The sequence below is a fragment of the Camellia sinensis genome, chromosome 2 (genome assembly GCF_055761805.1).
Source record: "Camellia sinensis isolate YWXY chromosome 2, ASM5576180v1, whole genome shotgun sequence".
Classification (NCBI taxonomy): Eukaryota; Viridiplantae; Streptophyta; class Magnoliopsida; order Ericales; family Theaceae; genus Camellia; species Camellia sinensis.
The window spans coordinates 81,516,410-81,660,588 of record NC_138962.1 but is presented as its reverse complement, the minus strand read 5'-3'; the positions used below and the strand labels follow the sequence as shown (position 1 = coordinate 81,660,588).

The 144,179-nt window shown below is 37.3% G+C and overlaps 5 protein-coding genes and 1 long non-coding RNA gene across 9 annotated transcripts; 1 reads left to right on the top strand and 5 right to left on the bottom strand.

Annotated features, from left to right (window-relative positions):
* Window positions 1–64,889: 64,889 nt before the first annotated feature.
* LOC114314075 (autophagy-related protein 18a) lies at window positions 64,890–70,160 on the top strand. Its single transcript, XM_028260510.2, has 4 exons — window positions 64,890–65,826; window positions 67,116–67,323; window positions 68,647–68,773; window positions 69,875–70,160. Exons 1-4 carry the CDS (start codon window positions 65,113–65,115, stop codon window positions 69,963–69,965), a joined length of 1,140 nt encoding a protein of 379 aa, XP_028116311.2. The 5' UTR covers window positions 64,890–65,112; the 3' UTR covers window positions 69,966–70,160.
* A 3,816-nt stretch (window positions 70,161–73,976) lies between these two features.
* LOC114314076 (putative protease Do-like 14) lies at window positions 73,977–87,096 on the bottom strand. 2 transcript variants are annotated; one of them, XM_028260512.2, is made up of 11 exons: window positions 86,920–87,096; window positions 86,532–86,625; window positions 86,206–86,325; window positions 85,943–86,092; window positions 85,554–85,681; window positions 85,149–85,360; window positions 84,797–84,878; window positions 81,359–81,501; window positions 80,356–80,476; window positions 75,013–75,105; window positions 73,977–74,223 (listed from the first exon to the last, which is right to left on the bottom strand). In XM_028260512.2, exons 1-11 carry the CDS (start codon window positions 86,935–86,937, stop codon window positions 74,107–74,109), a joined length of 1,278 nt encoding a protein of 425 aa, XP_028116313.2. In that variant the 5' UTR covers window positions 86,938–87,096; the 3' UTR covers window positions 73,977–74,106. The 2 variants fall into 2 exon arrangements, with proteins under 2 accessions (XP_028116313.2, XP_082771053.1); XM_082914927.1 differs by having other exon boundaries at window positions 86,206–86,323; window positions 86,786–87,001.
* On the bottom strand, window positions 78,602–80,198 carry LOC145820146 (uncharacterized). The gene is made up of 2 exons (XR_014361190.1): window positions 79,087–80,198; window positions 78,602–78,942 (listed from the first exon to the last, which is right to left on the bottom strand). It is a non-coding gene; the product is annotated as an uncharacterized LOC145820146 (long non-coding RNA).
* Window positions 87,097–91,349: 4,253 nt separating the features above from the next.
* Window positions 91,350–104,034, bottom strand: LOC145814738 (serine/threonine-protein phosphatase 7 long form homolog). Its single transcript, XM_082911744.1, has 6 exons — window positions 103,825–104,034; window positions 96,293–96,427; window positions 92,855–92,936; window positions 92,271–92,665; window positions 91,985–92,191; window positions 91,350–91,897 (listed from the first exon to the last, which is right to left on the bottom strand). The coding sequence occupies exons 1-6, from the start codon at window positions 104,032–104,034 to the stop codon at window positions 91,439–91,441; spliced, it is 1,488 nt and encodes a 495-aa protein (XP_082767870.1). The 3' UTR covers window positions 91,350–91,438.
* A 324-nt stretch (window positions 104,035–104,358) lies between these two features.
* DEG14 (Trypsin family protein with PDZ domain-containing protein) lies at window positions 104,359–123,934 on the bottom strand. Of its 3 annotated transcripts, none has more exons than XM_082914925.1 (12): window positions 123,688–123,934; window positions 123,401–123,500; window positions 122,017–122,130; window positions 121,737–121,916; window positions 121,521–121,648; window positions 119,594–119,805; window positions 119,223–119,304; window positions 118,032–118,174; window positions 109,143–109,263; window positions 104,974–105,066; window positions 104,812–104,865; window positions 104,359–104,665 (listed from the first exon to the last, which is right to left on the bottom strand). In XM_082914925.1, the coding sequence occupies exons 1-11, from the start codon at window positions 123,700–123,702 to the stop codon at window positions 104,818–104,820; spliced, it is 1,236 nt and encodes a 411-aa protein (XP_082771051.1). In that variant the 5' UTR covers window positions 123,703–123,934; the 3' UTR covers window positions 104,359–104,665; window positions 104,812–104,817. The 3 variants fall into 3 exon arrangements, with proteins under 3 accessions (XP_082771051.1, XP_028116314.2, XP_082771052.1); XM_082914926.1 differs by having other exon boundaries at window positions 104,471–104,665; window positions 104,779–104,865; window positions 123,688–123,867; XM_028260513.2 differs by lacking the exon at window positions 104,812–104,865 and having other exon boundaries at window positions 123,688–123,883.
* A 938-nt stretch (window positions 123,935–124,872) lies between these two features.
* Window positions 124,873–126,102, bottom strand: LOC114314079 (putative histone H2A.5). Its single transcript, XM_028260514.2, has 2 exons — window positions 125,807–126,102; window positions 124,873–125,272 (listed from the first exon to the last, which is right to left on the bottom strand). The coding sequence occupies exons 1-2, from the start codon at window positions 126,002–126,004 to the stop codon at window positions 125,042–125,044; spliced, it is 429 nt and encodes a 142-aa protein (XP_028116315.2). The 5' UTR covers window positions 126,005–126,102; the 3' UTR covers window positions 124,873–125,041.
* Between the last annotated feature and the right edge of the window lie 18,077 nt (window positions 126,103–144,179).

Here is a 144,179-nt window from a genome sequence, read left to right as displayed (position 1 = left end):
AATATCTTGTTTAAGATTTCGAGAGAATGAGAAAAGAGGAGGAGAAAGAAGATGAATGATGCGGCCGACGGTGGTGGTAGGCAGTGATGATGGTAGATTTAGATTTAGATTTAGAGTTAGGGTTTTGAGAGAAGAGAATGAAGAAGAAGAAAAAGAAGAAAAGGACGCCGACAGCGATGATGGCGGTGGTTGGGGGTGACTGCGATGTTGCAATGATGACGATGCTGCCATGATGGAAAAGGGGGTGGCCAAAGTGGGAAATGGGTGCGGAATGAAGGCTAACAGAGGAAGAAGTAAAAGAGTTAAGGAAAAATGGTGATTTTGGGTAGAAGAAAGTGAGTTTGCATCTTTTTTTTAAAATTTGAACTCAAACTGTAATTTTTTTAGGAAGTTTTTTTTTTTTAAATCTGAAGGTAGAGGCCAAATTGATACGATTTCAAAAATTTTAAAAATAAAATTAAAATTATTCAAAGTTTGGGGGTATAATTGATCATAAAGGCAAAGTATAAGGGTAAAAATAAAAATAAAAAAATTCAAATTTAATGATGAAGAGTCGCCGGAGGCATTCCTCTTGCACAACAAAAGCATGCATGATTCGCATTTGATGATGGAATAAGATCAGAAAGTTGAAACAGGATCAGTAACTTTGAATATCAGTTTCTGCATTTTGTTTGAAAGACATACTTCTTCCTATTGAGTTTTTTTGGATGCTCTGTTTTTGAAAGGGGATTTTCAATTAGATGTTAGGCTGCTTCTTGTCAAAACAATTATTTGAATCTAGGTGTATTTAAAGTGTTTCTTTTTATTGGTTGAGTTGTACTTTTTTTTACTTACTATTAATAATTTAATACAGTTCTTTTTGACTATGAAGAAGTGAAAGTTGGTTAATATACTTTTGTCAATCAAAATTTTAGTTGTAAAAGATTATTTTTAGCCGATAAAAATATTCTGTGATAAAAAAAAATTAAAAATTAAAAAAAATTATTGGTCGGTAAAACAAGTATTTGGCGACTACACTCATATGGAAGTAGTTTGACAAATAACCACCGTGTCATATTTAACTTTAGTTTATATTTAGTAAATATATTTCTTTATTACATTTTTTTTTAAACATTACATATTATGGGTGCATTATCCCATATTGCTCTGTGAGAAATTACAACTCTACTACATAAGTGGACTAACTCTCTTAACTAGTATGAGGCCTTTAAATATTTTTTTCATATATATAACTATTAATTTGTAACAAATTTTACATTTTAAATTTCTCACACTCATTTTTAATTTGATATTTCATTAGAGGTTAAAAAAAATATATATATATATATATATATATATTATAACATAGTGGAATAATTTCAAAAATAAATTATAAATTTTAAAATTTAATCCATAATTAATAAACGAATCGGTCTAAATAACAAATTGAGCAGTGTTTTACGCAACTACCCCGGCCACCAAATAACTTCTACTATCATGATAATATCACATCATTACTCGTGTATAAAAATACCAATCAATCAATAATAAATATTTTTTTGATGATTTTTATTTTTAAATTGAGAAAATGCATTCTCAAGGAACTCTAATATTTTGCCTTATATAAATAGTATAGATTATATAGAATAAAACTCAATCCCTATTTGGTTTAGCCCACTTTTCAAAAAATTAAGTTTTTATTTTCCTTATTTTTTTGTTTTTAGTAAACAAATTTTAATATTTAAGATTTTTTTTAGACACACTTAACCGGAGGGATTTTTTTTTAAAGGTCTCTCGTATTAAGATTTTATAACATAAAGGACATCTAATATTTTCATAATATCTAAGGTCCCTCAAGTTGGTCCAGAGAAAATTGTGTTGGAAATGGTTTAAAAATTCTAGGTTAATAACAGAATTTTTCTTAAATTGGTCTATTTTTTAGGTGGGTCCCATGCGTTGATATTTGCGGGTCAAAGTGGTAACGCGTTCTATGTCGCGTTGTGATTCACATGGTATATTTGGTTGCTCAAAACTATTACCGAATGAATGGGAAATTGAAACCAAAGTGTGATTCATAAAAATGGAGTTTTTGTGAAAAATCCTTTTAGGTTTGAATAAGGCTTGTCCCACATTGATTTGGTGGGAAGTTTTGAATAGGTTTATAAGGCATGGAAATGGAACTTGGGTTGTGCCCCAAGGGGTACCCAAGTGTTTTAGAGAGGGGGTTTATGGGCAAAATGGGCTAAACCCGATGGTTCGATTTTACTGTTCACCCAAACAGGGCCCTTCTCGTTTTTTATTGGTTTAAATTTTGAACCCAACAAACTTGTATCTGTTTATTCAAACTGAACAGGTATCATACATGTTCAAACAAGTTTTGCACCTGTTTAATTCAAAACCTGCAGCCACCACTACATCTATAAAAAAATTCGTACTTCACATCTGCAAATTTATTCTTCATTTTGCTGTATTTAATTTTTGTGAGAAAGAGTATAAACACTTAGCCTCCGTTTGGGAAGTGGGTTGGCTTTTTGGCTTTTTTGGCTATTTTAGCCTGGGCTAAAAAGCTTGGTTTGGAAAGGGCTTTTTGGCTTTTTTGACTTTTTTTGTGAGAGAAGAGTGTAATGATTATGGGTTGGATGTGATGTTTTGTTTGTTATGGCTAAAATAGCCTATTTTGTTTAAAAAAGCCCAACCAACTTCTTCCCAAACGGTGCATTAGTGTGTTCGTTAGGCAAACAATTTGTAGTGCTGCTATTATTTGTAGTTGATCATTTCATCCTGGGAGATAGACGTCCACATTCTGAAAGCACCGTGGAGAGGACGAATCTGTCTTAAGGACACAGTGTTAAACACTGGACTTGGTCAGATATTTATTAGAAGAAATTAATCAAGTAAGTTGTTTAATTTATTATTCTGTTTTTATTTGTTTATTAAATCATATTTTAATTTTATTTTTGTAACAAAATAAAATCTGTTTTTATTTATTTATTTATTTCTAGTTTGATTTTTGTAATCAAACAAATTCTTTCATTTCCTTTATTTCTTTATATTCTTGTTGTTGTTTAGTACACAACAGAATTTAATCTATTTAAATACAGTGAAGATTGTCCAACAAATTGGACTAGAGAAAATTAGTCTAGAGAAATTCTGGACTTCTAAAGAATTTCTCTAGATTCAACCCAGAAAAAATTCAAATTTCTCTAGGTTCAGTTTGACCAATTTTCAAACCAGAGAAAATTGATAAATTCTGAACTTCCCAAGCCTAGAGAAAATTGGCTTCACCAATTTTACTCAGTTAAAGGCAGAGAAAATTAAACAAATTTCTTCGTCCTCCCTACCTCGCACAACACCAAATGCTTGTTTTAACAAAACCAGCTCATTCTTTGTTTTCCATAAAATCCACAAGATTGTCATGCGCATTGCTTCCCAAATTAATTTCTTCACCTGTTTGAATTTGCAGTGTTACCACCATGGGTTTATTTACATGGTCCAGAGAAATTCTTTGGTTTAGACTGAATTTTCTTTGGTTTGAACTGAATTTTCTCTGGGTTGGTCCAAAGAAATTCTCTGGTTTGGTTGGTCTGAATTTTCTCTGGGTTGGTCTAGAGAAATTCTCTGGTTTGGTTGGTCTGAATTTTCTCTAGGTTGGTTCAGAGAAATTCTCTGGTTTGGACTGAATTTTCTCTGGGTTGGTCTAGAGAAATTCTCTGATTTGGTCTATAGGAGAAATTTGAACAACCAAAGATATATACCTATCAAAATATATAATCATACACTACATCAGTTTATACATACACACATACAAGTGTATATATATACACACATACAAATGTATATATATATACACTCCGACGATAACCCATCTGAGATTGCAAACAAAATTTAACTTTTTTAAAGCCCTAATTATTTTCCCATATATTCAATGAAATTTGAGAAGCTAATGCATACTTATCTTGATTGAATTACCCATGAGATTTGTGATGATTTGCTGAAATCTACCTGGATCTCCAATCAGCATCTTGGGAACTTTATCAGAGATGTAAACTGCAAGCTGCTCAACCAATTAAATTAGACATGAGACCATTTAATTTTATAAAACAGGAACAAAAATTCAGAGAAAACAATGAAAAGCAAGATGTATTGACTACCTCTACTCCTTTTTCTTGAGACTTTTCAGAAAAAAAAAACAACAACACATCATCCAAAATTGCTCGCAGATCAAATTGAACTGTTTCAAGCTCGAGTTTACCAGACTCGATCTTCGCTTGATCCGTCGATGCGATTCAATGAGTGTGTTGTAATTTCATCAATGATCGATCAGCAGATGACCGATCGGTTGACTGGCCGTTGGATACCAACCCAGCTGCCATTGATGTAGGAGAGAGAGAGAGAGAGAGACCAAACTTAGTGGAGGTGAAATGATGAGATCGGGGGGAGAGAGAGAGAGGTGGGAATTTCTCTGTGATATATGGGTGTAAGAGTCGAGGGACCTTAGACATTATAAAATGAAATTGTGAATCTCTTCTATTACTAAATATGGGAGAGGGACCTTAGACTAATTTTCCCTTAACTTAAATACACTTGAAAAGTATAATATTTATAGAAAAAAAAATCTTTAAAAAATCCATCAAATATAAATAAAAAAAAATTACCAAACTTCAATAAATTTTCATATTATTGTGTATTTATTGAATTTTTTCACAAATATTTTACTTTTTTAGTGTATTTAAAAAGTAAAAATTTACTTTAAATATTAAAAAAAATTACTTAAAAAAAACAAGAAAAATAAAAAATTCAATTTTTAAAAAATCAATCAAAACCAAATAAGGTGATATTATTAAACAATTCTAACCCCATGATCTTATATAAAATATTTAATGGACAAAAAATGTTTAAAATATGTATCATTAAAATGTAAAGAATCAAAAGGACATATTTCTTTAAATAAATTTAAAAGGGTCTTGCTAACAAGTGTTCTTAGAACACAAGTAAAAAATCAAAAAATAAAAATAAAAAACACAAGAATTTTTTTTCATTAAATTTAATATTTTTTCAATACACTTTTAAATATTTTTACATATTTGTAAGACACATTTTACACACTTTACAATATTAGACAATGGCCATAGAACATTTTTTAGCGTTTGCCAATTTAAAATTGTTAAGAATAATACATCTAACCAAACACAATAAAAACTACATCACAGTGGGTGTCAGAAAAAAAATTACAAAATAATGATGAACATTATAAATACTAATTATTAATATTATAAACTTTTTCCTTAATGAGTAATTAATTTTTTCTGCCATTTTGCAGCAATTGTCCCATAAAATAATTGGTTTTGATTTTTCAAAATCAAATGAAAAATAAAGCGACAATATACAACTGTACATTCGCTAATAGTGCCAAAACTCAACCATGTAATAAAGGCACAATTATCATTAAAGAGCTATTAATCTCTTTAACTAGCTTACCTGTTCTGTGGAAATCTTTCATGAAATTGATCACTTCACCCTTCTTCACCTTCCACAATCTCCAGATACATGCCAAATTAAAACCATCCACGCCCGGTGCCTTATTCCCATCGCAATCTTTGACAGCAGCCTTGATTTCTGCTTCTGAGAAGTCTGCTTCTAACAGCTTAAAAACTGGATTGCTCACCACTGATTTAAACGACCCATCCAATGTAGATCTTGATTCCCATTCCCTGTGTACTGTCTTTGGAAATGTGCTTGGACCTCTAGCACATAGAAGGAGTGGAGATTGGTACTGCCGGGGTGTTACTCACTCACTTACAGTTTACAGATGACTTTGCACTATTTTGTGAAGCTGATGTAATGGTGGCGCATAATCTGAAAAGGATATTCAGATGTTTTGAAGTGCTATCAGGTTTGAAAATTAACTATCATAAAAGTGTAGTATTTGATAAGGAAGGAGGCAGCAGGATAGTGGATGTTTCAGTTCAAAAGGGAGTTGTATGATTGGGAAAGACTGGAGGTTACTAGAATTTCAGCCCTCTCTGCAATCAGATCAGACACTGAAAATATCTGGGGTTGGCTAGCATGGAAGGGCAGATTGAAGATATCTGATTTTCTCCTAAGAATTGGTGTTCTAAATGCCAATGCATCAACCCTATGCATCTTTTGCAAATCTAAGAGTGAGTCACTTTGTTGTACTACCCAGTTGTTTGGAGAGTGTGGGCTGAGATGTTAAAGTGGTGGGATGTTCAAGGTGCATTACCAGACACAGTGGAGACAATTCTCAATCGGAGGGCAGGGGTGAGATGCAGTAAGAAGGAAAGAATGATGTGGAATGCATTACCTATTACTGTTTTGTTGTCAGTGAGTGTATTTTCAGGGCATCTACCCCAAATGTGGCTGGATTAGGAGATCGAATAAAAGTAAGGATAGCACTTTGGTTGAAGGCAGTGTATAAGGACCATCACTTCATTGTAACACCCCTAAATCTGAAACTATAATCTATCCAGTACAGAAAGGATGTACATATAATAATAACCTCATATTTACAATGAATCCCAGCTTTTCTCTTTCTCATTGAACTATAATTTTAGAGTTACAAATTACATATTAATTATTCACAGTTCAATAAGTTAGAGAAAATAAAACAATTGCCTCATGGGCTTACAAATTTAAATATAGCCGTCAAAGAACAAAAGGGCCCATAATTTTCCAAAAGAAAACAACGTAAAAGTTCGACTATTAGATTACAATTTCAAAATATCTTTAAGTTTAATACATAAGGGTTGGTTGACTTTTTGTTTATAGATGTGGTTGCGATTCGCCAAGTCCTGAAACGTTGTTAGATAAGAATGAGAAATTGCTCAGTAGAGAATACATTTAACCAAATCTATAAATATTTGATTTAAATATGCATTATGACACCTCTTACTCAAAAACATTTAATTATCCAATTTCATAATCCAATGCACATTATTTAACTAACTTCCATATTTCTCCATCCTCACAAGGATGGCCAGTGGGCACCTTAACTTTCCACATTTATCATCGTCACACGATCGGGCATGTGGACACCTCAAACATCCTCCCATTTGTCGTCCTCACACGACCAAGCAAGTGGGCACCTCAATTTTCCACCGCGCGGTTAAGACCATAATATACAACAAACAAGCCATCCATAACTCAAATTTTATTCCAAAACAAGGAATCTCAATACATTTCACATTTCCTATGACTTCCCTATGACCAGTCATGACCAATGAACATTAATTAAGGTTTTATAAGACAATTAGAGCTTTTCATTTCATTCTTTCATTTGCCTAAATGCAAGATGTGTTCACTAGTTTTCATTAAAAATTCATCATTTCTTCCATAAATCTTAAGGCTAAACCCACCGTTGCCATTTGTGTTCACATATATATATATATATATATGTATATCATCATCCCCTCCCAATCACATATCTATAGGATGAAATTAACACATATTCAAATCAAAATATAAATATGTAAGGATAAAAGTATTCCTATCTCGAGATGTGAGAGAAGAGGTGAAAACCCAAGAGATGAACTTTCACAATACAAGATCCAATCGATTCAAAATGTAGCCTTAGGTGAGATAAACAACTTTGATGGAGCAAGGATGAATAGTAGCTAAAAATAAATGAAATCTAGTGTTTAGGGGCTAGGACTTTCGCAAATGGGTCTAGAGAGAGAATGAGTGTAAAAAAGTGAACACAAAAGGTGTTTAGATTGAATTTTAAAATAGTTGTCTCAAACAGATCGCTCAGGCGAACTTTTCATCGCTCGAACGATGCACACAATACAAGCAGACCGCTCAAGCGAACTATCTACCGCTCAAGCGGTAAATACAAGGTCTCAAAAATTTTGTAGAGTTACAGTGAAAATACTGAAAGCTTGATATATACGCTCGAGCGATCACTATACTGCTCGAGCGGTCTCTCCTGCAAACAAGCAAGATATTGGGAGCTCTACTTATTTGCTTGAGCAACTAATTGACCGCTCAAGTGGTCACTCAAAACAGGTTGTTACATTCACAGTGCATGATTTTCTTATTAATATGAAGCAAATCAGAAATTGCCTGGGAGGAAGTAAAGTGCACTTGGATGAGGCTACCTGTCTTTGTTGTTCAAAAATCTAGTTTGTGCTTTGGTTGTGTTGTTAGTGTTGTAGCCCTTCTGTGCGTTTTGTCAATTGTTCTATTTCCTTTGTTTGTTGGTTGGTGTCTTACCAGTTTAGTTTGGTGCTAGCAAATGATCAAGCTAGCTAGGCAATGCTAATCTAATTGGGATTGTATAGTATTAGCTGTGATACTTTTTGCATCATCTGACTTTATTGTATGATGTCTTATGTTACGCTTTGATTATCATTAATAAAGTTCTTTGTTTTGTTGATAAAAAAAAAAAAAAACTTGGTAATTTTTTATTTATTTATTACCACACATTTTTTCATATTTCTAACAATTTTTCCCTCCTAAATTTCAAACACGCATCATAGTGAATTTAAACCTGTAAAATTTATATTAGAACAAAAAATATTAGCAACATGATACTAAACTCAAATCAAAGGTCCACTTAAGGGTTTAAATCTGGCCCGGACCATGTTGGGCCTTGCGGGCTCCCGCCAAAATTTGGGCAAGCCTGGGGCGGCCCACGGGTCAAAAAATTAAGCCCAAGCCCAGCCTTAGGCCTAGGGGTATTCGGGCCGGTGGACCTAGGCCTGGCGTCGGGCTTGGGCAGACCTGACCATTTTTTTTTGTTTTTTTAATTTTTTCTATCAAAATTTTATTATTTTCCACTAAAAAAGACACTAAGCTGGGCCCGGGCTCAGGCCCAAACGGGTCTAAACTGGCCGAGCCCATCCTAGGCCGCGGACAAGTTTCAGGCCTCCCACGGGCCACGGGCCATTTTAACACTCCTAGGTCCACTGCTAAAACAGCCATAGCTTGAAATCTTTTTTTGACTAAAAGGACATTATTTGTCCATAAAGAAACCTACCTGTCCAAAAGCTTGCATATATGTTTATATGTCTGTGTGTCATCTGTCTGTCCAACTATTTATTCAAATGTCTTTTATGTAAATGTGTCACTTATTTTATCACTTATTTGCTCAATCAACAATGTTAGGTAGCTCAAAATTTTGTGGCTCAAATGGCTCAAATCACTCAAAACGACGTCGTTTTGAGTGTAAATGAATGTAAAACGACATCGTTTTGACAGATTTGAGTCATTTGAGCCACAAAATTTTGAGCTACCAAACATTTTCCTTGCTCAATTCCATTTATCTTTCCACCTTATCACAACCAACCATCGAGGACTTTTTAAAGTGTGTCTTTATCACTAAAAAACGATTGTATCTTAGACCAAATAACATATGACTTTATAAGTAGGTACTTTTCACCAATTAACTCAAAATTAAAAATCCTAAGTTTAATTTATTATCCGTGTAAAATTTTGAGATTATTTTTCAAGGGTTAATTACTCACAAGTATTTGTATAGATCAAAAAGTCCTAAAAATTGACAATTATTGACATTTTTTTTTTTTTTAGTGAAAATGCTATAGACCTCAAATGTCTCACATGGGTGTGGGGTCCACAAAATTGCGGACCCCACACCGATGTGAGACATTTCGTCATTTGTTTGGTAGAAAATTTGATATTTCTAACATTATTCCTTTTTTTTTTTAAATACATCGCTAAAGTTAACAACTAGTGACGTTTTTTGAAATCTGTCGTTAAAAAATGACAATTAGTGAAATTTTTCAATGACAAATTTTTTAAACTATCACCAAAAGCTAACTATTAGTGATTTTTTTTTTTAATTTATAAAAACCCTTCTAACAAAAAAAAATAGAAATTTGTAATAACAATTAAAAGTGGATAGGACTTTTTAGGCCTCGTTTTGGGAGTAACTATTTTAGTCACAGCTAAAAAGTCACTATAAATTGTCACACCATTCTCTCTATTTTAAAAAGTCAAAAAGTTACTAAAATGGTATGTTCCCAAACAAGGCCTTAGTGTATCAAAAAATCAAGAGAACTTATTATTGCACCCATAGTAATACTACAGTCCCAGAAATATTACCCCCACATGGACCGACACAATATCAATTTAGTCTTCATCACACAAACACACCACTCAGAAAAATATGGGTAGCTTAATCTAACACCGTAGCATTTTTCATTGCACCCATCTTCCTATCCTAATAGGACTTTTCAATCATTTCCCCTTATATAATGAAAAATGATATAAACTCATTTTTTAGACCTAATTTTAGACCTAATGATGTGTAAATGATAAATTGGTTGATAATTATAGAAACTATAAGAGAGAGTGTTACTTTACATATCCTAAATGAATGGTATATCATTAAACTTAAAAATTGTATCTAATTTGTAGACTTGAATAACAATCCTCTTATATAATTTATCATATTTCTTTTTGGAAAAATTACCAAGAAGTCTTCTTTGAAAAACGTGTAGCCTATTTAGTCCCATAACTTTTTATTTATACTCAAAAGTCCTATAACGTTTTTCTTCTTCTCTGCCTCTTTTGCTTTTTGTGATTTTCGGTGATCGTCGACGAGCAACCACGTCTTGTTTTTTCTCTTTTTCTTTCTGATATATGGTCACTGGTGACCAACGACTACCATCAATTTGGGTTCACCGACAACTACCGACCACCAACTCCTTACTTCACTCTTACCGACGGTGAAAAAGATATGTTTCCGACGAAGAAGATGAGTAGATCTACATCAGATCTAACTAGATCTAAACAAAAAATAGTTGTCGGAGTACAATCCTCTCTCTATATTTGCCTCTCTCCTTCGATCTCTTAATTTTTCTATATTTTCTTTAATATACACTTTTCTTTTTCTATTTTAATAGAGAAAATTTTAAAGTTCTGAACAAGTTGTTTTCAAGTTTTAGTTATAGGCGGTAAAAATTGTAAAATTTTACAGTTTCAATTTTTTTGGTGCTGGAATGAATCATGGTTTAAAACTGTAAAATTTTGCAGTTTCATAACATTCTTTAGAACTGTAAAATTTTGCAGTTTCCTAACATGTTTTTCAGTTTGATTAATAAGGATAAATGCTTGATAGATTCTTGCTTTGAAACTCTAAAATTTTACAGTTTTGAAACTTACTTTTCAGTTTGATTAATATTGGAGATTATTTACTTAAACTTTACAAACATTAAAAATAACAAATATTTTTTTCCATTGTTGTTTTTTTTGTTGTTATATTTATTTTTTTTTAATTTATCAATATTTAGCACATTTTGCTATATTTTTTTGCTTTAATTTCTTTATTTATTCTTTTTTTCAACAATATTCTGGACATTCTAGTGAATCTCCAACGACGTTCTTAACGTCCAGCAAACATTCTGAACATTCCAGCAACTTCTATTGACATTCATAACACTTCAGTGAATTTTCGGCGATACTCCGACGACTTCCTGGTGATGTTGAACATTCCAGCAAGTCTCTGATGACACTCTGACGGAAGTCTGACGGTAGTGGGATGTAACAGAGTCTGTAAATTTAAAAAAATAAGATTTTTTGATAATAATTAAAAATATATAGAATTAATTGATACAAATATTTTATTTTAAAATTAAATAAATTTTAAATTTTATATATAAGACTTATCGGTAAGTTTTCCTTTCTTTTTAATAATAGGATGGACTTTGGTGGAAGCAGAAATTGGGTCGAGCCCAAATCAGTGAAGTTTTGGGTTAAAGACGGGACGAGTGGGTGTATGAAACGCGCGTTGTAAGGCTCGTTTGTGTGACTCCTCCCAACCAGCGAGCGGATCCTCTAGAGTAACCCTCTAGAGTGATCTCCTAAAGTGAGCAGATCGGACGGTTGAGAATACTCCTCACCAAAACGACGTCGTTTTGGTGAGGAATTTCAAAAATGGATTTCGCCGAAAACCTAACCTCCGCCGCCATCCCCACCTTCAACTCCTCCGCCTGCCGCTCCTTCTCTGCCGCCCACGGCCTCGCCGTCCGCTCCATTGCCATCGAAGTCGAAGACGCCGAACTCGCCTTCTCCACCAGCGTCGCTCACGGCGCAAAACCCTCGTCTCCGCCGATCAACCTCGATGATCGTGCTGTCATCGCCGAAGTCCAGCTCTACAGCGATGTGGTTCTGCGCTACATCAGCTACAAAAATCCTAACCCTCCTGAAAACACTAATCATCCTGATTCTTGGTTTTTGCCTGGGTTTGAATCGATGGATGAAGGATCAGTTTTTCCGGTGGATTTTGGTATCCGAAGGCTTGATCATGCGGTTGGGAATGTTCCGGAGCTAGCTCCGATGATTGAGTATGTGAAAGGGTTCACTGGGTTTCATGAATTTGCAGAATTCACAGCTGAGGATGTTGGGACAAGCGAGAGTGGATTGAATTCGATGGTTTTGGCGAGCAACAATGAGATGGTGTTGTTTTTTTTTTTTTTTTTTTTTTTTTTTTTGGAAAATCCTCACCAAAACGACGTCGTTTTGGTGAGGACTATTCTGAACCGTCCGATCATCCACTTTAGGAGATCACTCTAGAGAGTTACTCTAGAGGATCCGGACTCTCCCAACGCACCCTGTCTCATATCCTATCTGTACTTTTGTAACTCCCTGGCCTTGCTCTTCCACGTTGCCTCCCAAAGCTCTCACTTTTTCTCCCTATCTCCCTCCTTCCCAATTCACATTGCTAAAACGAAATTATTTGAATCTTAAAAAAAAATTCATAAATTAAATTTACAGTGAAATAATTTGAAAAGTATTAAATTTTAATTTTTCTATACTTAATCATATAAAGATTAATTATCTTGTCATATTATTATAAATAAATTTAAAAAATAATATAGTTACATCAATTTAGACAGTCAAATACACACTCATAAAGAGAGTATGTGAAACTCACATGTATGTATATATGACCCATGTATTCACTCTCTGTGTGTGTTTGCGAATGTAAATGAGTATGATTATAACATTGCTCAAGTGAACTTAGAGATTTCAATTATAAATTTTTAGCATTTTTCATACTATAATATCGGTTACTCTCACACTCAAACATAAGGAGTTATTGTTATTCTAGAGTATCACGTGACATCATTGATGTAGTGTTCTAATCGATATTGTAACCAAAAATTTCACTAGTGATGCAATGTTCATTCACTTTGTTAATTAGTTAACAAATAAAAACGGGAGTCGTTTTTTAAATACACTTTTTTCTTTATCTTTTATTATAATGTAATTATGTATAATAAATGTATTTAAAATAAAATAAAGTGAAAATAATGACTCCCATAAAAAATAACTTAATATGTGTTATAATTTTATCTAAACATTATGTAAGCAATTTCATATTATACTTAAAAATTATATAATAGAGCAATGATTCATACCCTCTTAAAAGTTCCACCCACACCACCTCCACACACACGTGAGGGTTGGAGATTGGAAGATCATCATCAAAAATAAAATAAAATAAAATAAATTAACCAATCAAATACAAAGGAGTGAACCCCAAAGGGTCTCAACCTTATTGTGTATAATAATTCTCTCCCAAACATATAGCATGCGGGGCTCACACGCTCACTCGATCTACGTGTGTATGGTTGGATGTGTTGCTATCATTTTTCCTTCACTTATTAATGGGCATTTGGGATTTTTTTATTTTTTGATTTTTTGGGGTGTGTGTGTCTCTGTAGATTTTTTTTTTTTTTAATGATTTTTTTAATTAATGTATTTGAGAAATTACTAAATAAATTATATTTTCGTAAGAAAAAAAATTAATTTGACATTTAATTTTTCTAATTAATGACAAACAATTTAGTCATATTTTATAATGGATTTATGCTAGGGACTCAAATAAATTATCAATTTTTTTACTAAATCTCTCACATGGACGTGAGACCCGGATAAACCCACACCTATGTAAGAGGTTTGGTAAAAAATTTAATAATTTAATAATGTCCCCATACGATCTCTATATATGGAGAAAAGTTAGGACATTTTTGTTATTTTCTCCTCTCTCCTCTCTCCTTAAATTCTCTGACACTAAGATAAGAGCAAGAGAGCCCTAGAAATTGCCGACGGCCTGATTAAGGTCAAACTACCGATCTTTAGAACAACTGATGCAGAACAATTATAATTCATATGAAGGTATAAATAAAACTTGGATAATCTATATGTTACATTTTTGTTCTTTGTTTGCACAATTTTGCAAATGATAGTATAGATCTCATTTTTGGCAATCGCACAAAGTCTAAAACTCCAAACTAGAAGCCCCTTGGCTTGAGATCGATCTATCTATATACATATATAACAATCTTTAGACAAACTGAAAAAAGACTTCTAAAATCGTAGCTAACCTAGCCGTCACATAATCATTGCAAAAATTTTGAGTATAGAAATAATAATTGTGGAAAATTTCAACAATTTTTCAATCATACATAATTCAGTTTTTTTTTTTTTTTTTTTTTGATTGGAGAAGAGAAAAGAGTCAAACCTTTAATCTCCTAATAGATACAAAGATTCTGACTAATTGAGTTAGTTCCAAGTTGTTTAGTATTTTTTTTCATGAGTAATTGGAGTTGCATGTCATTCTTTCCAAATCATTTAAAGGAAGAGGTATTTGTGTGATTCAAGTGGGTTTAAAATGTTAAATCTGATTTATTTTTATATTTTTTTGGTGGATCTAGTAGGAGAAGATTCATTTCTTCAGTTCAATGAACTTAAGTAGAAATGAATCTGCAAGCTTCAAAAATGTTCTGAACTAAGCAATTTCAGCTGGACCAAAAACAAATTCCACCCTCTTGGGCTGGACAAAATTTAACAGGCCCGAAACAATTTAAGTTCAAGCCCAAAATTGAACTTGAATACACAAGCATTCTCACTTCATTTTTCCAATGCGAGACAAGCCTTCATTAGCTACCTCGACTCTTCCAACTTGAGGATGCCAACAAAAACACCAATTCCCCATTTATCCGGAACAAAAATACTAAAGATTTTAAAAAAATTATCAAAATTTCTACCAAATGTCTCACATGAGTGTGGGACCCACATAGTGTGAGTCTCACCCCCAGACATTTGGTAGAAATTTTAGTAGAATTTTTGAGATCTCTAACATTACTCTATCCGGAATTCGTTGTGGCATGCCATTTTCAAGGTATTAAAGCATGCACGGCAAAAAACACATTCCAACTTTAACCCGCGTATAATAACATTTGGGTCATGAATTTAAATTCATTTATGAAATTTCATTCATTTCCAACAATTATAAGCTCAGTAGTCACTTAAGCATGATCAGTATGAGCTTGTTCATTTCACAGAGTCGGATAGCATTTGAATTTGCTTGTCATAATGGAGAAAGTAATTTATATAACCAAGTGATCAATTTCACCAAATTAGCAAAAAAAATCTTGTTAGTCTTGACAATTACCTCTAAGAATAAAATAAAATAAAAATTAAATCTATACTATTAAGTACACAAAGGTAACATTTTAATTGATGTTTTGAAACTTTTATTTTTCTGCAAGTCAAGTAAAATTTTATATTCCTAATTATCATTGGACATTTTTTAAAAGTTCACCAATAATTTTATAACCACTTGATAGTTAATACACAAAGTAATAATTGTTATTAACTACTACTTGGATTTTAAATTTGTAATTTATCTACATATTGTAGAAATAAAATTATATTTTCTTTATTTATATATTTTAAAATATTTATCCAACACTCATTTGCGTAGTTAGAAAATGTGAGTTTATATATATATATATATATATAAAAGGATGATAAATCCACTCTTATAGGTGTATATCTCATTAAGGGTAGTGCTTGATTTGTTTTGATTTTAAAAATACGATTAATTAAATATATTAGTGATAAGTAGGCGTGGCTATTAACCTAATGGCCAACCCGATATTTTTGAAGATTTGATAAAATTATTTTGCTTATAAGTCTAGGTGTTGGGCTAAGATTTTGTACCTAATTCGGGCTGGGCTTCAGATAAAAAAATTCTAGCCTACCCTGCCCATTTATAAAATATTAATTATAATTTTATATGATTTTAGTTATAAAATAAAGTTTAAAAAATATATAAAAGATAAAAATAAAAATAAAAAGTATTTTTTTTCTAAAGCTTAAATTAAAATATTTGTTAAAGATCATATCTACTTTACCATTGAATTTTGTTAACCTTCCAAATTCAAATAATAAATAGAAGGATTTAAATAATTTAGCTCTCGTTTGCCAAGTGACTTTTTTAGCCAAAATAAAAAAGTCAAAAAGTTACTAAAAAAATCAAAAAGTCAACAATCCATACCAAAAAGTCAAAAATTCTCTTTTCTCTCTACATTTTGCACATCTTTTCATAAAAAGTCAAAAAGTCATCCCAAACATACTAGTTTTTTTTAACTCATATTTTAGCCAAATAGTAAAAAAGTTACTAAATTAGCATGTTTCCAAACGAGGCCTTAATACCCATTCAAGAAAAAAATAAAAAATAAAAAAATTAATACATCATATCTATTGGATTAAGTGGGCCAAATTTTTTTAGGACCAGGCTTAGAGTGGCTAGATTAAACTCAATGTCTGGTCAGCCCGAACTTTTGATGACACATATTCTCTTACTATATAATATAAGGGGGAATTTTATTGACACCAAAAAAATTAATTAGTACGCCTAATTTTTTAGTATTCTCTATTAAATTATTTAAATATATAACTTATTCTTAATATACTCTATATTTATCCACAAACCAATGTTTTAAAAACCGGACCGGTGAATGAACCGGAAAAATGATCGGGTGGACGGGTCACCGGTTCAACCGTCGGGTTGAACCGGAATCGAACCGTGACGTCATAAATATATTAAAATTATATTTAAATAAAAATATAAGTAATAAAATTATAAATTAAAAATTTTAATAATCTTAAATATTTCTCTTAATACTTTTTTTATTAAAAAATATAAAAATATATTTAAAAATATTATTAATTTTCATTTTGGAAGAAGAATTTAAATATTTAATATTTCTTCCATATGATTTTAATTCAAACACTTTGATTGAAAGAAGAGCAAAATTTTTGGAGGGATATCAAATTTTAAGTTTCCCTCCAATGAATTTGATTGAATCCCACATAGATTTCTTGAGTTTTTTGGAAGAATTTTTTTCTTATAAATAGATAGAAGCTTTCACAATAATTTCAAGCTCTCAATGGGATTCCTCACAAGAGGAGACCCTTAAAAGAGAGTTTCCAATTAAATTTTTATTATATATATAATATATAATATATATATAAAATAAGAAAGAAAGAAAAAAAAAGAAAGAAATAAAATAAAAAAACAGGAAAAAAAAGGAAAAAAAAAAAAAAAAAAGAGGCCGGACCGGTTCAATCAACCCGTGGCCGGGTCGACCGGTTCACCGGTTTAACCGGTGGGTTCACCGGTTTTCAAAAAATAGGCTGGTTTTTTCAAATGGCCGGTTTAAGAGGGTCGACCGGACCGGAACCCCATCCAGTCACCGGTTCAACCGGTTGAACCGGCCGGTCCGGTCCGGTTTTTAAAACCATGCCACAAACTATCCTTAAATAATATACTATTTTAATTTTTATGGTATACCCAAATAATAAAGCCATTAGTGCTGAACAAGGTTATTTTGTTCGGATTTTCAAATCTGAACAAACTGAATTTGTTCGAATATGAAAATTCGAAAAGTATTAACGTAAAATAGGTCAAATATTCGTTTTTACGTTAAAAAAAAAAACACACAAAAAATAATAATTGTACTTTAATATTTATGTGAATACTTACCTCCTCTTTGATGGATTGCTTAAAAAAAAAATGTTTTGATTATTATTCTCATTCATTATTTGACTTTATTCAAACTTCCTTCTATTTGCAAATAACAACATAATAACAAACAATGAGGTTAATGATAATGGTGAATTTGGGTGGTGTGGAATGGAGTTTTGAAGTGAGTAAGAAGAAGAAGAGAAAATAATTGAAACTTAGAGAACATGTATAAAAGCATTTCCGGCCTATATGCCAAGTTTTGATATGTCAAATAAAATTGAAGGTTAGAGTGACAAATTTGCATATGTCAATTTGACATATCTTGAAGCTTCCCAACCTATATACTAAATTTTGTTATTTTATTATTGAAAGATAAATTAAAATATAATTATTTTTGACTTGAGCTAAGGGAGCATGTCAAATTTGAGGGGCTTTTTTCAAAATAAGCTAAAATACCAACCTATTTCCCAAACTAGGCCTAGTTTGGACGGATTTTCCAAAATAAGTTGAAACGCTATTACAAACCACGCTTTCACCGTTTTTATGGCCCTGCCACGGAAAATTTGTGAAATTAAACCACGCTTTTAATTAAGAAAGCGTGGTTACAAACCACGCTTATAAGGAAATCTATTTTTGTGAAGAAATCGTGGTTAAAAACCACGCTTTTAAATAAAATTATTTTGTAACCAAAATATAAGACAAATAGGAAGGTAGCTCAAATGGTAGTGCTCCTCCTTTCCATATAAGAGGTATGGGGTTCAATCCGTCACATCTCCAAAAATTTGAATTAAATTTGAAAAAAGCAAGTGTTTGGAGATGTGAAGGATTGAACCCTATACCTCTCCTATGGAAAGGAGGAGCACTACTGTTTGAGTTACCTCCCTACTTGTCTTATATTTTGGTTACAAAACAATTTTATTTAAAAGCGTAGTTTCTAACCACGCTTTCTTCACAAAAACAGATTTCCTTAAAAGCGTTGTTTGTAACCACGCTTTCTTAATTAAAAGCGTGGTTTGTAACCACGCTTTTACGATTTCACAAATTTTCCGCGGCAGGGCCACAAAAACGGTGAAAGTGTGGTTTGTAATAGCGTTTCAGCTTATTGTGGGAAATCCGTCTAAACTAGGCCTAGTTTGAGAAATAGGTTGGTATTTTAGCTTATTTTGGGAAAAGACCCCAAATTTGGCATGCAAACCTTTGCCAAATCCATGTCATGTTTGGCATACGGGGTGGAGCAAAAATTTGAGCTCAAATTTGATTGTTGATGTGCCATGTAGGATTTGGCATATAGGTTAGAGATGCTTTAAGTGATTATGGTGTATCATGAGAAAATAATAATATTTTAATTTAGAATTTAATATGTGTTATCTGTATTAGTAAATTTACATTAGGGTATAATAAATGTTCGTTTAAGAAAAAAATTTTTAGCCTGATTTTTTGACTTTATGGCTATTTTAACCTGGCTAAAAAAGTTCTGTTTGGAATAAATTTTGATTTTTTTGTAATTGATTTGATGGTTGTGAGAAAAAAGAAATGACATGATTATTGATTTGGATATGATATTTTGTCTTATGTTAACTTTTTAATCTATTTGATCTTTTTGTGCACTAAATTAGCCTGACCTATACCTCAAACAACCCTAAAAACTCAAATTTCAAAATTTTAATTGGGCATACTAAATTATTTTTTGAACACAAAGAGAATCAACCATAGTATAAAGGGTTTTTTACTGGCCGGTCCTACTTTTTATAGTTATTCTCTTCTTAGTCCTGAATATTGATGTTGTGCACCAATAGATCCTAGAGTCTTTTTTTTGTACTTGTTCTACCCCTATTTTGTTTTCCCCTATTTTGGCGCGTTTCTATTTGATTTTTGCCATCAAAATACTGTGATGTGAGTTTGGGTTTGGGTTTGGGATTTGGATTTCTATGGAATTTCACGATTTGTTAATGCATTATTGTGGAGCTTCGTGATTTGTGATTTCGTGCTTGGTGTATATTTGGATTTTGCGATTTGCGATCTCATGGAGGGAGCTCAATTTGTGATTTGTTTTTTATAAATCTATGAATCTTCGTGTTTTGTGATTTCGCGTCTGGTGTATAGTTAGATTTTGTGATTTGCAATTTTGTAGAAGGAGCTCGACTGATATGTTTGATTTTGATTTCAATTTCGATGTTTTGGTGTTTTTTAGTTTGAGTTTGTGATTTTGATTTTGTTTGTGATATTGTTGTTATTCTATTGTTTCTGCGATTGAATTTGTATTTTAATCATGATATTAAAAGTTTTGAGATATGTATATATAAAGAATATTCAGCTTGTTTGTTTTCATTTTTCAGAAAACACTTTTCAGAAAATTCTATTTTCTTATTTTCCATATTTTTTTGTTTTTACTGAATTGTTTTAATATTTTAAGCAATTTTTTTACTTTTTAGACACACCTAACATAAATACACCTAAAAAGTAAAAAAATTATAAAAAAAAAAATATTTTAAAAATTCACTAAATACCAAAAATACAAAAAAAATACAAGAATTCAGTACATTTTTTGTATTTTTATGTATTTATTAATTTTTTAAAATATTTTTTTACAAATTTTTTACTTTTTAGATACATCTAACTAAGGTGCATCTAAAAAAGTAAAAAAAATATTTAAAATTTAAAAAATATTCACTAAAAACAAAAGAATACGAAAACCAAAAAACTCAGTTTTCAAAAAACTTAATCCAGAAAACTCAAACCAAACACACTGATTAGAATTTTTTGTTTTTTGGTTACGAAATTGTTTTGGTCGAACACAGGTGTTGGTTTGTGATTTTCTACAGTGATAATTTTGTCACTGAGTAGTTTGGGGGTGTTGTTGGATCAACTTTTTCAACACTGATAAATTTATTAGTGAGTATAGAATAGGAGATGAAAAAGATGCATAATATAATGATAAGATTCAAATCGAGTTACCATGCCCAATAAGTGTAAGCCTTATTCACTGTTCATGCTCTTGGTCTTAGGTAGTGTTAATTGTTAAATTTATCACTGTTGGTTTTTTGATGTGTTTGAGTTGGTTGATAATTTTATCATTGTATTAGATTTTGTTTTAGGTTGTTTGAGTCGTTTGCTGAAATATAATTGTTGTTTGTTGCAGGATTTATAGTGATGGAAAATTCTTTGTTTCTTATGTACAAGTTTAGAAGTGTGACATTGGTTATCAAGTATAATGATTGTAAATCAAGTACAAAACATGCAGCGGATAAAATGTTTAGATCATACCTCTTTGATGATAGAACCTCGTGGATAAATCACGTGCTTCCAGAGTCTGATAAACCAACCCAGCAGTGAAGTGATATCACAGATTGAATATCACCCACACAAATCACAGTGCAAATGACTTGATCGTTGTTTTTGGGAGAGAGTCAGTATATGGTTAGAAACAGATCATACGTTGTTTCTCTCTTAATTACCCATAACCATATATCAGATATATAATATATTATTATATCTATCCATATCAGTTAAAACTGATAATATCTGTATCTTGAGTGGTTATCCTAAATAGGTTTGAATTCAATTTCAAAACCTATTTGGATAGGATTCCAAATTCAAATTCAAATGGTCATGCCACATGGGCGCCCATTACTAACAATGATAGATTTAATTTCAAGGATTTAGTATATAAATTGTGTGTAAAGTGGAGTGAGTTAGTTGGTAGTTCTTTGAATATATTGTATGCAATGCCTACACATTCTTGTTATGGTCTACAAAGTGAAGAGGATTTGGAGGTTATGGTTGGACTTGCACTTTCCTGTGATATTCATCGCATTGATGTTTTTGTTAAGTGTTGTTATTTAGGTGAAGGTTATATGATTTGTGATGGTGAAGCTGGTAGTAGTAGTAGTGTTGTTTGTGAAATTGAATTTTTGCCTTCATTTTATTCAAATCAACGGAAACCTTTGCTCTCCAATAGGTGGGTTAATTGTATAAAAGGAGTGGGTCAAAGGTTTGCTCAAGGAGTTGTTGAATTTTAAGATGCATTGTCAAAGTATTCTATTCATTCCGGTTTTGATTTTGATTTTGATTTTGATTTTGTTAAGAATGACAAGATCGTGTCACTATTTATTGTAAAAGAATGGCTGATTTGGGATATTTATGGAGCGTGCATGCTAGAGTGGAAAATTCTAGTAAAGCTTTTGTTATTAAACAATTTGATGATGTTCATACATGCGGATCTTCTTTTCGTACAATTAAACATACTACGATGACTTCGAGTATGATTGGTGGGCTAATTTCAAGTGAGGTTCGTAATAAGGCTTTGACATTGGTTAGTGAGGTGGTTTGTGATTTCAAGGACTATTGTGGAACATAAGTTTCTTATTGGCGAGCTTGGATGGGTGTTGAAAAAACAGGGAATATTGTTTTTGGTGACTATTCATCTTCATTTGACGATCTTCATTGGTATGTTGATGCCGCTAATGATTGTAATCCGGGGAGTGTTTTTATATGAAATTTGATATTGATAGTAAAGGAAGACATTTCAAATGCTTGTTTTTTGCTTTTGAGATATGTATTCATGGTTTCAAGTATTGTCGACCTGTGTTGATGCTTGGTGAAACTTTCTTGAAAGGAAGACACAAAGGTTGTTTATTGGCTGCTACAGCAAAAGACGATAACCAAGGTATATTCTTTGTCTATTTGTTATTATTATTAAAACAGTGATAATTTTATCATTTTTGTTACTAGAGAGTGTTGATTATTGAGTATGGTCAATCAATTAGTGATAAATTTATGCTGTATACTTTTGTATGCTGTGTACTTTTGTTAAATTTTTATATTTATACAGTGATAAATTTATTATGCATTGATTCTATATGTTGTATGTTGCTATTGAATTGTTGTAGTAATACAGTGATAAAGTTATCTATGGTTGGTGCTATATGTTATATACTTTGCGTTTTGCTTTTGTTTTGTAATCTTTTTTATTTGTTACGAATAATGTGTATATATTTTGTTTGTAGGTTTATATCCGTTATGTTTTGCCATTGTTGATAGTGAACGTTATGGCAATTGGCATTGGTTCTTGTCAAAGTCATTTGTTATTTTGACTTCGAGAAGGGATATTGCGTTTGTTACTGATCAGCATGGAGGTTTGCTGAAAGCTTTAGTTAAAGTCTTTCCGTTTTCTTCTCATTCTTTTTGTCAAATGCATTTGAAGACAAACTTAAAGACTTATTTGTCAGTGAAGAGTCGCGAATCTAAAGAGTTTTTGCTCACTCTTTTTAGTAGATGTTCATATGCTCCTACTATTGAGTTGTTTAATGAGCTATTTGAAAATTTTAAGGGTCGTTGTGGTCATAGTGTTTAGAAGTTTCTTGAGGATTTGCCTAATGAGTGTTGGTGTAATGCTTATTTTCAAGGCAAGAGGTATGGTGAAATGTGCACAAATGCTGCGGAATCTTTTAATTCATGGATTAGGGATAAGCACCATTTGTTTTCAACTAATCTTATTGATGCTATACGGGTGAAACTAATAAAGTAGTTTTCAAAAAGGAGAGAAGTTGGAAATAAGTGGAATCGTATTGTTTGTCCTTTTGCAGAGAAAAAGTTAGAAAAATCTTTTAATAATACAAAGGCATGGATAATTAAGAAATGTAGCGATGATATTCATGAAATCCAATTGGATCATTCAGTTATGGTTGATATTGGGAAACGGTCTTGTTCTTGTCAATTGTTGGAAATTGATTCTTTTCCTTGCAAACATGGTTTTTGTGCTATAAAGAGGAGTGAGAAGGATTTGAATTGTTTTCTTAATGATTACTATCATGTTCGTAGTTATTGTGATTCTTATTCGCATTCTATCTATCCAGTTCCTAGTATGTGGAAGCCAAATATAGTTCTTGATGATGACATTGTTTTACCCCCTCTTTATAAGAGACCAGCTGGACGTCCAAGAACAGAAAGAATACCTTCGAAGGGTGAGATCAAGAGAATTAGGTGTGAAAAGATGGGAACTTATAATCGGAAGACATGTAAAGAAGCTTTGCTTTAGTTGTATTGATTTTAATTGAATTACTTTTGTTGAGAGTTGAAAGGTGTTACTTGCATTGAATGTTTGAGTATTTTTTGAAAGATACATCATTTGGATAGTTGCATTGGATGATTGAAGAATTTTTTGAACGGAAATTATATTTTTTGTTGATATTTTTACAAGATTAAGTTTCACAGATTTATATTCTTTGATTTTCGTTAAATGTAGTTGTTGTTTTTGGTATTTTATACAGTGGTAAATTTATCCCTGGTTGGTTTGAATGAGTTGGTGGATTATGTATTTTTAAGAATGATAAATTTACCATTGTCTGAAGGAAACAATCAAGCATTAATGGGGTTGTTGAATTTTGTTATTTTTAATAATGATAAATTTATAACTGACTGTATGGAAAGAGTTGATAGTTTATTACATTTATGTCAGTGGTTGATAAATTTATTACTGTCATATCCAACCAAATATTCTTTTTTACAGTGATAAATTTATCAATGGCTTAAACTCAAGAAAAATCAATTGTAGGTAGTTTGGGACTAAGGTTCCCAATCTGTGCTACATTATTGTCACTATACAATTAACTATCAGTGGGATCCTTGAAGCAAAATATTTCGAGTTTGCAATTCATTTTCAGATTAAATTGTTCAAAATTTCAATCTAAGAAATGCTTTAGATGCAACAGTTTATCATCAGGTCTTGAATAAGATCATATTTTTTCAAAAATAACTGGTTCTTGGAGTTAAATGTTACAATGTATGTACGGTTTGTTTTTTTGGGTTTACTATTAGAACTTTATCTCCACTCCATATACCCAGAATGACATGTTCTTACATTCATTTTCAAACTTGGAAATATCTACAAACTATAACAGTGTTTTAATTTTCAATTTGGACAATGTAACAGTGTTTGTGTTTTAATTTTCAATTTAGGTAAATTGCTTATTATTTTTTATATTGTTTTGTTTACTTGAATTAGGAAAAAAGAATGAGAGAGAGAGAGAGTTACTGATTTTTGTTAGTTTGAATAGTGATAAATTTATCAATATAAAAAAAAATGTCATGTTAGTAAATGAAGGGATCCAAACCTGTTATTAAGCATAAAGTAAGACTGATATCAAAGCCATTCTACTAAAAATATAGCTAAAAAAGACTAAATTTTCATTTAGCGTATTGTCTGTAATTTTAACATTGTAACAACCAAGCATTGTAATATTCATTGAAGTAAAGTACGAACCAAAATGATCAAAATATAGATAACACTGTAACAACCAAACAAGCCAAATGTATGAAGTATTCACATTCTAACAACTAAATGAATCAATGTTTCCTTTTTGTTACACTGTAACAAGCAAACAAGCAAAATGTTTTATTTTCTTCCAGATCTGTTGATTAGTGTAACAAACAAACAAGCAGATCTGTTGATTATTGCGGATGCAAGTCATCAATGTTTTCATCAATTATTTATTGTTGAGCAGTTTGTTGGTCAATCAAGAAAATAGTTAATATATCGGCTCTCAATTGATTGCATTCTTCCTTGGAAAAAGTGGACATTATGTTGTTGCTGGAAACATATTGCCTCGTGATATAGCAAACAATGATTCCACAATCAAGCCTGCAAAAACATTTTAAAAACAAAATATTATAATTTGGTTTCGTTGCCTTTTTTTTTTATAAGAGTGTTTTGTTATTGATCAACTTACGAAGTGTCTTCTTATTGTGGGCTGTTAATGACTCTCTCTGTCTCCTGTTGAAATTTATCAGGGGCGATGAAAGTTGGCTTCTCTTCCTTTATGTACTTGTCAATAATCTTTCTCTACAACATATAGATTTGTATAATTGTTCTATTAGAAACTCAGTTGAAACAATTCATGAGAAACCATGGATTTAAAGAATGATAAAATATATCACTATATAAACTTTTGATGTATAATTGAGCATGCATCAGGATTGATGTATTGGATTAATGGTAAGTTTGATAGTGAAAACATTTTTACCACTTCATTTGCGGCATTGAAGTATAGATCTTTACGCATTGCACCCCTTGGTCTCATGGAATTATAGAATTTCCATGAAACTTATTCAATGTCAAGGACAAGTATTGTTCAATGAAAATTTGGGTGGATTGGGAAGAGAAGGTATCTTCATTTCATGGTTTCAGGCATCAACTTGTTCAGCATTCTCTTTGTTGCTTCGTCATCTTTTGTTGTCAATAAGTGTTAACTAATATAAATTAAAAAAAAATACTGTTAATTTAAACCGATTCAAATTAAATAGGTGGCTAGTATACAATTTATAGTGGGACCCCCTGTTTTTTTTTTTTTTTTTTTTTTTTTACCCATACATTCTGTCTGCTAGGTCGTCAAGATCTACTGCTGAGAGTTGGTCGTAAAAGTCATCTCCATTTCCCATGGGTGGTTCATCGTTCCATTCTTGATCATTCTCTCCCATCACTGGTGATTCATGAGAGACGCCATGCAGGTAGTTCGGGTACTGACTTTCATCGACAAATGTCTCTTTGCTGAATGGATATCCTGGGATAGCTAAATTACAATGTATCTTCTGATGTCTATCTTCACAAACTAGATGTCCATAGTTTCCATTATAGGCTAAGAGAGAGTTGCTAGCAAATTTTCTCCATTTGTTGAGCTGGTCTTTGAGTGAAAATCTTCTGCATGGCCAGGGTCTCCTATTGAGAAGTCCTGGGTATCCTGGAAATGTAGAGGTTCCTCTGAGGTACATTTTGTGTTTAGCTGGGTTGCACCATATTCCCTTCCACTCTGGTAGTTTGCTATCTATCAAAGCTTCCACATACGAATGATGTTCTTCCATTACGCACAGTACTGCATGAGCAAGCTTGTGTCCAAAGTTATCTGTCTGATCTGGATCTGTGAAAATTAGTCTAGAGACAAAGCCGTAATCTAACAATTTTGGAGCTATTAGATAACGAGTTTCGCCCCTAATTTCTATCTCCAGCGGCTCGAATGTAGCTAAATTTATCTGGCAAAGGCAAATGCTGAAATCTAGGTTACACTGACATCTACCAAAATGTTCTGACCTCTTATTGCATTTTTCTTCGTCTAAGCAGGGTTGCTCTTCATCTTCATAGGTATAGGTCCATTGGTAAGCTAGGCCGGGGCAGTCAACCCTTGCTATGGAGAGATCTTGAAGAAACTGCTGAATAATGACTAACTCGTTGTTTCTGCTATCTCCGGCTAAGGTATAAATATAGGGTTTTAGGTCTTCCATTACTTGGCTTTTCTCACAAAGGGATCGAATGATAGAATGCCTGAAGAAATACATTCTAGCACTCAATTGGTCAAATTCCTCACTAGTGAGTTGTTTGATTTCTGGGCTAGGTAAGGAGGTAGGTGCTCTTTCTGGAGCTAATTTTTTAAGCTGGTTGGTTAAGGTTCTAATGGTTGCCCTCAGTTGTTTTTCTTCGTCTCGGAGCTGGTCTAGCTCTTCACTGACCTTCTTGTCTTTGTCCATAATTTTCTTGAAATTTCTGGAAAGGCCTTCACAATGTCTGCACATTTGGAGAGGATTCTGGGAATCTATCTGAGGATTAGAACTACTACTGCCTGTACTACTGCTTCCACTTGTCTGGCTAACTAGAACGCCACTGGTAGCAAGGATGGTAGATCTCATCTTGCTCAATGTGTCCAGGTAATCTTTAGCTATCTGGCTAATAAAGTAACTGGTTCCTATTTGTCTTCGGGCATAGGTACTGGCTGACTCAAAATCATAAAATCCTTTTAAACTGAGGTGTGGGAAAATTTTTGACTAAAGGTTCTACTTCTATCCAATCATGGTAAATACCAGGCTTGGTTCCCTTAGCTACTACATAGAAAGAAAAACTTTTAGACAAGGGCTTGTTTTGGATTTTTGAAAAATATATACTGAGAGAGTTTAGGGCTGAAAGGCGCTTAGCTGGGTGGTTTTGGCTGGTCCAAAGGTTATCTAAAAGATACTGTTGAACTGGGTCTAACTCAATGCCTGTTAAGGGTCTGAACTTGGTTCTGCCTTCATGAATGGGAAGAGAAAATCCCCCAAAGTTCATGGTCTTGCTGTTTTCCATTATCTGCACAAAAATTAAACTAGTTATCTTCTTTTTCTAAATAAATTTTTCTACTTAACCAGTCTGTTAATTTATTATCGCTTCCTTTAATATGCTCAAATTCTACTTTATATCCTTGTCCTACTACACAATCTAAAAATTTTGCCCATCTTCTAGTACTTAATTTGCGCTCGTTTAGTTTGTTATGAAATCTAACTATGGCTTCACAATTTGTCCTTATTGTAAAAGGTTTGTGCAAAAATAATCTAAATTTATTTATTGCGTATACTACTCCTAGTATTTCAAAATCTAGGCTGGTCATAGTTGTATCTTTTTCTTTAAATTTTCCAGAACTGTATCTACAAATGCGTTCTTTATTTTTACTGTCATATTTACTGGGTTTAGCTAATAATATTGTTCCCCATCCTAATTGACTTGCGTCTGTTTCTACAACTATGTATTCAGATTCTAAGGGAAGTTGTAGGTCTGGTAGGTTTTTACAAATGTCTTTTATTTTTCTAACTAGAGCTATATCTTGCTGATTGAAATATTTCTGTCCTGTGGGTGTGGTCTTACTATAAAGGGGTCCTATTATTTTACTAAGGTTAGGAATATACATTCGTGCATAATTTAAAATTCCTAAAAAGGATTGCAGTTGCTTTGTATCTTCTAATTTATCTGGATAGTCTAAAATTTTCTTAACTATATGAGGTTGTAACCTAATTTTTCCATCTCCTAGCTCCATTCCTAAAAATTCTATGTAGGGTTTATTTAATACCATCTTTTTCTTGCTAATTATTATTCCATTATTTATGAATTCTTCTAATGTTATATACAAATGATCTATGTGACTACTTTTATCTGGACTGAACACTAATATGTCATCTATATATACCAGTATAAAACTATATTTATTAAATATACTATCCATTTTGCGCTGGAATATGGAAGGTGCATTTTTTAATCCAAAGGGCATAACTAGCCACTCATAATGTCCTTGAGGGCAACAGAAGGCTGTCCATGGTATGCTTTCCTTTTCCATTTTTATCTGCCAAAATCCTGACTTACAATCAAATTTGCTAAATATCTTTGCTGTCTGTATTCTATTTATGAGTTGGTCTTTATCTGGTATATTATATTTATCATCTTCTGTATTATCATTTAATCTTTTATAATTTATCACCATTCTAGCTTTTCCTCTTTTTATCTCTGCATGATTTCTAACCATAAATGCTGCGCTCCTGTGCGGGCTATTGTTGGCTCTAATTACTCCTAGATCTAGTAATTCCTTAATCTGTGTTCTAAATTCTTCTATGTCTGCTGGTGTATGATCTATTTGTGCTGAGGTAATCCTATAATCTTTGTTTTTTATATCTAGACTAGCTAAAATTTTATTTCTTTCCCAATATTTCATGGGCTGTTCTCCTAAAATTTCTGTTGTTTCAGCTAATCTTATTATCTCATCTAAATCATTTTCGGTTCTCCTGTATATTGGTTTTTTCTTTATTTTTCCTATTTTTGCAAAAATTAATTCTAAATTAGCTGGTTGTTTAAAATCTTCTAGGTTCCAATAATCTTCCTTATTTTCAAAATCAAATTCTTCTAAATCATAATTTTCTGTATCTAAATTTTCTAAAGACGTATTTGCTATCTCATTAGGTATGTATTTTTGGGCTAGGTCGGGAAAAATATTTCTACTTGGAAATAAAAAACTAGCTGGAACTGAATCTACTCCTATGGTACCACCACGCTTCGCACGCAACTCTAAGGAATGGGCGATGGTGCTAAGGGCATAAGTCGTGGGGGTATGGACAGTTCGCTTGAAGAAACTAATGTTGTTTTGGCTGAGTAACATGCCACCTTGTAAGCTAAGGATGAAATTAAGTCCTAAGATGAAAGGATGATTTTGTCGGGTATTTCCAATCCAAACCTGAGGTAAAGGAAACCATTCTATATACTGATCTTGAGAACCTAGATGATGAAAACTAATCTGTGCTCCATTGATGCAATGTGTGTATATCTGTTTAGTGCCGTCTGCTATACTAACTAAAGCTGCGGTTGTTAAAGTCGTGCTCCATCCTGGGGGAACTACTTGTTGTTCAATATATGATTTACTAGCTCCTGTATCTATCATGGCATCTATACTAAGGGTTTTTGCTGCAAACTTGAGTACACAAGAGATCTCGACTAAATTTGGTTTAGGTATAACCGGATAATTAAATGGTAAGGATGTAGTATCTGGTTGGGCTTTAGAATATTGACTAAAGGGTTGAGAATCAACTAGGTTGACTAATTCTAATGAATTCATATGCTCTTCAATCAGTTTGTCTTTTAAAGGGTACTTATTGTGAAATTGTTCTAGCTGCTATTTAAGTCATTTATTTTCTAATTCTAAACATTCTATGTCAAAACTAGTCTTAGTTTCTATCTCGTGTATTTAAATCTTAAGTTCTCTTACTTGTAGTTCTAATTCTCTAATTGTTAAATGTAATTCTCTGCTTTCTAGACTATGATCTTCTTTAGTATTTCCTAAGGCTATCTTATGTGTCATATTTAATTTTTCTAGACAGACTATACAATAGGTTATACTGCATAATAAACATTGAGCTCGTTTATCTTTAGCTGGAAACCAATTACAATAGTTGCATCTAGTGGTATCAAATCCTAATCCTATTTGAAAGTTATGCTGACATTCAGTATCTGCATTGCATTCCATCATAAAGAAAGTATCTTGGGAAGGTGTTAGTCCTATTTCTTGGTTGAGTTGTCCTAAAAGATTATCTATATTAGTATCACTTTTTGAATCACTATCTGAACTTATGGCTTCTATTTGATATTCATAATTGCTGACTATACTATATACTTCTAAATCATCACTAGTTATGCTAACTATATCTTCTTCTAAGTCTTCTATAATATGTAGTCTTTCTATCTGTTTATTAGTATTTGGTCTTTGTCTTTTTGGGCAGTTCTTTGCAAAATGATTGGGTTCTCCACATATAAAACAATTGCATTTTTTACTGTTGGGTTTTCTGACATATCTTTGTTTTCTCTTGTCTTTTTCTTCCCTAGGTAATTTCTTATAATTTGTCCTATTAAAAGTTCTACTTTTTCTAATGAATTTTTGTTTTTTCCATGGTTTTCTATATTTTTTCTTCCAATATTTTTCTTTTCTATATTTTCCATATTTTTTGTATTTTTTCCTATTATGTTCATCTTCATATTGCTGAGGAGTATATATTACACTGCTACAAAAACCGTAACTTTGTTTTTTCAAGTCTTTCTGTATTTTAACTTCTATACATTTTTCTCTGAGCTTATAAAATGCAAAAACTATTCTAGGTCCTATTCCTAAAGTTCCTCTTATTCTTAATTCTCCGGTGGCTATTCTCGCTGGTAAACTTGCATAATAAATTGCTCATTTGTTTTCTATCTCTCTTCTTAATTCTCCTGGTAATTTTCTAAAATATTTATTTCCTATTTCTTCATCAAAACTTTTTCCAGTTCTTGCTGCTATGGCTAAGTATTCTCTACTAAAAGGTACAATAAATTTCCAACTTCCTAATGTCATTTGGTCTAACTCGGTTAATGCTACGCTTTGAGCGGAGTCATTTCCTCTAGAAGGATCATATCCTATAAGTATTTCTTTAATAAAATTTGTAAAATTCCACAGGTTATTTCCTAATTCTTTGAGCTGTTTAATTGTTTCTTCATATTTTCCCTTGAAAGCTAAATAAATATTATAAGCTGAATCTCCTAGAAGTGTCTCCATATATTCCCACATATCTGTTGATTCATAAGGGTTAGTCATCCATGCTTTTACTGCATCTTTTTCCCATCTTTCTATTACTTCCTGCCATATCTGAGGGTCAAATCTAGCTAAATCTAAAAGGGTTCCTTGATTATGGACTGGCTGTAATTGTATACTCATATCTAGTGGTCTATGCTTTCCATGAAACTTATAGCTTTTATCTGGGTCTGCGTGACTACGTCCTGAACTGGCTAATGGTCTTCTTCCTCCTACTGCATACTGTATTGGTTCTATTGGATCTTCTACAGTTGGTTGTGGATTATTGGTTCCTGAGCTTTCTGTATTCATATAAAAAGTTTCTTCTAGGTTGGATTGTTCTGGTATTCTAAATATTTTGCTAGGATGTATATTATCTTCTATGATATCATCTACATATTCTGTATGAAATTCTTGATCCAAAAATGACACTGCTTCGTCATGGGTATCTCCTCTGGCTAAGTATTCATATTATCTAGCATCTAGTATTTTATTCATGTCTTCTAGGGTAAATTTTTCTAAATCTATCTCATCAATATTATATATCTTATTTTGTGATATAGTTTTTTCTTCTGTCATTACGTAAAGCTGATTTATTTCACTACGATTATCTTGATTTTCTTCCCTATCTATACTACTAAATTCATCATCTTCAGATTTTTCTGGTGCTACATAAGTATACTGAGTAAATCTTACTGCATAATTTCCATCTGCTGTCTGGCATAATAAATTATCTTGAGGGGCTAATCTCTTTTGCCCTAGAAAATCTCCTAGTTTCCAATCTAGTGCTGCATTGTCTTCAGAATTAAATTTTTTAGCTGGTAGTGCTTTTATTCCTTTTGCGCCTAATAATTTAACTATCTGATCATTAGTAAGTCTATAGTGAGTATTGCTTTCTGAGACTGCTAGACCTAAAAATCCTGTGCAAATTAATAAATTATTTTCTCCCTTTTTCATTTTATATCCTCTACTCTTTATTCCTATTTTTATCTTTTTATGAAAGGTCGAGGTTGGTAGTAAAAAGTCTGGTGTAAAATAAACTATTCCTCCTTTTGAATTCATATCTAGTTCATAACTTCTTAAAATACTTTGTCCGACATCATTAAACCTATCATCATAGAGACATATAAACACTTTAGTTCCTAAATTTTCTCTGGTTAAAGCCTTAACTCCTACCACTACTAATCCTAAATGAGTCATTTTAAGGTGTTCATTTACTGCATATTTATAGCTTTCTCTTTCTATTAAATTTAGCTCTATTTTCTCATCTTCTTGAGTCACGCTAATCATTCGTTCACCATAGTGTTTAAATAAATATTGTTTTTTATGAATCTTACCTAACTTATACACATATTTAGCTGGAATTAACTCTAACTTTTCTTTTTAAATTTTTTCTATCTGCTGTTCTACATCTATAAATTCTTCTACTTTAACATCTTCATCTTCATTACGCTTTTTACTACTACTCCCTTTTATTAGCTGTTTGAACATTTTTATTTTCTGTAAATTCTACACGCTGGTTTCCTGGGTAATTTAAGCTTTTCAAAATATCTAACAATATCTTCCTCGTTTACTTGAGATTGAGGTTTGTTGGATTGTCCTTCTATTCCTTTTCCTTTCTGAAGTACTATTTTTTCTAAAGACGCTAGACGATTTTCTAAGCTATGTAGTTGTTCTGATAGGTATTCAAGTTTTTCGCACAATCGAATTAAAAATAAAATTTCTATATTATTTTGTCTTGCTGATATTTTATCTGATTGATTTATTCCTTGATAAGTACTAATTCCTTTCGGGTTATTATGAAAATCTTCTGCTTGTTTTAAAATAGTCTGGTAATCTCTATTAGCTTTCTTATCACTACTCATAAACTAAGACCTTACAAGTTGTTCTAAAATTTCTAATTTTTGTTTTAAATTACCTTGAATTTGATTAATTTGTTCTATTTGTTTAGCTATTTGATTTGTAGCTGAAATTAGTGTTTCTATTTCTAGCTTAGTAGGAAATTTTTCTAAATTTAAATCTATTCTTTTTTGTAGGATAGAACTACACTGATCTTGGATATAATCTAATTTTTTATCTTGATCTTTAATTATACTACGATTATTATGGAGATGATCTATAGATGAAATAAAAAGATTACTAATTTCACCTATGTCTTTTTTAATATTTTCTACAAAATTAATCTGATAATCTATGATGCTATTTAGCTGAGGATTATGTTCACTATGAAGCTGATGTGTAAAAGTCTCTTCAAAATTACAACGGAAATTATTTTTATTTATGCTAAAGCGACGGTTATGGCTGCTGAGTTCTAAATCTAGATACTCTACTTTTTTCATATACAAAATTAACTCCTATTTCAAAATTATTACAAGCTACTATGATATGAAATTTATAACTAAAATCTCCAAAAATAAAAACTACTCTATTACCATAAGCAAAATGCATAAACTAATTTAAACTGTCCTAAAACACACTGCTCTGATACCAATTTTTGTGTGTGGGGTTGAGTCAGTGGTTTACCACTATTTTGAAATTGGGCTGAGAATTATCTGACTAATTCTACAGTTATGCTACTAGATCTTCAAGCTGTTGTATAGCTATTTTTAAGGCTTCTTGTTCTACGATTAGTTGTCTATTTATTTGAGAAATTTTTAAACTGTAATTTTCTAGGGATCTGCCAGACGCTAATGATAAAAGAAACTGATTTTTTAAACTGTAATTTTCTAGAGATCTGTTAGAAGCTAATGATAAAAGAAACTGATATCTAAATTTTTGATCTTCTAATTCTTGTATTAGTTCAGTACTAATTTTAATTTTATTTCTAAGGTCTTCATCTAAGGGCATATACTTTTCTTTATTTTTTGAAATTTAATTTTTATTTCTAAAGTCTACGTCTAAGGGCATACAAATTTTTGATTTTTTGAATTTCTTATATGGACAATATTTCTTTAATATTTCTACTCGGATTGCTCTCCTTTTATTCTAAAATTCTTTTCTATGGTAAAAACTATTTTTAAGAAATGTTTGTTTTCATTACATGTACTCCCACCTTGAGACTAAGCCTCGTTCAACATAGTATATTTTTATTTCCCATTTTTTACTTTTCCCTTCCCGCCTACAATTCGCCCTCCAACGCCTAACCACGACTCATACGGGCTCTTCAGCTAAGGTCACTTAGTAACAAAATAGAAAACTGAAGATACTACGAAGGTTCAAAGCATGGAATATTAATGAGCAAACAAGCATTCCATAAATTTAGTTTTTCCAAAAGAAAATAAATTTTTAGAATAGAAGAGTTACCCTTTCGAAATATTTAAGGAAAAAGAGAAACTACTCACACTTCATATTAATAAGAAATATACTTACAAAGATTATATTACAGACTCTGAAACTCTGAAAAACTTAATACACTGAGGGTTTTTGAGAGGGGTTGGAAAATTTACAACGCAGAGTGAAGTGGTATTTTTCATTCTGCCTTCTTCGTTGGCATGCAAGCCAATTTATACACAAAGTGGATACATACAAGTTGAAATAATCCAAAAACTTTTGTCAAAGTTCTATCAAAGAAAACAAAAAAGTCTAAAGGCTATTTTACCTAGACCATAGACTTTTACATAGACTTCCTAGATTCAAACAATAATATCTATGCCATAAATGCATAGATTTGGACGTAAGTTATTATTATGGATAAAATTTTATCAATAAAGGATTAGGATAATGATATCAGGTACTGCTTTGGGCCCCATCGCATATCATTCAATCCTCCTTTTTGACAAAATTTTGACACTATAATTTATTACAAGACACGTATAAAGATTTTCACAGCTTTTCTTTAATAAAGCAGGATAAGAAATATCCACTTTATTAAAGTAGTGAGTGAAGGTAAATCCTTATCACTGACAGACTCAAATAATTACAGATACAAAATATTTGCAAAATCTTTTTGTCGTGCATTTTTTCTGATATCTGAGGAGAATCCTTGTCTTCTATGGATTTTTTCTTCTTTTGCTGGAGCGCCAATTATTGATGTCGACCCTTGGAGTGATTCTTTCAAAGTTGGTTCTTCGTGGAAAATTTTCAAATTGTAAAGAGTCAAGAAATAATCTACTACAACATGTTTAATATATATAGAGTCTTGTAGTGGGACCCCCTGTTTTTTTTAAGTAAACAAAATATTATAAAATCACAACAATGAACTAAACCACACAACATAAACAGAAAGGCTTAAATAATTTGTTACCACAAAATTAAGTAAATTTATCACTGTGATCAAAATTTTATCACTCCATATCAAAATTTATCACTGCATTGCAAAATTCATTACTCAGTTAAGCAAACAGAGGTTATACACTAATAAAACTTATTTCTTGAATAATTTCCTAGAATAGATGAGATGCCGTGAAGATCACAAAGAATTTTTTTCATTAAACAATACATAAATATCTGGAAAAAAAAATGACAAATACTATGTATTACTTACATGGCAACTTGAAATGAATATGAATGATGTTATTCCTTGTTTTTGTGCAAGTAAGTGTTCTGCATATGCGTCTATTACTTGTGTTGAAAACAAAAAACAAAATAAGGAATTAATATAAATCGAAAACTAAAATGTTATTTTAATGAGTTACAAATTCAATTTACAATGCCTACCAAATCTTCACCTTTCAATATTTTGTCAATGTCATTTAAATAGACATAGGTTGCATGGTCAGCACCTTTTGTCAATGTTATAGCAAATTTTATTACTAAAGTAGGCAAAGTAAGCAAATCTGTCATTGTATAGCAAATTTTATCACTAAATTAGCAAAAGTAAGCAAATTTATCATTATATAGCAAATGAACATGAAGACATGATTATTATGAAGTTGAATATCACTGATAAATTAATACTGTATGTACATATTGAAAATAGTTTCAAGTCGAATCTTATCACTTAATTATAGTTATGAAAGAATAAGGAAAGCAAATCCATCATTATAACAAATTTTATCACTCAATTAGGCAAATTAAGCAAATCTATTTTTGCTATAACAATTTTTATCACTGAATTAGGCAAAGTAAGAAAATTCATCATTGCATAGCAAATGTTATCACTCAATTAGGAAAATTAAGCAAATCTATAATTCTTATTGCAAATTTTATCACTGAATTAGGCAAAGTAAACAAATCTGTCATTGTATAACAAATTTATCTGCCATGGTCTAAAAAAGCTAAAAAGTCAAAAAGTCACTATCCTATTTAATTCACATCATCTTATTTAAGTCACATCACTTCTCTAACACATTACTTCAAACCCAACCCATACCCAACCCATATTTCATAAAAAGTCAAAAAGTGCACTTATTTAGATCATCCCAAACTACCCCTAATCACTGAATTAGCAAAAGTAAACAAATTCATCATTGTATAGCAAATGAACATGAAGATATGATTATTATGAAGTTGAATATCACTGACAAATTAATACTGTATGAAACACATTGAAAATAGCTTCAAGTCAAATTTTATCACTTAATTATAGTTATGAAAAAAGAAGGGAAAATGAGTACGATTCACGTTTGATTGACATGTTTGTTGAAGATTAACTAAACAGGGAGAGTAGATGTCCGAATCGGAATATAGATTGAAATGGTGGAAGATTTGTTGGGGATCTGTTCAGAATCGGTATGAAAACAATTGCTGATTTCTTTGGAAACGATGGGAGATTCGTCGAAAATCTCTTTGTTTGTTTCGATTTCCAAATCAAAAATCGCCTCATAATGGTTTCCAAATCTTCACAGGTTCGTCTGCAACAAAATCCTTGAAAAGGCGCGTGTGTGTCACGCGTGCAAGAGAGAGCTCGTGATGGCTTTTTTGCTTCACGCGTGTGGTGTGATATTGAGGGGTAAAATTGGAAATGGAAATAGGACAGGACTTGACTGGTATTAACCTATTTCCATGGGACCGGCTAGTAAGTCCCCTAGTATAAGCCTGCTTCAAACTCGGTCTGGCCCAAGATTTGTCCATTCCTAACAAGAAGTACAAATCATTGTTTTAAATCATTATTTTTTAGGTAATCTACAAATCAATCCACTTTTTTCAGACTTATTACTCATTAGGTCCTGACTTAGAGTCTTATGCGCACATAAGTCTTGTTGTAAATTTTTTCTTCTAGTTTTGCCCATGTTGCCCTAAATAATGTTTTTATGCTATTGTAGACACCCCATTTTTGACCGACCTTAAGACTCAGACGTCACCGATTGAGCGCTCGGTGATGACGCATATTGTGCTCGTTCTGAGGTTGTGGAGTCTCGGCTGAGGGCCTTGCCTCCGGACTTCGGGGCTCTTTTGTGCTTTGCCTCGGTTTACGAACCAGGTCCTATTTTCTCTATTTTCTCTTCCTGAAGGGAGGGAGAGGTCTCTTAGACCATCTCTCAGTGGCCGAAGGCTACGTTTCGTGGTTGTAGGCCACTTTTCCCGTTTGGAGACCAGTTTTCGATTTTCGGAGCCGTCGGCCGCGCGCCTCGGTTCGGGACCACTTAACTACCTACGTTTGCTCCGATTTTTGGTACACACCTTGTTTCCTCTCCCTAGAGGGACACTGTGGCCCAGGAGACCACCTTCGGGGTCGCACGCCACTTCCGGTGCTTAACAGTCAGTTTTCGAGGCCCCCGGCTACGCGTTTTGGCCCCTGAACCCTCGTTTTGCATCGATTAGGGTTCATTTTTTGCAAGGACCCTAGTTTCATTGTTAGAAAGGTGGTAGTACGGTGGGAGACCACCTTTTCTTCTTGGAGACCACTTTTCTTTTCGCTGCCCGATTTTCTTGTTAGAGAGGTGGTCTCCCTCACTTTTGGGCCATAATTTCTGGTCTCCCATACCACCATTGTGTTGCATTCATCTGGGAGGCCACCTATTTGGTATGGCGAACCACCTTTGGTACTTGACCCTTTTGACCCCTTGGTCTCCCTCACTTTTGAGCCACATTTTCTGGTCTTCCATACCACCACTTTGTCGCATTCACCTGGGAGGCCACCTTTTTGGCATGGCCGACCACCTTTTCTTGTTGACCCTTTTGACCCCTGGTCGGCCGACCAGGGGAAGTGGTCGACCGACCACTTGAACTAGTCGGCCAGCCATCTCCTTTTTGGCCTTCCTGAGTTGCATACAGCTGTGCCAGCTGGGAGGCATTTGCCCCATCCTCCGGGATTTAACCCTTTTTGTTTGTCTTCTTAAGGAAGCTTTGGCCCTTTTTTCTTAGCTTCTAAGAGAAGCTTGACCTTTTGTCAAGCTTCTTGAGGAAGCTTGACCCTTTTGGTCTAGCTTCCTCAAGAAGCTTGCCCATTTTGGTTTAGCTTCTTTTAGAAGCTTGGTCCCTTTGCTTGAGGCTTCTCCAAGAAGCCTTGGACCTCTTCTTCTATAAGAGAGGCTCTCCTCTCCATTTGCAAGGGTTGAACATTTTTGGCTGAGGCATACATATACTCTCCCTCTATATCTCTACATCCAAGCTCCATAGCTCCATGGTTCTTGGCCATTTGCATTACACCTCCAAGAACAACACCTCCACTACCATCCTAAGTACCTTGGAGCTGTTTTTCAGAGGTTGAGGGCTCACTTTCTTGGTCCAGAGCTTGCTGCATTGCTGTGCTATAAGGAAAAACCAGAAACCAGAGGTGGAAACTGGTCGGCTGACTAGATTTTCTGGCAGGCCGACCACCCTCTTTGGTCTCCACCACAAAGGGTGGTCAGCAGGTGGTCTCCCATGCTAATAACTGGTCGGTGGCCTTCCCAAGGTGGAGTTTTAGCCTTCTGGAGCTTTGTGCAAGTTTCTGAGATCAATTGCAAACAAGGGTGAGGCGAGGTATCGCGATGGAATTTACCGATAAGGCGACTCGAGCATCCATGCATCTTTCATCATTCAGAACAAAGCCGAGGCAGTCCATTACTTGTAGTATTGCATGCTAGTTTATTCGCTTTTCTAGTTTATTTGTTAATTAATTAGGGTTTTTGTAATATTTAATTAGCTAGAGTAGTTAATTATTTATTCGGACTGTATTATTTATTCAGACTCTCTGAGAGAGGGCCAATCGTTGTAATAAGTGTGCGTGTGTGTGATGTATGTCTTCCAACCCCACGTCTTTCTCCATTTTATTTACCAACTTATGATGGTTAGTTTAGGGCATGTTTCAATTAGCATACTTATGATAGCATGTTTGCATTCATTCATCTGTCTTGCATGCACCGGGCTCGGCGCATCATACTAACTGCATTGTATTTCAATTCCGAGTTGAATACTTGTTAGTTGTAGCATTTCACATGCCATCTTTAGAATAGCCGAGCCTATTGTAATTGCATTCCTGCATGTGTTGCATTAGGTATTTCAGCATAGTTAGGATCATGCATTGATTTCTACCATAGCTTCAGTTTTTGCTTGGAGTACTCGATAAGTGTTTATGCTTTAGCATCCTTGCATGTGTGTGAGTGACTGTCATGATAGCATGCTCACCATGAGGCTATGTGCTTATGTGATTTACCTGCCTGAATGCCTATGAGTGAAGGTTGGATTATCTGAATTGGAATAATGCATTGACTGTGAGTTTTAAGCCCACTTGAGAGTGGCAAACCATCACGTTTTCTAAGCCCACCCGAGGGTGACAAATCCACGTCTTAGCCTACTTGCGGGTAGCACCATCAAACCATTTTCAAAATAAACAAACATGAGATGTGTTGTTCCAATTCATGCGATCTAATCTATACTTGTATGCGGTGCGCATCACGTGGTAAATCTAGGCTAATAACTGGAATAAGAATGCATAATGTTTTCAAAACTCGATATCATGGTTAGTAGAGGCCGATCTTTGATCGGGCGAGCGGGGGTGCTCACGAAGTGACCTTCCCTAATTGTACCCAAGTTCCTGAGCCGAGGCAACTTTGGTGATGACGGACACGTGGCCTTAGGCAAACAAGTCAGGGTTTCCTAAATTTCCCAAAATAAAATATTTAGGTGGCGACTCTATATCTGGCAAAGCAGTCTATGTTTGGCACTTCTTTCAAAAAAATCTATTTTCAAAAATGATTTGCCGGATTTGGACTCTTTGATGATCCATCGGTCTTGCATTGCACTCTGCGAGATTAGATACAGGACCGTGACATTTGAGTCCTGAACTGTAGTGAGCCCATATGAACAAAACGGGAGATTTCCCTTCCAGGATGTTCAGGGATGTCTACAGTTTCTAGCGACTCTACTGGGGAGTTAGAGAACTTGACTCGAACTCATGATATCGTGTTTTGACTACACTTATGTGTTTCTTTGCATTGCATGTGCATTGATACGCCTAGGACACCGTGTTTGCCGTATGCTATTCCTGAACGGTTTGCCGGATGCTCGCTTCAAGAAGCGTGCCATAAGGCTGACCGGTTGCGGGCTCTGCCACGACAGGAACACAAACCCCGGTTTTACCGGGGCACCCTTTTTGACCATTCGACCTAGTGCATATTCAGAATCTATAGTGACCATTCCAAAGCTAGGACAGGTTGCTTACCCGATTATAGGTTGTTTGCAACCGCTGCGTGCGTGGTGAAACCCTAGCTCCTGACAAAATAGGACAGGGAAACCCTACCCCAACATAGGGGTGTTTTGGCTCTCACTTGCTTGCTATGTGCCTCTAGGGTGTGTCCCTACAGGATTGCATGTAACAGTTTGCAAGTCTGGATATCAGGCCTGCGGCATCAGTATTTGGGAATCAATTTTACCTGAGGGTATCAGTTTACAAGCGAACTTTTGGGCAGAATTCGGTAGAGAGCACGGTCATTCAGCTACACTCATATCTGTTTTGGAAAAAATAGGCTGAGATGCTGCATGTTTTCTCTTTTGCTAGGTAATCCTGGAATCATAGCTTCAGAAGGTTCCAATATCCCCCAGGTACATTGGACTAGTGTTGATAGACTTTGTCCAGTCAGAGACTCAATTCAGAGCAGCCAGTGTTTTCCTTCACTGAAGCAAGGCAGAGAAGGGCCAGTTAAGGCTCACTGGTTCATCTGATCTGTTAGTCACCAGTCACATCATCAGCAGACCGTGATGGCACAGAGTTCGGAAGAATTTGTGGCCGTGATAGCAGCGTTAAATCAGGGAACTACCATGCAGGCTGAGACCAATATTGAAACGCAGCGCCCATCTGGGGCATCTGCTTCACATCCAGCTTTGGGACCCCAGCCGAACTTTGACCCACTTTCGCCAGCTAAAGATTTGCAGGGTCCAAATCCTCGAGAAGGGTTGGCTCAAGTTCGAGTTTTTAGACCCTTGGTGTAGCCTAATGAGAGGCTTTATCCCCTTGATGCTAGTGACCTCGATCCGACCGCGGTGAAAATCGCAAACCTTGAGAAGTAATTCAAAAAGGCACAGGGCCTTAACTCCATTCCCGATATTGAGGATGGATACACCGAGGCTGCCGTACGACTCCCAGACAGATTCAAAATGCCATATATTGACCATTTTGACGGGTCTGCAGATCTTATGGTACATATCCGGCTTTTCTTGGATATCCTAAAGCCAATGGGTCTGACTAAGTCACAGAAACTCTCTCTGTGTAGAAGAACCCTATCCGGTGTAGCAGCCACTTGGTACGCCAAGTTGGAGAATACAGTGAAGCAAAACTGGAAAGAATTGGCTGAGGCCTTTGTTGATCAGTATTCTTACAATACCCAAGTTGAAATGACCATCCAAGAGCTTGAAGCAACCCACCAGAACCCAACTGAGCCTTTTGTGGAATTTGTTGCGAGGTGGAGAGCAAAGGCAGCACAGATGACAGATCGCCGCCCTTCTGAGAGGGATCAAGTGCAGATGATGGTGCAAAACCTCGAGCATGATATGTTACAAAAGTTGATAGTCGCTCCGCTATTCACTTTCAAAAGTTTGCATGAACTGGGGGTTCAGATCGAGAATTCGTTCAACAGTGGGATCATTCCCAGAGCAAGTGAACCGACAAGGAGGGTGATTTCAGGGAGTACCAATGCTGGTAGTAGCGTTATTCCCAAACCCACTGAAATCAATACAGTTGCCACAGCCAACCCTTTTGCCAAACCAAGCCTACAAACCGCCAGCCCAGCCCGAGCTCAAGGCAGAACTTTCACCCCTCTCTACATGAGCCTGACTAGCGCACTAAAAATCTTGATGGAAAGAGGGTATCTCAAACCCCTCGATCCTCAACCTCTGCCTGACCCACTCCCAGCCAGACATAACCCCTCCATGTACTGTATGTACCATCAGCAGCGCGGTCATGGCACCGACCGTTGCTACCGCCTGCGTCATAAGGTCCAAAATCTCATCGACAACCGGACGATAACTCCACCTTCAGACCCCAATGACCAAACATCTCCTGCCCACCTTAATCTCATCCATATACTACCATCCACCTTCGACCCCAGCATATACATCACCCCGGCCCACCTACCTAAGCCTGAGGTGTTCATTCCAGAAAGTATGGACTTATGCATGATGGATGCACCTGGACCCCAATCATCTCAAACCCGTGAGCCCATTACTTCTGAACTAAAGAGAATGATCGAAGATCTTCAGAGAACTGTGACAAATCTGGCCTCCGAGACATTGGCTCCCTCATCGACCACATCACATACCGGGAATTTCATGACAAAAGGCTCCCCAATCTTGGGATGGACTGCATTTGAAGAAGGTCGATCCCTTGGCAAAGTGGGGGCGAGTGGTAAGAACAGGGTAGGGACAGGAATTGGTCCCCATGAACACCTTCAACGGGCTGTTGAGGCTTTGAAGGTCGAAGGACTAAACAAACAGCAAGTGCTTGCAGTGATTGCAAAAACTATGGATGATTCTTTTGCCACTCAAGTTGGGGGTAGTCTGAATCAAGGGGCAAGCTGAGACAAGAGATGTTGTACCAGAAACACCCCTTTCAGCTCCAATCCTACACTCGGAAGAGATCATCAAAAGTCAGCACCTACCGACCCTTTTGCTGGTACATCCAACACAACCAGCTCACAACCTGCCAAATACCCGCCTCGGGGCCAGAGGGTGTTCACCCCACTGGACATGTCTCTGTCAACGGCCCTGGGGGTCCTGATCGAAAAGGGGCATCTGAAGCCCCTGGAGTCGCGGCCATTACTGAATAAACTTCCTCTCTCCCACAACTCGACGAAGTACTGTGTCTTTCGTCAACAAGCTGGCCATGACACTGACATGTGTCTTCATCTTCACCATGAAATACAAGATCTGATTGATAAAAAGGTCATCTTCGCGTCAGGTCCTGCAAAGTCTATCGGCACTGGATAGGTGAACTTGGAGGATAATGTGACCATGTGATCGGGGGATGAACCGCCTGCGGATGGCACCCAGTTTACTCTAGATATGGTGGATGGCATGCACTGTTTTGAGCACATTTGCGAATGTTGTTAATTTGTACTTTCTGACTTGGGTATTAGGTCAGTCTTGTTATTTTGTACAGAGTCAGTCTTTTCTTACTGAGTCAGTTGGGTCTGTCTTGTTGTACCAAGTCAGTCCTATTTTGTTGGAATCGGGTGATTTCGGGGGTGTTACCTCGGATATCACTTGCTTGTTTTGTGTTTGTCTTTTCATTTTCTTTTGAGTCTGTTTCTGCCTTGGAGCCAGTAATGCCAACAGATTTGAATGAATAGCAGTGATTTTCACATTCTTGTGTTCGCTTCTACCTTGTGCCAGTTGTGTCAGAAGTTCTGAATGAAATGGCAGTGCTTTTCGCCTACTTTTCTATGCCTCGAACTCATTGCATTAACCTAAGTTTTTCAAAAACTTTTGAACACTGTGATTAAAACGAAGAGGAAAGAATTCCTCGGGATTTGTAAAAATTTGATCAATTGAGAGAAAGAGAGGCATTCTAAGCCCTTAATGAATGAAATCATGTTTGTTAATGTGAGTACTGAGAAGGATCCTGGCTTGATCCAGATTGGTTCTACATTGTCTTCCGCGCGAGCGATTAGTCGCTTTCTTAAAAGATTTCATAAAAATGTTTTGCGCAGTCCTACGATGACCTGTGTGGAATCGCTCTTGAGATTGTGCAGCTTAGGATCGCTCTCAGCCTTGAGACTCGACCCCCCTTTGCTTTCAAACCTTGAACCTTAACTCAGAATGTTCAACGGTCAACCGCAATGTGAGGCCTGTGTGGCCAGATTCGAAGCAGCCCTCGACCTGGAGCAGAAAAATGTCAGATGTGCTCGAAGAGCCGAAGATGGATCATCTTGCAAATCAATGAAGACTGGCAAGAATGCCAAATCCCAGAAGGGAAAAAAGAAGAAAGTATTGCTGAAGAACAACTGAGTTCCTATCCACAACACTAGGGACAAATTCAGCCCCCATGGGATGGACTCCTGCATCGTCAACGAACAGCAGTCACTCTCCTAGATTCAGACGGATTCGAGATCTCAGAACCATTTGGCATGGACCAAGCTACACTTTTACCTTTGAGAGGCTCGCTGGACCGAAAACCCAAAAAGGCAACCCAGGCAAAAGTTAGAGCGAAAAAAAAAATGATGATGAAGAAAATGAAAAAAATAAAAAAAAAAAGAAAAGAAGAAAGTGATGAAAAAAAAGAAGAAAAGAAATGAAAAAGAATTGAAGAACATAGCTCGCAAGGTTGAAATCCCGCAAAAGGCGGCCTTGGCAAAAGTTAAAGCGCAAAAGGTGAGGGTTAATACATGAGTGTACCTTAACTTGAACTACGTAAGGCTTGATTCCCATCTTTGGGATACGTAGGCAACTTCATTCTGAAGTCCAGCCGTAAAACACTTCAAATTTGACTGTGTCCATGTGATGGTTTGGTCATCTTTGTCTTCTCAGTATCTGAGGATTTGGTTGTGTTCGTCACTCTGAGGACTGACTATAATGCGCTGCGGTGCCATTCAAACAAGGGGCAACTTTTCGTTGCCATTCAATGTGCTGCGTTGCTATTCAAACAGGGGGTAACTCTCCGTTACCATGCAGCTCTCTTCATGCAAGGGGCAATTTTCCTTCGGATCTGAGGTTGTGCATCTCAAGAGTAAGTTCCGTGTTGGTCGAGCAGTACCTATTTGCAAAAATAGTTTCTGAGAATTTTTACTGAGGTTGACTGATTCTCTTGAAAATTATCCCATTTTTTCAAAACTGGACCATTTCTTGGACTCAAAAAAGAAAATTTTCAGTGCTCATAACCTGACTTGCATGATTTCAAATCAGAAAATCGAACAAGCGTGTTAATCTAACTCTCATTTTGGTTAAAATTGTTTTAATAGAAGCAAAAAACAAAAATGGTCAAAATGATGAACTAAGGGCACAGTTGAGTCAGGCTTCCTGTCTTTTCCCCGTTGTCAATGCATTTGCCAAAAAGGGCACCATACTTGCCAAGAAGGGCACTCTCCCTGCCAGAAAAGGACACAGCTGAAACTGTCAACAAAGGGGTTGAAAGCTCTCTCATCCTTCAAGCAACGAGGTATCAAGCCAAGTGCGAAGCACGAATTGGAATGGACCAAGATACTCTACTCCCTCATCCGGGGCATCGACTAGACGTCACCGGAAGAAATAGCCGCGAGCTGATAATGTTGGGCATGAACCCCAACTTCCTGTTTATCCATCAAACTACCCAGGGAAGGGATAGAAAATGAGAGATTGAAGAATAGAGAGATGTGCGCTGAGAGAAAAAGTGAGGACAAGGGCCTTTTCAGGAAAAAAAAAAAAAAAATCGAGCCTGAGGATCGAGTGATGTAAGAATCACAAATAAGAAAGGGTGGGAAAGAATACCCAGAGAAATTGGCTCCTCGTGCACCGAGAGGTCTCTTGCCTTTGTAACACAACTGAGTGTTGTGTTTGTGTGTTTTTGTTTGTCTCGATTCTTGTTTTGAGTCGTTTGAGTGTCAACAGATGTTTAGGTCATTTTACCTTGTTTTTTCTTTGTTGAGTTGTGTTTAGGTTGTTCTACCTTTGTTTTCCATTGATTGAGTCGTTTTGGCTGTGGTTAGTTGTAGGCTCAATACCCGGTCGAGAACCCTTTTCTCATTTCAATTTCAAAAATCGTTTTGTGCTCAGAGTGCCGTGTCGTTCTCTACATTTGTGCAAAACAAGATTTGTTCTTTCATAAAACCGTAGGGTTCAACCCAGGTCATGCGCGAACAGTAAAACAAGGACCTATCTGAAGCTATTTAGGTTCCGGACTGCAAAGCAAAAGAAAAGAGGGAAAATTTGGAGCATCTTAGCATGTTTCAACTTTAGCAAAATCCGAGACTGCATTCCAGGTGCACCTTCTCAGGCCTCGCCGTTTCTCTGGAGTATGAGTGTATCTCGACCCCAAGTGCAAACCTGCTTCAAGTTAGAATGGCAGTCCAAACAGCACCCGAGGGTTTCACATGCAGATGTTATCTCTCGCCAATATGAACAGGGTGTGCCTTTTTGAGCTGAGTGTGTTGCGAAGTCCTCTAAGAGGCAAATCAGAACACCAGAGTACATATTTGATGCTCCTCTATTGCATAGAATGTGAACTTTCATATACACTATTGTTGCATACGTGTCGCGCATCGTTATGATTCATGCATAGAATATGCTTGCTTTCAATTTTCGCATAGAATATGCTTTGCTTGTCTCATACATAGAATATGCTTTCAATATTGCATAGAATGTGCTTCCATACTTGCATAGAAAATGCTCGTATCTGTTGTGTAGAAAATGCTTCCATACTTGCATAGAAGATGCATTTTATCGCACTGTCTTGTGCACTTACACTTTGTATCTCACTACCACTATCTTGTATATCTTGTGGTTGTATCTCACTCACAATATCTTGTGCATTTCAAATCACTCACGCTGTTTAACGTATCGCACTGTTTAGTGCATTTCAAATCACTCGCGCTGTTTAGCGTATCGCACTGTTTAGTGCATTTCAAATCACTCGCGCTGTTTAGGGTATCACGCTGTTAGTGCATTTCAAATCAATCGCGTTGTTTAGCATGTCGCATTGTTTTGTGCAGTTTACATTCGCGCTATTTTGCGCATTGCACTGTTTTGTGTAGTTTACATTCGCACTATTTTGCGCATCGCACTGTTTTGTGCAGTTTATCATTCGCGCTATTTTGCGCACCTCAATCGCACTGTTTTGTGCAGTTTACATTCGCGCTATTTTGTGCATCGCACTGTCCTGTGCATTACATTCATTCATGCTATTTTGCGCACCTCTCCACACTTGTTAGTGCATTGCATCGCGCTATCTTGCACACCTTACCTGCACTTGTTAGTGCATTGCATCGCGCTATCTTGCGCACCTTACCTGCACTTGTTAGTGCATTGCATCGCGCTATCTTGCGCACCTTATCTGTATCGCACTGTTTTGTGCATTCACCCTGCTCGTACTGTTTTGTACACCGTTAGCATCGCACTATTTTGTGCATCTGTTTAGCACTGTTTTGTGCATTCACTCTACATCGCACTGTCTTGTGCAACTTTCTCTGGTCTAGGAGACCTTAAATCCTCTAAAGGTGCAAATCCTTTGGTGTTTGTCGTGCCCAAACGACTTCCAGTGGTCTGGTATAGCCACCTGCCTGTGTTTGCGGTGAGTTCCTAGGAGACCAACTGAGACGGTGGAAACTAGAGTTCGAATGGCTCATACCTAGAACGCAAAGGTTCGGGATTTCCGAGACTAAAGTCTGGTTTAAATACCCAGAGGTATATCCTCGGTTTGAAATCTGTATGGCAGCCCCATAGATTGAGATAGCATGTGTATGCACCTCAATTCTAGATACTGAACCAACCTAGTCTGTCACTCTGTTGGAGAATAGGTAAAGCTGTGACCATAGTCAGGGAGAAAAGTAATACTTGTGGTTCAACCAAGAAGAAGCGAGAGATCCCCAGCAACATGAGGTACGTCATTGCCAATTGCCCCTGTAAGGTACCTTCACTTTCTAGCTATTACATTCCATTTTAGCTATTACATTGCATTGCATTGCATAAATCCTGAATTATCAAACCGGCTTCGCGCAGCGTATAAGTCCAATTATCAAACCGGTTTCGCGTAGCATATAAGTCCAATTTTCAAACCGGCTTCGCGTAGCGTATAAGTCCAATTATCGAAATCTTCCTGCATAACATTTTGCATCCTGTCCCTGAACTACGCTGGCTTGATTCCCGGCAAGAGGATACGTAGGCAACCTACGGGCGCAACCATTCATTTATCCGTACTTTGTTTGTTTGTCCAAGTCTTCGGCCTTGTCAAAAATGGGTCGTCTCTGGGCTTTGACATTCACTTCCGTCACGTATGACTTTTGAGTTCTGTCAAAGAGGGACAACTGTAGACATCCCATTTTTGACCGACCTTAAGACTCAGACATCACCGATTGAGTGCTCGGTGATGACACATATTGTGCTCATTCCGAGGTTGCGGAGTCTCGGCTGAGGGCCTTACCTTCGGACTTCGGGGCTCTTTTGCGCTTTGCCTCGATTTGCGAACCAAGTCCTGTTTTCTCTATTTTTCTCTTTCCAAAGGGAGGGAGGGGTCTCATAGACCATCTCTCAGTGGTCGTAGGCTACGTTTCGTGGTCGTAGGCCACTTTTCCTGTTTGGAGACCAGTTTTTAATTTTCGGAGCCGTCGGCCGCGCGCCTCGGTTCGGGACCGCTTAACTATCTATGTTTGCTCCGATTTTTGGCACACACCTTTTTTCCTCTCCCTAGAAGGACACTGTGGCCCAGGAGACCACCTTCGGGGTCGCACGCCACTTCCGACGCTTAACAGTTAGTTTTCGGGGCCCCTGGCTGCGCGTTTTGGCCTCCAAACCCTCGTTTTGCATCGGTTAGGGTTCATTTTTGGCATGGACCCTAGTTTCATTGTTAGAAAGGTGGTAGTACGGTGGGAGACCACCTTTTCTTCTTGGAGACCACTTTTCTTTTCGCCGCCCAATTTTCTTGTTAGAGAGGTGGTCTCCCTCACTTTTGGCCCATAATTTCTGGTCTCCCATACCACCATTGTGTTGCATTCATCTGGGAGGTCACCTATTTGGTATGGCCGACCACCTTTGGTGCTTGACCCTTTTGACCCCTTGGTCTCCTTCACTTTTAAGCCACATTTTCTGGTCTTTCATACCACTACTGTGTCGCATTCACCTGGGAGGCCACCTTTTTGGCATGGTCGACCACCTTTTCTTGTTGACCCTTTTGACCCCTGGTCGGCCGACCACTTGAACTGGTCGGCCAGCCATCTCTTTTTTGGCCTTCCTGAGTTGCATACAGCTGTGCCAACTGGGAGGCATTTGCCCCATTCTCCGAGATTTAACCCTTTTGTTTGTCTTCATAAGGAAGCTTTGGCCCTTTTTGCTTAGTTTCTAAGAGAAGCTTGACCTTTTGTCAAGCTTCTTGAGGAAGCTTGACCCCTTTGGTCTAGCTTCCTCAAAAAGCTTGTCCCTTTTGGTTTAGCTTCTTTTAGAAGCTTGGTCCCTTTGCTTGAGGCTTCTCCAAAAAGCCTTGGACCTCTTCTTCTATAAGAGAGGCTCTCCTCTCCATTTGCAAGGGTTGAACGTTTTTGGCTGAGGCATACATATACTCTCCCTCTATATCTCTACATCCAAGCTCCATAGCTCCATGGTTCTTGGCCATTTGCACTACACCTCCAAGCACAACACCTCCACTACCATCTTAAGTTATAGCGATCCCGGTTGTCCCTTTGTTGTTCTGTTGTATTCCGGACTCGGTTCTGTGGAGTTGGTAGTTGTATCTATCTTGTTGTCGTCCTTTAATTCCATTTGTTTGAGTTTTAGGATGTGTTGGGCATGTTTCGTGCAGGTGGATTGAACCTTGGTTTAAAATCTTGTTACCAGGTTTTTGGTCGTTCCGCTCAAGCGGGCCTTGTTACGCTCGAGCGGAGATTGCACACTCTCAGTATTTCGTGTCCCTGCAAAACTTCTGCAGGTGTGATTTTTACACTCGAGCGGGTTTCTTTACGCTCAAGCGGTCGCGCTCGAGCGGGTACTCTAGCGCTCGAGCGGGTAGTACTTTTTTATGTAAGTTCTGGGAGGGGGAAATGCACGCTCGAGCGGACTGGTTTTCGCACTCGAGTGGATGTACTTTATTCTTGTGTCTTGGCGCTCGAGCGGGCCTTCTTGCGCTCGAGCGTACCTAGTTTTTTGTTCTTGACACTCGAGCGTTGTGTTCTCCGCTCGAGCGGGAATGTCGTATATCAGTTGGCAGTTGGGCATTTTAAAATCACTTTTTACATTCTCTCTCTCCCTCTTACTTTCTAAAAAGATATTTTGAGAGCTCCTCTCTCTAGAAACTCCCTTCTCTCTAGGGTTTGATCTAGTTAGAGTGTCTCACTATCCTCCGGCCTTTGTAAAAAGTGTGTGGATCGTCGAGGGCTCTATTTTGATCCGTGGATCTTTGAGTTTGGAGCATTTTGGTTTTCTTCAATTTCCCCGTTTGAGCTCTAACTTCGAGGTAGGGATATCCTACTCGTTCTCATGAGTTTTGTCTTTGAATTTTAGTATTTTGATGAGTTGGGGGTTGTTGGGTAATTTTGAGAAAGTTTAGGCCTTTGTGTAATTTTACAAAAGTTGGGGTTTTGTTTATATAAACTTATATGCATGTTTGGCATAGAGAAATGAGATCAATATTGGTTTATTGGTGAAAATGGAACCTTAGGGTTGTGATGTTAATTATGGGAAATGCTCTAATTACATTGATAAATTAATTGGTATAATTAATTTGAAGAAAAGAAAAATTAAATTGAGAATGTTGGAATTGGATGTGTATGGGATTAAAGGGTGCAGTTTGATTCGTTCATCACTCACCTAGTTGAAATGTTGATTATATATCTATTTGGTGCATTTATTTTCAGTATAGAAATAACTGCTTTGGGCTATCGGTGGAGGATAGTCTTGATTGTTGTAGCCACTGCATGATGATTAGGCAAACTAAAACTAATCGATTGAGTATGCTATTGAATATAGCAATTGGAATAATACATTAATTCTATGTATTGATTGATTGTATATGATCTATGTTTATATACATGTATTGTGTGGGAGGAGATGGGGGATGTACTCCACGGTTTAGGGGAAGATAAGGGATGGACCTCTAAACCGGATTTTGTGTGACATTGATACAGCACTACAATGTGTATCAAGTGTTGATTATGGAAGTATTTGAATTGATTTGATATAGCACTAAAATGTATATCATTATCAATTGTAAAGTATAGAAGTGATTCTATGTTATGTTGATACAGCACCGAAATGTGTATCTTTCGCAAAGTGTGGGAATGGTTTATGTGTTATTGATACAACATTAAAATGTGTATCCCTCATGAATTTTGAAAGCGTTTTAAAGATGAGTCTAAACCTTATTAAGTTATTTGGCTAGGTGTTGAGCCTTGTTTTCAAACTCAAAATTGGAAAGGACATGGGAAATGAAATGTAACATGGACTTAATGTCATGAAATCGAAATGTGATATATGTGGATGTATCTGTGTTGACCATCTATCAACTGCTAATGTTTTAGTCATTGTTCATGGCTGGTTTAGTGTATTTCTACTGGGCTGTGACTCACCCTTTATAGGACATCATTTTCAGGTACAGGTAGCATGCCACCTCCAAGGACATAGCTTGGGAGGCTAGAGGCAGACAGACTGCTTTGTTATTTGCTCTCTTTTGATGTATTACATGTAAATTCAAGGCAAGGGCTTAATATGTATTAAGTTAGCACTCTTCTTTTTGTAACCAAGTGTTAACTTGGAAAGCTGTAAGCCCGTAGGGCATTTGCTTTTGTTGTTAACATGTAATACTTTTGTAAGGAACTACTCTGATGAATAGAAGAATATTTGTCTTTTATACCAATGCATGTCTAAGTTGATGGGTTTTAATGTTATTATTTTGAGGGCATTACAACTTGGTATCAGAGCGTACCGGGTTCGAATACTTTGGGTACGTGGGAAGTGATTAGTATCACAATGGGTTTGTCTCGTTTGTTAGAGACTTATGTGTGACATTATGTGTTTATTTGATAACATGTTTATGTGACTACTTGGGTGTGGGATTTAGTTTCTAGGATGTTGATTGGATCCTTGGGTTTCTGTGAGTCTTGTTGGAAAAGCACTTGATCAATGCTGTTTCTAACCAGAACTCTAGTAACGCCTCGGGACTATCATTATCTGGAAATGAAATTCGTAAGTGCTTATGTGTTTACGTGCTTACGTGGAGTGAATTACAGTTGTCCATGTATTAGGACGCGAGTGTTTAGTTTTGGCACATTTATGAATATGCTAACGTTCTTCGTTGCCTTTATTAGGATGTTAGGACGAGGACATAGTAGACGTGGCAGACGTGGTAGGCAGGAGATGCCTTTATCGGATGATATTGCGGCACAACAGGAGGGGGTTGGCCAGGCTAATGTGGCCGAGCCAGCAGGTCAGGAGGCTATGGGCGCTTTAGCCCGAAGGATAGCAGATGCTTTGAGGGAGTCTATGGGTATTTTCCGAGCTGAGAATCTAGTTCAGGCCCAGGTTGTTGAGGCAGGGCCTTCCTTCTTGAAAAGGGAGTTCTTCTGGTCCAATCCAGACAAGTTTATTGGGGATCCGAAGGAGCCACTGAAGGCTGACGAGTAGTTAGAGCAAATGAGTAAGACATTCGAGATGCTTGGCATCGAGGACGGAGCGTTGAAAGTGACCTTGGCATCCTTCCAGCTTAAAGGGGGTGCGGGTCAGTGGTGGAAATACATGAGGGGCCGTATTGCTGGCACGTGGGAGGCTTTTGTGAAGGCTTTTCAGGAGAAGTATTTATCTCCAGCAATCAGGGAGAAGTTGAGAGACCAGTTCTGTCAGCTTTTGCAGTTGAGTTCTTCAGTAGCCGAGTATGAGGCTGCTTTCACTAGCTTGTCCAGGTTCGCACCTGAACTTGTGGCGTCCGAGGAATGCCGCTGTATTGAGTTCGAGAAGAGGTTGAGGCGCGGCCTCAAGATGAGAGTTGGAGGTTCGATGATCCGAGATTATGGGCGCTTGGTTGATGCTGCAGCCCATATGGAGATCATGATGCAAGAAGAGGAGGGACAGAGAGGCTCCAAAAGGAGCCAAGATGGTCAGGGTGATGGCAAGAGACAGAGGGGTGCTAACCCTCAGCAGTCTCAAGGTGGTGTTACTAGGTCGACCTTTCCAGTGCCGAGTGCAGGCTCGGGGAGAGGTAATCAGGGGGAGTTCACCTGTTACAAGTGTGGTCAGTTGGGCCACAAGGCTTCAGTTTGCCCACAGAGGGGAGGAGGTCAGAGAGCTCCTTCATCTTCAGCTAGACCGCAGAGCCAAAGTTAGGGCAGGGGTCAGTCCTTGTCATGTTATCAGTGTGGTCAGCCTGGGCACCTGAAGAGGTTTTGCCCACAGTTGAGTGACACTTCGGGCGCGTCTGGTTCTAGGCAGACGCAGGGTTTTCAGCCGCTCAGTCTGTGCAGGCCTCGAGGGCCAATCCGGGAGCTTCGCCGTCCCAGTCAGTGCAGCAGTCGTTTGCTCCGAGGGGTGAGCAGTTGGATCAGGGGCCTACAGGGCGCATGTATGCTGTTACCACGCAAGACCTAGTACCGGCTCCATCAGTAGTGAGAGGTACCTTTCTGTTTTGCAACTCGGTTGCTAGTGTATTGATTGATACGGGTGCATCTCATTCTTCTGTATCTGCTGCATTTGCATCTGTTTTGGAATTGGAGTTGGCACAATTAGCATCTCCTATATGTGTAATATCGCCTGTTGGTGGTGAGTTGATCTTGAAACAAGGTGTTAGAGGTTGTGATATAGAGGTCGCCGACCATAGGCTTCCTTTTTCCTTTTGTTGTCATGCCCATGAAGGGTTTTGATGTTATTTTGGATATGGACTGGTTATCGTCATACCGGGCTATTATTGATTGCTACCGCCAGAGGGTCACAGCTTGTACCTTGAGCGGGGAGTGTTTCCATTTCTTGGGGGATCGGGTTGGTAGTATGTTGCCACCGATGTATGATCCGCGAGGGCAGAATAAGCTTAGTGGTCTACTTGCTAGCTTTATGAGTGGTGAGTGTGATGAGACCTAGATTGTATTACCGAGGGTGGTTTGTGAGTATTCGGATGTTTTTCCCGAGGATCTCGTTAGTTTGCCACCTCACCGAGAGATAAAGTTCTCTATTGATTTAGTGCCCGGCATAGCGCCGATTTCTATGGCACCTTATTGTTTTGCCCCAGCCGAGTTGAGTGAGTTGAAGATTCAGCTCCAGGAATTGCTAGATAAGGGTTTTGTTCGCCCTAGTGTTTCACCGTGGGGAGCACCGGCCCTCTTCGCTAAGAAGAAAGATGGTGCCTTGAGATTGTATATAGACTACCAGAAGATGAATCGGGCTACGGTCAAGAATAAGTACCCTATGCCCCGTATAGATGATCTGTTTGACCAGTTGAAGGGTTCCCGTTGTTTTTCTAAGATAGACTTGAGATCGGGTTACCACCAGTTGAGGGTCAGGGAGGAGGATATTCCGAAGACGGCATTCCGTACGCGGTATGGCCACTATGAGTTTCTGGTGATGCCATTTGGGCTCACCAATGCACTGGTAGTCTTTATGGATTTGATAAACCAGATCTTCCGGGAATTCTTAGACCGTTTTGTAGTCGTTTTCGTGGACAACATCCTGATTTACTTGCCTTCAGAGGAGGAGCACGATGAACACTTGATAGTAGTGTTTGAGTTGCTTAGAACCCATAGGCTTTATGCCAAGTTTGGAAAGTGTGAGTTCTGGCTAGGAGAAGTCAAATTCTTAGGCCATGTGGTATCCAAATAAGGGGTGTCTGTTGATACATCCAAGGTAGAGGCAGTGCAAGATTGGGCACAGCCTAAGAGTGTTTTTGAGATCCGCAGTTTTCTGGAATTAGCTGGGTATTACCGTCGGTTTGTGAAAGATTTCTCCAGGCTAGCTTCGCCGTTGACTAGATTGACGCAAAAAGGGGTCAAGTTTGTGTGGGGTGAGACTTGCGAAAATTCGTTCCAAGAATTGAAGGTTAGATTGACCACCGCTCCGGTTTTGATTATTTCGGAGAGAGGGTTGGGTTACGCGGTTTATTGTGATGCCTCACGAGAGGGTTTGGGTTGTGTGTTGATGCAAGAGGGGAAACTGGTAGCTTATGGTTCACGTCAGTTGAAAATACACGAGAAGAATTACCCTACGTATGATCTAGAGCTGGCAGCAGTGATCTTTGCCTTGAAAATCTGGAGGCACTACCTTTTTGGTGAGAGATTCGAGGTGTTCTCGGATCATAAGAGTTTGAAATATCTGTTTACATAGAAAGACTTGAACTTGAGGCACAGGAGGTGGATGGAGTTCATTGAGGACTATGATTTTGAGTTACACTATCACCCGGGAAAGGCCAATGTTGTGGCCGATGCCCTTAGTAGGAAATCCATTAGTGATGTAGCTTGTATAGCCATCCGGGAGTGGGATATGTTGGGTGCACTTGGCGAGTTTGATTTACTTCTGGGCGAATCTGTTGAGGCTGCGGCCTTGTTTTCTGTTGTTACGCAACCTACACTTGTGACCCGAGTATTAGAGGCACAGAAAGGTGACCTTAAGGTAAAGTCCTTCGGAGAGAAGATCTCTAGTGGGAAAGTTGAGAAGGGTTTGACGGTGTATCCCGACCTGAGTGTGAGATACTGAGACCGTTTGTTTGTGCCGGAGTCTTGCCGAGAGGAAGTACTCCGAGAGTTCCATCATTCACGCCTTGCGGTGCATCCGAGAGGCACTAAGATGTATCGGGATTTGGGTCGCCAGTTTTGGTGGCGAGGTATGAAGAGAGATGTGGCTGTTTTCGTATCGAAGTGCCTTACTTGCCAGCAAGTGAAGGCCGAGCATCAGAGGCCAGCAAATTTGTTGCAACCCTTGCCTATTGCCGAGTGGAAGTGGGAGCATGTCACTATGGACTTCGTTGTAGGTCTTCCTAGGACTCAGCGGGGTAGTGATTCCATTTAGGTGGTTGTAGACCGGTTGACTAAGTCAGCGCACTTCATTCCTATGCGCATGAGAGATTCGGTAGATCATTTCGCCGACTTGTATATTCGGGACATAGTGAGATTGCACGGGGTCCCAGTGACGATCGTCTCAGATAGAGATCCTCGTTTTACTGCTAGGTTGTGGCAGAGTTTGCAGAGTGTCTTGGTCACTAAGTTGACCTTTAGTATGGCTTATCATCCTCAAACTGACGGGCAGTCCAAGCGTACTATTCAGATCCTTGAGGATATGCTTCGAGGTTGTGTCCTTGACTTTAGTGGGACGTAGGAGAGGCACTTGCCCTTGGTGGAGTTTGCCTACAACAACAGTTTTCAGTCTAGCATCGATATGGCACCGTTTGAGGCCTTGTATGGCCGACCGTGTAGGTCTCCAGTGTGTTGGGCCGAGGTGGGTGATGCACCTTTGTTGGGTCCGGAGTTGGTTAGGGAGACGACGGAGAAAGTTGAGCTTATCCGTAGGAGGCTTGTTACAGCCCAGAGTCGCCAAAAGAGTTATGCCGACCGTAGGAGGAGGCCTTTGGCGTTTGAGGTAGGTGATCATGTATTCTTGAAAATATCACCTATGTGAGGTTTGATGAGGTTTGGGAAGAGTGGGAAGTTATCCCCTCGGTTTATCGGTCCCTTTGAGATCCTTGAGAGGATTGGGGAGGTCCCTTATCGTTTAGCTTTACCACCGCAGTTGTCCAGAGTGCATGACGTGTTTCATGTGAGTATGTTTCGGAAATATGAGCCGGATCCATCCCATGTGTTGGATTGGACTGACTTAGAGGTTGATGAGGATGCCTCGTATGAAGAGAGACCGGTTCGGGTCTTGGATAGGAGGGATCAAGTCTTGCGAGGCAAGACCATTCCCTTGGTAAAAGTCTTGTGGAAACATCACGGAGTGGAGGAAGCCACTTGGGAACGTGAGTTGGAGGTCCGAGAGAGATATCCGGATCTATTTATGGATGTTTGAGCATGTATTGTATATTTTGTTGTGTCGTTGAACCTTAAGAGTATTGAATATATCTTAGGTTGTAAAACATGGTTTATGTTTTGATTTAATGAAAGTATTTTGAAACTTGCCTCAAAATGGAAGTTTAATGTAACATTGCATATGTTAGATGTATTGTAGAAATGGAAATATATCATGAATACTGAATATGATATAGAATTGTGGAATGTAGTATTGAAATTTGTGGAATTTCAGGGAATGCATAACTATAATGCATGTTGTGGAAAATGTTGTAAACTGCCTCTTGAAAAGAGATGAGATGACCGGTAATGGGTCGAGTTGTTAAAATTCGCATTGTGATAATGTTGGGAATTGAGAAAATCTTGTTTTTGAAAAACTTGTATTTAATTTCGGGGACGAAATTCTTTAAAGGGGGGAGGTTATAGCGATCTCGATTGTTCCTTTGCTGTTCTGTTGTATTCCAGACTCGGTTCCGTGGAGTTGGTAGTTGTATCTATCTTGTTGTCGTCCTTTAATTCCATTTGTTTGAGTTTTAGGATGTGTTGGGCATGTTTCGAACAGGTGGGTTGAACCTTGGTTTAAAATCTTGTTGCCAGGTTTTTTGTCGTTCCGCTCGAGCGGGCCTTTTTGCGTTCGAGCGGAGATTGCACACTCCCAGTATTTCGTGTCCCTGCAAAACTTCTGCAGGTGTGATTTTTACGCTTAAGCGGGTTTCTTTACGCTCGAGCGGTCGCACTCGAGCGGGTACTCTAGCGCTCGAGCGGGTAGTACTTTTTGATGTAAGTTCTGGGAGGGGGAAATCCACACTCGAGCGGACTGGTTTTCGCGCTCGAGCGGATGTACTTTATTCTTGTGTCTTGGCGCTCGAGCGGGCCTTCTTGCGCTCGAGCGTACCTAGTTTTTTGTTCTTGACACTCGAGCGTTGTGTTCTTCGCTCGAGCGGGAATGTCGTATATCAGTTGGCAGCTAGGTATTTTAAAATCACTTTTTACATTCTCTCTCTCCCTCTTACTTTCTAAAAAGATATTTTGAGAGCTCCTCTCTCTAGAAACTCCCTTCTCTCTAGGGTTTAATCTAGTTAGAGTGTCTCACTATCCTCCGGCCTTTGTAAAAAGTGTGTGGATCGTTGAGGGCTCCATTTTGATCCGTGGATCTTTGAGTTTGGAGCATTTTGGTTTTCTTTAACTTCCCCGTTTGAGCTCTAACTTCGAGGTAGGGATATCCTACTCGTTCTCATGAGTTTTGTCTTTGAATTTTAGTATTTTGATGAGTTGGGGGTTGTTGGGTAATTTTGAGAAAGTTTGGGCCTTTGTGTAATTTTACAAAAGTTGGGATTTTGTTTATATAAACTTATATGCATGTTTGGCATAGAGAAATGAGATCAATATTGGTTTATTGGTGAAAATGGAACCTTAGGGTTGTGATGTTAATTATGGGAAATGCTCTAATTACATTGATAAATTAATTGGTATAATTAATTTGAAGAAAAGAAGAATTAAATTGAGAATGTTGGAATTGGATGTGTATGGGATTAAAGGGTGTAGTTTGATTCGTTCATCGCTCACCTAGTTGAAATGTTGATTATATATCCATTTGGTGCATTTATTTTCAATATAGAAATAACTGCTTTGGGCTATCGGTGGAGGATAGTCTTGATTGTTGTAGACACTGCATGATGATTAGGCAAACTAAAACTAATCGATTGAGTATGCTATTGAATATAGCAATTGGAATAATACATTAATTCTATGTATTGATTGATTGTATATGATCTATGTTTATATACATGTATTGTGTGGGAGGAGATGGGGGATGTACTCTACGGTTTAGGGGAAGATAAGGGATGGACCTCTAAACCGGATTTTGTGTGACATTGATACAACACTACAATGTGTATCAAGTGTTGATTATGGAAGTGTTTGAATTGATTTGATATAGCACTAAAATGTATATCGTTATCAATTGTAAAGTATAGAAGTGATTCTATGTTATGTTGATACAGCACCGAAATGTGTATCTTTCGCAAAGTGTGGGAATGGTTTATGTGTTATTGATACAGCATTAAAATGTGTATCCCTCATGAATTTTGAAAGCGTTTTAAAGATGAGTCTAAACCTTATTAAGTTATTTGGCTAGGTGTTGAGCCTTGTTTTCAAACTCAAAGTTGGAAAGGACATGGGAAATGAAATGTAACATGGACTTAATGTCATGAAATCGAAATGTGATATATGTGGATGTATCTGTGTTGACCATGTATCAACTGCTAATCTTTTAGTCATTGTTCATGGCTGGTTTAGTGTATTTCTACTGGGCTGTGACTCACCCTTTATGGGACATCATTTTCAGGTACAGGTAGTATGCCACCTCCAAGGACATAGCTTGGGAGGCTAAAGGCAGACAGACTGCTTTGTTATTTGCTCTCTTTTGATGTATTACATGTAAATTCAAGCCAAGGGCTTAATATGTATTGAGTTAGCACTCTTCTTTTTGTAACCAAGTGTTAACTTGGAAAGTTGTAAGCCCGTAGGGCATTTGCTTTTGTTGTTAACATGTAATACTTTTGTAAGGAACTACTCTGATGAATAGAAGAATATTTGTCTTTTATACCAATGCATGTCTAAGTTTATAGGTTTTAATGTTTTTATTTTGAGGGCGTTACAATCCTAAGTACCTTGGAGCTGTTTTTTAGAGGTTGAGGGCTCACTTTCTTGGTCCAGAGCTTACTGCATTGCTGTGCTACAAGGAAAAACCAGAAACCAGAGGTGGAAACTGATCGGCCGACCAGATTTTCTGGCAGGCCGACCACCCTCTTTGGTCTCCACCACAAACGGTGGTCGGCAGGTGGTCTCCCATGCTAATAACTGGTTGGTGGCCTTCCCAAAGTGGAGTTTCAGCCTTCTGGAGCTTTGTGCAAGTTTTTGAGATCAATTGCAAACAAGGGTGAGGTGAGGCATCGCGATGGAATTTACCGACAAGGCGACTCAAGCATGCATGCATCTTTCATCATTCAGAACAAAGCCGAGGCAGTCCATTACTTATAGTATTGCATGCTAGTTTATTCGCTTTCCTAGTTAATTTGTTAATTAATTAGGATTTTTGTAATATTTAATTAGCTAGAGTAGTTAATTATTTATTCGGACTGTATTATTTATTCAGACCCTCTGAGAGAGGGCCAATTGTTGTAATAAGTGTGCGTGTGTGTGATGTATGTCTTCCAACCCCATGTCTTTCTCCCTTTTATTGACCAGTTTATGATGGTTAGTTTAGGGCATGTTTCAATTAGCATACTTATGATAGCATGTTTGCATTCATTCATCTGCCTTGCCTGCACCGGGCTCGGCGCATCATACTAACTGCATTGTATTTCAATTTCGAGTTGAATACTTGTTAGTTGTAGCATTTCACATGCCATCTTTAGAATAGCCGAGCCTATTGTAATTGCATTCCTGCATGTGTTGCATTAGGCATTTCAGTATAGTTAGGATCATGCATGGATTTCTAACATAGCTTTTGTTTTGGCTGGGAGTACTCGGTAAGTGTTTATGCTTTAGCATCCTTGCATGTATGTGAGTGACTGCCATGATAGCATGCTTACCATGAGGCTATGTGCTTATGTGATATACCTGCCTGAATGCCTATGGGTAAAGGTTGGATTATCTGAATTGGAATAATGCATTGACTGTGAGTTTTAACCCTACTTGAGAGTGGCAAACCATCACGTTTTCTAAGCCCACCCGAGAGTGGCAAATCCACGTCTTAGCCTACTTGCGGGTAGCACCATCAAACCATTTTCAAAATAAACAAACATGAGATGTGTTGTTCCAATTTAGGCGATCCAGTCTATACTTGTATGCGGTGCGCATCACGTAGTAAATCTAGGCTAATAATCAGAATAAGAATGCATAATGTTTTCAAAACTCAATATCATGGTTAGTAGAGGCCGATCTTTGATCGAGCGAACAAGGGTGCTCACGAAATGACCTTCCCCAATCGGACCCAAGTTCCCGAGCCGAGGCAACTTTGGTGATGACGGACACGTGGCCTTAGGCAAACGAGTCAGGGTTTCCTAAATTCCCCAAAATAAAATATTTAGGTGGCAACTCTGTATCTGGCAAAGCAGTCCATGTTTGGCACTTCTTTCAAAAAAAATCTGTTTTCAAAAACAATTTGCCAAATTTGGACTCTTTGATGATTCATCGGTCTTGCATTGCACTCTGCGAGATTAGATACAGGATCGTGACATTTGAGTCCTAAACTGTAGTGAGTACATATGAACAAAACGGGGGATTTCCCTCCCGGGACGTTCGGGGACGTCTACCGCTATCTATTTCTCTCTTGTCTCTCTCTCTCTCTTTCCCTCTCTCTTTGTGCACTATTTCTCTCGCTGACACAACAGTTAACGTTATTTGACTCCCTTACTGTTACTGTTACCGTTGCTCGCCTCAACCACCATTCTATCATTTTCCCTCGCCGCTTTTGTTGCTCGCCTAACACCACTGTCATTTTCCGTCATCATCAACAACACTCACCTCAACCACCATCCTCGTTATTCTCTCTTACTACTGCTGTCGCTCACCTAACACCACATTCCTCCTTCTTTGTTGCCATCACCGTTGCTCTTTCTCCATCATTCATTTGTTATCTTCGACATCGTTATTGCCACTATCCTCCTCATCCATCACCGTCCTATTATTTTAAATCATTTGTTAATCACAATATGGAGATTGTTGTATACATAAATACACAGTTATATATTTTTAATTATAGTTTCAGTGATAAATTTATCACTAAAACATAATGCAGTTACTATTATGGGTATTTCGGATTTTTTGAATTATGTTGATATTGGGAATATTGATGAATGATATGACATTTTTCTGAATCTTTTTTCTGATAATTTTTTTTAACAGTAATAAATTTATCACTAATTTGTTCAATATGCATCGAAACAGCTGTGCTGGATTTTTGAGTGATAAATTTATCACTGATTTTATTCAATATGATGTTGCCATTGATGTGCTGAAATTTTGAGTGATAAATTTATCACTAATTTTATTCAATATGCTCTGTTGTACTGGATTTTTTAGTAATAAATTTATCACTAATTTTGTTTAATATGATGTTGATATTGATGTTGTTGTTGTTGTTCAATATGATTTTGTTCAATATCTATGATAAATTTATCATAGTAAATCTGGCTAGTTCTTCAATTTTATAGATAACAAATTTGGTTCATAGCGAGACTCAAACTCACTAGTAGGAGCTTCGGCGACCATTTCATGGTCATATCTCAATGTCGACGAGAGCAACGATACTAGATTGGCATTGGAAATGGCTAGATCTAAAGACTTCAATGAAGATTGTGGTAAAAAATAAGAGATCTGTAGGGAAAGATAATGGTGGCAGTGGCGTTGAATATATCAGATTGATGATAGAAGAAAATGATGGTGACAAACGGCGGTAATGGCAAAGGAGGAAGAGTGCTAGTGTGAGGAAAGCAACGACGATAGTGAGGGAAGATGACGATGATGGCGGTGGTTGAGGCAAGCGACGTTGAAGGCGACAAAAGACGGCAGTGTTTGAAGCGATGGGCGTTGAAGATGATGTAAGAGGTTGAGAGTGGTTCAGAGAGAGAGAGAGAGAGAGAGAAATAAAGAGACGAGTGATTGAAGAAAATGGAAAAGTTAAGTAATTATGTCAGGGGTAAAATGGAAATATGTACTAAATTATTTTAGGTTAACATCTCATAGGAATTAAGTTTGATCTATAGGACCGCCCGTAACTTTTTTTTTTTTTAATTTTTACCTTTGTATATTTTCTATTATACTATTTTATTTTCATACCCTACAATCAATGCTTGTCGCAATGGTTCATCATCATAAATTTTTTCAAAAATCAAAGCCACCATGGAAAATGTCGGTGGCAATGGTGATTGGCGATATATATATAGGCTTATTTTGAAAAGATGATAAAAAGTGATTTTTTGGCTTTTAACTAAGCTTTTGGTTTTTTCAGACAAATGATTTGAGAAGTTTGTAAAAAGTGACTTTTGACTTTTTTGATTAATATTTGTTTATGATGTCAAATCATAATAAAATGACCAAACTACCCCCATTTAGTTTAAAATATTTACAATTTCACCCATATAACATTTTGACCTATGAGGGGTAGAATTGTAATTTCACCATTGGCTAAAAACCAACTTCCCAAATGAATTTTTTTTAAAAAAAAAACCAACTTTTAACTTTTGCTACAAACCAAAAAAAGTAACTAAAAGCCAACTTCCTAAAACAAGCCATAATCTCTATCTATGTGTTATTTAAACAAATAAGTCCGATAGATGGAAATAATATAATATTTCAAATGACAAATAAATAAAAAAAAAAAATTATTAAAAAAATCGAGTGTTTGCTCAATTTGGAAAGTTGGTTTAGAGGTTTTTTTGGCTAAAATAATCACAAAAAATAAAATAGGTTTTTTAGTCTAATAAGACAACATCACAAATAAGACAACATCACATCCAATCCATAATCATTACATTCTTTCTCTTACAAAAAAGTCAAAAAAACCAAAAAAGCCAAAAGTTCTTCCCAAACCAAACTTTTTAACCCCAGGCTAAAATAATTCAAAAAACTAAAAAGTCAACCCACTTTCCAAACGGAATTTGAATCTTTTGTACAAAATAAATTTTTAATTTTTAATTTTATCAATTTAAAATCTAATATTTTGATTTGTTTTTAATTTAGATCATTTGTCAATTTTCATTAAGTAAAATTGATAAAAAAAATTATTTTAGTTATTAAAATCAATATAGGTGTGAAAAAATGTATGAAAATTGTTTAAAATATCATTTTTTATTGAGTTTAATAAGTAAAATACTATTTTTCCGTCAGTTTTACTTAACGAAAATAAACGGATGATTTAGATTGAAATCGAATCAAAATAATAGAATTTAAATTGATAAAATTAAAAACTCATGGATTATTTTGTTACAAAGCTCAAATTCTATGATTGTTTTTATAATTTCCCCTAAATAAAATAAATAAGGGTAAAAGACAAATATATCTCTTAAAGTTTGTTTAAAATACGGATCGCCCTTTACGATTTAAAAAATTACAAATATTTCATTATTAAAACTTTTTATTTAACAGAATTAATTGAAAAAATAATATTTATAAATGCTATTTTATACAATAATAAAATTACTTAAATTATTAATTAACTTAATAATTTATTAATAAAATTAATACTTTTTACGATATTAGAAACTTCTCGTCTATTTGTAATTTACCCAATAAATAAAGTTTAAAAAAAAAAAAAAATGAAAAACCCCGCTATCAGTCCCTGTTTCTCTGAAAATCACCGCCGGTGAAACCCCACTTTACATGTTCCTTCCAATGTCACCCACCTCAACCACAACACTCTCTCCACCCTTCTTCCTCTTGGTTCCTTCCTAACCCTAACCCTAACCCTAACCCTAACTTCCCCAATTCCATACCCTGCTCACCCCTCATGGCACACAACCTTCCTTCATCCCCTCCCGACTCTCCCTCCTCCACCACTACCACACCCCCAAACCCTAACCCTAATCCAACTCTCCTCCATCTCTCTTTCAACCAGGACTCCCGCTACTTTGCCGCCGGCACCAACCGCGGCTTCCGAATCTACAACTGCGACCCCTTCCGCGAATTTTTCCGGCGAGAATTCGACGGCGGCGGCGGCGGCATCGGCATCGTCCGTATGCTTTTCGGTTTCAACATCTCCGCCTTGGTCGGCGGTGGCTCCGAGCCTCAGTACCCCTCGAACAAGGTCATGATTTGGGACGACAACGAGGGCCGCTGCATCGTCGAGCTCTCGTTCCGGTCCGAGGTGAAGTCGGTTCGGCTCAGGCGTGATCGGATTGTGGCGGTTTTGAATCAGAAAATCTTTGTGTATAATTTCTCGGACTTGAAGTTGGTTCATCAAATTGAGACTGCTCCGAATCCCAAAGGACTCTGCGAGGTTTCGCAGCTGTCGGGGTCGATGGTGTTGGTGTGCCCTGGGTTGCAAAAGGGGCAGGTGAGGATTGAGCATTATGCTTTGAAAAGGAGCAAGTATGTAGTGGCTCATGATTCGAGAATTGCGTGCTTTGCTCTCACTCATGATGGGAGATTGTTAGCTACGGCGAGCAGCAAGGGGACATTGGTTCGGATTTTCAATACTTTGGATGGCTCTTTACTTCAGGAGGTATATATATATATATATATATAGAAATGTGTTTACATATGTATTTACTTGTCTCTGTATATATGCTCATTCTGTATTATGAATTTTGATGGTCACAACCTAGCATGAACTAAGAAAATATAAGGTTTCAAGAGCTGAACTAGGATTACATTGAAGCCTCTGGAGAACATGAAACAATGACAAAAGTTTTTTTTCTTTTTTTGAAAATAAAAAACTTATGAAAAAACTGAGCTTAAGTAGTTAGGCATCAGAAGCTGAGAATTTGTTTTTTGGACTGACCTCCATTACAGTTAGCCTCACAATTTTGGTATAATCATAATGTGCTCCCTTAAAATATAAATGCTGTAATACTCTTTGGTCAAACAGATGAAAAATAATTATGTCATCATTTTTTAGACTAATTATATTTATTTTACTTGTCATTATCCTTATATTCAAACATCAAATGCATTTAAATGCACATATTTCATATTTAAATAACACGCAACAAATGAAGGTAATTAGATAAATCCATTATATAGGGGTAATTATGTTGTTTGAAATCAATATATATTTAAATACAAAATATATAGGGGTCATATTGTAAATGAACCACCTCCATTGGCACTGTTAAAGGTACAGTTATTGCAGGGGAGGTCAATGTAATTTTTCAAAACTGTGGTGCAAATTGTAATTTCTTTGTATTTTATGGTTTATATACATATGCGCATGAAAGCTGAATTTATAAAGTCTGTACGTAAGCTCACTCATTTGTATACTATATTGATGGCAGAAAGAACTGCATGAATCATCGGCATTCTTTAGTTTGAATGTTATTGTGTGAAGTTCCCCCTAGAACCTTCTTTTATGGTATTATCTAATTTCTGCTTGCAGGATACTTATGTGGTATGATATGCAATAATCAAAGTGGGCTGCTCTCTGATTTATTTATTTTTTCTTTTCCGGAGTTTATCTTTGTAGTTCCTATAAGTTTGAGGCTCAGCTTTGCTTGTGTATTTTCAGCTGCAATATTCTTGGTTGAGTTCATTATCTTTAGTTATGCCTGAGGTCGACTCCTTTTTATGATTAGGAGGAGTTTTTCAAATTATTTCTATTTTCGTATTTTATATTTATAAATTTTTATTTATGTTTTAATGGTTTTAGGATGAAATCTGTGGTCTTAAGTTGTTACCATATTGGGTAAGGGTAGTTTTTGTGTGGTAAAACTCCAACAATTTATTTGGTTTATTTTGTCGCTAACTTTTGTATGTATCATTCTGAATTTTATTTATGTTGCTATATTGATGGAGGTAAGGAGAGGTGCAGATAGAGCCGAGATTTACTGTCTTGCTTTCTCTTCATCTGCACAATGGCTCGCTGCCTCAAGTGCTAAGGGAACTGTCCATGTATTCCACCTGAAACTAGATTCAGGATCATTAGGGATTGAGAGATCAAGCAGAGCATCTGAACCAAACTTGTCTACTGCACCTGCTGTTTCATCTCTTTCCTTTATTAAAGGTATCATCTATTTGCATTGCTCCTTTCTTTTTCCAGTTGCCGGCATTAAATGGCTACTCAAGAAATTTGCAATAAGGGATTTCAGTGCAACAATTAATAATATTAAGGGGTTGTTTGGAATGACCTAAATAAGTGCACTTTTTGTCTTTTTACGAAAAGATGTGCAGAAAAGTAGAGAGGTGATATGATGGAAAAAAGATAAAAAGCGTGTACTTATATTGGGTAGTCAAACTTGGCCTAAGTTTCTGTTCAGGAAACCATAAAAATTAAGGCAGCAAAAGATGTATGTACCCAAAGTTTTAGCCTTTATGTATTCTTGAAGAGTTAATGGGCCATACATTCTAGTTTGTTTACTTGTGTGAATTTCACCAAAAATTGACGTCGGACTTTCTGCATCCGTTGCCTTGTAGCTCAGGCACAAGCAAGTTAGATCCTACCCTTTAACCATGTAAAAGAGGTGTGCCTACCTCCCATAAATCCCCCCTTGACCTTCTTCCACTCCAACCCTTTTTTTTAAAATCTCTATCATCATAACTGATGGTGCTCACCAAATTTTTATCTCTCTTCCACTTCTATCTTTGCTTCCTCTACTGCTGCCTTGCAGACATTTCATCCATCTTAGGCCTCTTCTTTGCTTCCATTGCTACTAACAGCTTCAAATCATCATTCTCAAATCCCTTGCAAGGAGCCCTCAAAATTTTTCCTGGTCTTTTGAACCATTTCATAACCCACTCTGATGCCTCAATCCCCTCATTTTTCTTTCTGTTTTGCTGACACCTCATTTCCCTCTCTCACAAGTAGAGATATATCCTGTATTTTGCTCCACTGGCTTCTTCGATTTCTCCACCTCCCTTACAATTTTTGTCTCCTGATCAAGTTCCTTACCATGGGCTTTATTGAGTACCAAAAATGTTCGGCCATATAAGGGATCCAAAGGTATGCTGATGTGCTTAAGTAAGTACCAAAGGCCTTTCATTAAAGGGCCTGTGTCTGCAAGAATAGGAGTGGCCGGGGCTAAATGTACAGATCAGCCCAATACCCCCGGGGTAGATCAGGGGGGCAAGGAAAAAGGGGATACTCTCCATAGGATCACCTTAAGGCCCGTGTCTGGAGTTATTATAAGGAATTCAGGACGCATGAGCAGAAAGGTGATTAAACAATACATGATGCATATCAAGATTCAACAGCATTGGTATTATCAAAGAATCAGATAATTAATAGGATAAGCACTGTGGATTATGCTCCAGTGATGTTTATTAAAAAAAATTAGGACTGTTATTTATTCTTCGGTGCTATAATTTCTATGATGCTGTTATTTCGTAGGTGTGCTGCCAAAATATTTCAGCTCAGAGTGGTCACTGGCTCAGTTTCACTTGCAGGAAGGATGTAATTATATTGTTGCTTTTGGCCACGAGAAAGACACTGTAGTGATTCTTGGCATGGATGGGAGGTAAAGTCAGTAAATACATGAATAGAAATAATTATAATAAAATCAGCTCTATGAATTACTTGGTTTGTATTAGAAGGAAAGCTTATTATAACCAAAGCAAAACACAATTTTAGCCTATGTTCCAACTTATTTGAAGTGAAGCTTTGTAGGCTATTTTGGCTTCATGATTTTAGGTGCATGTGAAATTATATTTTTCCAGGAAAACAATCCCAAAAGGATAGATACTTGCATTTGGGTCAGAAATTTATTTATCAAGTCATGTATGCATTTAGGGTCACGTTTGAATTGAATTCTTTTAATTTTTCATCTTTTATTTATAAAAATAAAAATAAAAAATCATATTTATCTTTAAGTTGAAGAGTTGATAACACAATCACAAAAAGGTTCAAATACTCATTGTCTCCATATATCATGTTCGTCTGTTCTCCTATTTGTCAAAGCCAGTTGGGCTGTAGTATCCTCATCATCCAACCTTTACAAATTTATCGTGTTTAGCTAAGAAGCACAGTTGTGAGACGCTAGAATTGTTCTTTACTAACAAATGAGATTTCTTATTCTTCAAATATCGTAAAAAATGAGGATCCAAATGTCCAAATTGGGTATGGGTGTCAGACACATCCCACACCCTTACTCTTGTCATATTTAGTGGAAATGGAAGAGTCCACATAACACAACTAAGCAGTTGGCTTGGTTCTTCTACCATTCGCAAAGAAACCATTGGATTTGTTCTACATGGCGCTGATGGGGTTCAAGGGATCTCATGCTCTTGTTAAATATTCACCTGTTATGCATTTATCTTAGAGGTTTTGGGTTAAGTGACAGTTCTTGGGTTCTTTGAAGTCTGTAGTTGGAATCTTTGGATCGTTTTTGTAGTTCATGATACCTTTTATGTTTTCTTCAGTTTTGGGGAACCTTTTGTTCCCGTTGTTTATTTCTTGTCTCTGTATACTTTGTTTTCATTTTGCTATTATTAAAATTTCTTTGTTGTTGACAAAATAAATAAAATATTCAAATCTGTCCCTCCCTCCCCTTTCTTTCTCTCTTGGTTCGTATAAAAGAAATTGTCGAAATTAATAACCAGAAATAAAATTATTCATGCAGCTTCTACCGATGTCAATTCAACCCAGTGGCTGGTGGAGAGATGACTCAGTTGGAATATCATAATGTCTTGAAGCCAGAAGAATCATCTTAAAGGCCAGGTGTATGTTTTTTAAAAAATTTAAAAATTGTTTATGCTTGGTCCTTTTGGTGCTATTATATTTTTTTAGATATTTATTAGGGGACAGTGAGAATGAGTTGTAAATATCTAGTTGATGTAAATGATATAGGGTTTACACTTGTATGCTCCAAATAATAATGCAGTTATGCGTAACACTCTTTATCTTCACCTATATGTTTCGTGTATGAGATTTTTATCTCCATTTTGCCCTTGGAAAATCAGTTTTAATCTGTATACTCTTTAAGGTTGTATTTAGAGTTATGAATTTGAAACAAAAAGATTTGGGTATTAGTTGTTTGAGAAGAATAATTCAAATTTAGATTTGATAAAACATATGGTAATTTTGAGATTGAATTTGGGAGTTTTTACTGTCATGAACGACGGAGTAAATTGTTTATTGTGAAAGAGCTTTAATCTTTTGTCCCAGAATTATGTGAGGCCATGTCAATATGTTTAGGGTTTATTTGCTATACTAGGTTTAGATATACATTATGTTCAACTGTTTATGTCTGGACAATTGTTTTTTTAAGAAATTTATGTCCAAGCGTTTGATTTTTATTTGGAAGCTTGTGTACTGAGATTTTTGTAGTGTACAAATAGAATTATCCCCAATGAAATTAATAACAAAGAAATTATGCGGTGCACTTAGGCATTAATGCCCCAACCCCTCTATATTTAGAGTCAGGTTTTCCGCGATCATGGAACTCTTGAGACCGTTGCATCTTTGTTGACGGAGCAAAAGTAACTTTTCATTGAGAAGATCTTATTACTTGTATATTTTGATATACTTTCAAAAGAATTGTTGAAATTTAAGTTGTTTTTAAAATTGAGATGAACAAAAAAATGTATTTGAAAAACTTTCCAGCAGTTATTTTGCAGTTGTGTATTTTTCTCAAGCACCAAAAAATAAATAAATGGTCTCGTGGTTGAGGCTTTTGTGACTGTTTACCTCAAGAACAACTTGTACAATATACAGTCCCTAAGGAATTTTATTTTATTTTATTTTATTTTATTTTCATTCATTGCGGTAATCAAAGTGAAATAATGTCATTGATTTTTTTATTTTCATTTTATATTACCATTACATGAATACTCATGATTAACTCATTTGTTTGGTAATAATTATTAAAAAATTAATGAAAACAAATGATATTTTATCATGTATTCTAGTGACACAAAACGGTATAAAAAAAAAAAAAAAACATGATATATAACATTTCTCATAATCAAATTGTCTGTCCTTGGCATTCCAAACTTTATTTTTTGTTTTGTTTTGTTTTGTTTTTTTTTTTATTTTGGGGGGGGGGGGGGGGGCGCGCGTACACTGCCTATTTAGAATTGTTTTGATTTCACATGTCAAAGTGATGACCATTTGGAAGTCACAATAATCATAATTTTGAAATCCTTGCTTTTTCCACTACAATTAGGCTAAGATTGCACAACTAATGGCATTGATCCCAATACAGTTCTCACAATCTCCTTCATTGTGGCACCTTACTGTTGACATAAGTTTTCAAAGTCTCATGATACATCGTTCATATAAACAGACTAGTAAGAGTTGCAAAATTGACTTTCTAACCCCTCTCTAACCTCAAATTGTTGGTGAAACATGTGAAGATGTTTATTTTATATACTATGTATTACCGTCTTGTTATGTTCTACATGTTCATACTAGTTGTCCTATAATTGTACGAGTGAGTGTATCAATGCATGTTGTACATGTGAGTAAATAATAATATTGAATAAACGTATCTTGTCATATACTGTCAATAGCTCGATAAAACCATGTGAGCCTTTCTTAGTGTAACCATCAATTAGGTCTTTATTAAAAAAAAAAAAAAAAAAACTATCGTTTTTAATAATTGGCCATGAAGGATTTTCCTATGATAAAAAAAAAGAAGAAAATTTGTCAGAAAAAAAATTGTGGCGAAGGCTTCTAATGAGGATAGAGACATAATAATAAAAATTGTCCTAGGATTCTCCACATTCAAGTCCTTAGAGATCCTGGAAATTATTTTGTCCAGTGATCGGATTTTTTCCCATTTCTTTGTTGAAATGGGAATTCAATCACGAAAACTCATATTTGGTCACCTTAAAAAGAGACTCAAGTCACACTCTCAATCACTGCGAGAATGTAATGTATAGTTTTTATAAAAATGTACCACCTTTCAGTATTTATTTTACCATTTGAATGCTCAAATAAAGTAAATACAGTTTTACTACACTTGACTAAGTACATTTAGAAGTGTGACTGAATTTCATTTTTTCCCATGACTACATCCTCAACATAACAAACAAACAGACAAACAAAAAAGAAAGACAGACATGCTCGAATCCCTATTTCAAACCCAAAAATTATAGACAATGCAAAATAAGAAAAGAAAAAGGAGAATTAATGTAACTGGAAATTGTGGCATTTTTTCTATTAATTTAAATAGCGACATTTTTTGTTCTATTTTTGAAAAACACTTGGCACTAACTTCGTGAAAATAAACATCAAAAAGATGTTTTTGAATTTTCAGAAACTATTTTTGAACACACCAAAAATAAATAAATAAAAGAAAAAAAAATGACAAGTCTCTTTTAAATTTTTCTTATTTTTTCACTATAAATTAATTTTTAATGTTTTTCTGAAAAACAGATTTTAAAAAGAATCCAAAAAAACTTTGATCGCCCATAATCAACAAGACAGATCACAAGGGAAAAAAAATTACATACCCTTGTACAATTGGTAGAGCACCCCATATAAGATATGTACCAAACCAAGTAGATAATATCTCCAATTTTGGGGTGTCCAAATGTCAGTTTTCATGATGTTCAAAAAAAAAAAAATGTCAGTTTTCATGACTAAATCCCCAATTCATCAAAAAATGTGCCTCCGGCATGATTTCAAGTCTCCTTATTTTTGTGAACATTTTTTTTTGAGGAATCTTATTTTTCTAAACAATAGTTCTCCTCAAAAGAAATCAAAGTCCTTTCCTTAGTTTGAGCAGTCAAGAAAAATGAGAATACAATGATTTTGTTCAAAACAACATTTTTTGTTTGGTTACTCATAAAAAATAAAAATAACTTCACTTTGATTTTACTTTTCCTCCAATAAATTTGATATCAAACCAAAGGGTTAATCTAACATTATTTAAAATGGAAGGACAAACATAAATTGGAAAAAAAAATCCTTACCAAAGTTGATATGACGGTCTAGGCGTCCATGCTCCAAGCATATGATGAAGAAAATGAATAGTTACTAGTAGAGTCTTGATTTTTGAGGGTACATAGAGTAATGTTACAGACTCACACTTTTACCCACAATGATGTAGCAACAAAGTTGAGCCCCATGTCATTAAGTGTATAACAAATCAAAAGTTGACACATATGATATCATATCATTATGAGTACAATTGTGAATTTTTTTTGTGGGTTTCAAACATTGTCGTGTAAATATAGAGAATTGATGAGTGCCAAATAACAATTAGGGGTAGTCATGGGCAATCCTATGAATCAGACTTATTACATAAACAAATATCAAAATGATAAATTTCTCAAATATATTTGTAAATTTATTAATCTAACGACTAAAACTCACAAAGACACATAAAACCAAAAACAAAAGTGAATAAGTTGCATTGATAAATTTATCATTCATAGGACTAGTATGTCCATAAAATTTTCATTTACTAGTAAATAAGTCCAGCTGGTAATTATCCGTGACAAGTTATATCTCCAGAAACATCCAAATCTAACGATGGTCCATTAGAAGAAGATTAGAGAAATGGTAAGACAAATAATTCTCATGAATCCATTTCAAAAAATCCAATGTTAAATAGGATAATGCATGAGAACACCCAATGTTTGGATAACTTCCTTCATGACAACTATCGACAACCATCCCTCGACTATCACGGAAGTTTGAAATAGAACCTAGAAAATAAGGGACTCATTGCTATTCAAATTCTTCTCAACCATCCCCAGAAACTATTTCCATTGTTTTATCCAAGTAGTATATATCCCGGTTTATTAATGCTCACACTTCTTTTCAGAATTATTTGTAATTTTTATGTCGACATCAATCGTAAGGCAAAATTCAAAATAAAGCAGAAAACGAAAAGTGTTATTGTTACAATTGAGGGTTTACCTCCTCTGGTATGACAGTCAAAGTCACTAAAGTATCTTTCGCTCTTTTTACCACTACCTTAAAAGGTACACCAATGCTGTCCTCCATCAGTTCAACAATCTGCCAATATAAAAAACAAAAATACAAAAATGTTATCAGTAGTGACCTAATGATGCAGGAGAAGTAAAAACTGGAGGGAAACCCTAGAATTTCCAGAATCAAAATTCCACTTGATTGGGTACTTCTGCCTGCTCATTCTGTCTCCTTGCAATTTTCTATACCAAATTACTACTGTTTAATGTCCATTGGCATGTCCAGTTTTCTACGACAGACTGGACACCATGAGATAATTGTTTTTGACAGACCCTGAAGATGTGAGATCTTCATGACCTTCAAATTCATGAATGGCATATCTATAAATAAAATAAAAAACTATGGGCATGCTTGTTAGAATCTTACGATTCCCAATTCAATTCATACGATTCGATTCATGCAATTGGATCTTAAATTGAGTGAATCTTACAATTCAATTGCAATTTACTACTATTCATTTGATTCATTATGATTCACTATGATTCAATTCTTTCGCATAATGTATGAAATGACGTTGTTTTCAAAAAAATAAAAAATAAAAAATAAAAAGATCAATTAATTATATTAATACAATTTAATTTTCATTTTAAACACTATATGTGTATTTTTAAGTCTATACATATAAAATAATTTTACATATTATGCTAGGTGAATCTTACGATTCACGTTTCACTATTTTAGCAAAACAATTAATGATTTTATTTGCAATTTAACAACAATGACTCTGGGTACAACGCACTTCACTTGAGAAACTTTGATATGCCAGCGCTTCCAGCAATATGCCAATACCAGATTAGAAAAGCATGAACAATGTACCTCTGCGATGCTCCCAACAGGCTTTCCATGGAATTCAATGACAACATCACCAGGTTGGAATCCAGCTAGATCAGCAGGTGAACCAGGAGATACCTGCTCAAGAATTTGAAAATTATCAGGCATGGGAGGCATACAATTTCTTTTGATAAAATAGAGAATTACAGATCAATATTTATTTCATTCATGATTGCTATTATATCAGTGAAACAATTTCACTTGTATGCCGATATGCATTTTTTTGTTTTAAATTGGTGAAAGAATCAAAAACTAATTTAAGGTGATAATGATAAAAAGCTGTTCCCGATTTGATAACAAATGATAATTTCATTTGCCCAGGATACCTAGAGATAGAAAAGGTAGCACAAAGAAGAAAGAAAAACTGAAGGAATGAGGCAGTGCAAGATATAACTTTCCCTTGAAATCATACGATCTCTTCCACGTACCTCTCCTTTGCAATTGCTAGAAACCAACAAAAATATGGTCCCCACAATAGAACTTTCATTACAAACTGAAAAGTTTGGCAAACATTGCTTTTGAACAACACTTTATTAGAATAAAATCCAGCTAATTAAACCATCAGGCAGTGATTGATTGTCCTGTAATGTGAGATGTCTCAATTATTTCTGTAATAAGTTTTTTTTTTTTTGATAAATATTTCTCTAATAAATTAACTAAATAACTGATTAAAGAACTTGCAAAACATGAAATTACAAAGAATAATCCATCAGGCCAAAAAGATATACTAAAATAAATGGGAAGAAGAGAAATATCAAAAAAATAGAAATAAAAATCTAGTGAAGAGGTAATAAAGAAAACGGCACCTGCAGAATCTTTTAGGGGAAATTGCAAATCAGTGGAAGGATGAGAAAGTAATTGCAATTTCAGGGGAATCTTTTTAGTGCACCGAAAAGATTATATTAAAAGTGCAATTATTTCCTATGCTTTTGCAATTTCCCCAATCTTTTACTACCAGTGGTGTTTGCAAGCAGTAACATGAGACACATTGTTAATAAAAATCCTTCTATTCATCTGCTTCCATCAGACCCAAAACAAAAGTAAAAATAAAAATAACAATCATCTGCTTCCAAAAGAAGCACACTGAAACCATCCCCTACAATTTCCCCACAATGCCATGAATAGAACTACTTCAACAGAAGCCAGAATATCCATAAGTGAAAGCTGATTCCCAGAATGTGGAATGTGGAGCAACATGAATAAATAGCACCACAAAGAACACTAGACTCTAGGGAATACGTCCATGAAAAGACAAGGCAGCATCAACTGGTGAAAACATTGGAGTGAGTCAAGATGACTTTGTCATCTGAAATGGAGATCAATAATTAAAACCATACAGATTAAAAGGCTAAAGTTAAAGGCACTAATAGGGCAGGAAAGGAAAAATGCAGCTGAGGCAATGGCAAAAAGGCAGGTGACCTATGAACAAAGAAATGACCCTAGATGGTAGAGATAGCTAAGTTCGACATCAGCCTACCATCTCAAACAAAATGACCACAAATTAAAATTTTTCTGATGGAAAAACCTGATTCTTGGTAGGCCAGAGATCCAACAGAAGATCAAACAAGTCATGCAACAAGATCTGACAACATCAGTCTGAAACGGAATTTCTAATCTCTATGTTCTTTTTTTTCCATTGAATTAATTCTATTACATGCCCAGACTTCTAAAAATTTCAAATAGAAAGAAATATGTAAACCAGTCCTAGTAAATGTGTCAGTATATAACACTCTTTTGGACTTGCCCAAATTCAAGTGACAAATAAAATCAATACATTAGCAATTTTTCAGATAGACTAAGGCCTCAATTGGGAACAAAATTTTTTATTTTTTGGCTAAAATATGAGATTAAAAATAAAAAAAATAAAAAAACTAGTATGTTTGGGATGACTTTTTTATTTTTACAAAAAAATGTGCAAAAAGTATGTTAAAATTGATGTATTATTGATTGATGTATATTATATATTACAAATGGTGAGGGGCTCCTTATATAGGAGATGTAGTGGAGTAGGTGGAGTAGGTGGTAGTAGTAGGTGGTAGTAGGTGGTGGTAGGTGGAGTAGGTGGAGTAGGTGATGGTAGGTTTTAACAGCCCCCCGCAAACTCAAGGGGGATAGTAACTAACCAACTTGAGTTTGGAGAGAGTAACAAAACAAGAAAATAATCTGAAAAATAAAAAATGGATAAGAGACACTGTATGGTCATGTCAGACCGTTGTAGAAGACTGTATGTTTATGGCAGACTGATGAAGAAGACACTGGCTCGTGTTGGACCGATGTAGAAGACAGTTTATGGGGTCATGTCGGACCGTTGTAGCACACAATGTTGTGACAGTTGTTGTGACAGTTTACGGAGTCTTGCTGGACCCTTGTAGAAACTAACCGAAATCAATGTCGGGACAGTTTACTGAGTCTTGTCGGACCCATGAAGGAGCTAACCGGAATCAATGTCGGGACAGTTTACTGAGTCTTGTCGGACCCATGAAGGAGCTAACCGGAATCAATGTCGGGACAGTTTACAGAGTCTTGTCGGACCCCTAAAAAATCGCACCCTCAAAAGGTGTGCCCAATCTTTCAAAAGGCGTGCCATCAAAAGGCGTGCCCAATCCATAAAAAGGCGTGCCATCAAAAGACGTGCCATCAAAAGGCGCGCCCAAGTTGTCGGCGAGCACCGAGAGGCGCATGATGCGCGTGTCTGCCTCTTCATCATGGTCTTTATAAACCGAAGCGAAGCCTGAGGCTTGGAAGCAGAACAAACCAGTTGAAACCTCTTCGTTCTCTGAGAGCTTTTCTCGAAGAGCTGCAAACCCTGAAACACTCTGTAACATCTGAAACACTCAGCAACCCATAACATGGCCTCGTCTTCCCGTTCAGCTACCCAGAATATGGCCTCTTCGTCCCGTGGTCTGCTCACTCTCTTTCCCGACCTCAACGAGTCAACAAGAGAGATAACTGGTGCGGTGGCCAGTGAACCTCAACCAAGCGCCTCTGGTTTTGCTCCGTTGAACTTTCCGATGCGGTCGGTGGAGCAAAAAATGGCGGTGCAAACGGATATTGAGGCCAATCAGTATACTTTGAAGTCATGTGTGGAGACCATGACGGCGGTCACAAACCTGTCGCACCGGCTGCAGAGTAGGACAAATGAGGTGCAACAGTTAAACGCCCAACTGGCTCTGCTCCAACGCATGTATAAGGATGCGCGAGCAGAGAAAAGGGTGCTAAAGGCGGAAAATAAGGAGCTGAAGCGGAAGGCAACCGTTATGTTCCGACTTGGAGGTCTGCCATATGCTGTAGTGGAGGAGCAGGGAGGAGTGATCGTGCCAGTGGAGTGGGAAACACGGAGGCAACAACGGCAAGGGCCGTCCAGGACGGAGGCAAGAAGAAGAGACCTGCAGCAGAGTAGAGAAGAAAAAATCCCACTGTGGGTGTGGGTGTGGGTGTGTTGTGGTGGTTTGTTTGTTTGTTTGATTTTTTTTTTTTTTTTTTTTTTTTTTTGTTGTGTGTAAAATTGTGATCGGGGTTGATCCCTGACATGAATAAAATGAGTTTGGTGTGCAGTTTTGCTTCTTCTGCTTCTTCTTCTTCTTCTTCTTTTTTCTTTTTTTTTTTTATTTTTTTTATTTTTTTTAGAGTGGATATTTGAAAGAGATGAAAAGTGAGTTGGAGAAAATAAATAAAAAAAATAATGAAGTTGGAATCAAACGGAGGAGGGGACAAGCCCACATGGGTGTCTTGGGAATGAAAATTCAAAGGTGAGTGGAGTTGATTTTGTTTTTTTTTTTTTTTTTTTTTGGTCGAATATATATAAATATATATATAATATCAACTAGTGACATACCTCATCACAAAACACGTCCCACCAATAAGCTTTACAGCTGCTCAAGCACTAACCCATAATACATGGCAAAAAACCATGTGCTGGTGCACAAAAAGGCAGATAGTGGGTCAAAGATTTGATGTTTCGATTTGTCAGAAAGGCAGATAGTGGGTCAAAGATTGTTGGTTCTGTGAAGGCTGATTCTGTTGAAAGTGGTGATAAAACCAGTAACATGAACATTTTACCTCAGGAGAACAGTGCCCATCCTTCTCTTTCTTGCAATGCAGTGGTATGTTCTGGTTATGAAGCATCCAAAGAAGAAGTGACTCAGGGTGGCTTTATTAAAAAAAAAATGAGAGGTGATTGTTGGAGTGGCTGAAGTCAAAAGTCAATGGAGCAAGTAGATCTCGATGAAGCCGAACCAAACCTTGATGTTGAGAGCCAAACAAGACCTTGATATAGCCGAAGGTGTAGATCTCAACGGAGTCGGCGTAGATTTCGTGTGTTCTGATCTTGCGATCCAAGCCAAGAGAAAGAGATAGGTGGGTTTCTTTTTTTTTTTTTTTTTTTTTTTTGGAGAGAGAGAGAGGCCGTGTGTGTGTGATGACAGCGGTGGTGTGGTTGAGTGTCTTCTCTCTCCCAACCGAGAGTGAAAGAGAGAGAGAGAAAGTCAGAGCCCTCCACTGCTGTTCAGTTCGGAGACCACGAAACTGTTGAGAATCTGTTACAGAGAGACCCAACTCTCATCAACCAGACCACAGTCTACGATCGCCACTCTTCTCTTCACATCGCTGCTGCCAATGGCCAGATCGAGATTGTTTCTATGTTTTTGGATAGATCTGTTAAACCAGATTTGTTGAATCGTCATTAGCAGACTCCGCTTATGCTGGCTGCGATGCATGGGAAGATCTCTTGTGTGCAAAAGCTTATTGAAGCTGGAGCTAATATTTTGATGTTTGATTCAATTCATGGAAGAACCTGCTTGCACTATGCTGCTTACTATGGTCATTCCGAGAGCAAGCTCGAGTGGGTGTTGCTGGGTTGCCTCCGAGAGAGAGAGGATTTGGGCAATGATGGGAAGGTATGTGTAGAAAATAAGCGGAATAGGTGGAGGACCGGCGGACGGCTAAGGCGAGGTTGCCGCCCGCCGGTGAAGCGAAAAATACCAGGTTCTAAACCTGCTCTGATACCATGTTAAAATTGATGTATTATTGATTGATGTATATTATATATTACAAATGGTGAGGGGCTCCTTATATAGGAGATGTAGTGGAGTAGGTGGAGTAGGTGGTAGTAGTAGGTGGTAGTAGGTGGTGGTAGGTGTAGTAGGTGGAGTAGGTGATGGTAGGTTTTAACAAAGTATAAAGAACAGGAAATCTTTGATTTTTTTTTGTATATTCTCAAAATCCAAATCTTTGAGACTTTGTGGAGTTGCATGGTTGCATTCAAAAACTTGAATCACAGCAAACCCCATGTCTACATGAATATATAATAAGATAATGAGAAAAAATTACCATGAACACAAGAACTCCTTTGTTAATAGTAGGGAATGCGGCATCTCTCCGTTTAAGTTGGCCAATAATCATCTTGTTCAGATCCAACATTTTTAACCCCAACCATGGTCTAACAACTCTCCTGCAAAAAATAAGAACTAGTCAGAAGTGCCATAGAAGAAACTAGCAAAAATGCTACCATACTCAGCAACAAAATCCCCACATGTTTACAATTTCATTCAATTTTTGTGTGTGTGTGTGTGTGTGTGTGTGTGTGTGAGAGAGAGAGAGAGAGAGAGAGAGAGAGGATCAACTGATAACAAGTTAGATAATGTCCTCTAAAAGCTACATGCCTTCTTGCTTACAACCCCTGCATGATACCCTATATTTTATCCAAATGCTTTAGTCTTCTCCTTAGCATCCAACACCTATCCACACACAACCTTCCTAATGACCATCAATTGGTGGTAAAACAGCCAATGGGGATAGTTAGGCATCTCTAATCCTCCACCATCCATGACGCTTAGCTCCCCCACAGCTTCCTTATCCTTAGCATCAATTCCCCTCTGGCCAGAAGTTGTATTTGAACAACTTATCATTCGGAGGAACAGAAATAGAACCAACCCCACAACTATCCAAAAGTACGTACAATACAAAATATTGCATTCTCCAAACTTCGAAAAATATATATATATACTTTTTGATAAGTAAGATAAGGATTAATTAAGTTAATGGTTAATCTCCAAGCTCCAAAGGCCTACAAAATCATCCCAAAAATAAAAATAAAAATAAAAATAAGAACACCAAGGCACCAAATATGTAGGCTTTTCTTTTGTGATAAGAATAAGGCAAGTAAAGTCGTACTCGGACCAACTGTTTCTTTGGGGTCAAGAATTGCTTAATGACTACACATTAATATTACTCGTGATGTAAAATTGAAAGAAGTCATAATTTCATGGCGTATGTGGGAAAAACGCTAAAAGTACAAAGAAAGTAGAAGATACATACAAAAGGAACTTCATACCCATTTTTCTTTAATTGCTCCATAAGTTTGGAAACTGCATCAATTGGCACAGCAAAATTCAACCCGGTAGCATGTTTGAGTTTCATAATGACAACACCGACAACTTCTCCGTCAAGATTAAAAAGGGGCCCACCAGAATTCCCCTACAGCATAAAAGATTTTAAATACTGAATATAACCAAAATATGAGTTAAATAAGTGTATTTTTCTCATGTACCTACCCATGTCTCCAGAAGGATCTCATTGAACCTTCTCCCATCATCACAATGTACATCATTTTCAATGCCCACATTTAACTTGAATGAGTAATATCAAAGCAACTGAGGTTCAGACAAGGACCAGTGGCGAAGCCAGGTTTTTTACTTGGGGGGGGGGGGGTTCAAAGAAAGAGATAATTGTTCGTATGTTTTTCACTTTCATAAAATTTTAGTTTCATATGAAATTGAAGAGAAAAAAAATAAGTGTAATTAAAATTTCCAACAACATACTAATTTCACAAAAACATTTCAGACACCCCACAATCGCTAATGCCTTATCAAGAATTTATTAATGGGTGGAGGCGGGTGCCTCACAAGCAACCTTAAGTCAAAAAAAAAAAAATAATTAATAATAATAGAAAAGCAAAAAGTATATAACTAACCTGCAAGTTTTGTTAATCAAAAATCAAAATCTAAACACTTGATTTTATTAAAATCGTTAAGTTTCATCAAATAATTAAACTACAGCTAAATTGTATCTCATTAAATAAATTAGAGTTTGGAGTACTTATTTGTTTATGTATTAACTAACAAAAGATGATAATTGTGTCGATGAATCTCTCTCTTGTACAAAGAGAGATAAGCGTATACACACAAAGAGAGATAGGCATACACACTCTCGTGCGCACACAAAAAAAGACAGAAATTTTGCATAAACTTTAAATAAGTGAACATTATTTTAGCACAGTAACTTGAAAAAGTTAAGATGTTTTAACTTTCTTCTAAAATTTTGATTCCAATTTATGAGACTAGCATGTCACTTTTTGATAGTAGAAATTTGCCCATCTACCTTTTTTCCCCCAAGAGTACAAGAACATCATATAGGATAAGGGTAGCTGCATAGTTGCAGCTAGTGAGACTAAAACCCAGGTTCCATGAGTGATGGGCCTATCCACTATGTCCTCATTTTCAATAAATCATTAGTGGTGTCCATTTCAGAAAATATTAAAATAACCCTAATATTTTCAAATTTGAGTGGGTTCGAGCGATCCCATTGAAGTGTATGTAGATATGCCCTTGACAAGGACCAAAATTTCATTTTGGTGGTTGTTTCAGTTTGGTTTGGAAATGGAAATGAATAAAAATTGGGAAACATAAGAAATCACAAAGTATTTATCAAAAAAAAAAAAAAACAAAACATAAGAAATCACAAAGTCTCCCTATTTGTATTTCAAAGTAGGGCTGTGCACGGATCAGATCAAGTCAGGTTTACTGGTAGCTCACCAACCAAACCGAACATTTCAAGTTGGAATACAGCTCAACCGTGGTCGACCAATCAAATCTTCGAAATCGACCAAGCCAAAACTACAATTTGGCGGTCGGTGTTGGTTGGAGACAACGAATGAATCGATAGCAGTAATGGAGCAAAAAATTGAGTGATACACACATTCAGATCTGAAGCAAGGATTAAGAGATATATACATATATGCATAGATTTGAGAGAGATTTACAAAAAAATTAAAAAATATATATATATCAAATCTGAAGCAAGATCTCAAAAAGAAATCACCACTATATCTCAGATTTGGTTAAAACCTCCATTGATGCCTTCGTCTACGTCGTCATTATATTGCCTCCCATAGGGAGATCGGATTATACTCCCCATTGCTGATAAGAGTAGGATTCACCTAAGCGTGAAAGAAGTGAGGTGAGTGAGGAAGATCAAAAGTTTGATTGGGGATAGACAGAGAAAGAAACTGAGACAGAGAAGGTTGGGAGGTGAACAGATGAGAAATGATGGAGAGAGACAAAGGGATTAGAGTTTGGAAACTCAAGAAGCTGTATGACTTCTTCCAAGGAGACTGATGAATGTTGATAATTACAATCACATCACCCAATGTAGCCATCTGTTTTTTATGTATTTTTTACTCTCAATGTTCATGATTACAATCACATCAACCAATGTAGCCACCTATGCTATCTTTATTTTTTATTATTAAAAAACAGTCGGGCCGGTTTCGATGGATGGCTATTACTCAGAATCATCATCGACCGTGAATTCAGAGTTTTTTATTTTCACAGACTGGCACCGACCATTCTAAGAATCGAAATCAACCGCAGTTTGTCAGGTTCGGTCGAGTTGAGCAGGTACATCGGGTTGTGTGGGTCTATGCACAGCCCTATTTCAAAGGCTAATTATCAATAATTGAACATGTTTGAGGGATACATATTTATTTGGACTGGAGAAACTCTAATAAAATTGAATAGGCAAGTGATAATGTGAACCAAAAATAGTCAAAAACTGTCAAGTACGTCATTATACATAAAACCAAGCATACATAATTCTGCATATCATTATATAATCTAAAATTGATGTGAACCTGGTATGTAGAGTTGAGCAAATGCACACAACAACCCATGCTCTAGATATGCACTAAGAGAAATATTACACGTATTTTGAACATGTCAACAATAATCAGTCCAACTCACGTAGTTATGTTACCCCATAGTCCACTCTAATCTTTCGAAACTCATATCGAACAGCCAAATCACTAAACTATTGAAACTTTCATATAGAACATTCATATATATTGTTGCGTGGGAGGTGCACTTAATCAACCTCCCATCTGTCTATGTCCAAGTTCATATCCATTGAGATGAGAGGCTTACAAGTCATATTGCAGATGTGTAACCACAAGAGAATGACCTATACCATATAACTGATATTCAAAAGATGACCCTGATCATATGTGATATCCAGATGATGACCCCTGAGTCTCCTGACCATATGAGTGATATCAAGATGATGTTGGTATTAATCATTTTTCAACTCCACAGATAATATCATCCATGCTCAAAACACACCTAGACAACATAATTTCAGTCAAACCCATGGAATTTCAATATTTGATGTAGGTTTTGTTTTAACTGAAACTGAAAAGTATCAGCCTTATCAACAGAATGAAATTTAGTTCCTCGGGGTTCAGATGGCATGTCACTAAACCATTTTAGTCGTCTCCCTTTATGGTCAAACCCCTACAAGGCTTCCTTATGAACTCTAGCACGCATATACAGCTGATGCTGGTTGCCAATCATTCATCTCAAAAGGCCAACATGAAACTACATTTCATAAACATAGAAGGCGCACCCAAGTTCAGGCAGAAACAAAGACCCGTTTGTCTGTACACGTGCATGGTAGAATATATATAGACAGTGAGGGGGGAGGGAAAAGTCAATATTACCGGATTGGTTGCACAATCTATTTGTATGTACTCCCTCAGCATTCCTCCAAGACCCATTTCGCTGCTTTTACGATCAACGCAACTAGATGTAAAAGGGAGAAATGTGGGACAAAAGCATAAACAATGAGTAAAGGGTTCACCTCCATTCATCCCAAATGCAGAAGTTGCTCTAATATATTTCTGCCGTGATATATATATTGATAAGTATGATCAAGAGAAGAGATATCCTCAAATGAAATAGCCAAACAGAAATCTCATAATTGGTGACAAAATTATTAACACATGTTAAAGTATCAAAAAACAATATTCATGAATAAGCAAAAGATAAATCAATTCAATTAATTTTGATTACCTGACAATACCAGCTGTAATAGTGTTATGAAAGCTAAGGGGACAGCCCATGGCCACCACCCAGTCCCCAGGACATAGCTTATGTGAAGATCCAAGTTTTGCTGCTGGGAAAGGAGTTCTAGAATTGATCTTCACAATAGCAATGTCAGTATGCAAATCAGCATATATCACAGTACCAGTAAATGTTTGGCCATTTTGCAAAGCCACATCAACCTGCAAGGTTAACCATTTTGGAAATATAACTAATCAGAAATCATAGAATGGAGTGTACATCATACTGCCACAAAACATGCCACATAATACAATGCCTTGATGACAATAAGTGCACACTACCTTATGACTTTAATCTCCTTTTATTTGTCAAAATTTGAAGAACACTAGCAATATGAAGAGTTCAACCACTAACCTTGCCTTCATGTCTAACTTTTTTGCCATGAGAACCCATCACAAGATGAGCACAAGTTAAAATAGTACCATCAGAATCAATTATAGTTCCAGAGCCTGCACTATATGCATAAGGCTTCCCATCCATCCCTACCAACACAAACAATCCTACTGGTCAAGTTCTCAAACAGCATATACATCCATCTTATAAGCACACAATTATGAAACTGCTGAGACACATTTAAAAAATGGGCAATTACAATTCAGTTTAACTTTTTAAAAATAATTTCAGATCAGTGGAAAACCTTATGAACATTAATAATTAAAATTTTAAACATTTTCATAAATTAGTAATTATTTTGTATAAAAAAAAAAACACTTAATTGTAATTTGCCCTTTTAAAAAACGTACTCGTGGGAACGGTTATAGTGACAACGGCTGGGGCAACCATAGCAACTGCAGTGGCAATAGACTTTGAACCATCACCAACCCCAGAAACATCCCTATTCACACCTTCTGGTGGAACTTTTCCAATTCTAGAAAGAAAAAAGTCAATATTTCCTACAATTGGGCAAACGCATTGAAGAAAAACAAGAAATTAATACATATAAATGCATGTATTTGTAGGAAAATATAAGAGGGAATCCAGTAAACATAACAATGTGGTGTCGAACCATATCTCGATTGAGCCGATGTAACCATTGAAAGACAAGGTCTCAAATCCTTCACAGTGGGCCATTGCAGCAATACTGAATCACGCAATGGAGTGTTTACCGATACCGATACAGTTGTCTCTAGAATTCAACACATAATTAACAGTTAATTAATCAATGAATTGACAAGAATTAACAGTTTACAAGCTTCGTTTGGTTGCTGAAAATCGCACAGTTACTAGGCTGAAAATGAATATATTCTCAATTTTCTATTATTTTCCACGATTTTTTCTAGGCAACCAAACAGTAGCATTTTCGCGGAAAGTTAAGAGAATGCTCAGTAGCACCTGCGTCACCGTACGAATACAGTAGACCCGACCCGGCAACAGCGAAAGAGACGATCCGAATCAGAGAAGTTGCATCGGAGAATCGAACGTTTCTCTACGAAAGAAAATAATATATATATAAATATATATATCAGGAAATGAACAATATGCTGAGCGATAATCTAATAATTGAACATTGCGGTGTGTTTGGATGACGAGAAACCGATAGGAAAGGAAAGGAAAAGAAAGGAAAGCGCGATTATTAAATAAAATACTTTGGAATCTCGGGACGGCAGTTCTGTTTCTCCTTTTATTTCTTTCCCTTTCCAAGCGATTTCTAACCGACCAAACACCGAATAGAGAGAGCGAGAAAGAATGAAATCTGGAAAGAGAGATTCAAAGTGGTTACTCGTAAAAATTGTCTCATGAGGTATCAACGTCCTCTCTATCTTTCTCTCTCTCTCTAAAGGTGACTAAAGTTGCGCAGACTTGTGCTGACCGGATTGGATCCATTATTTATACTGAAAATTCCTACGAAATTTCACTGCCAAACTTGAACGTCAAGAATTATAAATTAGTGAAAAATAAATAAAATTAAGGGCTCATTTAAAATAAATTTTTGGAACATTTACATACAAGTTTTATTTTATGTACTTATAATTTATTAAATCTTAGATAAAATTATTTACTCCTTCAAGTCTCATTAATTTTTAATAGACTCATTTATCCTTCCAAGAACTCCTCCATCTTAATAGGTCCAACCCCTTTTATCACAAGGTCTCGTGTCACCAATCTGATCACTCTCATGGTCTGACTTAGAGGACCTACAATCCACCAGACCACCACTCATGACTCTCCTAGAGGCCATATGTCCATTTTTTCCATATGTGCGAAAGTCCCAAGCATCAAGAACATCAGATCTCCAAGGAGATCCTCTTCCTCTCATTGCTGACAATATACTATCAGTATCAGATACAGTATACCTCTCCGCAAACGAGGTCCACCCATCACCGCTTCTCCCCAACTTAGTACCAGAGTAGTCAGGGAAGCCGTTGTACTTGCCTGAAGGCCTATTAGAAGATCCCTCAAATCCCATCATAAAATTACTACCTCTTCGACCTGAGGATATTGACAAGTCGCGTGCCATGTCCTCGACAACTCTCTCTAGACCCCATACTCGAGGCTTTTCCCAATATAAGCCTTTTTTACATTGTATTTCCAAAACTAGGCCGACTTCTGACGGAATTCCAAAACTAAGCTAAAGCGTCATTACTATTCGCACTTTTACTGTTAGGAGCGCAAAAGTAGATGAACAGGAAAATCGCTATTACAAATAGCGACTTTGATTAAGAAGTCGCTGTTACAAATAGCGCTTCTAGGGTTAATTTTTTTCCCAAGGAAAATGCTGTTAAGAACAGCGCTTTTAACCCAAATCCATTTTCCCCAGAAAACACTATTACGAATAGCGATTTTAACATGAATAAACGCTATTACAAATAGCGATTTTAACAGAAATTTTTTTTTTTTTCGCCCAGCGTTTTTAACATAAACTTTGTTGGAATAAAATGCTATTTTCAAGATAAAACAAAAGAAAAAAACATAAAACATATTTTAAAAAATATATTTACACTGTATATTTTAGTACTTGGCTTTACTAAAGCCATTATCATGTTAAAATATGTTTTTTTTTTCTTTTGTTTTTGTTTTTGTTTTTGTTTAGAATGTGTAATTCATAAATTTTACATAATATGAAAAAAAACCTCTTTTCATATATTAATTTTACATACTATTTTTCATATATATAATTTCAAAATCATATTCATGTAGATATTATTAAGTCAATAATGTTCATTTATTTGGCTTTACTGAAGCCGTTGTCATGTTACATTTTTCATTTTTTCTTTTGTCTTTGTTTTGATTTAGAAAATGTAATTCAAAATTTTTTTTCGTCTTCACTAAAGTTGTTTTCATATAATTTTTTTTTTTGCTTATTGTTTTGTGTTTGTTTTGGGTTAGAAGGTGATAATGTAATTAATAATTTTTTTTTTCGCTTTACTAAAGTCGTTTTCATGTAATTTTTTTTTTCTTTTGTCTTTGTTTTGGGTTGGAATGTGTTATTTAGAAAATTATTTTGGCTTTACGAAAGCCGTTTTCATTTAAACATACATATATATTTATTCTTTTGTTTTGGGTTAGAAGGTGAGAATGTAATTCAGAAAATCAGTTTAGTAAACCAGTTTAGTAAAACCGTTTTGTACCCGTTTTCATTTATAAAATTTATTTTTTTGTATCGTCTTTGTTATGGGTTAGAATGTGATATGCATGCTCTACAGTTCGAAGCACACCCACACACTGTGCAACTCGACGAGCAACGACGAAGGGTGAGACGCGAAGACCACCGCGGAGTAGGCCAAGAAGACAAAGGTCACAGCGAGAGCTCCTAAAATAAATTTTCTCAACATTTTTGTAATAATACTTAATACATAATATACGAAGTCAGTACTTTACAAAATACTCATACGGGCATGAAAACAACATAACTGAAGTTGCAAATGTAATAATTTTCAGTTACATAGGTAGTACAAACATAATTCTCCCACAAAAATACATTATGGACACCATGAACTGAACACACATTACATACATCCTGGACACTCTTAACTGAACACACAATACATAAACATAACAGTTAGATAGACAAACACCTAATTCATGACATAATATTGCATATTAATAGCCGTAACATTTGACAGACACAATACATAAACATAAACTTAAACATAAACATAACATAACATAACAGTTATACTTACTCTAACACAGACATTACATATTAATGCAAGTTGTTATATTGCCGAAGTGTAAACATTAACACCTAATTCGCGCTTAAATCGGCAGGTGGCTCAGAGTCTGAACAATCCGAAAGCTCAGCGTCAGAGACAAGTTCAGGATCCTCCATGATAGCCTTGATAGCCGCAACATTTGGTTCTGTTTTGTTCTTCTGGGCATCCTTCTTAAGTATGAGTAGCTGCATATCGCGGGCCAATCTACGACCCATTTGAGAAATCTCACGTTGTAGTGTTTGACATAGTCGATCAACATTATCAGGATCTTCCTTTTGGATCTCAACAGAACGTGCTTTTGGCACCTTCAATCGTCTTTCCCGACATAATCTTTCGTTTTGCACTCGCTCTATAAATAGTGCGGGCCACTTAAGAAGTCTAGCCTTTGCATAACCATATCCTGTTTGATTTTCTGATGGATCCTCCACCAAACCACATGGATCTCGATAGTACTTGGGCATGACAAAATGTCGCTTCCCAAACCTATCATGATAAGCACAAAAGGCATCCAAGAAAGGAAATGGTGTTTCATCTTCAGCATCGCCACTTCCCCTTCCCCCTCCTCGTCGTGAACTTTCACCCCTTTGCAAGTTCCTACCACCTCTGCGACTCCCACTCCCTCCTATGAACCATGTAGCCATGCTAATGGATGATGCACACCAGTACTACGCCTGGAGCATGGATGTTATGTATGAATCTGATATTGAGATGTCAGATGACGATGATAATGAATGAAATTGTTTGGATGAACGCCCAGGGCATTTCTGTAATGCATGCAATTTGTAATGCTTATCCATGACTTATCAATGAAGCGAGATATTTCAATTATTTTTAGCCTTGAACAAACATATTTTTTATAGCTTCTTTACACGTTTTGTTCAAACCAAATGCGTTTGTAATTTATGTTCTCCTAAATTACGGATAATGAGAGAGGGGTAGAGATGTGAAAGAGATTTGTGTGATTCATCAATATAAATAAGAATAAAAAATTATGAAATTATAATTGCGAATAAATAAGTATGACACTTACATCAGCTGTACAAGTTTGACACATACAAACAAAAAAAAGAAAAAAAAAACCTATATAGTCCATATCGCAACCGCTAATGCCCTAACCTGCCCCCAGTCCCACAACCCCGACCGTGGATCTCCCTCCTCGATCTCCTACGGTAGACTCTCTGAATATCTGGCACTCTCTCCCCTGCATGCGGCCCTCCACTGACTGCCTGTGGAGCCTGTGAGTGTGAGTGTGACCCCCCCTCTCCTGCATCTGATGCCCCTGATCCTGCCTGTGCCTGTAGATCAGATACTGCTGTGAGCTGTGAAACTCCCACTCCTTCGTCTGGTGCAACTGTATCACGATCTGCAGCTGGACCTCGACCTCTGCCTCTGCCCGCACCCCGACCTCGGCCGCGACGTCCCCCACGACCATAACCTCTCCCTCACGCTCTGGGGGGGGCTCAATATGGGCCTCATCATCAATGTGGGAGATGTCAGTGAGAACTGCATCATGTGTACTCCTGGGCGCGGTCGAAGTAGTCCCCATAAAAGCAGGTGGTAACTGGGTGGGTGGGGTAACAACATCATGCATGAACCGGGGCGCGGTCGAAGTACTCCCCAGAAAAGTAGGCTGTAACTAGGTGGGTGGGGTAATAACATCATGCATGAAGCGGGGCGGTGACCAATCAGGGTCAGGGTCAACATGCTGGGTAAGATGTACATGTGGGGAATATGGAGAAATGTATGGGGTATCATGTGGTGGGGTGACTGAAGTCGAAGGACCTGCTGTGGCTGGCGCTGAACTGGGAGGCACTGACGTGGATGGGACTGATGTGTCAGGAGCAGCTGCTGCACTGTGTACACCGTAGTCCCCAAAATGCAGACGATCTACCCGATGGGCATGCTGGATCCCCTTGTACAATTACTCTCTGATCTCTACAAGGGCCTGCAGACCAAGCTGTCCATCACATCTGAAAATGGCGTTCTCAGCCAAGTGATATGACCTCCCAACTCGAACCACCTGGAAAAAAAATCAGATATATTAGGCTATAGTTGACTGAAAATAATCAATTATGATATTAACAATTATCGGACATATAGTACGATACTCACCAATGCCTCGAGAGAAGGCCCAACTCCCTGATATCCGGCCTCTGACAGGTGGCTCGGATTACCGACAAGTAGGTGTGTATGTCGCCGATACCACAACATGTAAGGGTCGGGAGAGGGGAGGACCCCATCGCTCCAGTCAGCCTGTACAATAGTGTCGCGACGGGCATCCCACAACTGTATGTATCGCATATGATGCAGACTCCAGTCAGTGCTGGCTCGGCCACGTTTATCCGTCGCATGTAACCGCCACTCGGTGTCACACCGATCCGGTATGGCCTGGACCCGACCAAACTGTCGAAGGACACGATCAGGGAGATGCAACTCAACCACGTCAAAACAAATGAGTGGTACTCTCGCCATCCATATATCCTCACCTAGGCGGCAGTAGTCTGGGAGCGTCTGGAGGACATCAGCATAAGGCTGCCAGATAAACTACAATAACGACAAGTCTATTAAAAATCGCTCATAAACATATACAGTCCATATGACAATTAAAATTTAGGTATTTAAATTTGATACCTCGCCGTCTATCATCCGGTCAAGCTGGTCTCTATACACGACCACTACGTGGGTCGATACGACCTCGTGGCTCATGTCAACCCTCCACCGGCCACCTCGAGGTCCGGCCGGCATCTGCATGTCTCCCTGCCCGATGGGAACCTCACCAGGAGCAACTAGTTGCCGCCTAAACGGGGCAATGCGAATCAATCTCTCCCACGCCCAAATCTGCAATAGTTTGAATGCAATTACAATACTGATATATGCCATACAATATGAATTGACATGTAATAAAATTCTTAATAACCTGTAGCAAGACAAGGGGTCCTCCGATCTGAGTCACACCCACCTGAGTGGCTCGACATAACATCCTATACAAGCATGCCAAAGCCGCGGCGCCCCAGCTGTACTGGCCGATGACGTCAATGTCTCTCAACAGTGGCAAATACATCAGCTTGAGCAGGTTCTGTGACTTATCAGGGAGAAGTACCCCCCCAATAAGCCACAGAATATATGCTCGCGCATGCTGCTGTACTAACTCATCTGCAGCATGATCTGGAAAATCGCCCTGAAAATGCTCCGACAGCCACCTCACCCTCACTCTACCTGCCTGTAAGTCTGCAGGTGTAGGTGCTACTCCCAATAGCTCAGCACATAGCGCTATCCACTGCTCCGTCGTCAATGATGGGTCAAGTCCAGTAACTGCTCACCCATCAATCCGTAGACCGTATAGGACAGATACATCCTGCAATGTGACGGTGGCCTCACCGGTCGGGAAATGAAATGTATGAGTCTCTGTGCGCCATCTCTCGACGAGAGCAGTAATGAGTGGGTGGTCCAGTCTGATATGGCCTATACGATATACACCATAGAATCCCGCGCGTAGTATACACTGCAAGACTCTATGGTCCAATGGACGATCCCACAGGCCGGAATCTCCCCGTCGGCATGCCACCACGGTGCGTGACTGGTCCTGCATAACAGAATGAGTATTTTAAATTATAGCATTATCAAGGAAATCAAAAACAAAATGCAGTGTATTTTCATTGTACGCGTAAAGTCCAACAAACGTTATTGCATACCAGGTCCTCCCATATACTGTCAGCCCGATGTGGATGACTCAAAAGGGGGACCTCATCAGGTAGATGTGCCATGAAGCTTGTACAGTTGAAAAACAAATACATTTTGAAAAACTGTATTGGTGAGCATGTAATTTAACTATATCAATTAAGCTCAAATTATTATGTACATGACGACTTGGAAAATAAATGTGGTCGATTATTTTAAAAGTATAAATTTGTGTGTCATTAACATGGAAGCAATTAACTAAAATCAGAATTTTGCATATTATGTGCCATTAAATATGATAAGCAATTCAACATAACCTATCGTTATTTATGCTTCGAACTAATATAAAAATCTTTTACAAAGTCATTTTACGATCTCAGTTACATAAGCTTAATAATGACCAATAACATGTGGATAGTTTTTGTATGTCAATATTTACAAAAAAATGGAATGATCATTTTTTTTTCAAAACTTAATTATTGATTTTGGCATATTTGACATAACCTCATTATTGATTTTGACATATTTGACAAAACTTCGTTACATTTATGGCATATTCGACAACTTCATTATTGATTTTGTAATTTTTGTATTGCAATAAAGTATAAAATTTGTAAATTACGTACATGTAATTCATAAATTCTAAATGTACAAAATGCTTTAATCAATCGAAATATTAAAATCTTAAAATGAAAGAAGAACTATGTGATTTTAAATAAAATTCTGTAATAAACATTTTCAATGAAGTAGAGAATAAAAACTATGATAGTTGTAAATTTTGTCAAGCAAATAAAACAATTACAATATATAAAGAATTAAACAATAGAAATGATCTATTACAAATAAAAAATGTTCTATTAAATGTATGACCCCGTTTACAAATAATGAATTACAAAAGAAAAGAAAATGATCTATTACAAATAAAGAATTACAAAAAGATCTATTACAATATGTAAGTATTGCATAGTCTTCATTGACTAAGTCGCGCCGGACATGTTCGCCTGTCATGACCTGTCTGCTGGCACTCACTGCAACGAGCGGTCAAACGCCTATCTGATATGTCCATCTCATTCGGAATACGAGACATAGATGCACGACCCCGTTTCACTTGTCGCAGACGCAGTACATTAGGCATTAAAGTCCACTGCGGATCAGCCCAATAATCTTGATGCGATATTGGATTGAATTTAGTTTCCCAAACCCTCATGTATACAGGAAGCCTATATACTAGATTAACGTACTCGAATGGATTGTCACCGCATTCAGACATTACAGCGAGCATATGAGAACATGGATAGTGTCGTATCTCATATTTCCCACAACTGCACGTGGGTTGATTCATCCGCACAATTTGTGTATTGCGACCTCGTCCATGGCGAAAAGATGTTTGCACCTCAAACACGCGGCGTGGCCTATAAAAAAATTGTAATAGAAACTAATGAAGTTCATGTTTTTAGGTGTAGTTAAATTGACAACATAATAACAATAATTTAATTTATATTACAAACTAACCTATCATATGATATCAACTTGAAAGTATTTGCCCTTGCGATGCCATCCTCAATAGTTTTTTGCATCTCTCTAGGGTATTGGAACTCATTTCGTACATCTAGTTCAGCTTGGGCTCCCATCTCGTCAAAATATTTTACAAGCCGCCAAAATGTAAATTCAACCATAGCTGAGATAGGTAAGTTCCTTGCACATTTCAAGACGCTATTGAAGCACTCTGCATTATTGCTAGTCAATACCCCCCACCGATGTCCACCGTCATACGAAAGGGCCCAGTCCTCAGGATTCATCTTGTAAACCCAAGTGATGGCTTCTTGGTCAATAGCCTGTATTTGTTGTAAGTAACCATTACACTTTCGTCGTTGATGAGCACTTCCTGCTTTCCATAGAAGTTGTTTCAGCTCCTTATTTCTGAACGTAGTGTTAAAGTTACTACAAACATGTCGAAGGCAGTGCCGATGATATCCAACAAATTGGAGCGAGGGATTCAACCAATGCCGCCTCACAACAGCTAAAATACTCTCAGCTCGATCGGATATCAAAGTCACTCCCTGTCGGTCCATGACAATATGTTCCTTGATATTTGAAATGAAGAACGACCAAGACTCCAAACTCTCCTTGTCGACAACAGCAAATGCAAGCGGTAGTACTTTGCCATTGGCGGTGACAATCGTTGCTACAAGCAACACACCAGTGTATTTCCCGTATAAGAATGTACCATCTATGGTTATAACAGGCTTACAATGTCTGAATCCATCGATGACGGGTTTGAAAGACCAAAAAACAAAGTGGAAGACGGGCATAATGGTTGTATTTCCGGTATATCTATGCTTCCATTGCACGATGGTGCCAGGATTAGATGTTTGTAATGCATACATGAATTTAGGCAACATCATATATGATTCATCCCAATCTCCGAATACCATTCTAATTGCCTTTGTCCTTGCATGCCACGCCTTCTTGTAATGTATAGTATAGTTCATGGACTTTTTTATGTCTTCGATGACATTCTTAATGGGCATATCAGGTTCGTTCTGCATACAACAATACCTATGAGTCAGATTATTTTGGTGTGAACACTTTAAAGACACAATTTTGGTGTGAACACTTTAAATAAACAATGTGTATATAAATGTAAACATTTATTTTGTATACTCACCGCAACTTGTCCCAAAAGATGAGAAGCAATGTAACTGGAGCTAATATTTGTGTGGTCCCTGTTCATTCGTGGGTATAAACAATGGTGAGGACCCCTATACTACTTTATTTCAAAAAGCCCATGTCTCCTACTAAGAGATGCACGCAACCACCATCTACAGTCGTGCTTGCAAGCACACACCCAAACGTCTCGCTTGGAGGTTACGACTTTATACTCTCGATTATTTGTTGCATGGTACAATTTCACAGCATGTACGAGTTGCTTCTTATCAACGAAAACCATCCCTTTGTCCAACTCTGGATTTTCAGCATTCCAGATTCGGTTACGGGGAACGACATCGCGGTTACTAATGTCAAAATCACCACCCATGTGAATGTTTTCATAGAAAAGGATTTCAGGTCTAGGTGGAATGGGGGCATTCTGAATATCAACGGAAGCGTCGACATCATCTTCTTCATCATCATCATCATCTGATCCGCCCAATAAATTTTCTTCATCACACATTTCATTCTCATCATTGTCTAGGGCGACATCAGGACCGTACATGTCACTGTCAGCAAACTGCACAGAATTAACCGTTTCAGCCATATTACCAGCAACTTCAACTGGAGTCGTATGATGGCTATAGGTGGGCACATCTTGGGTGTTATTGTGAAATTCAGTCTCGTATCCACCATGTGAACTTGATTCTCCACCATGGCCATGAAATGTCTGTTGTGTGTAGCCAGCTGCATAACATTCATTTGATTCATACATAGGAGACTGAAATGCTGTCGTGTCAACCCCATGTGTCAGCAATGTAGTGAACGGATGCGAATCTATCTGTGTTATATTCGAAAGATTCTGTACAACCTCTTTCTGAATGTACACTTCCAAACAATTTGGTGGTTCGAAATTTCCACCGATACTTAAAACGGTGTTCAACGCCTCATCGTCATTTATCCGTAATATTTTGTATTTACTGGTTGCTTGCCACTGGCGATAAGGATATCTATATTTGAAGATCAATCGGACTGTTTCCCCGTAACTTGCGACCTTGGACATAAACATCTCCTCCAAATTGCCAAGTGTGGTGCCAAGTTGCACCCTATATATCCCTTTCGGCTCAGCATCATATGACACACCTTCATCGGGATCCCGAATTATGTTTCCCCCCCAGTAAAAGATAATTGGAACAGTTGCCATATACTTGCTTCAATGAAACAATAAATATTAAAATATCAACAATATACATTTATCGAATTGTACTTGTAAAATAAACATTAAAATTTGCAGAAGCCACAAATAAAAGCAACCCTCTAATTTTTTATCAATTTATATTTTCTAGGGTTGAAGGAACTGTAGAGGTGAAACATTAATTCAATTTGTATTTTGTCAACTATATATTTGTGTCTCAACTTGATTATTACTGTTTATTTTCTCATTTTTTTCAGTTATTTTTATTCATATAACAGAACAGCTGAGATTTCATCTATACGTGGAGTTATAGATTGTGTCTCATTTACTTCCTATGTGAAGACTCTTATCTTTTCAACGTGAATGTTCTTTGTTGTCATTGCTCTATTGTCTTAATCTAAAAAACACATAACAAGAAGTATACTTGTTGTCTTAATTCTTTCGAATTAGTGGCGAAAAATAAAATAGGTTGAGAGATATTTAGTAGAGGGTGACGCGATTGATTTGGACAATATAAAATACAGGGTGCAAACATTGAGAGAGATTTTTTTAACCTGGTGATGTAATTGTTCAGATTTATGGAAAATATAAGTTTATTTGATTTGCTCCAACTTGTGCCATTACGGACCTTAATGACAAAGTTATTTCCTATGTGAACTAGTAACCCTCGTCCATTTTGTACAGGGCATAGAGGCTTTCTTATAAAATTAAAACAAAAAACTGATTTTGGATCATTTTGGATCGTTCTGAAAAGTAAGAAAAAAATTAAATTTATTTACTCCTTTTTTTCTTACACATACAAAAACAAAAAAATAATTACAGAGATAATTTATAATGGCCAAAAATTAGAGATAATTAAATTGAAGTTGGTGGTTAAATGTATGGACTACATTTTGGATAGTTATCCATGTGAATCTATCGGGCCATCCGTACCAATTATTTGGTATTACAAAACACATGCTTACCCATCAAAGTGCCAATTTTTTTTTTCCCTTCTTACGTACGAAATTGCTATGGACTATTAATTAAAATAATTTATTACTCTTTTCATGCATATATTGTAACTACTCTAATAATGACTTCTAATTATACAAACATGAATAAACATTATTAAAACATAATGTTTAGATTTTCCTTTTCAATGGTAGTGGACAATCACAAAGTGAAAAAGGCGATAAATCAGTTCGTTCAATACCCATTTCAAAAACTTTTTCAAATTTTCTTCAGTTTTCTGAGAAAATTTTAATTTGTACTAGAATACTATTATATGTATTACAAATTCAGCTCATTAAATTTTTTAATCATATTTTGGCTGCCTGACCCCAAATATAGTGAAATAAACCAAACGAAATTAAACCATTTTTTTTTTTTAAATCAAATAGAGTCAAATTTAAATATTTTGAGAAACCAATAAAAATATTTCTTTTCAATAAAATAGAGTCAAAATTAAATATTTTGAGAAACCAATAAAAATATTTCTTTTCAATAAAATAGAGTCAAAATTAAATATTTTGAGAAACCAATAAAAATATTTCTTTTTAATAAAATAGAGTCAAAATTAAATATTTTGAGAAACCAATAAAAATATTTCTTTTTAATAAAATAGAGTCAAAATTAAATATTTCAGAGAACATGATCTTTTATTTGAGAGAACATGATCTTTTCATGGAGAGAAAATTAAATATTTTTTTAATCAAATACATTCAAAATTAAATATTTTTTTGTTTAATAATTATATTTTGTAGAAATTAGACATTAACAATTTCTGAACCATAATTTGATTCAAAAAATGTAGACATTTTGATTCACAAGCATAATTTCAAAATTCCAATTTCTGATTTCAAATTTCAAAATATAGACATTTCATAATTTCAATTCAACAATTCTCAATTACATGAATTTCGTAATATGACATTAACAATTACGAATTATATGAATTACAATTTTTACTAATTTTATTCTTAATTAAACAAAATTACTTTTAAAACCATAATTTGAAACCCTAATTTCCTTTTAATTCCTGTTAACAAGCAAAAAAAAAAAAAAAACTCACAAGCATCATTTCAAAATTCCATTTTCTGATTTCAAATTTCAAAATATAGACATTTCATAATTTCAAATCAACAATTCTCAAATACATGAATTTCATAATATGACATTAACAATTATCAATTATATGAATTTCGGATTTTTTAATCGCAATTCTTAATTAAAAAAAATTACTTTTAAAACCCTAATTTCCTTTTAATTCCTCTTCACAAGCAAAAAAAAAATAATTTCCAATTCAACAAATGTACGTTGGTTTATTCAATATTCAAAATATAGACATTTTGATTCACAAGCATAATTTCAAAATTCCAATTCCTGATTTCAAATTTAAAAATATAAACATTTCGTCATTTCAATTCTCAATTCTCAATTATATGAATTTCATAATATGACATTAACAATTATCAATTATATGAATTGATGATTTACGAATTTCATCATTCCAAATTTCAATTCTCAATTCTCAATTCTCATATTTATGATTTATTTAAAAAATTCAAAAAATTCAAAAAATTCCAAACCCGATTTATGATTCAAAAGCATAAAAATTCAAAAGCATTAGAACCCTTAATAATGTGAACCCTAAAATGACATCCTAATTTGAACAATCCTAATAATGTGAACAATCTGATATCGAACCCTAATTTCATCACCACAACCACACTGACAAAGCATAAACATTCATAACCATATTCAATTCACAAGCAACATCCAAAAATTCAAAAGCAAAAAAATTCCACAAATTCAAAACCATTCGCATTTCTGATTTCCAAACCCTGATTTCTGATTTCAAAAAATTCCAAACCCTAATTTCATAACCACAATGATAAAAACCCTAACACATTTAATAATTCACATGTAAAACCCTAACATTGACAGAAAAATACAACACATTTACAAACACAAAAACTAAATACATAAAATTAGGGTTAATGTCATACCACAGAGAGAGAGAGAGAGCAGAGACAGAGAGTGAGAGCAGAGACCGAGAGCAGAGAGCAGAGACCGAGAGCAGAGAGCGAGAGCGAGCTGAGATGAGCTGAGATGGAGGAGGGTGAGAGATGGAGAGGCTGAGAGATGGAGAGTGAGCTGAGAGCGAGATGGAGAGCAAGACCCGAAAAACCTAAGTCTGAAAAACGTATGCAAATGAGGGGGGGCTTCGTATATATGAGGGACGTTAAAAACGCTTATTGAAAAAGCGTTTTCATTTAAGTGAACTCGCTATTAGCAATAGCGTTTTTCTGGCAAAAAAATTTTGTGTAAAATCGCTATTAGCAATAGCGTTTTTTGGCAAAACAATTTTGTGTAAAAAGCGCTGTTCTTAACAGCGTTTTCCTTGGGAAAAAAATTAACCCTAGAAGCGCTATTTGTAACAGCGACTTCTTAATCAAAGTCGCTATTTGTAATAGCGATTTTCCTGTTCATCTACTTTTGCGCTCCTAACAGTAAAAGCGCGAATAGTAATGGCGCTTTAGCTTAGTTTTGGAATTCCGTCAGAAGTTGGCCTAGTTTTGGAAATACAATGTAAAAAAGGCTTATATTGGGAAAAGCCTCCCCCATACTCTATTCTCTAGAGTAACCATGCCGTTACGGGACCCACCCATGAAATCCTACGATGCATGAAAACTGGAGTGAGATAAGCAGATATAGGAACCAGTGCAAATAAATTTAACAGACTTGCAACATATTCCTAAGATGAGCTTGCTGTCTCTCCAGTTATAATAACTGCCTCTGGATAGCCAACCAATTTGTTTTTGAGTCTCTTCCATCTTTCAAGAAGCTTCAATGGATTCACATTGGTTTTTTTTATTTTTTATGTCTCATACTTAGTTGATTGTTATAGTTGTCTTGCTTATTTTGGTTAATTTGTGACTAGTATGGTTGTGTTTGGATTCCAAATTTAACAAGGGAAAGGTAAATAGAATACTTTTCATCTATGTTCCCAAATTTCCCTATCCTATTCCTTATACCTGTGCATCTCCAACCATTGGAGCAGTGGAGAAGGTAAATGTAAGAGAGAGTAGATTGATAATATTCTCAATTTTAATCATGAAAAAAATTGAGAAATTTTTCAAAACTAATTTGTTTTCACTTTTCAAAAAACACTTTTCAGAAAATTCTACTTTCTTATTTTTCGTTTTTTTTTTGTTTTTACTGATTTTTTTTAATATTTTAAGCATTTTTTTTACTTTTTAAACACACCTAACATAAATACACCTAAAAAGCAAAAAAAATCTTTTAAAAATTCACTAAATACCAAAAATACAAAAAAATACAAGAATTCAGTATATTTTTTATATTTTTATGTATTTATTAATTTTTTAAAATATTTTTTCACAAATTTTTTACTTTTTAGATATATCTAAGTAAGGTGCATCTAAAAAAGTAAAAAAAATGTTTAAAATTTAAAAAATATTCACTAAAAACAAAAAAACACGAAAACCAAAAAAGTCAATTTTCAAAAAACTTAATCCAGAAAACTCAAACCAAACACACTGAATAATATTCTCAGTTAATATTAGAAAAAAATTTGAGAAATTTCTTAGTTTTTATAATTATAAACTGAAATCATTCTTTGTTTTGAAATTGAGAACATTCTCAGTTTATAATATTCTTAATTTTTATTATGAAAAAAATTGAGAACATTTTCAGTTTTAAAATTGAGAACATTCTCAGTTTGGGAATTAAAAGGCAAAACGTCTTTTTACTTATAAATGAGACTTATTGGTTCAAAAACTTTTTGACAGGACCTAAGCTACCACCAAATATGTAAACATGACTTTTTGGTAATTAATCCTAAATTTTTTTAGTTTGAATTTTTAATTATTTTAATTTAATTAAAAAAGTTTTGTTTGTAATAAAATTTTAATTTTTTTAGGTTGATTTGATAATTGTGAGAGAAAAAATAAAATAATTATAATTTAAATATAATATTTTATCTTATTAACTAAATTAATGTATTTTATCGTTTAGTGGGATAATTTAATCCCAATCCATATGCCAAATTAGCCGTAAAAGAGATTTAGCTTGTTTCAAAGTGGGTAACAACATGACAATAGGGTTATAATAAAAGAGAAATACTTGGTCAACCAGAATAGAGGGAGCTCAGTTCAGCTCAGCTCGAATGACATAATCAGATAATCGCCCAAATGACTAGTCGAACAACCGACTTCACTATTGTCAACTATGATTGTCACCCCTGCGAACCGGTATCCTTCCAGATGACTCGCCAGATGACCTCTAAAATAACCTCCAGGATGATTAGCACACTCAAATTTGGACAATTCAAACCAGACCAAATTCGGTAGATATAGCATTACTGATAAATTTTTATTGAACTTTTTTCATATTTTAGTCAATTTTTTTATTTTATTTTACTTTGTAGATATATCAAGATTAACATCTAAAAAGTACAATTAAAATTAACTAAAATATTTATAAAAAAATGACTAAAAACAAATGAAAAATCCGAACAAAAATGCACACAGATTTTTATTCAAATTTTTATTTGTTTTCAGTAACTGTTTTAATAATCTAAGTCAATTTCTATTACTTTTTAGATACATCTAGATTAGGTGCAATTAGAAAGTACAAAAAAAAATTGACTAAAATATGAAGCAAAAAAATGGGAGAATTTAAAAAAAGTGGAGAGAATTTTTTTTCTCCCAACTACTGAAGGTACAAGATTTATTTGTATAATTGAATGTATAAATTACTTGTACCTTCATTATTTTGTAATTATTTCACACTTCACTTTTTTTTTTATATATTGAACATAAACAAAAATTCATTTAAAAATAATTTTTAAAAAATTAAACCAAACAGACAAGTAATTTACCATAAATTATCTGAATAATTTATTTTGTAAGGTTCTTTCTTGTATATCATTCATAAAAATTAAAAAAAAAATTAGATTATTCCGATAGTCGTTACATTTTTATTTGGGTGAATTACATTAATAGTCCCTATAGTTTGGGGCTTGTGTCACTTTGGTCCCTGACTTTTTAATTGTGACGCATTTGACCATGAATTTTGAATCTTGTTCCAAATAAGGACAATTGAAAAAATATAAACTAATTTGACAAAAATAAATGTCAAACAAATATTTTTGAATTTTTAAAAATTATTTCTACCCACTAAAAATAAAATTATGTAAAATTGATAAATCTTTTAAACATTTATTTTTTTTTACCAAATTAATTTTTATTATATGTTTGGATGATGATCATGTAAAATTAATTTTTAAAAATTAATCATGTAATTTTTATTAATTTTTATCAATTTTACATAATTTTATCATTGGTGGATAAAATTATATTTTTTTAAATTTAAAATATTTTTTTGACATTTATTTTTGTTAAATTAGTTTATATTTTATTAAATTGACGATTTTGCCTTTGAAATTAAACAATGGTATCTTCAATTGTCCTTATTTGAAATAAAATTTAAAATTCATGTTCAAATGTGTCACAATTGAAAAATCATGGACCAAAGTGATACGAGTCCCAAACTATAAGAACTGTTAATGTAATTTATCCTTTTTATTTGATCACATTTGCATTCAAAAATATAAATTGTCTAATATAAAAAATATAATTATCATTCAAATTTTTTTTTTTCCGAAACAAGATTCGTTAGCTCCACGGATTCAAACAATACCCTACGATTCAAATTTGGGAATTGAGAGAACCCTAACTCACAGTATCCATAGTAAGCCTCACAGATTCAAACAATAATCCACAATCCAGATCTTGGATTAGAAAATAGCCTAACCTAGTAATAACCCTCCTTTCTCTTTATTTATTCTTGATATAGGATTCTACAGGTTTTTATAAAATTCTCAAAACTTTATCTAAATTTCCCATTTACACTAAATCGAAAAAAATGAGCTATAACGTACTGTCAATTTTGATTCCTCAAGCAGAGAAACCAAAGACTTTGTGTTACGAGTCTTAAAATTGGATCTACAATTGATGAAGCACTTTTTAACCTCTTTTCCACCATTGAAGCACACAACCTTGTTAGGTTCTTGTGTAACTCCAGGACCAAAGGATTCAAAACCAATTTGAGAATTCTTACATGATGTCTGCAAAATGCTTTCATACTCCATGATATTCTCCTTATGAAAAATCATGGCAAACACATACTTATGAAAGAAATGAAACTATTCCCCCTTTCAATCAAAGACAGAGTATCTTTGTTCGCATTTTTTTTTTATTATAAAATTATGTTGTCACAACATTTTTAGATGGAATGTTTTCATGTTTTATTGAATTCTTTTGGAATTTTCTAAGTTAGGAAATACGAGATAAATGAAAATTGAAAAAATTAATTATAAATCGACGGAAATTGGCACTTGATATGAAAAAACAATGGAGAAGAAAAATATGAAAAATGACAAGAAGGCAGTCAACTCAACCATCATTACAAACACTAAAAGAAAAGTAATTTTCTTTGATTCACAATTTGCTAATTAGATGTTGAACAACTCCGACCAAAGGGGAGGCTAAGATCCAAGAAACAAATTGTTAAAGTCGACCCAACACTTCGACCGCTACCGATAACTGTCTATATTTTCTCTGTGAACTGTTTATAATACATATGCAAAGGAGAACTTGTGTCATTTACATATCCGGATTCGCCTCCTCAGGAATCACAGTTAAAGTCACGGAAGTATCATTCGCTCTTTTCACAATGACCTTCAAGGGTTTCCCAACTTTGTCCCCCATGATTTCAGTTATCTGCCAAAAATCCCAATAATATCATGTACACATAAGGAAACACAAAAATGTAAAAAATAATCAAAGTTGCAAGTGTGAAACAAGAACTAGAAGGAAAACTTGGGATACTAGACCCAAAAATCCATTAGATTCAATGGTGTACACACACACAGTCAAGTTGCATTTTGAACCATCATCAGTTTTATGCACTTTCTAGCATTCTGCAATGGTTTAGGACATGCAATCAGGTAGATTAATAGGGCCTACTAATGATGCAATTAGATCCCATTCAAAACTTTTTACACCAGAGAGAGAGAAGTTTAAGATACCTCCTTAATGCTCCCAACAGGCCTACCCTCGAATTCAACGACTACATCACCAGGGCGGAATCCAGCACGATCAGCAGGTGAACCTGGACTCACCTGGTAAAAAAATATAAAATATTAGATTTTAAAAACATACAATGTTACAAATGTGATCAAGATTATCTTGGTGCATTTTGAGCATATCTTTGTGGTGGTATTACACACATATAGTTAGGGGAAAAAAAAAATTGAAGTATATGAACAACATCACAGCACATAATGACCATCCGTTTATATTTGTCAAGGGAGAATGACAGAACACAGAAAATACCAAAATTGAAGCCAAATAAAACATAGGCATACCAAACCTCTTTTCAACACATTCCTACTTCATAACAGCAGCATGCCATAATAATAAAAATAACAAGAATTTGTTTAAAAATATTTCACTGAAGGATAGAAGCATTAGCACATATAGCTAGCACCACACATAAAATAATGAATTAGGGAGTCCAAGAATGAGAGAGCCTCAGGTAGGGTTTGACAGACATGTTATGTTTTAAACCTTTGTGAAATTGTGACACAAACCATTTATGGTGCAATTAAGTTGAAAATTATATGCTCCCAAATCCCCAATCTCCCCCCACACCCCATTTTCCAATAGCGAATGAGGGTAGGGGTTGTAAAAATAATTAACAAAACGAGAAATGTTGGCATAGCCATTTATCTACATTCAATGTGCTCTATTCCTACTTGGGTCACACTTCCTAATAACAAATTTGATTTCGCACTCCTAAGTAAAAAACTTGCTCCTACCAAGGAAGAAAAACAATTTACATAACACTTATTTATATTTAACAAAGACAATTTTTAGTTGACATCAATCTCTAATATTTGTACATATTACAACTAAGCAAAAATAAATAAATGTTAATATATTGATATATTCAATATGTAAAGAATATACATGCTCCCATCCTTAGAATTCTAATATACGCATATATTTACCTATTTGGCATATCAAGCTACTTAGAATAGCGGATAAGATTGATCAACTTATTTGGAATTCTAATCTTTTATGTGTGTATATGCTAATCTACTACTACTAAATTTTAGGGCGAAGATTAATATAATAAATTTCTCTCTAACCATGCATATCAATTATTTTCCTCCAAACACGAGAAACGGTAGTTAATTTTATTTTTTATGGATGGATGAGCTAAACAAAAGGCAAAACCTGTGGCGAGAGAGAGAGAGAGAGAATATATTGTGTTATGTTCCAATTTTATCCAACTAACATTTTTTAGCCGATAGACTCTTTGAGCAGTTAAAATTAGTTACTATGTTGAACTTGAAAAAATACTCCTCTTTTTAGCAGATGCATTGCTGTTGAAGGACTTCTCTCTGTTAGACGTATGATAAGAGTCCTTTCTAGTTCAGCAAGGCAACTTCATACGACTATTCAAATCAAACAAATACTTGTACCTATTTGGCATATCAGTCTATCTAGATTAGAGAATAAACATTGTTTATTTGAAAATTTAATCTTTTATGCATATATATATGCTAATCTACTACTACCACCTATGAAGCACAGACACCTCCCCGGGCCTGCATATGAGTGTCAGAGACGGACATGGACACAGACACACGTCGGACACTCTGTGGACACGTGTCCGACACTCTCCCCAAGGTGTTCCCTTTTTTTTTTTTTTTGAATTTTATGCAGCAGGACACGTTTTGGACATGTTCGGACATGTTTCAAACACCGCAGGGTACAACACGTAATTTCTAAAACTTGTAAATGGAGCCAAACTGTAAAAAACAAAAGCTGAAAAAATTAAAACAAATTTCTCTTGTTTTGGGGGGAACCCTAGATCATTAGACAGAAAGAAGAGAACAGAAGAGCGGAGAAGAGAGAAAGGGTTATTGGCTGTTGTTCACTATCATCGAAGGTATGTTTCTTCTTCTTCGATTCTGTTCTTCTCTTCTCCTTCTGTGATTCTCTTCTCTTTTTCTCCTTCTTTGATCTCTCTGTTTTTCGATTTTTTCTCTCTCTATTTCTTCTTTCTCGCTCTCTCTCTTTCTTTGACTCTCTCTTTCTTCGACTCTCTAGCTCTCATTTTCTTCAATTTTTTGAGGAGGCTGAATGTAAAACCCCCCCCCCCTCTCCTCTCTCCGATTATTATTTTCCTTCTTTGTTTTTTGTGCTGAATGTAACCCTTTTTTTCTCTATTTGATTTTTTTTTTCTTTTTTATTTTTGGCTAAATGTAACCTATATTTTATTCTTTCTATTTTTTTTGGTTGAACCTGAAAACAAATTAGTTTTATTTGAAGACAAAATCAAATTGTTGACATTGATTAGTTTTGTTTGAAGAAAAAATCAAATTGTTGACATTGCTGAAATTGTTAATTTTAATGATGGTTGGTAGATTGGAATGACATGTTATGCATTGATGGAATGTAATTTTTATGCTATTTGTGAATGATATATGACGTTAAATCAATGGACTGGTTTTTTGTTTGATTTCATTTTTTATTACCTTTTAATGATTCTTTTATATAATTTTATGACATATAATAAATAAATTTAATTATATATATTGAATTTGTCCCCAACATATTGTGTCCACTATTTTTTGAAAATTTGCGTGTACGTTGTGTGTCCTGTGTCATGTTTCTTAGACTACTGCATTAGGAATAAGACTAGTTTAATAAATTTCTCTCTAAACCGTGCATATCCAATATTTTCATCCTAACATGAGAAACTATAGTGAATTTAAACCTTAGTTGCAGGAATCGTGCAATCAGGTGGCGATTCTAAGTAAGAATCGCGATTCCTAAAAAGAAACGTGTAAAAATTGCATTTCTGTGGAGAGAGAAATGCAAATCAGTCCAAAAAGGGATCATAAAGGAGGGAGAGAGAGAAACTTGGTCTCGCCGTCGACTTCGACCTTCGCTCTAGCTCTAGCCCTAGCCTTCGACGTCGACCTTCGCTCTAACCCTAGCCTTCGCCTTCGACTTTGACATTGACGTCGACCTTTGCTCTCACCTTCGATCTGCTAGTGATCGCCTTCGTCTTTGCCTTCTCTCTCTCTCACTCGCGCTCTTTCTCTCTCTGGCCTTCTCACGATCTATATAATATAAGTAATATATATATATATATAAGATAATATAAGATAAAACATATATAAGATTATATAAATATATATATATATGAGTATATATTATACATATTAATGAAAAAACACAAACACATATATGTAAAATAAAATAAAAAAAATTTAACAATAACACATTATTTAAAAAATATAATAAATAAATAAATAAAATAATTAATGTGTATTAAAATAAAAATATCTATAAAAAAACTTCTAATGTGTATTAAAAAATATATATATACACATATTTTTTTTTTTTTTGGTAAACATATATATACACATATTACCGCTCCCTGAGGTGCTCCCAACCTAAGAAACTTCTATCGGCTCCCACTTCCTCGCACCCACTCCCACTTCCACTTCATGCAACTAAGATCTAAACAAAAGGATGATTTTGTTTAGGATTAGGGTGTTTTAGAGTTAGGGTTTTTTAGTCAGAAGATGAGGAAAGGTTATTTTGTTTTCACATTAAAATTTGACTTCGATCAAATTTTGTTTTCCTTCCCCATTGTCAACAAAGAAATTGGAGCCACAAATTTTGTTAGTTTGAATAGAAAATGTAACCTTGGGGGGGGGGGGGGGGGGGGGCATGGATGTTTTTAAAATATTGGGGATAATTAGGTTAGGGGGCACAACGAGGTAAAGTGGCTTTTAGATATTTTTTTATTAGCTTTTAATGACAAATTCATATATATAACATATAATAAATATATAAAACTATATATTTTGCGTGTGTGCTCCCCACATGTGTCTCGTATTTTTTTTAAATTGTTGTGTCAATGTGTCACGCATCCAAGATTCTTTGACCATCATGTAAGAGCACTTACATAGCAAAGCGACTAATTTTTGAAAACCTTTATTTGAACATTTCCAAAGACGAGCATTAAATTAAATTCTCGTCACACTAATATTGGCAATATATATATTCCCTTGAAAAATTAAATTCCAAGTGACACCAGAGCTGAGATTAATATATGTAAATATAAGTATGCATATGTAGATGTGATAGATGGAGAGATCTAAAAGCATACCATGGGTACAAGAACTCCCTTGTTGACATTAGGGAATTTAGGATCCTTTTCTCTAAGCTGAGCAATAATCATGTCATTAAGATCAAGCATTTTCAATCCAAGCCATGGTCGAACAACTCTCCTACATCAAACCAATGTTAATATGTTGTGCTCATAACGCAAATATGCCTTGAACTGCTTTTTGTGAAATGAGAATGCCATCGATGCAATTATTTCAGTTCAGCAACACATTAGAACCCAAAAAATAAAAATAAAAATTCTAGCAAATAATCAAGCATATGTTAAATTGCCTCTTTGAGTGAATTTTAGTATTATAATTGAACTTTTCCCCCCTTTTTTTGCTGTAGAGTAGGGGAACAAAATGTCATACCCAGTGTAGGGAATAATCTCGACTAAATTTGTTTAATTCCTCATGCTTTAAGCACACTCATGGCACTATGGGGCCCAAGCGAATATAGTAAAGCACTGTCCAGATATCCTTTGAGGCACCTTTCAAACTAGTCAACATAAATACAAATAATATTATAGGATATGAATCTATTGAAGACACCTCCTGCTGTCAAATGTAAAAAAATATAGAACTATCAAGGACAGCAACATCATTAGCCAGACAGCTATTGATGTCAATAATCAAAAGCTTTGTGCAAAATTAGGGCACATATGAACTATACATGATTAACTAAACAGATATTGATATCAAAAGCTATGTATAATTAGAGCACGTATGAAGTATGTTAAATGTATGAAGAAGAAGAAGAAGAAGAAAAAGAAGAAGAAGATTTTATTGATACGTGATTGTTTTTACAATGAAGGAAAGGAGGCTATATATAAGTCACAGCAAATCAGGGCTGACATCATAGACGACATCATAATAGGGTTGATGTCACCATGACAAAGACACTTACACAACACATAACACTCCCCCTCAAGTTAGTGCAAATATATCTCTCATGCCCAACTTGCAACAAATTGGATAAAAAACCTTACTACTAAGATATTTGGTAAACACATCGGCCAATTGATCTCCTGACTTCACAAAAGATATACACATCAAACCCTAATTCAATTTCTCCTTAATAAAGTGTCGATCAATCTCAAAATGCTTGGTTCTGTCATGTTGAATAGGATTGTAAGCAATATTAATAGCAGCTTTGTTGTCACATTACAGAGTCATAGGATCACCACAAACAATTTCCATATCACCCAACAGGGACTTAAGCCACATGAGTTCACAAGTACCATGCATCATAGCTCGGTATTTTGCCTCTGCACTAGACCGGGATACCACTGTCTACTTTTTACTATGCCAAGTGACTAAATTACCCCCATACAAAAGCGCAGTAGCCAGATGTAGACCTTTTGTCATCTACAAAACCTGCCCAATTTGCATCAGTAAATGCCTCCAACCTCAAGTGTCCATGATTAGAAAACAAAATCCCTTTTTCCCAAGACAGATTTAAGATACCTCAAAATATGATACACAGCCTCCAAATGTGTTGCACGAAGATCATGCATAAATTGACTCACTATGTCAACTGCATAGGCAATATCCGGCCAAAGTGTTGGATAGGTATATGAGCCATCAAACAAGTGTTTGATACCTTTCCTTCTCCACCGAGTTACCAACACCATTGCAAAGATGATGGTTAACCTCAATAGGTGAATCAGCTGGTTTACAACCTAACATGCCTATTTCTTCAAGAAGATCTAGAATGTACTTCCTTTGAGAAATAAAGATGCTTTTGTCAGATCTGGCAACTTCAATCCCAAAAAGGCACCTCAACGGGCCAAGATCTTTGATCTTGAACTCCTTGGCCAACTACATCTCCAGATATGTCACATCCTCCTCATCATGCCCTGTCACAACTATATCATCTACATATACAATAAGCACAGTTACCTTATTTGCATTGCGTTTGACAAACATGGTATGATTTGCATTGCTTGCTTATACCCAAACTTCAACATTGCTTTTAGAAATTTGGCAAACCAAGCCCAAGGAGACTGTTTCAAACCATATAAAGCTTTCTTCAACCTGTAAACTTTTCCAACTATAGACTGAGGAGAATCCTAGTGGCACATCCATATAAACCTCCTCTAAATCCCCGTGAAGAAAAGCATTCTTCACATCTAGTTATTGTAATGGCCACCCCAGGTTAAATGCACATGAAAGAATAGCTCGAATGAAATTCATCTTTGCTACAGGAGCAAAAGTTTCTTGATAATCCAATCCATATGTCTGGGTAAATCCCTTGGCTACTAGTCTTGCTTTATACCGTTCGATTGTCCCATATGCCTTTTGCTTAATGGTGAATACCCACTTATACCCCACTGATTTTTTTCCACTTGGAAGAGAAACCAACTCCCAAGTATTATTCTTGCTCAGGGCTTGCATCTCTTCTACCATAGCTCATTTCCACTTAAGATCATTAACAGCTTTCCAACCCTGTGGGATACACACAGAAGACAGAGACAAAACAAAAGCACGATATATAGGAGACAATGAATCATAGGACACAAATTTAAAAATAGGATGTTGAGTACAAGCCCTAACCCCCTTTCTAAGAGCAATAGGAAGATTCAAATCATCAACAACAGGATTGTCAACTACTGATGAAGAAATAGAATGGGGTGCATTACCTGTAGAATCAATGGGAATAGGATTTGGAACCGGCACGAGGGACGATGATTGACTTGGTGGCACACGGGATGGTTGCTCTTTCTGACGTCGTGAATAAATCTTAAAATCAACCGTGTTCAAACGGCCCCCAATGCCAGGCTCCCCCCTCACCACAAATAACAGCCCGCTGACTAGGAATGAAAAAAGATAACTCATGTTGATATGACATTATCTCATCCACAATCTCATCCATAACACTCTGCTCCTGAAGAGATGGCGGAGAAGAAGTAAAAAAGGATTCAAATTCACGAAAGGTGACATCCATACTAACATATACACTTTTCGAGTGTGAGGATAATACCCTTCTGAGTAGAAGAATAGCCAAGGAAGGCACAACGCACAACTTTAGGATCAAGTTTTCCACGAGTATGAGATTGCAAATGAACAAAACAGACACACCAAAAACCCGAGGAGGAAGAAAAGACGTGGGATAAGCCATAAGAAGAAGTTTAAGACGAATTTGGAATTGGAGGACACTGGAAGGCATACAGTTGATAAGATAGGCAGCAGTAAGAACAACATCACCCTAAAAAGACTTAGGGACATTCATGGTAAACAAGAGAGAATGAGCAACTTCAAGGAGATGGCTATTCCTGTGCTCGGCAACTCCATTCTGCTAAGGAGTGCAAACACAACTTGTTTGGTAAAGAATGCCATGCTCCGCAAGATATGCTCGAAAAATACCATCAACATACTTAGTTCCATTATCACTGCGCAGCATTTTAATGGTAGCATTAAAGAGATTATGTGTCATTTTATGAAAAAGACGTAAACAAGAAAAAACCTCACTTTTAGTTCGAAGTAGGTAAACCCAAGTCACACGGGAATAACAATCAATAAAGGTGAAACACCAACAATATCCAGAAGTAGACACTACAGGAGAAAGCCCCCACACATCAATATGAACAAATATAAAAGGAAAAATACTTCTTTTATTAACTGGAGGATAACAAGTACGTTTATGCTTTAGCAAGTTCACAAGTATCACAAACAACAGTGTCCCTAGAACAATCTCGAACTAAGGAAGGAAAAAAGTCTTTCTAAAATACTAAAGGACGGATGACCTAAACGACGATGCCACTGATGAAAGAAGGAAAGAGAAGAACCAGTAGTGCGCTGGAGAGCCTGAGTGTTGGACAACGGTAATGAGGGAGAAATAACATCCAGGAAGTACAGTCCACCATGTGCTTTACCACTACCAATCATTTTCCTCGTAACCAATTCCTAAAAGACGCAATGAGTAAGAAAAAATGTAATTGATCAATTCAGAAAAGTAGTAAGGCTACTAACAGAAAGTAAGTTACTAGAAAAATTAGGAACATAAAGCACGAAAGAAAGAGAAATAAAGATGAGCAATAAACTGAACCTTTGCTCAAGACAGAAAATAAGGTGCCATCAGCCACTCTAATCTTATCCCGCCCAGAACAAGGAGAATAAGTGGAGAAAAGACTAGAGGCACCTGTCATGTGGTCAGTAGCACCAGAATTAATAATCCAAGAAGGCGACAGGGAGGTACTAAGGGCACTAGCAGGAATATCTGTGTGGGCAAAATTGGAAGAAGCAATAGTAGGAGGAACTGTGGTAGATAGAGAATCAGGCCAAGCCATCAAATGCCTAAGAGTGTATAACTCATCCTGGGAAAGAGTACTTGGCTCATCGGAGGTACTAGTAGCAATTTTAGACACATGCGCTTGTGGATGACCAGTACTACCACGACCACGACCCCAAGTAAGACGACCATTAAATTTCCAACAATGCTTGCAATCATGTCGATCTTTCCCACAATAATCACACTCTTACCGATCCAGGGAGGCCTTACTAGCAAACAGAACTGGACTAGGCTTAGGATCATGGGTGGATAGAGCAACAACCAAAACAAAACAATTCTAAACAGAGAAATGAACCATAGCACTTCGTCGACTTTCCTCTTGCTAAAAGAGAGTATAAGCCTCGCGTAAGGTGGGAAAAAGGGAATGACCCAACACTTGAACGCAATCTGATCATACTCCAAATTAAGGCAAGCAAGGAAGTCATACACCCGCTCTTTCTCCACAGTCTGTTGAAATAAAGTTGCATCCTTGGAACACACTGCCGGGAAACTCTAATAATAATCCAATTCCTGCCACATGCTACTTAACTCCACATAGTACACCGCAAGTGATCAGTCCTTTTGATCCAATCCTTGAAGCTTCTTTCTCAACTCATACACCTATGCATCGTTACCTTGTTGGGAATACATCTGTAATGCAGCAATCCATATCTTATAGGCAGTATCTAGGAGAAGAAAAGACCGACTGATGATGGGCTGCATAAAGTTAATGAGCAAAGTCATAACCAAGGCGTTCTCAGAAACCCATTGAGTATATGAAGAAGCATCATTATTGTTAGAATATTTCCTTATTTCCTTATTTAGATTAGATTGTGATTGATTGATTGATTGTGATTCCTTAATCAGTCAATCAATTAATCAATATAAAAGGCGATTCCTTAATCAGTGTCTTAGGGCTTCCTTTTGTTACAGTTGATTGATTAATATAAAAAAGGAGATGATATCATAATCATCACTCAAGTTTTGTATTCTCTTAAATTACATGGTATCAAAGCCAAAACCCTAAAAACCGTCATCCACACAGCCGTTGCCACCAATCACCTATCCTCCACCGCTGGTCCCTGAGTCTCTATCAAAACTAGTCAAGGTCCCACAAAGCTATTTCGGCATCAGCCAAAGGCCCCTCTGGCCTAGCCTCTCTTTGTGTATTTCGGCTCTTGTTGATAAGTGTTTGAGGGCTACCCATCTTTGGTTGCCCCGAGTTTCTTACCCTCTACTTTCTTGAACACAGTTCAGCACTTGTTTTGATTAGAAGTTCATTTTTCCGTATTTGATTTATTTTTCGAGTCCATAGATGACCCATTAATTGATTGTTATGCTCCCATAATGGTCTATATGTGATTTTACTTGTTTCAACCCATTCCATTCCTCTTTCCATTCTTGTGATTCGTGCATGGTTTTTTGGGTTGAAATTGTAGAGTTTTTATGGTTGACCTAACTAGTGAAGCCACCACTACTCTTCACCCATCTAAAAGGGAGAGCTCCAGTCCAATTATGACTACTATATCTGAGAACCTAAACCCTAGCCTCAAAATCACCACCACTCTGTTTATTGGTTAGAATTACCTTTCCTGGTCTCAGTGTCAGACACTTTTTTTGAAGAGTAGGGGAAAGATGGGATATGTTAATAGGAAAGTTCAAGCACCAGGTGTTACGGATCCTGGCTATAGCCAATGAGAGATTACCAACTCTTTAATCATAGGGTGGCTCATTCATTCCATAATTCCTGAGATTGGTGAAGGCTACTTATCCATAAATATTGCCTAAGATATCTGGGAAGCAATTGCTGCTACATATTCTCGAAAAGGGAATTTTTCTCAGTCTTTTGAGTTGCGCCGGTCTATTAAGCGCTCAGTGAGGGGAAGCAGATAGTTCTCCAGTATTACACATTTCTGACTAATGGTTAGAAACACCTAGATCATCTCCTCAATTACAAGCCTATTTGTACAATTGACTCAGTTGGTTACCAAAAGTTTCTTGCACAGGAGAGGGTCTTCAAGTTTCTAGAAGGCCTTAATGTCGAGTTTGATCCGGTCCGGAGTCGTGTCCTTGGCATGGATGTTCTCCCATTGCTTCAAGAGGCCTTTGCATATGTACAGAATGAGAGTCGTTGTTCTACTATGTTACCACTGGCTACTAGAGACTGTTCAGCATTACTTTTTGCTCCTCAATATGGGGCTAGTTTGTCACTACCTCTTTCCCATCCTTTAGGAAAGGATATTGTGTTCTGTGATTATTGCCACAAGTCGCGGCATACTCGTGAGACGTGTTTGAAGCTTCGTGGGGCTCCATCAGGGAGTCGAGGTGATCAGTCTGGTACTAGAGGCGGTCAATCAAGCTAGTCTAGAGAACGTGACTATAATCCACAGGTCCATCAGTCTAGTGCCGTTAACATCCTTGATTCTACTTCCGCTTCAGGTGGTCCGACTTTTGATAGTTTATCTAGCATGACTTCTCCTGAGCTTGAGGATATTTTGCGTCATTTGCTGACTCGCCGGTCTTCTACTACTCCCAGTGCATCTTCCTAGTCGTTTGCGCGCTCAGGTAACTTAGCCTTTTCTCCTAGTGTTTTTCTTTCCCATAAGTCTTTGCTATAGATTATTGATTTCGGTGCTTCAAATCGTATGTCTGGGTCTTTTGACCTTTTCTCAGCATATAAACCCTTTTCAGGTCAAGACAAAGTTAGGATTGCAGATGGTATTGTTTTTTTTATCTCTGGGAAATGTTTAATTCATGTCACCCCTACCTTACCTCTGTATTCAGTACTCCACGTTCTCAATTTTTCTGTTAATCTTCTATCCTTGAGTCATATTACCAACGATTTGAACTATAGTGTGACATTTTTTCCAGATCATTGTCTTTTTCAGGACCTTATCACGAGGAGGACGGTTGGCAGTGGTAGCGCAAAAAATAGCCTCTATTTCTTGGATCAGCCGAACAAACTTGCTCATCATTCCATCCAGTTCCTAACCACCAAGGAGGATTTATGGCTGTCGCATCAGAGTCTTGGACATCCTTCTTTTCATTTACTTAGGCATTTATTTCCGTCTGTTTTCACAAATAATAATGTGCCTAAGTTTCTTTGTGAGTCTTGTCAACTTGGCAAACAACACTGAGCTTTTTTTGTTCCAAGTCTTAATAAAAGTTTAGCTCCTTTTTCTTTAATAGATTTTGATGTGTAGGATCCATCTCGTGTTATATCTTTAAAAGGACATAGATGGTTCTTTGTAAGTCTTGTCAACTTGACAAACAACACTGGGCTTTTTTTGCTCCAAGTCTTAATAAAAGTTTAGCTCATTTTTCTTTAATACATTTTGATGTGTGGGGTCCATCTCGTGCTATAACTTTAAAAGGCCATAGATGGTTTGTTACCTTTATCGATGATTTTTCGCGTACTACTTGGGTGTATCTCATGAAAGAAAAAAGTAAAGTTTTTTCTGTGTTTCAAAATTTTCATAAGATGATTTGTACTTAGTTTGGGACAATTGTCAAAATACACCGATTCGGGAGTAGAGAGCTATTTTTTCACTTAGGGCATTATACATCAGACATTTTGCACCAATATCTTTCAACAAAATGGGGTTGCAAAATGCAAGAATCGTCTTCTTGATATAGCTCGCTGCATGTGTTTTTCTATAAGTGTGCCTCGGCCCTACTAGGGTGACGCCATGCAAGACATCAGCCCTATTCTGAAGTCATGCATGACATCAGCCCTATTATGATGTCATCCATGACGTCAGCCCTGATTTACTTTGGCTTATATATAGCCTCCTTTCCTTCATTGTAAAACTAATCACATATCAATAAAATATTCTTTCTTCTTCTTCTTCATACATTTAACACATCATTTCCACATAGGCATCTCAGTTTCTAGAACATAAGCTATTACAATGCTCCTGCATCACTAACATCCACAACTATTTTCTCAGAAGGGTTCTGTTAGTAAATTCAAATTGGAATCATAACCGAACCGTTGAACTAGACCAAAACCAAACCATAGAAACTGGTTTGGTTCTACGGTTCTAGAAATTTTATTATATAACAATAAATATGATATACATTTTATGTTAGTAAACAAACTAACCACAATTAGTTTTCTTAAGTTGGTTAAAGTTTGTCAATTTTACAATCCAGACTAAAGTTCAAATATTATGAAAAACTTTTATATTTTTATTTTTACTTATAAAAATATTTTGTTAAAAAATAATAAACAAATATATCATGCTTCAGTTCAGTTTGGTTCGAAACTATAACCAAAGCTTTAGAACCGAGAACCGGGCCGATTTGAATGGATTCACCATTATTGAACTAGAACTAGAATCGAAGTTAATAAAAACCAAACCAAACCGACGATTTGGACAGGATTGGATTGGTTTACCGGTTCCACCGATTTTTTTGAACACCCCTAACATTAATAAACTAACACAAACATTCTCAGGTATTCAAATTCATGTGGGATGTGTGTGTGTGTGTGTGTGTGTGTGAGAGAGAGAGAGAGAGAGAGGAAGCAAACAATTCATGATTCAAGACTAAAATTACCAGAGAGTAATGTAATTTAACATTAAAAATAAATTAGTTGCGCACAAACTATAAAAGATACCCGCTTTTCTTGAAGTGCTCTATGATTGTAGAAACTGAATCAATAGGTACAGAAAAGCTCAATCCATCAGCCGCCAATACTTTCATAATGTTCACACCAATAACTTCACCATCAATATTAACAAGGGGCCCACCAGAATTACCCTATACCAAAATAAAAAAAACATACATATGAACAAGATGTCGAGAACCTCCTCATCAATAATGACAAAAGCAACTATAATTTTCAAACAAGAATGCCACGCACAGAAATATAGGCATAACCGTGTGTACATCTTGTGCAGCTTTTTATATAACTAAATCTGCTATTTTTCATTAAAGAACACGTCTCCAAATCCTCAAACAATTTTCTAATACCGCAATCTAAGAAGCATGGACTTGGCACACAACATGACACAGACACTCCGACATGTCAATTATCAAAAAATGCAAGACACGATACATAGGAGACACCCATTAAATATATAATTTTATATATTTATTACGTGTCACATATAAAAATGGATTTGGTTAACGAGTGCCTTAAGAGCATTGGTTAACAATGTTTAAAATTAATTGTACATTACATGTTGCATGTACTCCTATGCATTATGTACAAGCATTTCAAGCTTCTTATCAAGTGCACTTGTTAACAAAACCCTATAAGAATGTATCATTCAATTCAAAGATAATAAAAAAAATGCAATTTCACTCTCAGTTTTATGAATTCACATTTTTTTCGTTTTATAATTGTATCCTAAGTTTATTTAGTTCAAACTTATAATTAGTTTCATGAGTGTCTAAATGATGGACACGTGTCTTTAAGCGATTGACATGTGTGTCCTCCAAGCGTCTGAAGAGTGTCCGGGTTTAAAAAAAAAAATTTAAAATAGGACATGTTTTGATAAGTGTCGGACATATGTCAGGAAGTGTCCAACGAGTGTCAGTGTCAGTGTCTGACACGAACACGACACAGACACGTCACCTTCTTAGAAGTGTCTGTGCTTCTCAGATCACAATCAATATCATTTACAACCTTAACCTAAACTTACAAAGGTTTTTTCATCTAACAAATTTCAAAAAAAAAAAAATTGTCAGCCTTCTTAGCATTGGCCATCAAACATCCCAAGATCCTAGTCTTAGTCTAAATACATGTCTGTGCCACTACAAAAAGAACCAATGTAGACCCAAAAAAAAGTACAACTTATCTTACAGAATTGATGGCGCAGTCTGTTTGGAGATACTCCCTCCGCATTCCTCCAAGACCCAAATCACTACTTTTGCGATCAACACAACTACAAGCAAAAGGGAAGGGTCAAGCAAGGAAAAGGCATTCACCAGTTAGTAATATGTCTCCTTCAATTAGCATTGTGCAAGATACATTTTTTATATATCTATCATAATCAAGTAACCAATAAAGTACCATAACTTAAAATTATCCATCCGGTAGTGGTTGATAAATTTTTCAGTTTTAACAGCTATATTTTATGTGAAAACTACATACAGACTACAGAGAAGAAAAAAAAAAGTTTTGACCTAAAAAATTGGTGGAAGGAGAAGCAAATTTAGTCACATCAAGCATACCTTACTATACCAGCTGTAATTGTATTTTGAAGGGAAAGGGGACAACCCATGGCTATCACCCAATCCCCTGGACGAAGCTTACTTGAAGTGCCAAGTTTTGCCATTGGAAGTGGAGTTTTAGATTTGATCTTTACAATGGCAATATCAGAATGTAAATCAGCATTCAAAACTGTACCCTCAAACGTTCGACCATCTTGCAAAGTTACATCAACCTGCAATATAAAGAGTCATCACCAAAGTTGTTTTCATTCAAAAAATAAATAAATAAGTGGTTTATTATAGGCCAAAGAAATTGTTGCACAATGGTATAGGCATGGTAGTTAAAACAAAGGGGTGGGGTTCAATTCTTAATGTTGGCAAATAGCAAGAGAGAGAGAGAGGCAGTGTCATATAAATCTAATAACAAAAGATCCAGCTCTGAGTAAATTGGACAGTCATGGGTGTCCAAAAATGACAAGATAAATTGCAGAAAATTATTTTTAAAAAAATACTTTCAGAGAATATTGCACTTATTTAAATCAAAGTTTATTGGGGAAACATTACTGGATAAAGTAACCTCATGATCACACATGTTATAGACAGCACAACTATTTTGTTCTTACTTAAATATGGTGCACGATGCACAATTTAAGCCACTCATAACACAAACAATCAAAAGCAATGAACATATATTTAATAAATTGATTGATTCCTCCCATAAGATAATTCAGACAACAAATGATATATCCCATTGAAACATGCACCACAATAACTTCACTAAGTTGGAGTTCTACATTTCTACCTATTTTTTGATAAGTTGAAGTTCTGCATATCATTAACAGTTTAACAGACACACACACCCATATATATATAAGAATTTTAAAATTCAGATTTTGCATTCCCATCTAATTCTGATGCTTTTACAATTAAATCAACCTCTAGTTAAACTATTAAGGAATTGGTAAAACTATGTTCTCTCTTGAAAGCTTTAAAGCAAAGTATTGCATATTGATATAATCTTTTCAATGATAAGACAAGAAGCAATGAAGAAGATGCTCATCACCAGCCTCCAATTCAATATCAGATAGGCAATGGCAGGCACACTTTCATGTGGATGGATAATTCGCACCCACTTGGTCCCTTGTACAAGCATTTTTGTGAAAGAATAGTGCACAACACTGGAAGCGATTTGGATGCTAAAGTTTCTGATATTATAGTTGGGAATACTTGGCAATGGCCTAGGCAAAGAAATATATCTTTAATTCCTGAGATTTGCTTGGTTTGCTCCAACAATGGGCTCTATTCTGTTAAGTCAGACTGGGATTCTCTGAGAGCTAAGAAACCTACTGCTTCATGGCATCACTTGGTTAAGATGGCATAGGCAACTAGATCCCTCTTGTCTACTGTGTAACGCAGCAACTGAAGTCATAACCATTTATTCTTTTGAGTGTGCACATGGTCAGAGCATCTGGAGGCAACTTTTGAGTATTAACCAGTCTTGCAGAGGTATCTTGTGCTGGAATGATAAGCTTCAATGGTGTAGTAGGATCAATTGTTCTAATCATGCCCTTAAAAGTATAGCCCATAAACTATCTTTAGCTTGTGTTGTGTAACAAATCTGGGTTGAAAGGAATGGGAGAGTGTTTAAGCAGGTTAACAATCATTAAGATGTTATTCTTGCCTTGGCTATTAGAGACATTAGAGCTAGGCTATGTTCTTTGAGGTATGTGAAGACCTCCTTTATTAATTGGTAGACTGGCTGGGATTGGGATGTTTCTCCTTCTATCCTTCAAGTACATCACTAATTACTGGGTTGTTTTCCCTGTAATTTCAGGCTGTAGGATTGTGTTTGGGTTTTGACCCTTGTTATTTGTTCTTGTTTTGTGTTTTGAATAAAAATCTTAACTTACCTAAAAAAAGCAACAATGAAGAAGGTCTGACCACTCACCTTCCCCTTGGACAAAGAACGAAAACCTTGAAAATCAACAACCACATGAGCACAGGTCAAAATAGTGCCATCCGAGTCTATGATAGTTCCAGAGCCTATACTCTTTCCCACGGTCAGCCCATGAAAACCTACGAACACAATTCACATACAGTCCTCAAAGCTCAATTTCTCAGCAAAACATCTAAAATTCTGGATAAAGAAATCCTTAAACTATACCCTGAGGAACTGATAGATTGACCACAGCAGGACCAACCATTGCAGCCGCATTGGCAATGGTATCTTTACCCAAACATCCACAACAAGGTTTTGGTCCATCTCCAACCTCCCCAGAAACTTTATTGCTTATATCTGCTGATGGGACCGAGCCAATTCTAGAAAAAAATAATTGAAGATCTCCTACAATTACATAATATGCACCGAATGAAATAAAGAGAAAAAAGGGGTGCAATGCTAATTTAAAAAGAAAATTAAATAAATCACAATTAGAATGACAGACCATATTGTGCAGGATCCAAGGAAACAAATGAAAGACGAGGAATCGTCTCTTGAAAAGTTCTCCATGGCCACGATAAGGATTCCCGTAATGGCGAAGATATTGAAACAATTGTTCCTACAATTCATTCATCTATCATACAGATATTGAAGCAAACTACAAACAATTTGGTTGCTAAGAAAATGTAAGGTGGGAAAAAGGGTTCCAAACATCGAATTCTGGTTTTTCCTTCCTTGACCCATCAAAAGAAACAAAATAAGAACAGGTGAAAAGAGTCCATTTGACTTGTGCCATCTCCAAACTTTCACCAATTTTTTCATCTAATTTGATTCCAAAGTTGAATAAAAGTCCGATTTGATATGAACTACTCCAATCCTTTTCATCAAATTTCCATCAAAATCTTTTTAAAAATGGCCCTCTTAGAGCATCTCCAATGCTTACTCTAATTTTTCATCAAATTTGAGTAAAAATTTGATAAAAAGTTTCATCTAATGTCACGCGTTCCAATACTAATTTTTTAAGTTTCATCAAACAACCAGTTGACCGGGAAGACAACCGGCAATGGGCAACTTTGCAAGTAACTAGTTGTCCGGAAGGACAACTGGCCGGTCGTCCAATGTACATGAAGCCTCAACGGCTATCTACAAAAATTTGATGAACGATGAAGCCTCCTTCAATTTGATAAAAGTTTTGGATTGCCACTCATTTTATATGGGTTTGATGCCAACGTTGGAGCATAAGAAGTGAGTCTTTTTCATCAAATTTAAATTTGATGAAAAGTCTGAGTAAAGGTTGAAGACTCTCCTAGAGCATCTCCAACACTTACTCAAAATTTTCATCAAATTTAAATAAAAGTTTGATCTAATATGATGTGCTCCAATCATTTCATCATATCTGGCCGGCCGGTCATCCGACCTAGTGTAGATTTTCATCAAATTTCCCCAATCCGGTCATCCACCCGGTTATCTGGCGGGTCGTCCACCAACGGCCACCTGCGAGATTTGATGAAAAGTTAAGCACACCCTTAATTTGATAAAAAAAAAAAAAAGTATGCTCCCTAATTTAGTGAAACGGTTATAACACCGTTTTCACCAAATTTTTATCAAATTTGAATTTGATGAGAGATATGAGTCTGGAGTGGACATGGTCTAATTCATCTTTTCACACAAATTTTAAGTATTTGACGAAAGGATTGGAAATGATTGGTGAATACTTATTCATGAAAGAAAAGATGAATGATTGGCTAAATCAAGTCAATTTTTGTCCTTTTAATAAACCTTCGAGATTTCTTATATTTTCCTTCATTTTCCGAGAAATACCAACCAGAGAGGGAGAGAAAACAGAATGAATCAATCTCCATTATTATTTAAGAAAAATAAATCCTCACTTGAATCCGTATCAATGTTGGAAAAAAAGAGCCCCGATCCAGCAGTAGCCAAAGCCACTAAACGTATGAGGGATTGTTTGTTGGAGATTGGAACCTTTCTCTGCAAATAAACATCTAAATTAATAACAACAAAATTGATTGAACACAGTATATATATATTTGTGTATACAGTCATAATAGTCCGTTTAGCTGCCGACGAATGAAAATATTTTCCCTTTAATTTCTTTTTCCCGGGAATCAAACAGAAAAATTAGATGAAAAAACAGAGTGCGATACACCCCAATTACCAAAAGATGTTTCATGAGTGGAGAGATAGATGTCGAAGCTTCGGATTTTGCTGGGTTAATCTGTGTGATGTTGGAAATGTGTTAAACTATTATCAGTTGGGACGGATGGGAATGGGATTGACGCAAAAACCCCAACAAAACCTCATGGTTCTACCTACCCTCGTCTTTCTTCTCTGTCAGTGAGATCATTTCAGCTGTGCTTTGAAATTGGCCCAAAGAAAGCCCATCACTAGGCCCAATCCAAAATATTTTTTAGATTGAAATTCAAAGCAATAATATTACAAACTCAAAAATTCTACTAAAATTTTTATTAATTATTTCACATTTATCAAATTATAATTAAAATACATTTGTAAAAAAATAAAACAATGACAAATTATTATTATTATTATTATTATCAAATTTAGGGGAAAATTTTTGAAAAAAGAGAAAAAAAAATTAAAGATATATTAATGAAAATTTGATTAGGTTGCAGATCTAGTTTTCTGATATTTTTTCTATGTGTAATTTTTATAGTTTGTTTATTGTATTTTTTTTTTTTTGTAAGTTTTGTTTAAAAAGTGGGTTAATTTTTTAACTTTTTAATTTTTTTTAACTATTTTAACTTGGTTTGAAAAAAAACTTTTGGCTTTTAGTTTTTTGTGAAAAAAAGAAAACAATAATTATAAATTAAATGCCACATTTTATTTTATTAAACTAAAAAACTTATTTTATTTTTTATAACTATTTTAATCAAAAAATTCCCAAACCTCACTTTCCAAACACAGGAGTATAGACTTTTCTCTTCCATGGAAGGTTAAGTTTGTCTTTATCAATTGTTAGCCATAATATGTTGCGAGTTATGATAATTTGTTGATAACCAGCATCATTCAATCCCCACTTGTGAATTAAAAACAAAGTTAATCCTTTCTGAAATTATTACTAAAAGTTCCAATTATTTATTCAAATCTATATAAAATCAAAACAGTGACTTTTCCACTGAACTATCAATAAAATAAACCTTTTATCCAACTTTCAACAATCATTTTTTTATTTAAATTTAATGATACTTTAGTTTAAAAAATCGAAGATGATTTTCTTCTATTAAAGAAAGATAAAAACAAATTGTTAAGATAAATTTGAAAGCATTCCACATCCAATCTAACTTTTGACCAAATTACATCAAATAACCAAAAATGCCAAATGTATAAAATAAATAAAACTTTCTATTCATCAATTAACCATTATGGCAAATTAGAAAGACACTAATTACAAATAACAACCCAACCTAAAGCTCAAAGGAAGATAAAATGGGGAACCCTAATCAGAAAGATTAGAATCCTCCTATGTTTAAACTAAAAACCAGAGAATTGGTCTAGGCCTTCTTGGGAGACTTGGGCTGAGAACCCTTGGCAGAGTCAGAGGCAGCAGTTTTCTTGGGCAACAGGATGGGGTGTATATTTGGAAGTACACCACCACTCGCAATGGTCACTCCCTGTAGCAGTTTCCCCAACTCATCATCGTTCCTCACAGCCAACAATAAGTGCCTCGGATTGATCCTGTTCTTCTTGTTGTCCCTCGCTGCATTCCCCGCCAATTCCAACACCTTCATCACCATTTTTTCAACCGATTAAAATATGTGAATGTGTAGACACTGATGATAGGAGGAAATTTCAACATATGGAAGAGATGAAATGGTTAGTTTTGTGAATGAATGTACACAAGAGCATCTCCAATCGATTCGATTCCAATCATTTCATCAATTCTTCTATCAAATTTTCTACAAGTTGAAAATGATTTCCGTTTATAAAAATTTAGGAAAGATTTTTCAAATTTTCATTCAAATTTAATGAAAAATAAATAAAGGATTAGTGTAAGTGGAAAAGGATAGAGAAATACATTCTGAATCTGAAAACATCTAGCACCGAGAGAGAGAGAGAGAGAGAGAGAGAGATTTTCGGATCTGAAGGAAAATGAACTAGAAATTGATTCTAAATCTGTAAAAGCCTTCTTTCTCCGATCACAATACAGATTTGATACACAATTTCATCAATGGAACATTGAAGATGATCTACAAGTGTGTGTGTGTGTATGTAGAGAGAAAGAGAGAGAGAGAGAGAGAGAGAGAGAGAGATGATACCTCAGCAGCGAGGTACTCGAGAACAGCGGCGAGATAGATGGGAGCACCAATGCCCATGCGCTGAGCATAGCGGCCCTTCTTGAGATAGCGAGCAATACGACCGACGGGGAACTGAAGGCCAGACTTCATGGACTTCGACACCGCCTTCTTCCTCTCTCCTCCTCTCCTTCCTCCCGCCCCCTTCGAAGCTCCCTCCATTCTCAGATCTCTCTCTCTGCCAAAACTCTCTCAAACTGAAAACAAGCCGCAGCGTTTTTGGAGGGAGGAAGTTTCGTGTTTTGGGTTTGAATTTCACAATGAGGTGGTATTTATAAACCCCGCAGCGTTTTTGGAGGGAGGAAGTTTCGTGTTTGGGGTTTTGATGTGATCGGACGGCTGGGATACGTTACACGTTGGCAATCCGAGCTTATAGTACTGTATGGCATGGGGTCATGGTGATCGAGCAAGGATCCTCTAGAGTGATTTTTTCCTAAAGTTCTCTAGAGTGTTACATTGTGTGGTTGAGATTTACTGGCAAGTCACATCAATTTTTCTGATGTGACTTGTCAATAAATCTCAACCACACAATGTAGCACTCTAGGAAACTTTAGGAAAATTTTACTCTAGAGGATCCTTGGTGATGGTGATCGGCCGGCTAAGAGTCCAAGTCATGGTGTCCAAGACTGAGGGGTTGTTTGGGATAACTTAAATAAATATATTTTTTGTCTTTTTATGAAAAGATGTGCAGAAAAATAAAAAGATGATGTGATGAAAAAAAGATAAAAAGTGTGTACTTATTTAGAATAGCCAAACTTGACATTATTTGGTTTTATCAGATTATAGAACTGCATGGCATGGGGTCATGGTGTCCAAGAGTTAATTGGTTTTATCAGATTTTTTTTTTTTTTTTTTTTTTTTTTGGTGGTGGTCTTTGATTAGTGCTCTAAATTATTTGTTGAGATAAATTTATCTAATTGTCTACTGAAAAGGGATAAATAGATTGTAAGGTGTTACTGTTTTAACTAATAAAAATCAAATTGAGACACTACTATAACTTGTCTTGCAAAATTAATAATTTTCTAATAACGAAGGGGATAAATGAGCTACATGATCAATTGTTTAAATTTGATTTGAAATTTTAAACGAGCTTTGAAAAAAATTTAAGTTTAATTTGTTAAATTTTTGAATTGATCTCAAACGAATTTTATCGAGCTAAATTTGAGTAAAATGAAAAATTGATTATTTAAGTTTAATTTTAAAAATTTAATAGATTTTAAAGTGTATTCTAAATTGCCTTGTTTAAAAAAGACTGATCAAAGTGTGATTTCTGGTAAAGTCTCACAAGGTTTTAAAAAGAAAAAGTGGTATTAGGCTTAAAATAAAAGATGAAACAGATGTGAGCACAAACCTATTTTATCAGGTTTTTAATTCAGGATATTATTAATCATTTATTAAAAAATGTTCTCCAGGTCAAATTAATTGGAGGAGAAATCTTTGATAATAATTTTAAAAATAGAAGAGATTAGTGTAATTATTAAAATCACAAAAGAAGTTTCTATAATTATGCAAAATTCATTTTTTTTTTTTAAACGATGAGTGACAAGAGGATTATATTGAAACAAGATTAAAATGTAAGGACTTAATTGTTGTCATTAGAAAATAAAGAATCTGTGTGAAATTTGAATGAAAATCGAAGAGTGAAATTTTTTTTTTTTTTTTTTTTTTGAAGAGATCTAAAAATATTTCAGCTCTCAGTAATCAATTTAGATGGTGTGGGTATTAAGAACCATTTAAACGTAGGGGTCATTTAGCATTGGCTAATATAGCTAACTTTTTTAGCCTCGTTTGATTTTTGTTTTAGGATTTTTTTGACTTTTGTAAGAGAAAAAGTATAATGATTATAAGTAAAAAATAATATTTTATCTTATTGACTTATATAACTTATTTTGTTTTTTTGTATTTTTTTAATCCCAAAATCTTAGCCAAACGAACACTTATATGTTTGGAACACTTATATTGACTTGTATAGCTCATGAATTTTTTAGGTGTCCTACCATATTTGTACTAACAACAATGATTCATCCCATTAAAAATATCACCACTAATAGCACTAATACATTAAAAAAGTAATAAAAAAAAAAAACACAACTTCAAGACCAAAACATCACATCATTTATGACGGGACCCACTGCCACCTAATTAGTGGGAGCACTAATTAGTGGGAGCAAGCATTTTTCTTTGTACTAATGAGGGTGGTTATATTACTTGTTTTTCTTCACCAAAGCTTTCCAAAGTATGTCGTTATGTTGCATTTTACATGTTAATCTTTTTATTTTATCAATTTTTCCAAATTATAAAATAGCTTCGTTTAGGAAGAAGGGTTGGGTTGGGTTGGGTTGGGTTGGGTTGAGTTTAGGGCTATTTTAGTTATAAAAAGATAAAATAAGTTTTTTAGCTTAATAAGACAAAACATCATATTTAATCTACAATCATTATATTCTTTCTCTCACAAAATGTCAAAAAAGTCAAAAATCCGTTCTCAAACGAGGATTTTTAGCCCCAGGCTAAAAAAGTCAAAAAATCAAAAAAACCAACTCACTTCCCAAACAAACTCAATAGTGAGTGTTTGGGAAGTTGCTATTTTAGTAGACTATTTTAGTTTTTGACTATTTTAGGAGGCTAAAATTTTTGTGTTTGGAAAGATAATTGGATTTTTTTGTAATTGAATGTAATGTTTGTGAGAAAAAAAAAAAGTAAAATGATTATGTGTTTGATGTGACATTTTGTCTTATTGGTTATTTTGTCCTTTAGTGCTATTTTAGCCAACAAAGCCAAAAAAGTTTTTTCCCAAACACCCCTAGTCTTCTACAATTTTGAAATTCTACGTCTACGAGTAGGGTCCAACTATAGTACTCAAAAGTGATATTTGGGTAAGAGTGCAAAAATGGCTCGTGGCCCGTGGGCGGTCCGAAGCCCGCTCGCAGCCCGGGATGGGCCCTGGTCCAAGCCCAGCCCGAGCCCCTAGGCCTGGGCCTAGGCCATCATTTTGAAGCTCGGCCTGGCCCGTGGGCCGCTTAAGGCCCACTCAAGGCCCGGGCCAGCCTGAAGCCCGATCCACTCGACCTGCTCGAGGCCCATTGTCTTTTTTAGTAGAAAATAATAAAATTTTAGTAGAAATAATTTAAAAAAAACAAAAAAAAAATGGTCAGGCTCACCCAAGGTCAAGCCTAGTCACACAGGTCCGCCCAAGGCTCAAATATCCTCTAGGCCTAAGGCTAGGTCTGGGTCTAATTTTTTGGCCCGTGAGCCGACCAAGCCCTACCCAACTCGAATTTTAGAGGTAGCCCGTAAGGCTCGACATGGGCCCAGCCCAACCTGAACTCGGGTGGACTAGGTCGGACCAAATTTACACCTCTATATTTGGGTACCATACATAAAAATAATTTTGAACCATCATATTGGAATCTTAAATCTTAGCCATCCAAAATCAAAACAGCTAACCGACTACCACCAATCCAGTCCCTTATTTAACAGTAAACTTTCTCTCTCTACTGCTCATTCTCTCTCTCTCTCTCTCTCTCTCTCTCTCTTGTTGTTGTTGTAAACTACTGTTCATCTTCTCTCATTCATTCTCTCCACCTTCCCTCTCTTTCTTTGTCTCCTGCAAAACACTTCCAACACCCTACATCCCAAGACCCATGACCACACCATCACCTACCCGTCGATATAAATGCAAACAACACCATAGTTTCTGAATATTTTTTTCTCTTTTTCTGGCCACACCATGGATTCCAGTGACTGTTTTTTTTAATCCATTTTCTTTCTTCTTGTTCTTCTCCTCCGACATAATGGACTTTGGTAGTTGTTTTTTTAATCTCCTTCTTCCTCTCCGGCGACACCATGGATTCCGGCAAACTATTTTTTTAATCTCTTTTTCTTTTTTTTTCTTTTTTTTTTAACCATAAAATCTGCTCAGTCCAAAATCAACAAATCTTTGAGAGCATAGGGGGGATTCCAGACCCAATCTAAGGGCGAAGAGCCCTTCGAAAAGGAAGAGGCCAGCCAATTGGCAACACTATTAGCCACTCCAGGAACCCAAGAAAAAGAACATGAAGAAGAATATTAGAACACTATTTTGTTGATTGATGGTTTCTGAAATTAGAATTACAGCTTCTCTATAAAGAATTCATAACCATGGGATTTTTATTTTTAAAATTAAAGAATTAGGAGACTACTACCTAAATAGATACATATATTGCACCCTCAAGAATATCAGCCATGCTACTTAGCTCGAATGTTAAGGGGCTCGACTGCCCCGAATTTTCAAACGACGTTGTTTGATTTTTATTTTTATTTTCCCCTTTTCTTCTTCCTTCCCTCTCTGCTCTGCTGCTCTAGAAATTCAAACCCATAGCAAACTCAACAACTCAAAATTTGACATGAAGATCAAAACTGAACAAACAAACTCAAAAAAATTTATGGGTTTTTTCACCAAATCTAAGAAATAGAGAATAACAGATCACCAATACTCAAGAACAGATCACCAATTTGCAGAGAAAATAGAGAAGAACAGATCACCAAATCTAAGAACAGATCACCAATAGAGAAGAACTGTTCTTCTCAAAAACTCAAAAAAATCTCACAAATTACCAAATCTACACAAATCAAAAAAATCAAAATCAAAATATAAAAAAAAAATGAGGGGAAGAGAGAAGAACAGAGAAAGAAGGAAAGGAGGAAGAGAGGAGGAAGAAGCCACCTCCGTCGCCCATCACCATTGCTCTGTGTGTATACACAGATCTGTGTATACACACACACAACCCGTCGTCCCGTCTATACACAGATCTATGTATACACAAACATCCCGTCATCCCGTCGTCGCCATCACGCCATCACGCCATTGCTCTTCTCTCTTCCTCCTTCTTCTCTCTCTCTTCTCCCTTCTCCTTTCTCCTTTCTTCTTTTTCCTTTCTCTCTTTTCTCTTCTCCATGTTTAAGGAAAGGGGAAAAAAAAAAATGACGTCATTTCAATTTCGAGCCAATCAAGCCTTGGAATTTTCAAGTCCTCAAGCTTTATTGATATATGAACATGTACTTATTGCCTCTTGTAATATGAAAATATAATTTTGGAGCAATAAACATTTGTCTCTATAATGGTTAAGTGGAATTTAATGATAAGTAAGATTAAGTGTAATTACATTATTGAGTATTTTCTCAATGAATGGTCAGGAGAGTCGTAATAAATGGGAACTATTATGGCATTCAACGGTAAGTTGAGTAAATAAACAATAAATTATGAGTATAGTCACATTCAATGGTAAATAAACTCACCATGAGTGATAAGTAGAGACAGATTAACAAATAGTAAATCTTCTTATTATTAAATAATTCAATTCAACATTTTTATCGATTAATGATTCTCAATTTATAACAAATATGGATAAATTTTAAATTAATTGTGGCATTTTTACCAGCCAATGATTCTCACTTACTATTCTATCATATTTGACTTACTACTCAATGAAACTTGACTTATTACTCTATCAAACTTGACTTATTACTCAATCAAACACCATTTACTACTCAATGAGACTCTAATTATTATTCCATCAGACTCAACTTATTACTCAATGAATACTCTATTTATTATTTGTAACAACCCCAAACTCCGATTAACGCTAATCTATGATTAATTATGCCTAACAGTAATTAAGGAGGGATTCTGAATTAATTTGCATGTGCGTGTGTTGCATTATCTGTGTTTGTATCTGTTTAGCATAGAAAGATCTATTCATATTTTAGCTTCGGTTTGCAAATTGAGGGCCTTATCGGCATCCAATTTGGAAATTGACTTGACTTATGTGTTAATTGAGAATTTTAAAATTTTATGGTAGGTTTAATTGAAATCTGATTTGGAACGATTAAATTAGATTAAAATTTATGCCATTTGATTAGTTTTGTTTACCTATCACGTAGTGAGCCTTTTTGACCCCACTAGCTCATCTCCTTGCATTCAACACACACACTCTTGAGCCCACACATACACACATGTGAGAAAGGGAGAGTAGAGAGAGATTGAGCTCAAACAAAGAATTGGCTAGGAAATTGAAGTCAATTTGAGGCCTTGAGTTAGAATCATACTTGAATTCAACCTTAGGTAAGAACTATACTCTTAAACTTTGTATTTAAGACAATAAGTAAATGAATTCAAGAGAGTTAGGTGTGCAATTAAGCTAAGATTGAAGAATTAACGCTCAATACATACATGCCTATGTAATTCATGGCATTTGAGGTTGTTTTTGTCACGACCCAAACCCGTCCCTATGGGTTTAGAACCGTAACCGGCCAGTAATCTGAGATTACCGAAGGCCTGCTTAACAGTAAAACAGTAATACAGATTACAAGGGCTGGCGGAAGCCAAAACAGTAATTAAAAGATGTCCAATGAGCTGTGACAATCTGTATGCAAAAAGATTTTTCATACATATTCACATAAACAGTACATATACATTCATATACAATCATAAAGGTTAGGGACCAAGTCTCTACCATAACAGTACAGTAACAGTCTATACAGTCTGAGAGGGTGATTTGTGATCTGGAGTTGGGCCGAGGTAGCGACCGAGCAGGTTGAGAGCCCAGCAGTGCATTGGGCCGAGATGATCGACTGTTTGCCCAGAGAAGGGCTGCCAGAACTTGGGCCGGGCAGAACTTAGGCCGAGTGCGTCCCGCCCCAGACCGTAAAGAAGCAACTCGGTAAGGCAGTGCTCGGTCGGACCAGGATGCTCGGCCCGAGGTTAGCCGATGCAAAACAAACCGAGTGAGCGGTGCCCGGAAAGGCGCGGTCGGCCGAGGTTACTGTTTGACCGGCATGAAAGTTGGCCACGGGGTGCTTCAGGCTAGGCTTTGCCGAGATGCCGCCGAGCCCGGTCCCCCCTTGGACTTTGCCAGGGAAGTGCTTGGGTAGGGAGCACGGCATGGCGCAACAACGCATAGGGCAGCTCGGCTGCCGAGCTCCAGCTGTGATGACAGGCAGTTGGGATTAGGTGATGATTGGCATGGTTTATGCTGACAGATGGGATAGCGGAGCCACGTGTCAGGAGCTGACTGGGAGTGGATGTGGGGCGCAGGGGGTATATACGCACGTCTGCGCCCTCCATAAAAAACAGACGAACATCTTTGTAAGGATTTCTTACACTAAAACACTCTCTCCCTTCTCTCTATCCATCCTAAGGTGTGTGCTAACTTGAGCGTCGGAGGGTTTTTCCGGCCACACACCGCCGGGTAGCTCACCGTTACTTGCTCGCAGGTGATCGGACATCGAAGGAGCTCGGAAGAAAGGAATACGGGCTTGCCGGAATATTTGCTTCCCGTACAATTGGCGCCGTCTGTGGGAAACTTGACAGACAAAACCTTGTCTTCCAGGTTCATCTGATCGCCGTCCATGGCGAACAACGACGAGTTTCCGTTGTCCGCCATCAACGGAGCCACCCCGGAGTATACCCGAAGGAGAGAGGGACTTCCTGCTGTCCACCCAATGGCCGACTTGGGAACGCCCACTGGCGGACAGTCAGGAGACGCGCGGGACAAGCGCGGACGAAGTCATGGACATTCACGGAGTCCAGACGGTCACCGACGGAGGAGAGACTCGCACGCCAAGCGACTGGAAAGCAAGTTGAGGGATCAAGATGCTGTCATCCGGCAAATGGCGGCGGAGATGGAAGATCTCAAGCGGCATGTCAAAGGGAAAGGTGTAGCTGGAGTGGGAGACCACAGTGAGCGCACCCCCTCCCGCCGTTCAGGCGGACAGAGTCAGCGACGTACTCAGTCCATATCTATTACCAGAAGTTACCAGGTTGGTGATTCCGACGCAGGTGCAGAGAAGTCAAGCGCGCAGGACAGTACCTACAAACCCTCACGTCTGGAGACGACGTCGAGGTACTCTTTCTCCGCTCATTCGGAGGATTTGCGGGCAGTCCTAAAGGAGCGGGCTCGCCGGCGCGAAGCTCAGAGGATACCGGCGTTCCAACGGTTATCTTATGGGGTTCATGCCAGCGAGGAGGTCGGAATGCCTCCACCCCGCCAAGCAGTGCCACTCTTTGAAGATACGGACTTGGCCAGGCTGAGTGCCACCCCCTTCTCCCTGGATATAGAAACAACACCACTTCCGGCAGGCTTCCACCAGCCTAAGTTCACACTTTACGACGGAAAGACCGATCCGTACATGCATGTAAGCCACTTCCGACAGGTCATGGCCGGACATAGGCGCAATGACGGGCTTATGTGCCTTATCTTCCCGTCCAGTTTAGGCGAGCTGGGCTTAAAGTGGTTCGAGAGGTTGCCAGAAGGGAGCATACAACGGTGGCATCAGTTGGCCGAGGCATTTGTTACACGCTTCAAAACTAACACAAAGACACCAAAGGAAGTCGATCATTTGCTAAGTGTCAAGATGGAACCGTGCGACACACTGAAGGTATACAACTCAAGGTACTGGGAAACCTTCAACGAGATCTTGGATTGCCCGGTCAACCTCGCAATCACACAGTACAAGCGTGGTCTCCCGGTCGGACATAGACTGCGGGACTCGCTTACCATGCACCAGCCGACCTCCATGGGCCAGCTCATGCAGCGCATTAATGAGCACATCCGAGTAGAGGATGACGCGTCAGCCTCTACCGTGAAGGCCACTCCTGTAGCAGCAGACAAGAAGACAGCAGGCAAAGTGCATGCAGTTGGGCAAGAGTCCAGTCGCTCAGGTGACCAAGCAGAGGAATCGGACTGTGGTTCGAATCGTAAGAACCGGAGTAGAGGGCATCGGAATGACCGGGATGACTACCCCCAAGATGACGTAGCAGACGCAAACAGAAGGATGAAGGCAAGGACCGGCATCACCACAGTCTTCAAGATTCCAATTTATCGCATACTTAGTGAAATCCGAGACGAGGAGTATGTCCGGTTTCCTGCTAAGTTGGGCGATGGACAGAAGGGCTATAATCCGCGGTATCGCTGCACATTCCACCGGGAGAGGGGCCACCGAATAGAGGATTGTTTTCCATTGCGCCAGCACTTGGAAGAGCTGGTTGCAGCCGGGCATCTAGACCTTTACATTGATGGCGGATTAAATCCAAATCAGGCTCCGGTCGATCCCAGGGGACAGGATGACCGAGACGCACCACCACAAGGAGTTGTTAATGTCATCCACGGCATCGTGGAACCGGAGTGAGTTTGCGAACTTCGGGGCATGATAAAAAAGGCAGAGCATATGAGGGAAGTTTTGTCGGTGCAGCCTGCCATCAAAAGGGGGAAGACTGAAGAAAAAGACGTGATTAGTTTCACCTCAAGGGATCTTGAGCGCATCCAGACGCCGCACAACGATGCCCTAGTGGTAACATTACGCGTCAAGGACTTTGATGTTAAGCGGATCTTGATCGATCAGGGAAGCTCGGTCGAGATCATGTACTACGATGCGTTCAAGCAGCTTAAACTCCGGGAGACAGACTTGGCTCCAGTAACTTCGCCACTGGTTGGATTCAACTCTCAACCGGAGTGGCCTTTGGGAAAGATTATCCTGCCGGTCAAAGCGGGATCCGTGGTCAAACAAGTTGAGTTTTGGGTGCTACAAGTGCCTTCGACGTACAACCTTATCCTTGGAAGGGGATGGTTACACGCCATGCAAGCTGTAGCATCGACTTATCACCAGGTGATGAGATTCCCCTCGGCCATGGGGGCAATCGAGGAGATTTGGGGCGATCAGGTCATGTCCAAGCAGTGCTTCGTGGCGGTCAACGGAAGCCGGGCTGCCAAAGGATTCGTTCAAATGATCGAGGGACCGAAGGACCAGAGTGTCTTGGATGATGTGGGCACCAAGGCCGAGGATAAGGCTGTAGAAGAATTGGTTGAAGTGCGGATTGATACCGAGCAGCCGGACAAGTTCTTCCTGCTCGGTTCAAGTCTCACGGCCATAGAGAGGACCGAGATGATTGAGTTTTTGATGGCGAATATCGAAGTCTTTGCATGGTCGCCTTACGACATGCCTGGCCTCGACCCAAGTTTTATCTTCCATCACCTCAATGTTTTCCCTGGAGCAAAGCCAGTCATCCAGCGAACAAGGAGATCGACGTTGCATCACGCCGAGGTAGTTGCTGAGGAGGTAAAGAACCTGCTTGAGGCACGAGCAATTCAGGAAGTGCACTATCCTCGGTGGATTTCCAACACAGTAGTGGTGCCCAAGAAGAATGGGAAGTGGCGAGTTTGTGTCGACTACAAGACAGTCAACCGAGCTTGTCCCAAAGACAGCTTCCCTTTGCCGCGCATTGACCAGCTAGTGGACTTGACGGCTGGACACAATAGGCTCAGTTTCTTGGATGCGTACCGCGGCTATCACCAGATCGCCATGCATGGGCCTGACCGAGAAATCGCCTCTTTCACGACTCCAAGGGGGCTCTTCTGCTATCGAGTTATGCCCTTTGGTTTGAAAAACGCCGGGGCAACCTTTCAGAGGATGGTGACCAAAATGTTTGCTCCTTTGCTCGGCCGGACAATGGAGGCTTACATCAATGATATGGTGGTAAAGAGCCGACATGAGGCAAACCATTTGTCCGACTTAGCCGAGATGTTTGCCATTCTGAAGAAGCACAAGCTGCGCTTGAACGCCTCAAAGTGTGCCTTTGGCGTGGGATCCGAAAAAATTTTGGGATTCTTAGTCACGAACCGAGGCATCGAAGCAGACCCTACTCAGATCAGAGCCGTGCAAGAGTTGAAGCAGCCCAGCTCGGCTAAGGACGTGCAGCATCTGGCTGGGATGGCCGCCGCGCTTAATCGATTTATAAGCCGGTCATCAGATCGCTGCCGCCCTTTCTTTCAAGCATTGAAGTCAAAGTTCTCATGGGATGACGAGTGTGACCGAGCTTTGGCCGAGCTCAAGGATTATTTGTCTTCTCCGCCGCTGTTGGTTACACCAGAGCCGGGTGAGGAACTCTACCTTTACCTTGCCGTCTCCCAGCACGCAGTAAGTACGGTGTTAGTCCGGGCTGAAGGAATCAAGCACCTACCAATTTTTTATGTCAGCAAAACTTTGTTACCAGCAGAATCAAGATACTTGCCGTTGGAGAAGCTTACCCTGGCCTTGATGATGGCTTCAAGAAAATTGGCGCACTATTTTCACTCCCATACCATCATCGTACTGACCGAGTTTCCCCTCAAGGCTTTGTTTGAACGCGCGAACTTTTCAGGCCGAATTCTAAAGTGGGCGGTTGAGTTGGGACAGTTCGATGTGAAGTTCCAGCCGCGCACTGCAATCAAAGCCCAAACCTTGGCAGATTTTGTCGCCGAGTTCTCACCTGGGACTCATCCGGTATGCCCGGTCGACATTGCCGAGGCAGATGATGAGATGCACGCAATGCCAACCGAGGAACAACCAGTTGAAGGAGGTAGCGCCGCGGAGTTAGCGCGCACCATCGAAGTTCCATCAGTTTGCACGGTCATACCACCCGGTGATGCGATGACGGAGTTGTGTATCACTAACCCGTCCACTCTGTCCGGTACCGCATCACCAAGGGGGGAAGAAATTGAACCACACCGCTCAGAACTTGATGATTCGCCTACGGACTTGGGCATTCCGAACCAACTTGCTGAGTCCGGTGCCGAATCATCAAGGGGGGAAGGAATGGTTCCACACAGCTCAGAACCTGCGGCCGGCTTCACACCGCAACCTGCTGATTCGCCCACGGACTTGAGCATTACAGAACAACTTGCTGAGTCCGGTGTCGAATCACCAAGGGGCCCTGAATTTGAACCGGTCAACACTGAACTTGACACCGCACAGCCGAGCAGTTGTGATCCCATTGCCCTTCGCAACTCTCAGGACCCATCTGACTGCTGGAAGCTTTTTGTGGGGGACATGTGGAAGCTTTTTGTTGATGGAGCGTCCAACCGCCATGGTGCCGGCCTAGGTATCGTTCTTATCTCCCCGGATGGCCTGACCATTGAACATTCAATCACGCTTGGCTTCCCGGCATCTAACAACGAGGCTGAGTACGAGGCCCTTCTTGCCGGGCTAAAAAGTGCAATTCAAATGAAGGCTGCCGAGCTTCTGGTATACAGTGATTCCCAGCTTGTGGTTAACCAAGTCTCTGGGATTTACGAAGCAAAGGACGACAGAATGGCGAAGTACCAAGCTCTGGTTAGAGAGCATATCAAGCAGTTTGAGGCAATCAGAGTCCAACAAATTGGTCGTGAAGAAAACAGCCGGGCTGATGAGCTGGCCGGCCTCGCCTCCATGGTGGACAGAACATCTCCACATCCCTTGTTAATTGACTTTCTTCCGCGGCCAAGCATTGAAGACGCCGGGCAGACGGATGTACTTTGCGCCGCGCTAGGTCCTTCCTGGATGGACCCCTTGATCTTGTTCCTCCGAGACCGGACTCTTCCGACTGACAAGAAAGAAGCACACAAAATCCGGGTGAAGTCGGAGCGGTTTTGGCTCTCTTCATCTGGCGCGTTATATAAGAAGTCCTTCACTGGTCCTTATTTAAAGTGCGTGCACCCGAGCAGTGTGGAGGCCTTCTTGTACGAAATTCATGAAGGCATTTGTGGCAGCCACATAGTAGGCAGGTCCTTGGCCTACCGGGCTATTTCGCAGGGATACTGGTGGCCGTGCATGCAGGCCGACGCACAAAAATATGTCCGCAAGTGCGAAAAATGCCAGAAATTCGCCCATCAGATCCACCAGCCTGCCAGGGAACTTTTTCCCCTCACCAGTCCTTGGCCCTTCGCCATGTGGGGGCTAGATATAGTGGGACCACTGCCAACAGCACCGGGCAACCGGAAATTCTTCATCGCGGCCACAGATTACTTCACAAAGTGGATTGAAGCTGAGCCCTTGGCCACCATTAAAGAGAAGGACGTGAAGCGGTTTGTCTGGCAGAACGTGGTCACGCGGTTTGGCGTCCCCAAGATTTTGATCTCTGACAACGGCACCCAGTTCGACGGTCGCCTATTCAGAGGATTTTGTGAAGATTTGAAGATAGAATTCTACAACTCCACCCCGGCTTACCCGCAGTCCAATGGTCAAGCCGAAGCATCAAATAAGACTATACTGGATGGGTTGAAGAAACGGCTGGAAAAGGCCAAGGGCAAATGGGCTGAAGAATTACCTAGCGTCCTTTGGGCATACCGAACAACCCCGCGACGTTCTACCGGGGAAACTCCATTTGCTTTGGCTTACGGCATGGAGGCGGTCATACCCTTGGAAGTTGAAATGCCCACCCTCAGAAGCGAGAGTTTTGAGCCCGAGCTGAACACCGAGGCTATTGCCTTGGAGCTGGACCTAGTGGACGAGCATCGGGAGAAGGCCCTCATCCATGTGGCCGCCTACCAACAGGAGCTCTCAAAGAAGTATAACAAGACGGTGCACCCCAGACCGTTCAAGGTTGGTGATTGGGTTTTGAGGAAGATTATGGGCAACACCCTGGTGCCAGGAGAAGGCAAACTAGGGGCAAATTGGGAAGGACCCTACAAGATCACTGGTCTGGCGGGCAAGGGGGCTTACCACTTGGAGGATTTAGAGGGAAGAGCAATACCCCGGCCATAGAATGCGGCCAACTTGAAACTGTATTATTTTTAAGCTTCTGCTTTCTTTTCTTGTGCAAAGAAATTTTTTGGCTTGCACCACAGCATGTAATTCTTTTTGTCAATTTATAGAAGTAATTTTGCTTTAGCTCTTGGACTGTTGTTTTAATATTACGGACCGAGATGATGTACGCCGGTTGGAAGAGTTGGTGTTTTGTCCAACTTTGGATTCCCAACCGAGATGATGTACCCCGGTTGGAAGAGTTGGTGTTTTGTCCAACTTTGGATTCCCATCCGAGATGATGTACGCCGGTTGGAAGAGTTGGTGTTTTGTCCAACTTTGGATTCCCAACCAAGATGATGTACGCCGGTTGGAAGAGTTGGTGTTTTGTCCAACTTTGGATTCCCAGCCGAGATGATGTACCCCGGTTGGAAGAGTTGGTGTTTTGTCCAACTTTAGATTCCCAACCGAGATAATGTACTCCGGTTGGAAGGGTTGGTGTTTTGTCCAACTTAGGAATCCCAACCGAGATGATCTAATCCGGTTGGAAGTGTCGATTTGTTTAACTTTGTTACAACCGAGATGGTTATTTCGGTTCATGAATTTGTTGTGTCCAACTTATGAGTTCCGGTCGACGAGGTGCTATTCAAACAATGACTAATACCGAGATGCTTTGCTGAAAATGGAATTGATTGTAACCGCGCAAACACTTGGCAAAATTTGGCTTTTTCATTAATAAGAAAACCCTTACAAAAGGTGGGGACAGCGCCCGGTTACATCAAAAGTGTTCAAAGCAAAAATACAAGGAAAAAGAAAACTAAACTAGGGGGGAGAGATTGGTGAACTCGTCCTCGCCAGCATCAAGGTTGATGGTAGGACTGACGTCTTGGGCACCGGGCTCAGCACTGCCGGGCTGCTCTTGCTCCTCGGCCTCCTCTGCCTCAGAATCTATGTCATCCTCTCCATCTTTAAGTCCTTCCTCGGTCTCCGCTTGCAGAGCGCTGAACACGTCGTTTGCGTAAGGAACAAGGTAGACCGGTAGCGAAGCCGGAGGAGGGTTGGCAAATACGTCGGTGTCGGAGCCTTGGCCGAGGTGCTCGCAGGCAGACTTCCAGCCTGCTTTGAAGTAGATGTCTTGCGTTGCAAAGACCTGCTTCTTGTAGCTCTCCTCGGCCTCGTTAAAGCCGGCGGTGTTTGCAGCCCGGCAAGCTTTCTTCTTCGACTTCTTTAGAGTGTCCACCTCGGCTTGGAGCTCATTTTGCTTTTTCTCGGCTGCATCCAGCTGGCCGAACAGTCTGTTATTGTCGGAGTTGGCCATTTCAAGCGAAGACTTAGCCCGGCCGAGCTCGGCTTGAAGGCTTTTAACCTGGCTGGCTGTATCGTTGGCTTTCTGCCTAAGCCGGTGGATGCGCTCCAAAACCAAGTGTTGTTTTTGAATGGCCTGCACAAAGAAGCAAAGTTGATCAGAAAGGGGACCGAGCAGAAAGGGAACCGAGCAAACACTTGTGAAATTTTTAAAAGGAACATCAACTTACCCTGGCCATAGACTTCATTGACGACTTGACCAACCGAGTGTCAGGGACGTGGTCGCTGCCGACCACGTCGCTCGGTAGTAGCAGAGCTTTTGACAGATCAAAGGCGAGCAGATGCTCTTTATCAGCCTTGATCAAAGCCGTCGCCGGGATGTCTTGACCCCGGTGCTTCAAATGTGGGCGCCAGGCCGGCACTGGGGCGGGGGCGTCTGTTGGATGCTCGGTGGTAAGCTCGGTGACTAGCTCGGCGGACGGGTCTGTCCGAGCTCTTTTACCGGCACGTCGTGCAGAGGGTTCTCGGCTGGATTGCCCGGCGGATTGAGTGGCTAGGGCGACCACGGCGCCACTGGATTGACCGGTGGCTGGCGACCGAGTTACTACGCTCGGCACCTCGGCGGATGTGGCGGTGAGTAGGTTCTTGATTCTGCTGCGCATGGCCATTTCTTGTTCCTCGGTCAAGCGAATGAGGGGAACGTCAGGAAGGGAAGGATCTGGAGGCGGCGAAGGAGCGCGGAGGAAGTCGGTTACTCTACTCCGGCGCGGAGCAGAATATCTGTAGGTCGGTGTATAACCAAGTAAATCGTTGTAATCTCGGTGACGGTACCTAAGCACAGTCCGAATTGCTTCGACGTTGGGAAATTGATAGTTAGCTTGCAAGGCTTGGATTGCTGCAAAAGAAACAGGAAAACTGGTTAGTTACAAAGTAAAGAGTTAAGCTAACCGAGCAAGTTTGAGTGGCTTACATGAAGAACCGAAGTCCTTGTTTATGAACCAGCCCGGCACCTCGGCTGTTTCGTAATTTCCCGACACCCAGAAAAAATCATCGTCGTGAAGATCTTTATCCGGGGTGCCGGTCACAATTTTTTCCTTGCCCGATCTGATCTTCAAGTAATAAGCCAAACCGTCCCCGGTGTGGCCCATTGTGTATTGCCTTAATATCTCGGCTAGACCTAAGTGGGTGCCTAGCCGATTGTTCAATTCGTGAACACCATTGATAATTCTATTGGTATTGGTGGACACTTGGGTGGGTGCCAGCCCGGTGCGGCGAAGGAACTCGGTTATAAGAGGGTTGAGCGGGAAACGGAGGCCCCCTTCAACAATTGAGAGCACGGTGAAGGGGCATTGGTCAACTCTTCCCCAGGGAGTGGTCTCCTCGTCAGCTAGTTCGAGATGAACATCGGCCGGAATGCCGTAATCCTCTCTGAAAGCAGCTAGTGCGGCCGGAGTATCCACTAGGAAGCGGAATTTCCCCATTTGTGGCCGGCTTAGTGTATCCCGGCTGAGGGGTTTGGCACTGGTTATTGGATGCTGCTCGGTCCTGAGAGCCTCAGGAATAACAGTGGTCCCTTTGGACTCTGCAGGAAAAGGATGGCAAGTGTTAAGTGTTAGCGCGGTCGCGCAAAAGGAGCTGGATTTTAGCTCGGTCGTTAAGGGTGCCAAACCACCTCGGTTTCTATTCTATCTATGGATCCCGGTCGCCCAAGCAGACCAGATGTTAGCCCGGTTGAGCGACCAAGTCCTTTTGATTATCTCGGTTTTTGCTGGGTTTGAGACAAACATGTTATTTGCTCGGTCAGGTTGGTTTTTTGGATCAAAAGAGGACTAGGAGCCCGGTTCACCCCAGTTTTTCAGTGTTCTTCATGAAGATGAAGAACACCAAGAACAATGGAGGGTTAAGTGCGGATTCTACGACCTATGCCCTAATAGCTATGTTTTTGTGCCCTAATGTGTGCAATATGAAAGAGAATAACAACAAAGTGAGGGTGGAATGATTTACCAGTGAAGGGCAGGACCTAATCCTTCAAGCACGAAGAATGGCAGCAAGTCGGGATGAAGATGCAAGAGCTCTAAGGTCGAATATCGAAGTGGCAGTAGGAAGATTTGGAGTTTGAGAAGGGCATGTATGTATAGGCGAAAGAGACCGCCCAAATTCAAATTCTGGCAAAAACGGCGGGTTGGCTACCCGATGACCAATGGCAGCCCGCCACGTGTCCCCATTTATGGCTACGACAGGACTGAAGCGACGGGTTGCAAATACGAAGAGCCAACCGAGCTACTTTCGACGGAGAGGATGTCAGCCGAGGAATATAACCGAGCAAGGTTGCAGACAATTATGTTAACTAGCCTGGTCGAGGTTCGGCGTCTTGAAGGCCGGAGAAATGTTATCTCGGTCGAAGTGAGTAATCCCAGTCACGCTTTCGCGGACGGAATTAGGGGGCAATTGAGAGGCTGATTTGTGATCTGGAGTTGGGCCGAGGTAGCGACCGAGCAGGTTGAGAGCCCAGCAGTGCATTGGGCCGAGATGATCGACTGTTCGCCCAGAGAAGGGCTGCCAGAACTTGGGCCGGGCAGAACTTGGGCCGAGTGCGTCCCGCCCCAGACCGTAAAGAAGCAGCTCGGTAAGGCAGTGCTCGGTCGGACTAGGATGCTCGGCCCGAGGTTAGCCGATGCCAGACAAGCCGAGTGACCGGTGCCCGGAAAGGCGCGGTCGGCCGAGGTTACCGTTTGACCGGCATGAAAGCTGGCCACGGGGTGCTTCGGGCTAGGCTTTGCCGAGATGCCGCCAAGCCCGGTCTCCCCTTGGACTTTGCCAGGGAAGTGCTTGGGTAGGGAGCACGACATGGCGCAGCAATGCATAGGGCAGCTCGGCTGCCGAGCTCCAGCTGTGATGACAGGCAGTTGGGATTAGGTGATGATTGGCATGGTTTATGCTGACAGATGGGATAGCGGAGCCACGTGTCAGGAGCTGACTGGGAGTGGATGTGGGGCGCAGGGGGTATATACGCACGTCTGCGCCCCCCATAAAAAACAGACGAACATCTCTGTAAGGATTTCTTACACTAAAACACTCTCTCCCTTCTCTCTATCCATCCTAAGGTGTGTGCTAACTTGAGCGTCGGAGGATTTTTCCGGCCACACACCGCCGGGTAGCTCACCGTTACTTGCTCGCAGGTGATCGGACATCGACGGAGCTCGGAAGAAAGGAATACGGGCTTGCCGGAATATTTGCTCCCCGTACACAGTCGATACAAATAGATACAGAAAGGGAGAATCTAAAACACCCCAAAGCAGCCTTAGCTTGGCAGCACTTGGAACCTCAAGGTGAGGCACGATGGTTGGCTTGACAAAACAAGAGCTAATCTGACGCTCCTAACTCCGGTTCGGTGTCTGAACACCTACATATATATATATAAATAGTAAGCTAAAGCCCAGTGAATAACATATGCGTAAAGAGGTTAAGAATGAATGTCCTTTCAGTATTGAAAATAGTCATTTATCAGTATATCAGTCAT

Excerpts from the sequence above, each read along its gene's own strand:
- LOC114314075 (XM_028260510.2), top strand. The coding sequence starts at position 65,113 with ATGGCACACAACCTTCCTTCATCCCCTCCCGACTCTCCCTCCTCCACC. Across the intron at positions 65,827-67,115 it reads ATGGCTCTTTACTTCAGGAG|GTAAGGAGAGGTGCAGATAG; the intron begins GTATATATATAT and ends ATATTGATGGAG. Across the intron at positions 68,774-69,874 it reads ATTCTTGGCATGGATGGGAG|CTTCTACCGATGTCAATTCA; the intron begins GTAAAGTCAGTA and ends TTATTCATGCAG.
- LOC114314076 (XM_028260512.2), bottom strand. Across the intron at positions 86,326-86,531 it reads GTATTCGTACGGTGACGCAG|AGACAACTGTATCGGTATCG; the intron begins GTGCTACTGAGC and ends GTTGAATTCTAG. Across the intron at positions 81,502-84,796 it reads TAGATTGTGCAACCAATCCG|GGGAATTCTGGTGGGCCCCT; the intron begins GTAATATTGACT and ends TTTATGCTGTAG.
- LOC145814738 (XM_082911744.1), bottom strand. The coding sequence starts at position 104,034 with ATGGAGTATGAAAGCATTTTGCAGACATCATGTAAGAATTCTCAAATT. Across the intron at positions 96,428-103,824 it reads TTGAGGAATCAAAATTGACA|CTGGCTACACACAACAGACA; the intron begins GTACGTTATAGC and ends AATGTTATGCAG. Across the intron at positions 92,192-92,270 it reads GACCCCTTGTCTTGCTACAG|ATTTGGGCGTGGGAGAGATT; the intron begins GTTATTAAGAAT and ends AAACTATTGCAG.
- DEG14 (XM_028260513.2), bottom strand. Across the intron at positions 122,131-123,400 it reads CAACATTGATACGGATTCAA|GAACAATTGTTTCAATATCT; the intron begins GTGAGGATTTAT and ends AATGAATTGTAG. Across the intron at positions 109,264-118,031 it reads GAGCACTTCAAGAAAAGCGG|GAGAGTTGTTCGACCATGGC; the intron begins GTATCTTTTATA and ends GGTTTGATGTAG.
- LOC114314079 (XM_028260514.2), bottom strand. The coding sequence starts at position 126,004 with ATGGAGGGAGCTTCGAAGGGGGCGGGAGGAAGGAGAGGAGGAGAGAGG. Across the intron at positions 125,273-125,806 it reads TCGAGTACCTCGCTGCTGAG|GTGTTGGAATTGGCGGGGAA; the intron begins GTATCATCTCTC and ends ATGGTGATGAAG.